The following is a 144,179-nucleotide window of genomic DNA, read 5'->3' on the forward strand; positions in this document are numbered from 1 at the left end:
CACATAGCTATAAGCACATATTGTATCTGGATACGGCTTTCGCTTTCTATTCCACTTCACTTATGAATCATTTACGACACCGCCATTCTTCAGAAACTGAATTTTATCAGCGAAGTACAAGCGTCTTGCAAGCAGTGGAGAGTCGCAGCTGCCTCCGCGAGATTAGAGGTTTTAGCTAACCACGCTCAAGTTAAAAGTAGCAGACTGTGAAATTTTCCGCGGTCCCATGAAGGAGAATTCACGGCTGAGCATGGCTCTCTATGTATGACAGGAGAGAAAGACCAAGAGAAACATAATAAAGAATATGTGTCATAATGTTCCTGTAAAAGTATCCTTTCTACAAAGAATACAAGAATACGGCAGTTTTTCATTAACCCTCTTTACAATTTAGGAGAACGCGTGGTTAAAAAGAAAAGAAAACTAAATACTGTAATTGTAATATTTCCCATTCTACAAACTTTGCTTTATTTGATTTAAATCCAAATAAAACTACCGGCTGAGATAACCAATGCGCCTATTGTAAAAATTATTAATGTGTAAGAGTTTCACCAACTACCCACTTGGCTTCATCAGACACTATAAATACACAGGTAATGACGGATTATACATGTAAGAGACAGCGAAACAATTCCTGAATGTTGACTGGCTACCATAGGCTAGTTCAGCCAATCCCCTTCAATCACAAAACCAGAATATAAAACAGAAACAAAATTTGTTAATTCCCTCCCTCCCTTCCTGTTGACACCATATACATACAAGGGCGGATCTAAGGGGGGCTACGGGGCTATAGCCCCCCCCCCTTGACGCTCAGGTTTACACTGGATAAAATGGGCTTCAATTCTGCTTTACACTGGATAAAACGGCAAATTATGGTTTAGCCCCTCCCTTGATGATATCCTGGATCCGCCACTGTACATACATATCTAATTTACAATATAACCTTACAAATATTTTCTGTCTTAAATGTGAATAGTAAATAAATAGTAGAAAATAAATAAACTAAAATTTTTACAACAATAACCTGTACAACAATAACCTTTAAGGCTTCTTAACAATTTATTCCACTGTTGATCAATTTTAAGTCCTGAATTGCAATTCATCATCCTATGACCTTCTAATTCAATGATTCTCGCTTCTTTCCATTTTCTCACACTAACCTTCTCTCTTCTTGGCCCAGCATTTTCATTTCACTCCAATTAATTGAATGTGCTGTGTTTCTTATGTGTTTGTAGATTGCATTTCTGTCTTTCTTCAACCTATTGTCGTCCTTTGTTGAAGGCCGGTAGTCAGCCCAAAAATGTAGGAGGGCCCGGTAGAAGTTAGGGGGCCGGGGCGATCCAACCACATTATAGTTCATCACCATATTATACCGTAGTTCATTTGCAAACCTACCGTGAAAATTTTAGGGGTCTAGTAAAAATTTATGGGGGCCCGGGTCCCCTAGACCTCCCCTTGGATACGGGCCTGCTTTGTTGTTTTATTCACTTTTTTAATCTCTTTCCCGTTTCTCTAATATAGCACATATCGCACTTGCTGCACTGGATCTTAAAATTACTCCTTTTTTTTCAGAATTTTTTCGTCTTCTTCTCCCCTCTTTCTTCGCTTCTCCGTTATTGCCTCTAATAATCTTTTGCTTCCTTTTCCGTACCTGTGTATTTATAGTGTCTGATGAAACCAAGTGGATAACTGGTGAAACTGTTACACGTTAACAATTTTTACAATATTGCTTTGTCCAGAGAGTAGTTTAATTTGGATTTAAATAATTGTGTTTATTCGTTATTTACGAATTTGGTTTATTTAACCTTTAGTTCCTTTGTTATACATTTGCACACTTTACAAGAATTAATGTCATTTTCTACCTAATTGAGGAGTGCTTCTGAAAATTCCATAATAGTCTTTTGAAAATAACAACAGTTTCTAGCCTTTAATTATATCAAGGCAGAAATTTAAATTTTAAAACGTCAAACACATAATCAAATTAGTGCTTACAAGAATAAAATTTCATACTTATAGCTGTAATGTTTTAATACAATACGCGTTTAAAATCGCGTTTTCTGAGAAAATTATGTCTATGTATTTAACAAGCTTTGAGAAAAACACTCCTCAAATGATTCAGATTAATTGTCAGTAATTGTCAGGCGCTCACGCAATAGACACTATCTATGACTCTACTGACAACTGAAACCACACAAAATCAATCCGTATAACGCATTTAAGTAATGGTTTTTAGTGTTTCTCAGACTCGTTGCGTTGCGTTTGCCTGTCGTGGCTTTTGCCCGTAATAATATTCTACTCGTGGCTATTTCCCGAAAGTCATAAGTCCCAGTCTAAGGCTGAAAATCTACTTGGCTCTATCTGAATCTTGAACAAAAACAACGAAACAGAAAAAAAAAAAAAAATAATAATAACGAAGTCGAAAAAAGTTGAAATTGCTTTCCCTCATCTACAACTTAAACAAAACGACATACCATAATAAAAAATAGTATATATACTTTAAATATTTATTTTAGATAAAAATCTATATTTTAGGTATTACTAGCTGAACCTGCGCTCTCTACACAGCACATCACTCACATAATTATGAGCATGAATCTCCATGTCATTCCTCACAACATCTGTACATGTCCCTTTACAGACACAAGTGAAAGACGTCTTGATAAAAAATTGGCAAAGGGTACCACAAAGGGGAGATTGTTTTGATTATTTTTTTCAATATCTCGCATCATTTGCAGGATTGAGCCTACTTCCGCTTGGAGTGTCTAATTCATGTATGATCAGTGTTTTCTCTCTTTTTGCTCACAGTATATAATAAGCAAATACATTACATACACAATTAATTATAATGTCAGTGACATATGGTGTTCTTTGGGCAAAACACTACAAAAAATAAAGATTCATCTTAAACTGGAGAAATGGTTATCCTTCGTTTTTCATTATCATTTGACCATGAAACAAACGCCTGAGAGATATACAATCCCTGTATACAACTATGGTGTGTTGGCATGTATAACTCGAAGGATATGATGCTTTACCTTTTTAAAAATTCAACACTTCCAGTGTACCTCTAAAAATGTAATAAAATATAACGGCCAAGTTTTTTTTAAATATTCAATTAGAACTGAACAGTCTACACAAAATTTGGAATCGACCAATGAGAACGACACGTTTCTAGCATTTGTGATTTTCGAGATCTCACTGTCGAAAAGATTGGAGACAAACATTTAAAGCTAGCATTTTATTATATAGACTAGCTCAACCTGCGCTCTCTACACAGCGCATCATTCACATATGAGCATGAATCTCCTTGTCATTCTTCACAACATCTGCACATATCCCTTTACAGACACAAGTGAAGGACGTCTTGATAAAAATTTGCAAGGGATATCATAAAGGGGAGACTTTTTCGATTTTTTTTCAATATCTTGCACCGTTTGCAAGATTTGAGCCTACTTCCGGTTGGAGTTTCTAATTCATGTACGACCAGTGTTTACTTTATTCTTACATGCAGTATGTAATAAGCAAATACATTACACACACAATTAAGTATAGGGGCCTAATGTCAGTGATATATGGTGTTCATTGGGAAAAACACTCCAAACAATAAAGATTCATCTTAGACTGAAGAAATGGTTATCCTTCGTTTTTTATTATAATTTGGCCATGAAACAAACGCCTGAGAGATATGCAACGCCTGTATGTAATTATGTTGTGTTGGAATGTATAATGCATAGGATATGATGCTTTAGTTTTTTTAAAATTTGAACACTTCCAGTGTACCCGTAAAAATATAATAAAGAAATAATGGCCATGTTTTTTAAATATTCAATTAGAACTGGATAATCTTCGCAAAATTAGCAATCGATCAGTGAAAACGCCATCTTTCCAATTAGTTATTGGAAAACTTAACAAAACCAAATTTAAAAATAGTTTTAGAATTCCTCTTTAAATACCATGGACATCCGTTCAATCAATCAGAGATAAGGGTTTCTTCATGTTTCCCAGTTTTAGCCAATCAAAAGTAAACATTTATTTAAGTCTTTCAGGTGTTTATTTTTTACCATGTATCCTAGTACCATTGTCCTTTCACATTCCTATAAAAAATATCCTGATAATTTGCGTATCCACCATAGTTACTGTTCTTAAGTGATATGAAAAAGATTGACGGAACCATAGTGGGTAATTTTGCTATTTTCAAAGTTCTAAAATAAAAATGAAATGAAATCTTTGAGTTTTACGTCCCACAGTTATGCCGGCTAGGCTAAAGGAGACGCTGATGATCAGAGATGAATGAAATTGTGGAATGGGAGGAAACCCGAGAAAACCCACGCACACGGTATTTGTCCACCACAAGGTTCATTTGGTGAGGGCTGGGATCGAACCCGGGACCCCTAGCATCACAGGTGAACGCTCTACCACTGAACCACCGCGGCCCCTGAAAGTTCTAATGTGTAATAAACTGTTGTTTCCTTGCAGTAGTTTAGCTTCAAACCGTAATTCTAGGTTCCTATTAAAAGCGTAAGAATTAAATGCAGTAAAGATTAGCATTATGTATTAGAAAATATAACTATTCATTCTTCTGTGAATAATGTTGTGTCCTTGAGTAGTGCAAAAGCTACGACAACAGTTTTCTTTAGGGAGAATTATCTGTGAAGCCGCTTGAAATTGGGTAAGCCGCTAAAAGCCCTTCTCCCTTCGAAGTTAAGATAAATTAGTATTTCATGTCAGTCTTTCCTTTAATTAATAGTTGCCAAGCCCCTTTACATTTTCATTTTGTCCTTCTTAGACAAAATTTTCTGCAAGAATGCCTGTTGATTATGAATATGGTTGCTAATATACTGTAGTTTAACTTTCCTTTACAGAAGGAGAAACCGTCTCTTCTGAGTCATTATGATAAAAGAGTAAGTTTTTGAATACAGATATATGTACAATAAAAGCGTGCTGTATTTATGGAGGTATAGCAGATAAAAGCAGAAGAAATGGTAATAGAGTATCCAGTCAATGTATGCTATTTCCGATCAGATAGATCCGGTTAGATGAAAATCCAATTAGTCTGTTTCGCTCCCATCACAATCAATGAACCGGTTTTATTCGGAAACCAATTGTGCACCTGTTGCTCCTGATTCACACGCATGCGCCCTCGTAAGCCGGCAAGATTTGTTACGTAAAAACTCTGGAACTTCCTAACCTCGAGACTAAAATCTCCATGACAACCGGCTTTTTACACACACACACATATATATATCCACATACACATATTCTCTACCATCTCTTGACGTGTACTGAAAAGATACTTCTATCTCGTATAGCCATACGTGACTTGTATTTCAAGAAAGTAGGTTGTTTCCAACGTAAAGAAGTTCCAAGAACAGTCAGCGCCAATATTTTTGAAAGCGGGAAATGTGATTTAATGCGCTTAGTCTAACCGAAGTCAAGCACAACATTTTGTACTTTGTGATACTACCCAACTAAGTCCTTATATATATTTTTTCATTCAAATTCATTGCTGTAGTATCGAAAGTAATCCACACTTTTTTTTTTTTTTAAAAAAAAAGGAAAATGTATATTCAACAAAAAGGTGGATCGATCTGTTAAATTATATAAAAATAAATGCTCTTAATCGTTAATTATTTTTCGGGGAATTAATTTTTTAAAAATAAAAAAAGTAGGAAAATAAATATGAGTGCTGAAACTTCTGGGACACACAGCGTCGAGTCCAAGAAGACAGGAAATCTTCAAGAAAACTTCGAATCTGTTAAAAGTGAGCATCAAACACACACAATTCAACGCTCGAAGAGAATCCTTATATGCATCGTGTATGCGTCTTTATTTCTGGACAATGTCTTACTAACGGTTGTCGGTAAGTGTCTGCGTCTACTTTATATGTCGTTTATGTGTTGGTGATTATGCTTTGTTATGGCTCTTGTAATTAATCTGTCTTACTCTCCTATTTGTTAAATATCAGACTCCCGGAAAAACGAGTTACAAATACTGTATATTTAGTCAATTTTAATAGCCCAATAGCCGTTCGTCGCATGAGAACAGTAAGGTTTATGGAAAATTTTATAAAGATGCGTGCCGGTATATATATGAAATGAAATGAAATCTTTAAGTTTTACGTTCCACGTTTATGCCGGTTAGGCTAAAGGAGACGGTGATAATGAGAGATGAGTGAAATGGTGGAATGAAGAAGAAAGTAGGAGGAAACGGGAGAACCCCGAGAAACCCACGAGCACGGTTTTTGTCCACCACAAAGTCCACATGGTGTGAGCTGGGATCGAACCAGGGACCCCAAGCACCGGAGGTGAACGCTCTACCGCGTCCCCTATATCCCGATTTCAAAATACTATAGAATATGTAGTATTCCAGTGCAGTCTCTCATATTTTGATTCTGTCCCTCTGAATAAAATTTTCTAGAAGAGAACCTGATACAGGACCAGACTTAGAATATCGCGCCGTGTGGACTTTGTGGTGGACAAACACCGTGCTCGTGAGTTTTCTCGGGGTTCTCCCGTTTCTCCCCACTGTCTTCATTCCACCATTTCACTCATCTCTCATCATCACCGTCTCCTTTAGCCTAACCGGCATAACCGTGGGACGTTAAACTTAAAGATTTCATTTCATTTTTTTCAGACAGAATACTAATATCAAAATCGATCCTTATTTGTTAATGATTTTAGTTATCATAACTGACCTTTTCATAACATGCTTTTCTTTAACTTTACGAGATCCTGGTTCAACCATGTTGTCTTCACACCTTGTAACCTTAATTTAATCCATTTTCTGATGTGATATATGAAGAAATTCTGCACAAGAACATAAATCAGGTGACAATGCCATCTTCGATTGCTTCTTTCATACATTTACATTTTTATTAACTAAAGGTAGCTCTTAAATCTTTTCTTCAGTTAGGGGGCACCGTGACTCAGTAATAGAACGCTTACCTCTGGTGTATAGGGTCCCTGGTTCTATCCCCGGCCAAGTAAGTTTTGTGGTGGACATTATCTTGTCCACGGGTTTTCTTGGGTACTCCTATTTCCTCCCGCTTTCTCATCCCACTAATTCTTCCATCATCATTCACTCGCTTCAATCATCGTCTCCCTTTAGCCTAAAGGTCATAAACGTGGGACCTTAAACTGAAAGATTTTATTTCATTTTCTTCGTCAGGTAGACTATTCGACAAGTGTATATGAAAAATAAACAAAATTGTACAATGATACAAAATGTATTTAATTATGACTTTAAGAAAGTAGATAATAAAATAATTTTAAAAAATACTTTTAAAAACATTTTTTAGAAAGCAAATAACACTAAAATGAAAACAATAATTTTGTGTTCAAGAAAATGATTTTTCTTTTTTTTTTTTTTAAAAAAAAAGGTTTCTATTTATACATAATTAAAAAGGAAAAGCATGTATCACTCTCATATACAATCAATTTACAAAGTTAATTCTCATGTAATATATGTAAATAATAGCTGAATCTGCGCTGTCTATTCAGCGCACCGTTCTGTTATGACCACGAATCCCCTTCCCACTGTGCATGTCTTCTTACTCACACGGATAGGAGTTGAGTTGATTTTGAGTTTAACGTCCCGTACAGCAGCGAGGCCATATGAGACGTGGACATACTGATTAACATGGAATCCGAACCACATGAGCTCCCGCCGGGAAGTAAAGGATAGGAGAGTCACAAAGGAAGTGAATTGATATGTATAGATGTTGGAGTGAGTTTGTAGCAAATTTGTAGAAGTAACACGATATCAGGTGGATTTTTTCTCTAATAAATCCATATCCGTCCAAGTACGCCTATTGCGTCTCTTGAGGCCTTTGAGGTGACTTCATACAATAGGCTTTGCCATTCAGATTTGAGCAAAGCGCCTGCAATGTCCGTCAACCCGCCATGCGTAACTTCTCTACTGGTTGCCTAATACCATAGTTTCTGCCTGCAACAATGTAAATCTTATGGGCAAAAAACTGACACTAAACTACTGAATAGAACAATAACGACACTTTTTTTTTCTAAATTGAGTTAAAACTGAACAATCTGCACAAAATTTCGAATGAACCAGTGAAAACGGAACGTTTCTAGCGCTTGAGGTTTTCGAGATCTCATTGACGAAAGGCGTGCGGACAAACATATAAACGTAGCATTGAAATACAGTGTGTTTGAAAAAGAACTCCCTAGCTTTAAGTATAAATTTAATTGGGAAATGAATGAAAACTTATATCAATGAGTACATATCATGAAAGAGAATTCCTTCAAGTATTGTTTAATGTTGGTAGACTTCAACGTGGGATCCATTTATGGCCTTGCACACGTCGAGACGATATTCCACTTCTCGCCACGTATACACCAACATTTCAGGTGTAACTATCCCAACCGCCACGACGACTCTTTCCCGTAAATGATTCTTGTCTCTGATCTCTTCACTGTACACATTTTTTATGTGGTCCCAAAAGAAAAACTCCAGTAGGGTTAAGTCTGGGTTTCGTGGTGGACAAGGTATTGGGCCAGCCCTGCCTATCCACCTTCCTGGAAAGCGAGTGTCAAGAGCTGCACGCACATGGTTACTGTAATGAGGTGGTTCGCCATCTTGTTGGCAAAACACAAGCCCCTTTTCCGCCTCAATGTCGTCCATTTGGGGAAAGACGTACTCTGTCAGCATGTCATAGTAAACGTCCTTGTTTATTGTTTTTTCTACAAAAATGAAAGGACCAATCACACGATCTTCCATCAAACCACACCAGACATTAAGTTTGGGAGAGTCACGTTGATGCTGAATAAATTCATGTGGATGCTCTGCCCCCAAATTCTGCAGTTATAATGATTAACTGTTCCACTGACATAAAATGTAGGCTAATCAGAAAAGAATATATTTTTTTTTTTTAAAAAATAACATCATCATCAATTCTGTGTAGAAAGTCAGCAACAAACTCATACCTTTCGATTTTATCAGTAGGTTTAATTTCATGTAACAGTTGCAGTTTATAGCCGCGTAACTTAAGTCTTTTACGCACAACTTCATATAAAGTACCTTTAGGCATTCCTAATTGTAGACTACGTCTGGCCAATGACTTCTTCGGGCTCCGAACACAAGAAACACGGATCTGTTGAACAATATCTTCAGACGTTCTCGGTCTACCTGGTGATTTTGCTTTTAAAACACTACCGGTTTCCTTGAAAGACTTTAGCCAATGGCGGATATTTTTTGCTGTAGGTGGTTCACCACCATACTGACGTCTAAAATTACGTTGCTCTGTTATAACTGACTCAGTTTTCACAAGCCAAATAACACACTGCGCTTTCTGTTGCGGAGTACACATTTTTCTGAGTTGCTCTGCACTGCACGCCTGCCTGGACTGAGCTGAGGAAACAGAAGGAAAAAAACAGCACTGGTGCCGTCTCAAGGGTCAAGCAGACCTGCCAACTGCAGGGAAGCCAAACTTGGAGAGTTGATTAATCAAACACCACAAACTAGAATAGTGTATGTCACTTTGTACAGATTCTAGGACAATTTAAAACTAGGGAGCTATTTTTCAAACACACTGTATATAGATACCTTAATTCATATCAGCAATAAGAAATAATATTACGTTATAAGAGTAACATTATAATATTACTTAGGATTGAAGAATTTTTCGGGGGCACCAGGAGCGTAAATAAGGGCCCCGCAGATGGGAGCCTCAAGCCATCAGGGGGCTCCAAATGGTGATGTGGAACGTAGAGAAGGGGGTCCCACTCCACATTATCTGCTTGAGGACCTCCAAGCCTTTAGTTACGCCACTGGGGGGGGGCACAGTGGCTCAATGGTATTGCGTGTGCTTCTCATGAAGGGGTCCCTGGTTCGATCCCGCCCAAGTAAGTTTGTAGTGGACAGCATCGTGTTATTGGGTTTGGGTTTTCTAGGGGCAATCTTGTTTTCTCCACATTCTCATTCCACCAATTTTTCCATAACTATTCACTTGCCTTAGGGTCCGCACACATATTACGTAACGCTATTTATGACCTATTTTACCCCTCACTCCCCATTGTCACACTTCGTAACGCAAGGAAGAACCTCTCTTCCCTTTGTTACTTAACTCTTTTTTCACCATCACTTCCGGTGCTTGGGGTTCCTGGCTCGATCCCACATCGCGCCGTGTGGACTTTGTGGTGGACAAACACCGTTCTCGGGGTTCTCCCGTTTCCTCCCACTTTCTTCATTCCATCATTTCACTCATCTCTCATTATCACCATTTCCTTTAGCCTAACCGACATAATCGTGGAACGTAAAATTTAAAGATTTCATTTCATTTTTTTCTTTTTTCACCAATTTTGCTTATTTTGGGAGTTATTACAATAAAAAACTATTTTTGATGGTAGAACTTTTTATTACAAAATGCTTGTATTTTGAATATATTTGTAGATTTTTTTTTTTTTTTTTTTTTTGCCAACATATTAAAGTATAAGAAAATTCGAAGTGTCTGCATACATGTACGTGAAGGAGCTGGGAGATTAGTTCGTGAACAAGCTCATCTTATTTGATTTTGGACTTTAATTTACCCCCTTTTCAAATTCTTCTTGTCCTAAATCAGTCCCAGAATACAAATAAACTCGATTTCTTCAGAAATATTCAAATTGAAAAGTTAAAAAATTGAGTACGAGATGAATATAAGGCGAATTAGTTTTTTAATCTTATTTTGCATTGCAAGTCTTAGATCGTTCCGTCGCAGTCATTCGTCTGTTTCACATGCGAAACCTCTTAGAAGAGTAGATTGGGTAATAATTCAATTCAAAAGTTTTAACTATAGAATGGGAACACAAGGGCATTTTCAAGCACTGGTTATGATCATTAATAACTAACTCCAGAAAAGTGTCTGCCATAAATACAATGCTGCAATAGCCAGGAAACGGAGTTTTATTGTCTTGTAACACACGCAGGTTCGTCAGTAGTCATGTTGGTGTCTAGTAGCGTCTTTGAATCCCTTCTGCATTATTCAATTTATATAGGTTACATGTTTGCAATTTCCGAAGACAATACAAATATTTATTTACAAAAAAAAGAAGAGAAGAACTGAATGCAATTATTACTGATTACATACAGACCTGAGCGAAAAACATGCGTTACGTCACGAAGACCTAAACTCCTTCCTCCAACCTTGTCACACTCCGTAACGCAAGACTGAACCCTTCCCCCCTTTGCCGCGTTACGTAATATGTGGACGACTCCTTATCCATCTCCTTTAGCTCAAGGCCATAAACGTGGGACGTTAAACTGAAAGATTTCGTTTTTGAAGTGGTTTTACAGAAGAACACTCGCTATGTTCTCTTTTAGTCATCCACAAACAGATTTTTTTTAAAACTTGTTTACATTAAAGGATAATTATTTTTATGTTTAATACGATTTATTTCTTAAAGAAAGTATTTTTTAAAAAAGCATTTTTATTACTATTACACTGCTCTACAATGATTTTGCTGTTTGGAAACTATTAAGGTTTTCGTAATGTTTTTGACCTGAGAAATCAAAAAATGTAGTTAGTTTTGCCCTATCACGTACAGTTTTCTTAAATTAGAGGGGAGGGGGAGAGGAAAATAACCGTATAAATGTATATTTCGGAAGAAGTACTGATTATAATTACAAATATAAAAAGATACTTTCGATGCCATAGCCTTCCGATTATCTTTGAATTTGTAATAAAAGACGTGCAGTTACTTCTTCTGCTAACATTGAAAAAATATGTATTGTATCTGGTAGCACTGAACGATATCACAACGCGTTACCCGTTGGGAACGCAATAACAGCGCTGTGTAAGTTGTGATTGCGAGAACTATAATGCAGAGGAATGAAGGCTTTTCATTGATTCCAACAAGAGAAGTTTGAATGGTCTGCTTCTTCACAACAGCAATCAACAACTCTCTGTATAGGGTATACCCATTATTCATTCTCTGCATTTAAAAGAGACTTACGAATCTATGGAAATAATTTTAAAAACAAAAAAATACGAGGATCATAAGTGGTTATTATGCGGCGATATGAAGATGATATGTATGCTTCTTGGACAGCAGTAAGGGTACACCAAATATCCATGCCACATTTTGCGAATGAAACAGCAGAGAACGTGATAAACACTGGACTCAAATTGATTGACCTGTCAGGGAAAGCCGCAATATAGGTAGTAAAAATGTGAAAAACATCTGCCTCGCAGACCCTTCAAAAGTCATATTACCACCTTGCATATTAAACTGTGCCTAATGAAACAATTTGTCAAAGGTCTGAATAAAGATGGGCAGTGCTTCCAGTGTCTAGTGACAAAATCCCCAGAACTTTCAAGTCCTAAGTTAAAAGAAGGAATATTCATTGGTCCTCAGATCAGAAAGTCTCAGATCAGTCAGACTGCATTCAGGGACGTGTCATAATTTTCTCGGGAACAGCAGAGACGAAAATTACAAGTATATTGTGTCTAATATGCTCCAGAAGTTTAAAACATTAGGTACAAAATGAGTCTTAAGATTTATTTTCTGTATTCACATTTAGACAGCTTTCCTTCTAACTTCGGTGATTAAAGTGAAGAACATTATGAAAGATTTCACTAAGACATCAAAGCAATTGAATTCCACTATCAGGGACGTCGGAGAACAACAATGTTGGCGGATTATTGTTGGACGTTGATACGTGAAGATTCACGAACTACTCACAAAAGGAAGTCTAGTTTTAGGAATTTCCAAGAGAAAAGGCAGAGACAAAAATGAGGTCAGTTGTTTATCAATGACCTTCAGCGACTTAAATACGCTAGTTGTTGCCTGGGGCAAGAACGTGCCTTATCGCTCCCCTGACCAACTAAACCAAAACTCCCCCAAATATTTGCCTAATTTGGGCCCTCCCAATCCGGCGCCCGAAGCACAAGCCCAGTTTGCCCCCTAGTTACGCCATTGATGACCTTAATTATTCAGAATATCGATGTTCAGATTAGTTCTGACGCAAAATAATGTTCCTTAGTTAGAAATATATAGTCATAATGTTACTCTATATTAGCAGCGTTGCTGTGTAAATAGCACAATTTACGCAATCATGTTTTTCGATTTGTGAAAAAACCTGATGTGATGGGGGGAAACTAATTTCATTTTCGTAATTAGCAATCTCAAATTATATAAAATCAGGTGTCAAATCAAAAACAGCTTCCAAAAAGTTTTATTTTGTCGAGCAGTGTTATTTGTTTTAGTAACACAGAGTAAATTTATGAATCCTTTAATAATAATTAGTTAAAAGCAGGTTTGAGATAGATTGCAACGGTCAACGACTCCAGTAGCAGCAACAATGCTCAACACTATATAGAACCAGTATCCTGGAGAAACTTACAATCTTACGCTCTTATAGTTTATATTATTATTAATAAAACATATAACGATGTCTTTGACGTTCTGTAAAGACTATTGTCAATTTAGAAGGTTGGGAATCATTACCCAAAATGGCAAAACGTTCAGCATTTTAAATTAAGAGGACAAGGAATATTTTATTTCTTCCATATTAAACTATAGATATAATTTGCAACATCTCCTTAAACCTTGCACCTACTACAGGGTCCGAAATCCTAGGGGGATGGGGGAATTTCCCCCCACTAAAAATTTTATGCTTGCATTTCCCTCCCACCAAAATCTGTAGGGGGGACACCTTAATATGAAAATATAAGTATAATGAAAATTTTCAAACAATTTTAAATGCATGCCAGCTCAAAAAAAAAAAAAGTATTTTAGTTGTAACGATATGAAGACCTTTATCCTCTGGCGTAGACTTGGAGTTATCCAAAAGAAAATAAAAGTTCATTAGCTCTCTTCATGTACAATGTTTGTCCGATGTCGATGACCGGTCGGAGGAGAGTCGATGAGGATGGTTGAGGCTGACAGTTTTCTTATTGACACATTTCTTTTTCCCTGTTTTTTGTACATTTGTTTCCTTGAGATGAACAAACAGTTGCAAAATTACTAATATAGTATAGAGGGCACGGTGACTCAGTGGCTGTGCGCTCACATCCAGTGCGAAACATTGATATGCAGTTTTTCGCATGTTCCAAACCGTGAAATATTGTAGAAAGCTATTATACACGTATATCTAGTATAAGTATCAAATTTTGTTGTTGTTTCATGTTGCAGTTTAAGATTTCTAGCCTCATTTTTGCTTTGATTCTGCATCCTTTCTACAGAGCTAATTAAGAGTAATTTTCCGTTTTTATTGTTAGTATGTACTGTACATATTTATTATTAAGATACGGTATATTAGTCAATCTATTTTTCAAAATAGACTAAAACGTATACCAAATTTTTTGACATTTGCGTCTATTATAGAACTTTTTTCTTTGTTTTGCTAAACCAGTTACTATTTATTCTATTTATTATTACAGTGCTTACTATTCTATTACTATAATGTTTAATCGGAGTTCAAGGACGACATTCTCGCTTGCTATGTCACATTGTTCTGGTTTTGCTGTAAAATGGTTACTGTATTTGAGCTATAATATCCCCTTTTCTCCTTTTGAAATATTGTGAATTTGAAATTATCTGGTCAAATCCCCGATCCTCCTTTTGAAATTATCTGCTCAACTCCCGTTCATGCTCTCTCGAAATCATGTTTTAATTGACATTGATCAAAAGGCAGAGTGGACACAGGCCACAATAACATACTTTATTCCCAATAAACAGGGTTGTAGTGTCAAATTTATCTGTACTTGAGCGCTTGCTCACAGAAAAGAGAACAACAAATATAGACCCTAATTTAAGCAAAGACCCAAAACTGAAATCAAATTATGAATGTTTATTTTAATATTATATAGTGAAACAGTACATAACAGAAACAGCCGTACCATAGCACAATGCTTTCCTTATTGTGTACTAGAGCGTCTCTCCTCTCTCAAAACATATGCCAATAACTAGCATATTCACAATAGATTCATTAAAAACTATTACAGAACGACTTATATTTCAGTAATACAGTGTGTTATTGGTTTGGACTCATTTGTGTTTAGTGTCCCTCTCCAGCACCCAAGCTGAATGGGACAGCACCTAATGTTTAAAGTGGTTTCAGAACTACTACTCAATTTACATTCGAGATCTTTGAGTTTTACGTCCCACGAATATGCCGGCTACACTAAAGGAGACGGTGATGATGAGAAATGAAAGAAATGGTGAAATGAAGTGGGAGGAAACGAGAGAACCCCGAGGAAACCTACGCACACTGTGTTTATCCACCACCAAGTTCACTTGGCGGGAGCTGGTATCGAACCCGGGACTCCACGCAACAGAGGTGAACGTTGTACCAGTGAGCCACCGTGGCCCCTCAATTTACATTCGAGACAGGAAGTGTGAGAGAAAAAAACGAAATCAAAATAAAATATGGGAATATTTAGTGCCTGTTTTGTGTACAAGTAATTCGTGAAACTGCGGGTTGATGTCTTATATAACCTCGGTGCTGGAAAGGACGTAACTCCAACCAACCAACTAAAAGGGATTCGCGAGCACCTTTTTAGTTGTGTTATAAATCACTGGAAAGGAAATGTTAGTTTGCTACTTTCTGCCATCAAGGCTATAGCCCTATTAAACGCGGACCTCCATTTTAAGGCAAATTAAAACCATCGTAACGTACACATTTCATGTCTACGAAGAAACAAATACTTAGCGAAGAAACGGGAATTTCATAATTAATAATTATAAAAAGTATACTCTGACTCTACAGCTTATGGAGATCTATGACTAGCCAGGTGGAGCGCAACAACTTCGTAGGTCTAATGCTTGATTAGCGCATCGGATCTCAGGCGCCATTATTTCTGACTTCTAGATCTCATACCGCTATTTTCGTGAATGCAGTCCTCCATATAATGGTAAACACAAGGCGACTGTGCTCCCACGGGAATCTAACCCTGGACCATACACACCGAATTGTATATTAAATGCAGTAGATAAGTGTACTAATTAGGTTAAATGAATAAATAACATTATTAAATTATTTTAAATAACAATGACGACTAACTTGAACATTTATTATTATTATTATTATTATTATTATTATTATTATTAATAATAATAATAATAATAATAATAATAATAATAATAATAATAATAATAATAATAATAATAATAATTGAATATTTCAACTTTTTGGGTACCCCACTTTATTTGTGAAGCACAGTGAGGCATTAATGTGGATCACTGAACTTCTTCCCCCCCCCACCATTTTCAAACGATTTCGCACCCTGACCTACTAATTGAATTTTCATCAAAATATGATTTTACAGCATCCATCTCAGATTTTAAAATTTCTCAGATTTTAAAATTCTCCATTTGGTAAACCTACGAGATTTACGTAGGATATTTGTAACTGATCATTCTCCACGTTTCTTCTCTCAATTCAACAACATTTGGAAAATATGTATATTATCCAACCGTCCCGGCAGTTTTGATAAGTTGTTGGAAACCAATATACCATTTTTCAAATATTAGAGAGCTCAAAATAACAAGCATATTCATCACAATAGATTTTGTACGAGTATAATTTAATAAATCCATTTAATAAACAAATAAACTCTAGTAGTCACACTAGAGATCACCCCAAAACAAAAATTTAATGAGCTTTCAGCAGTAAGAAAAGCTACGTATCCTTTTTCCATTGCAACCAACAAAGCTTTGATGTTGTACAGGTTGCATAGATGTTAGGGAATGTCATACATTTTAAAAACACAGTAGATTAAATTCAGCGTTTTTCATGAGATGTTAATGGATTGATTCAATTAACAAATCCAACTGATATAATCGCTCTGGCTCCTACTGCGAAATCCAGAATCCAACTGTTCGCTTTCTTTGAAGAGTTATCGTGTGGACGTAAGGACGTGTATATTAACATTATAATCTTATAAGGTCCACTTACCGTGATCCTAATAAATTGTGACCGACTTTTGGCAATTTTCCTGTTAGTCCCGGAAGGCTACAATCATGCCAAATTTCATCATTCTAATCCTGCCGAAAGTGCCTAAACATTTTGGAGTATAGAAGACGTCCCATATAAATAACATGGGAAAGATTTTTCAGTTCCCCATTAAACCACTCTACGGTTGGAAATTTTTATTTTTACTGATTTTCTTAGGTAATGCTAACGAAAACATACAAGCATACTGAATTTCAAGTTTTTATTCCAATTCTCAGTACCTAAAACATGAGATTATATGTCCAAAAAAAGGCCCATTTAAATAACATGGAGAATTTTTTCATCCCCTCTTTAGACCCCCTAAAAATTAAAAACATTCACTTTTGGCAATTTTCCTGTGGGTTAGTTCCGGAAAGCTAAAACCATGCCAAATTTAATCATTGTAGCCCTACAGGAAGTGCTCAATAATTTATGTCAGCTTATGTAGTTTTATATATAGCTTATGTAGTTTTATACGATTTATTGTTGTGGTATAATGTTATATCACTCAATCCTCGATGTGCCGTATACCTAAGGAGGCTAAAAGTTATATTGATAAACAATTATTCAACGTATAACCATCTGCCCATTAAGTCAAACTTGCGGGCACTAAGTTTTTGTCAATGTCATGTAAATGTTATTTCGAAAAAAAATCCAACGGATGCTTGAGTCTCGGAGTGAAGGACATACCCATGTAGTCGGAACCTATGGTGTACGGAATCACCGATGTTCAATACTACATTTCTCTTTAGTTTTGGAAGAAGGACACCACTAATATGCTTTGAAATGAAATAACGTCCACGATTATGCACGAAGGCTAAGGGAGACGGCGATGATGAGAAATGACTGAAATGATGGAATAAAGAAAGTATGAGGAAACGGAAAGATCCCGAGAAAACCCACGCACACGGTGTTTGTCCACCAAAAAAGCTCACATGGCGCAAGATGACACCTGTGTGGCTTGAAAAGGAGCAATGTCGACAGAAAACGGGAACAACCAATTCAGAAAGGCGCACCCCACAGCTCATATGACAGCATTGGTTGGGATTGGAAACATTGAGTAAAACTTACCGGGAGAATGGAGAAGAACACACAAAGCAATTAGAGAGACGGATCACCATTTCGGAAATGCAGCAATCCCAAGCTATAGCCCGCCGAAACTGCGATTGACTAATCGTACAAACGAGCGAGAACGAGAGAATGAATTGTCGGAGAAAGATCGGGTCAAAGGAAATTGTGCATTATTTGACCTGGAGATTCGATTCATGTACAAATCGATGAGGAACAGTGGCGGCGTAAGGGTTTGTTCATAGGAAATGGACACACGCTTCGTGCCGGAGACAAATATCCGAAGTGGAAGCTGAGTTGTAATTCTGGTACGCAGAACCGTTTGAAATATCGGGATCGAACAACATAAATACAAAATGTACACAGTGGTATTTGTTTGGAAAAGGCATGGCTGCACAAGCATTGGAGTAGGTTGTGCTAGCTACTGATAGTACAAATGGAGGTGAGTTATCAGCATCATCATCTATTAGACTTGGCGACTACTAGCCACAAGAGAGCTCCTACACCCCACAGCTCAAACATTGTTGATATGTAAACATTACCTTTTAATATCATCCTTGATGCATCGTGATTGCGTGGTGAAGCACTCAGATCTGAATCCGGAAGTACTGGTGTCGATCCCAAATCCTGTGAGGTTTCGTGTTCGATGACATCGTTGTACTTGTGTCTACGGGTTTATCCTAGTTCCGTATTCCACCAATTATTGTAAATATAAGCAAACCCGACTTTCAATAGCCTCAAGTTGCGTTTAATCCTCTTTCGTGACGCTGTGGCAAGTACAATGGTTCACACGCAATCTTGCATAAATATTTTCTTGAAGACCCCATTTAGTAACTCACAAGAAAACACGTTTCGTCTCGTTAAAAGCATCATTCGACACGCCAACAGAGGAAATATTACAATACTCGTAGGTATTGTAATACAATACTGTATTACAATACTCGTAGGTCATTTACGTTATCGTTTGCAGGCGAGTGTTTCGTTCACTAAACTGAAGAAGGCCTGTGAGTAGTCTCTCAGTATCTGTACCTGTGCGTTGTCTGTGCTCTTAGACGGTAGAGAGATTAGTGCGGGAGTGAAATGGAGTTCACGTTTGAAGAACTTGCAGATATGATGTTTTTTATGGGCTAGCCAATTGAAACAGTCATGCAGCTACAAGGTTGTATTACAACAAGTATCCATGCAGGCGACATCCAAAGTACTCCATGTTTTCGAGGCTATTTCGACTTTTACGGGAAACGGGACTCTTGCGCCCATTACGTCACGACCGCGGAAGGAGACGAACAACCAGGACTCCAGACCTTGAAGAAGAGGTTCTTGATCGTGTGACAGAACAACCTTCGGCAAGCACTAGAGCATTAGCACATGAAGTGGGGGTTGATCATAGTACTGTTTAGAGAGTAACCCCTATCATCCACAGAAAGTTCAAGATCTGCATCCTACAGACTTCGCACCCTGTGTGATGTTTAGTGAATGGCTAGTACAGCGCTGTTTGCATGACCCGCAGTTTCATGCCGCGATACTCTTCACAGATGAAGGCTGTTTTACGAGAGAGGGTGTATTCAATAGCCGGAATAGTCATGTGTGGACCGAAGAAAATCCCCATGGTACCATTGTGCGTGGACATAACAAGAGATTTGGGTAAATATCTGGGCAGGCATGGTCTATAACAAGCTTATAGGACCATATCTCTTACCACCTCAGTTAACTGCACCATTGTACGCATTGATCGTGCAAGAAAGACTCCCTGAATTATTAATGTACCTCTTGATGTTCGTCAACGTATGTGGGTTCAGCATAACGGAGCTCCAGCACACTTTGAAGTAGCTGCTCGCCAGTGCTTTGACTATTCCTTACCGTATAGGTGGATCGGAAGGGAGATCCTATTTCTTGGCCGGCACGATTCCCTGATCTCAACCCAATTGATTTCTTCTTGTGGGGTTACATAAAATCTCTCGACTACGACACACCTGTACAGAACGAAGAAACCCTCCTTGCACAAAGCCTCGCTGCCTGTAATATTATTAGCACAAAACAGGCATATTCGAGAATATGAGGCAAAACTTATTATGGTGATGCCTTGTCTGCATTGAAATCAGGGGACGCCATTTTGAGCACCTGTTGTGTCTGTAAATACATTTGCTGCTTTTACCAGTATAATTTTCAGTCTTGTCTAGTCTTAGTATGTGTTGTCCTCCACTACCATACACACAATGTACAATTGTTGCACCCGACCTCATACGTCACTCGGTTGTCGTTTATTACGTACATATTTCTTGCTCCAAGGCTCCTGCTTCCTAGAATCGCTCTCAACCTTCGGTGATATCCGGGCTTTGAGGTCCCACATTTTCCACAATTTATACAGCTTTCGTGACGCCGGCGAGGCCTCACGTTTTGTTATGTCCTCTTGAATCACTGTAATTCTCCCTAGCCTTTTCTCCAATGCTCCGATAGTAATACAGTACATTTCTGTGATTCTTCTCTTGAACCACCACTGTTTCTAATCGATTTGTACATGAATCGAATCTGCAGGTTCAATAATGCACTATTTCCTTTGACCCGACCTTTCTCCGACAATTAGTTCTTTAGTTCTATTCATTTTTCTTCTGTCTTGGTACATTTTCGGTGGGCTATAGCTGAGAACTGACGATTTTCGGATAACAACTTCTTATCTTAAATTACTTCTTTTGTCATGCTTCATCATCCCTTGAAGTTTGACCCATCATTAAAGATATACCATGTATTTATGAGATATGAATAAAATCGTCAAAATAATTTTCAATTTTCACTTTTAGTTAAACACCTTTTTTCGGATATACGGACAAAATAGGGTAACATCCTCAGAAAAGTCCGATACCCCTTAAGTTTCGAATTTAGTCCCGATATATTGAATGGTGGGATCTCTAGACCTCAACACATATAAATGCACAGGTAAACAGGTAAACGGACTCCAAAATCCACTATTTTGTATGTAATGATCATGAAATGTGTAACCATGTTCGAATGAGATTTTTTATTCACGATCACATATGAGGTGTTGGATGGCCAAGTACGTAAGATCTTTCGAGACATTTTCAGATATTGAGACTTTTATTAGAATCGATATAAAAAAATCGGACAAAAAGTACAAAATTATGTTCTGAATCCTTTATGTTGCTAAGGTATGTAACCAACTCGGAAAGTGTAGATATCAGAATAGAACGTTCTATTTCTAAAAATAAAGGTGCCGGTATGCTGGACCTCAAGTTCATAATGGTTAAAAGGTTGCATACCTTTCAGGATATTATTATTATTATTAGTAGTAGTAGTAATAGTAGTAGTTCTTACAGAACTTGGAATACCGAGAAAGCTAATTAGATTAATTAAGATATGTTTAAATGAATCCCAAAGTAAAGTCCGGGTAGGAAAATTTTTGCCCACGAGCTTTCACGTCGAAAATGGCCTGAAACAAGGAGACGCGTTGTCGCCATTATTATTTAACTTTGTTCTGGAATACGTCATAAGGAAAATGAAAGATATCAACCAGGACCTAGAGTTAAACGGTATTCACCAGGTTATGGCATATGCTGATGATGTAAATTTAATAGGGGATGACAAGAGAACAATAGAAAGAAATGCAGAAGTCCTATTAAACGCTTGCAGGGACATGGGTTTAGAAGTAAATGGAGAGAAAACTAAATACATGGAAGTGCGTCGGAACCGTAATACGGCAAATTATGGATGCGTTAAAATACTAAATAATACTTTTGATAAAGTGGATACTTTCAAATATCTAGAATCAATGTTAACAGAGAAAAATCATATTCACGAAGAAGTTAAATGTTAACTAAAAGCAGGAAATTCGTGTTACTATTCGGTTCAAAATCTCTTGTCGTCGTGAATTCTGTCGAGGAATTTAAAGCTTAAAATATATAGAACGATAATCATGCCTGAAGTCTAAGAGGCTTAGGTCGGCGGGTCATGAAGCTAGAATGGAAGAAAGTAGAAACGCTTTCAAAGTCTTGACTGGAATACCAATCGGAAAACGACCATTAGGAAGACCTAGGCGCAGATGGGAGGACAATATTAAGATGGATCTCCCAGAGATAGGAATACAAAGTAGAAACTGGATGCAATTAGCTAAGGATAGAAGTCAGTGGAGAGCTTTTGTGAACGCGGCATTGAACCTCCGGGTTCCATAGGGCATAGAGTTAGTTAGTTAGTTAGTTAGTTAGTAGATTATTATTATTATTATTATTATTATTATTATTATTATTATTATTAGTAGTAGTAGTAGTAGTAGTAGTAGTAGTAGTAGTAGTAGTAGTAGTAGTAGTAGTAGTAGTAACAATAATAAAAATAATTATGCCCAGTAGCATATCACTGCAGTCTTGTAACTGAAAACTTATGTAAATATATATCAAGATGATTTTAAAATGTCTGATTCTTACATCTTAATTTTATAATACAATAAACACATTTATAATCAATAGTTCTTAGTGATTTCTTTCTTGCTCTTTTCTCTTTCTGTAAAGGGGTGAAAGTTTCTATTATTGTTTGTTTTCAAAATTCAGCAGGAGTTCCATAAATGCTGAATTTCAATAACACAAATACAGTACAATGTTCAACAAACCTCTATTAAATTAATGTATAAATTATGTGAAAAAAATCTAGAGAAGGTTTTCATTTAATCCTCTTCCTAACAATGAATAAAAACAATTAATTAGATACATTAGAATAGGAACTGAGCAAAGGCTCCTCTGTGGAGAAAGTACAGAGGTGGATTCTCAACAGAATTTTTGTGCTTGTTTTCAGTTTAGTCGAATTTCAGCGACAGACAAATTTGTTGAGATTATATCATTGTAGGAGGTCAGTGTTTTCAGAAAAAATCTGATGGGTTCAGAGCCTTTATGATTTATAATATCGTGCGAAAAAGAAACGAAAAAAGGGAGGCGAAAAAAATTGGGACCAAATATTTCTAGTCCCTGAATGCAATTAACTGACTTCAAGAAGGAACAAAGATTCGCAACTCTTTCTCTAGAAAGGAAAAAAAAAAGGAAGACAATAAAAACTCAATGAAACTATATGTTTATTATTTGGTATTTTTGAAGTTTGTCATCAACCCCTTTCTAAGACAGGAGAGGAAATATTCTGTTCTCACTAAAAAAAAGGTGCCGGTACGTCGTACCGTTGCGTACCACCAGAAATAAAACAGTCAGAATATATACATAGAGTTCTTATATATTCAGTGAAATAGCACATAATTGAGGAGCTGGAAAGAGAAGTGGTGCTCGTCATTTCTAGATATTAAAATAAATACAGGAAATTCTACAAGTATTGTAGATTTGTATCCCTATGTAACTTGACGTGAAGACTCGTTATGTACATATAAGTTCATAAGTTTATAGAATTACCTGTATTTACTCTAATAAACACATCAGTATATAAAATGACGAGTAATATTGGCTTAAGCCACTTTGCCATCCAACTCCTTGTGTAACAGAACAATATGTTACAAAAACAATGCACAGCAGTCAATGATCGTAAAAATAAGTTATAAAAGACAAAATGGCAACGTCAATGTAAACGGCAACATGAATAAGGAAGGCATAATGGAACAATATGCATAATCATTATTGTCACAGTACACGTTGTCATAATCTCCATGCTAGTCATTGTCCTTTAAAGACAAGAAGTAGTGATGATGGATAGGTGATATAAATGGCAACAAGTCAATCACTTCCTTCTCCTTTAGTTTCCTGATGACTTGAGGGCCTTTGTAAAGCGATTCTTGTCGTTCATTGTGATTGCAAATTTATGACGTTCTTTGTGCTACCATCTCCTGGCCTATTTTTAACTCTGACATACGAAACTTTGCCATTAAATGACTTAATCTCATTTTCGAAAAAAAAAAATGAGTTACGCCACTTTTCCATCCAACGCATCATATCTTCTCATTCTTTTTGTCGCTAGAAAGTAAAAAACTTGTTTTTGATTGTTCGTCTACTCTATGAACAGAGAATAAGTGCTTACGTTTCCAGCGAACCCAAACCATTCTTTTTTAAAGAATTTATATTGGTAAATAGTATTTCTGGCTACAGATATAAAAATTTAACGATGTTTCAAAACATTTTACAATATACACAGTAAAAAGCGGTTGTATTAATCAAGGATGTTATAAATAGAGGATCTGCCCATATGTATCTTCATTCTATTAAATCGATGAAGTCAAAAAAACAACCGAGCATCGGCACGTCTGATTGGCTACTCTCGTTTCTGCCATCGCCTGATTGGCTACTTTCGTTTCCGCAATGATTGTTGGCTCAAAACATTGCGATCCTATTGGGCGGAGTGGCCAGAGTAGGGGTGGCGAAACTGTGACGTATGGCTTCAGGATTTTGTTGTAAGGGCAGATCCTCTATTTTATAAGATCCTTGGTATTAATTCAATTCATTAGCATTAATTAGGAAAAGATTTATATTCTAATAAATCTTTTCTTTGTGTATGTTACTATAAAGAAAAAACAAAATTTTATTTTAAATTGAAAATAGTGTACATTTTCTTAAACGATGCTTTTTTTCATTAATTCAACTTTTGTATGTTAGTTAAATACTTAAGATTCAATTATGCATTCAGTGTTGCCAAATTGGGCTACAAGTAGCGGATTGGGCGACTTTTCAAGTGTCCTCCCTACCAAAATTTCAAATTGGGCCACACACTACCTTTTGGGCTATTTTAATTATCTGCTAGCTATAATTAAGAATACGTTACTTTCTTATTTTGACATATGAAATCAGAATAATTTATTTTAATATATTACAATAAAAGTTTTGTTGAGTATTCTGTTCACAATGAACTAACATTCAATTCTTGTTTTAGTAGCCTACATTTTAATCTTCAGATCTGAGAACTTTCTTAATTTTGCGCTATTGCAATATCACTGACCATGTCTTCATGCCGTAAGCGTCGGTGGACCACCGATGGGCAACTAGTGACATCTCGCCAAAAATTGGCGGCCCCGTAGCGACGATCCGCGGCGGCCCCACTTCCGTTTTGAAAGTTATACCACCAGCTTGAGAGACTTGACGAAACGCCAACGAACCACAAAATTACTCAACCAAAATATGGTAAATCACCTATGTGCATGATTTGTTTACATTAAGGTGAGTCTGAAAAACACCTTTAAAAAAGTAAAAAAAAAAAAAAAGTATCTCGGGGTTGGCGTGAACCACCAATCTTATGATTACTAGCCGCATGTTCTTCTGAGTTCACTACGGAGGCGATGAAGAAAATCTCGCTTGTAGAGGGATGAATCGCTGAAGTCTTTTTAATTTGGCTGATCAGATTACTCCTTTAACCATGTATATTCGACAATAACCATTTGAGATCAGATAAAATGCGTTCGCCATGTAATTTTATAACAAAACAACACGTTTCTATTTACTTTATTCCATAGTTCTTCCATATTTACTTTTTAATGATCGACGACAGTTGTCATCTAAATTCATACAATTATACGCACTCATCTCAAGATTTGTCACTTCATGATGTAGAGGCAGGAGTTACTCTTGACCCCCGGAGCTCACTTTAGGAACAATTCGTCAGGAAAAACTACTATATATTAAAAACCGTATGCACGTCACTGGCCAAAGTTCTTGTTGGATCTTCGCGATTCTCCGCGACGAATCGAAGGAGCGCGGACCAAAACGAAATCCTCGCTGCTACGGGGTGGTAACTTCAACACCCCGATCTAGATATTTGTTTCGACTCGACGAAACCCTGCCACTAGTGGCACACTAGCGGCAATCCTTCGACGTGTCCCTATATCGACGATCGACATTTACCGGCAAGTGGGTCACTAGATGTTGACGACGTTTAAAGCATGGACGACGCTACTTTTTAATCTTCAGATCTGGCAACACTGGATTCATTCACGAAAGTTCTTCATTGACTTCTGTCCTTAGCCAAGCCTTATTTTTTTAAAATTAATGTTTCATTAACTCATTTATTATTCTAGACTTATAACTCTTTTGAGATTACACTAACTTAAAATTAATATAGATTTAGTTTCACATAATTATTGTATATCTAAATGTTTCTTTTTCTTCCAGTACCTATTATTCCAGACTACTTATATAGTTTAGAGAACAAAGCAACGAAGATAACAGCGTTACCACAAGTATCCAATGACCATCTGCTGCCTCTCTCAGGAGATAAGGCTACACCATCGAAACTAAACAATAGAATTCCTGGAAGAAACGATAGCTGCAATTTCTCATTTATTCTTGTAAAGTCAGGCCAAGTAAAAGCAGAAGTGTCAGGTAATTGCTCAGAAGATGCAAAAGTTTATTTGTATAAACAAGTTCCTGATAAAAATATCGACTTACTGTATAAACGGATTATCAAAGGAAGTTCAATAACTGACGAAACCAATGGATTCCATGATACTCATTCAAAACCAGTAAAGCAGTGGATTGAAAGCTTTGCTGTTCCTTCAAAACATGATAAAAATATTTTGTTAAAAGAATCCAAGGTTTGGCCACGACTTTCAGGTAAACCTGTTCTCACATTATCCACGAATCATCAGCCTCAGTCCTTCGGATTGAGAAGACTTCTGGTTGATAAACCGAAATCATCTACTCAACAAGACTCTAATAAAGTACAAAATTATTCAACAGATGATGTGAACTCAACACAAACGACTTCTACATCATCTTCAGAAATAATTCCAGAAGATATTATTAACGAGAATGGACGCGTGGGTCTTTTGTTTTCATCTAAGGCTCTTGTACAGTTGATTGTGAATCCAGCAGTTGGATCTCTGACAAGCCAGGTTGGATACAATCTACCTCTCTTCACTGGATCGCTTATCCTACTTTTATCTTCCTTGTGTAAGTACAGTATAATTCCTTTCTAGTACCGATTTTTTTCTGTAATCGAACAAAGAAATTCAACAGTGCAATTGTAAACCAAAAGCGATGAAGTTCAATTTTATTTCCCTTGCAGGTTAAAGTTTTCAATTTCATCATTTGGTTTTGAACGCGGATTAACTTTACATTTCACACTCCAGTTTGTATCCTTATCCAGGCACGGAAGGAAGGATTTGTGCGACAGATGGGATTGTTGTTCTGGGTGCATTTGTAAGTTGACTACTACAAACCTGTATTGCATCTAATATACGTCAGGGCAGGGCAAAGCAGAAGGGTTGTCCGCGAAGCAACCGTCAGGAGCAGGTGCTTTAGCAAAAGTAGATATGCGCTTAAATGAAAATTTCTTTGCTTTAATATTTCTTATTACGACTGTTTGTTTGTTTTTATGGTTGAGAATAGTGCCATTGTTCGTGTTTGCGTAAGAATACCAACTGGAGCGGGCTTTGTAAAATTAACCCTTGAAAATTTTAGACTCGACTCTTTTGATTTGAGGTACTGTTAAAGATCAATTTTGAATTTATTAAGATATCATAAGTTTAATAATATCATGAAAAGATACTTGTAAATTAAGTAAAATATTTTCAAAATCAAGTACGAAGAAATATTTATCATTACTGGTACCAATCTTTGAAGAATTAGAAGAGAAATTTTAAAAACTATCGTATTATACATAGCCGAGAAAAAGAAATTCATAATTGATAAATTTGTTCTACAATTTACGAATAAGTTCTCACTCTACTCATAAGTAGTCTGGTTTCGAAATTGTTTTAACTGCACCGTATCAAAAACCAAAATGGAGGAATCAGGAAAATGTCACTGCGATCATCTCATGAAACATAATAATGAGTCTTAAAAGAAAGAAAGAAAGAATTAATGAAGAATAACCTGTTTAATATGCTTAAAGGTATGAAATCTGTGATTAAACCTTTATGACAATATATTGAGTTAAGAGATTTTGAAACCGCATGATACTGATTTTCCAACCACCTCGTTTGTTATTCGTGCTATAGAATTTATCGACATTCACCAACCCTTTTGTTCTGTAGCTTTGTAACTTTTAACCATGTGCTTATATTATTCTTATCTTTACTTTATATAACACTAATTATCATTTTAATATTTTCCAATTCATTATTTCTTTTATTCTATATTTTACTGAGCATTTTATTTCATCCTGTCTCTAATGTTTTTTTTTTTAAATTTTATTTCTAACATTTAATTTGGCAGCTCTTTGACTAGAGGCAACTATGCAATATATGGCTTCATTTCTGACGCCACTATTATTTTTCAATCGATCAATGATAGAGGCGAGTTTAGGTCATTGCTCTATATCGTGACGAAATACGAGGCTCATTCAAAAAGTAACCTCCGATTGGTCACTGTGAGTGAAGTAGTAGGGCAGCTCTACCATCTTTGCACAGACGTGCGCGGTAGATCAGTCTGTCTCCAGTCATGATAGAGTGAAGGTTGTCTGATCACTAATTCCACTTTTGTAGCGTCTCAAAATGTATGCTGCAATAGAAAACTCCGCCAAGTGCGAGGTGCGACCTGTTATACTTTTTCTTACGGCAAAACGATATTCGGCAATAGCTATTCATTGGGAACTGCGTGCCGTATATGGACCAAGTGTGATGAGTGAAGGAGTTGTTTGTGAATGAGTTCGTTCATCTAAAAGTGGACGAACAAACATTCATGACGAAGAGACGAGTGGCAAGCCCTCTATGGTCACCGATGAACTTGTTCAGAAAATTGAAGGAAACGTTCGTGAAAATCGACGTTTCACAATCTCGGAGCTTTCCGATGAATTTCCATAGATTTCCGGGACTGTATAATATAAGGAGCTGAAAGATGTGGTTACAGACTGACTCAAGGCACAGGCAGGAGATTTTTATGCTGATTTAATTTCTAAACTATAACAAAGATGTGATAAGTGCTTGAATATTTATGGAAACTATGTTGAAAAATAAAGCAAAGTAGTTGTTTTCGTATGTATATAATAACTTATTCCTATTTACTTTGATGTTTCTTTTTCAACCAATCGGAGATTACTTTCGAAACGGCCCTTGTATATAGTTCTAGCTGACGTCACTGTTATGGCTCCTACTAATCAATGCTAGAGGAAAGTGTAGATTATGGTGTTCATCGTTACGGAATATTAAGTCTCACGCTGCTGAATATTAGTCAATATTAATCACACTATCATACCTTCGATCAATCAATGATAAAAGATTAAATCAGGCCATTGGACTTTATCTTGATTTAAATATAGTCTCACTGCTGATGTCACTACTACACTTGCAGTCAATCAATGATACAGACAAGTTTAGGTCACTGGCCCTTTATCCCGATTAGAATATATATAGTTTCCCTACTGATGTTATTTTTATACTTCCGATCAATCAATGATAGAGGCACGTTTAGGCCATTGGACTGTAAAATGACGGGAATAAAAGGCATCACTGATGACCCATGAAAAATATGGTGGCCCTATTTATCCCAAATGATTTAGACTTATTAATCCAATTTAGACATATTTTCATATCATTGGATGGCAATCTTATTCCATGCACTGACTTTGAACAAGTGACTGTCTGTTGCCTCACGATTATTCCTAATATAGAAAAAATATGAAGAAATGTTGCAGTAATAATAAAACTACATACTACATGGTACATAAACATACTCAACACTGAATTGTACGTTACCGTTCAATTTTAATAACTTACCTCGAAGGATGTGAATACAATTCTTCATACAAGCTTACTGTGCAAGCAACAGGCAACCACCTGTTCTAATAAAATAATTGATGATTTTTTCTATTAATACACTACCTAGGTATTTAATCGGAATATCATTTAAACCAAGAAGTCGTACACAACTTTTTTTGATTCAATAAATACAGTGAATATTTACAGTAGGTAAGCTTATACATGATTTTTTTTTATTACTTACATTCAAAATGTAAAAGTTATTAGTATATTTTAAAATCATTTTCAGTGTTTGCTTTTGGTGAGGGCTACGCTGTTCTCTTCGTGGCTAGAAGTCTTCAAGGAGTGGCGTCTGCTTGTATTGGAGTGTCAGGTTAGTGTTTAAAATAAACTAAATTAATTATAGTAATTAGTGATGCTTTGTTAGAATTTTTGATAGATATAAGCTCGACCATTTTCAAAAATATAGCATATACTATTATACATAGTATACTAATATAGCGTATACTCACCCTTATAGCCTCTATTTCATCCTTGAATTAAAGTCAATATACGCAGAACTTTAAATATATTTAAATACACGTGATGGTGGTGCAGAAATTTTAGGTGTAATTATACCGTATAACTCCGTGTACCCTGATAATAACGTTACTAACAACTCATATTATAATATTTCAGGGTTTGAGAAAGTTAATTTTCAAACAAGGATAAATGAAACTCTTAGCCCAGTAAGTCGTATCAGGATAAAGATAACTCAGCTCAATAAGTCATATCAGGATACAGATAATTGTTATTTCAATAAGTCGTATCAGGATAAAGATAACTCAGCTCAATAAGTCATATCAGGATACAGATAATTGTTATTTCAATAAGTCGTATCAGGATAAAGATAACTCAGCTCAATAAGTCATATCAGGATACAGATAATTGTTATTTCAATAAGTCGTATCAGGATAAAGATAACTCAGCTCATTAAGTCATATGAGGATACGTAATTGTTATTTCCATAAGTCTTATCAGGATAAAGATAACTCAGCTCAATAAATCATATCAGGATACAGATAATTGTTATTTCAATAAATCGTATCAGGATAAAGATAGCTCAGCTCAATAAGTCATAGGATACAGGTAATTGTTATTTCAATAAGTCATATTAGGATAAAAGTAACCCGTATCTTGCATTTGTTTCTCCTAAATTGTTAATATCTGATGTTTTATTTTAGGAATGTGTTTGGTGGCAGAGAACTATGTAGATGACTGGGAACGCAGCCGTGTGATGGGTGTAGTTTTAGGAAGCATAGCGCTTGGAGTTCTTCTAGGATATCCATTTGGAGGACTTTTGTATGACTTCGTTGGGAAAACGTCTCCTTTCTTAATTATAGCATTTTTTGTACTCATGGATGGAGGTAAGCTACAGGATAGAATATGTTGTTGTAATACTTATCATGTTCGAGTAAAGGTTGCATTTTTCCTTGTGATTTTCAAATCTCCAGCTGCCTGTAAAGTTGATTAACCTAAGATTACAACAGTTGAATCGCCAAGACATTTTATAGTAAACTTGAGTGTCCATAGAGCTGAAATAACTCCAATTGGTTACAACATGTTCAATTGTTTGTTAGTTAAGATTCTTTTCCAGCATTGAGACTATAATAAGGCATGTATTTACAGCTTAGTGTAGAATGCGAGCCACATATGCTAGTCTCAGAGGTAGTGCTAAGCGGTTAGCGTACGCGCCTTTGGCGTGGGAGACCCGAGTTCGATTCCCGGCGGGAGCTCATGTGGTTCGGATTCAACGTTAATCAATATGTCCACGTCTCATATAGCCTCGCTGGTGAAAGGGACGCCAAATTAAACTAAACTCAAATCAACTCAGTGGTAGTGCGTTCACCTCTGGAGCGCATGATCCGTGGTGCGATCCCAGCTCATGCCAATTGGGCTGTATTGTGGCTGAAAACCGAATGCGTGGGTTTTTTCTGGTTCTCGGATTATCTGGAGCCCATGATCCGTGGTTCGATCCCAGCTCATGCCAAATTGGGCTATATTGTGACTGAAAACCGAATGCATGGGTTTTCTCGGATTATCATCATCATCACCGTCTCCTTACACTCAGAGCATAATCATGAGATGTTAAACTAAAAAAAGAAAAGAAGTTTTGTTTTACAATGTGAAACTACGGTAGACACCAAACAATACGAAATCAATACTCAAACTTGAAGTGGTACATCCATAACTACTGGTTGCAATAGAGGAATAAGATCAACGATAGAACCTCACTCTCGGACGATGAATCCATTTCAAAAGGCCATTAGGCCTACCCGCCATCGCTGAGTGTTTTTGTTCTAATGAGATAAATGTTGAAACTGGAAATCGCTAAAATAAGCAACTTCCTGTTTGAATAGGAAGAAGATGAAAGCTATTCTTGGAAAACTGAAGCAATTGAAAAAAAAAATACTTCTCGATATCTCTTATAGTTTTTGTTCTATGTAAGTCAAATTCGAAACGGAAATTACTAGTACATTTCAACCACTTCTGATTTCGTTAGTGTTGTGCGTTGCGATGATATATATAAACTTTTGAGACATTGTATCGGTTGCAGAAAATAGCTTGCCGCCACCTGTTACCATTTTTGCTCTTTGTACGATAAATGTTAAAGCCGGAAATAGCTAATTTAAACCACTTCCGTTTTGAATAAAAGATTAATGAAGAAGATTGAACCTATTTTTGGGACAATGAATCACTCTGAGAACCGCATGTTGTGCCTCTTACCGTTTTTGCTGTGGAAATTAGTATTGAAACCGGAAGTAATATTAGATTAGAACCATTTGCAGTTTTAATAGAGTGTTCGAGATAGTCATTGAAAGTAGCTTGAGATGCTTAATTCTTTGCAATAAAACCGCGTCTCTATTTTTTTTTTTTTTTAAGCTTTCGTTCTCTTTGGATAAACAATGAAACCGGAAATTTCTAATTTGAACTAGGTTAACGGAGGAAATGAATAGAAAGTTAACGGAGGAAATGAAATTTATTCTTGGAACGCTAGATCGATTGAAAAAAAAAACTCATCTTGAGATCTCTCAACGTTTCACTCTGGAACCTGTCGACAAACGGGCGGACGGACAAAGCCGTTGTATATGAATTCCGACTCTTATGCATAGCAAGTCTGAAAGTACTCGCACAGGAAGCAGAAATTAAGTTCGTCACAGAAGCGAAAACTCTAGCCTTTTAGGTATAATGGGAGCTTCAATTTACAATAAGAAATGTGAAATACAGGATATTGTTAAAGTAGCACACTGAAGATAAAATTAATTTTATTTGCTGTTTTATTATCGAAAATGTTAAACTAGAGAGAAAAGCAGATAATTTTACACTTAGTAAATCAAAAAGGGTTCACAGTGTCTAAATGGTAGAGTGCTTCATACCCAATTGGGCTTTAGAATGGCAAACAGCGTGTGCGTAGGTTTTCCCGCGATTCTCCCGTTTCCTTTCACTTTATTCGTTCCATCTTTAATTCATTATCATCATCACTGTCCCCCTTAGCCTAGGAGCATAATTATAGGACATTAAACTTTTTTTTTAAAAAAAAAGAAGAAGAAGAAATAACTTAACAGAAAGACTTTTTGAATAGAAATTATAAGATCAGATTGCAGTTTCTTGACATTTTGCACTATAAAATGGTGTGATTTTTGTTACACATCTCACTAAAACTTGTATAATTAATCTTGTTCATCGCTAATAATACTATCAATTAGAGTTAACTGAAGGTTAATATCCCTCTTTAAGTCTGCGATATGAAACGGTATGGGCGTCGTTAGCGGAGGGGTCTGGGGGTCGCGTCCCTCCCCAGGTTTTAGTCAAATGCATTTAAAGAAACTAAGACAAGTTTGTATTTGGTCTAGGAATTAATTCGTGCGGTTGGTACGCACACATTGAAGCTGTAGTACAAACACAAAATACATAAATACCTTAAGAAAAATATTGTCCATCGCTAGCCACCACTTTCGCCCATCTGTCAGGCAATGTACGGATTCCGTGGCGAAAGAAGTCCTCATCCTTGGAAGCGATCCAGTCAGAGACCCATGTTTCGATATCTTCTGAAGAAGTAAACCGCTGTCCAATCAAATCGTTGTTCATGCAATCGAACAAGTAGTAGTCCGAAGGAGCAACGTCTGGTAAATACGGCGGGTGGGGTAAAACTTCCCATCCGACATTTTCTAAATAGGTTTTGACCGGTTTTGCGACATGTGGGCGAGCGTTATCATGTTGAACAATAAGTTTATCATGTCTGTTCTCCCATTCTGGTCGTGTTCTGGCCAGAGCTTGCTTCAAACGCATTAATTGTCGTCGATAACGTTCTCCATTCATAGTTTCACCCGGTTGCAGCAGCTCATAGTACACCACACCCTTCATATCCCACCATATGCACAGCATAACCTTTGCACAGTGAATATCTCGTTTTGGTTGTGATGGACCTGGTTCACCTGGTTTCACCCAGGCCTTTTTTCGTTTAGGGTTCTCGTAATGGATCCACTTCTCATCACCCGTAATAATTCGATGCAGAAACCCCTTTCTGCTCTGTCATTGAAGCAGCAATTCGCAAATGGTTTTTCGTCTTTCAACGTCTCTGTCTTTCAATTCATGTGGAACCCAATGTGACATCTTTTGAATCATTCCCATGGCTTTCAAGCGTTTGGAGACTGTTGTTTGATCAACGCCTAATGCTGCTGCAAGTTGTTCCTGCGTTTGACACGAATCCTGCTCGAGCAATGCTGTCAATTCTTCGTCTTGAAATTTTTTTGGCTGTCCAGCTCGCTCTTGGTCTGCCAAGCCGAAATCACCACTTCTAAACCGTGCAAACCACTTCTGACACGTTCGCTTAGCTAGAGCATGGTCACCATACACTTCCACCAAAATACGATGACTTTCAGTCGCACTTTTCTGCATGTTAAAGTAATGCAGCAGGACACCCCACAAAAACACTTTATCAGGCACACATTGCGCCATGTTCACTTAACTACAAACTGGTGTTGTTGACGCTTTAATCCACTGCCCTATACTACGAACGATACGCGATGACAGGGGTTTGCAACACATGTGTGGATACACGGAACTGTGGGACGCTCCGTTCGTTGCGCCATCTCTTGTCCACCCGCACGAATTAATTCCTAGACCAAATATATATAACTTTAGTCGGAAAGAGGATTTTGATTTTGATTCATCCGGCTCCCCCGAGATTTAAGACGATATGAGACGGTATGGGCGTCGTTAGCGGAGGGGACGGGGGGACGCGTCCCTCCCCAGATTTTAGTCAAATGTATTTAAAGAAACTAAGACAAGTTTGTATATATAACTTTAGTCGGAAAGAGGATTTTGATTTTGATTCATCCGACTCCCCGTCGATTTAAGACGATATGGGCGTCGTTAGCGGAGGGGACGGGGGGACGCGTCCCTCCCCAGATTTTAGTCAAATGTATTTAAAAAAACTAAGACAAGTTTGTATATATAACTTTAGTCGGAAAGAGGATTTTGATTTTGATTCATCCGACTCCCCGTCGATTTAAGACGATATGGGCGTCGTTAGCGAAGGGGACGGGGGGACGCGTCCCTCCCCAGATTTTAGTCAAATGTATTTAAAGAAACTAAGACAAGTTTGTATATATAACTTTAGTCGGAAAGAGGATTTTGATTTTGATTCATCCGACTCCCCGTCGATTTAAGATGATATGGGCGTCGTTAGCGGAGGGGACGGGGGGACGCGTCCCTCCCCAGATTTTAGTCAAATGTATTTAAAGAAACTAAGACAAGTTTGTATATATAACTTTAGTCGGAAAGAGGATTTTGATTTTGATTCATCCGACTCCCCGTCGATTTAAGACGATATGGGCGTCGTTAGCGGAGGGGACGGGGGGACGCGTCCCTCCCCAGATTTTAGTCAAATGTATTTAAAAAAACTAAGACAAGTTTGTATATATAACTTTAGTCGGAAAGAGGATTTTGATTTTGATTCATCCGACTCCCCGTCGATTTAAGACGATATGGGCGTCGTTAGCGGAGGGGACGGGGGGACGCGTCCCTCCCCAGATTTTAGTCAAATGTATTTAAAAAAACTAAGACAAGTTTGTATATATAACTTTAGTCGGAAAGAGGATTTTGATTTTGATTCATCCGACTCCCCGTCGATTTAAGACGATATGGGCGTCGTTAGCGGAGGGGACGGGGGGACGCGTCCCTCCCCAGATTTTAGTCAAATGTATTTAAAGAAACTAAGACAAGTTTGTATATATAACTTTAGTCGGAAAGAGGATTTTGATTTTGATTCATCCGACTCCCCGTCGATTTAAGACGATATGGGCGTCGTTAGCGGAGGGGACGGGGGACGCGTCCCTCCCCAGATTTTAGTCAAATGTATTTAAAGAAACTAAGACAAGTTTGTATATATAACTTTAGTCGGAAAGAGGATTTTGATTTTGATTCATCCGACTCCCCCAAGATTTAAAAAGCTAACGACGCCACTGGAGACGGCACCTGCTGTCTTTTAAGCACGACTTTAAAAAAAACAAGACGGTACGAGAATACATATCAATTAAACGCTTTTTGAGGCAGAAATTTGGTCTATATTTGTTTTTATAACTAAAAATTGTCCAAAGAATTTTTGGTCTATGTCATTGTCATTTACGAACACGTAAGTTTCATCAATGATTACTGATAAGAAGTTCTGTTTTTACGAATGAAAAAGTCTGTCTGTCCCATGAATTTATTAATTGTCTTACAATCTCAACGTTCTCTCAGTCTTCTTTGAGAAAATGAAGGGAAAAATTATTTAGTGAAACGTAATTTTATGACAAAGTAGAAATACAAACCACTAAACAAAGCAACGTTTATTTAGTGACAATGTCTGATGTAAACAAAGCAACGTTTATTTAGTGACAATGTCTGATGTAAACAAAGCAACATTTATTTAGTGACAATGTCTGATGTAAACAAAGCAACGTTTATTTAGTGACAATGTCTGATGTAAACAAAGCAACATTTATTTAGTGACAATGTCTGATGTAAACAAAGCAACGTTTATTTAGTGACAATGTCTGATGTAAACAAAGCAACGTTTATTTAGTGACAATGTCTGATGTAAACAAAGCAACGTTTATTTAGTGACAATGTCTGATGAAGCCAACGTGTTCAGTTAGTTGGCGAAACTGTTACACAGTTATTATGTTAAAATAAACGTTGCTTTCTTCAAAGATTGATATTTCTAGTTTAACTTATTTAAGATAGCAAAAGGTAGTATGAACCAGTTAATAATTTCACGATACATATAAAAGATTTAGTTATCTATTACTATAGAACACAACCTGGTAATCCTGAATAGAATTTTTATATCTGAAGGTGAGACTCAAGGTAAAGAGTTCCATTGTGTTTGTAATTCTGTGGGAGGAGTGAGTTCTCTCTCTCTCTCTTTATTTCTTTTTGGGACCAATACAAAAGAAAGACACAGGAGAATCCAATTATATATATTCCCAAGGCCACAAGCATCTCGAGCAAGTTCTTTCCACTACCAACATATAGAAAAACTCGCAACCTTGCAGAAGTTAACCGTATTTAAATATAACTTGGAATACATTTCCAATATCATTCTTCAGTATACTTGTAATCATGGAGAGGAGGTCCATAATTAAATTAAATAATAAAAATAACTAAAAATAACCAAAAATTTATTTATTTGTTAGTTTATGAGGCTTCGGTCAACTTTTCTTTTGAGATGATAAAGATTGTACCTGCGCAGATTGTACCGAACGATATGAATACGACATCCATCTTATATCGAATATTTGGTTCATACTACAAAATCTAATTACCAGATCCTCCGGCTAGTTTTTGGTTCTATTTGAATACACACTATAATAAAGCCCTTGACAAGTGTTGTGTAGCCATAAAAATCTTTGACAGTTGTTAAGAAAATTTTTAGAGGGGTGGAAAATATTCTTCCCAGCCTGGGAAAACAGTAATTAAGTTAGTGCTAGGAAAGAGAAAGTGAGAAGGAGAAATTTCCCTGGCTTCTCGCCAGAGGCGGATCCAGGACGGACATCTGGAGGGGGCGGTGGGTTGTAATACTGCTATTTACACCTATATTTAAGAGCTCCAAACTGCGATGGGTTTTATTTATATATAAAATAAGAAAGTTTCCTCTTCTTTTGGGGGCAATCGCCCCGATTGCTCCCCCCCTGGATACACCCCTGCTTCTCGCATTTGATTTTGCACCTCCCAGACAATATCTTCTGGAAGAAAGTTTGATCGCATTTTGAGAACAGCTACAAAACTACTGAATCAGAACAGACATTTAATAGGACTTAATCTTTATAGCAAAAGATAGTTTTTGTGGTCGGTTCATTTATAGTCGAGTACTTAATTCTAGTTTTTGTTTAATTATATGTATGGGCGTCACTTTATCTTAGCATCAGATTTATAATTAACAAGTTCTAAAATAGATGTTTTAAGCAGTGAGAAGCACCACACTGCAATCTAAGTCATTTCTGTACACAATTATTACGATAATTTATACGCAATATCGTTATAATTGATAGTTTAAAGAATATGTTTTTGTGTACAAGTTGTGATCCACATTTTTATGTGCACTCTGAACCATTATAATGCATTAATGACGTTTAATTTTGTTGTTAGTTTTTCAAGCAATGTTCTTGGATCTGAGGCCTCTAACCGAGGTAAGTACATTTTTGTAAACTAGAAATAAATAGAGGATAAGTTACCAATGAAAATAGATGACGACGTCTTGTAGTAAATTTAAAGAAAAAAAGGCTTGTGTCAGGAGTGGGATTCGAACCCACGCCCTCATCAGAGGACCAGAAGTCTTCAATCACTCGTAAAGTGAAAGCTTTCGCTTGAGTCTGGCGCCTTAGACCGCTCGGCCATCCTGACTTTTCATACAAGTAATCATTGAAACATAAATTTTCGAAGCACTATAGTCTTACGGCTAGTGCTCTAGGGTTAGACGCACATGCTCGCAAGTTGTAAATGTTAAGAGTACAACAACGCCTTGGATTGGTTCTCCGCTCCAGGAAAGCACAGGGCTAGGGAAGCGATATCCCTGGAACAAAGAAAGAAAGACACCAGGATAAGCACTAGACTGTTAAAAAAGAGTTTTAAACCACAGGAAGATGATAATATCAAATGGTAATCCGCGCCTGCACTTAAGATTAGGTGCTGTCAATCTCACGGTATTGATAAGCTGTGCGCCATCGTCGTTTTTGACTCCAGTGGCGGATCTAGTTAGGGGCCGGGAGGCCTAGTTCCCTCAGTATTTTGAGTGACAAAAATAACTAAAACTATTATTTATATATTTTTGAAAGTTTACAGTAAGCGCTGCTTTTTATTCTTTATTGCACAATTTTTGAAACATTAGATATAATTTCAGTTATAACAACGCCACACTTCGAATTATCAAAATCACGTAATACATTCCATCTACAATTATTTACTGCTTAATACGAAGATTGTTTAAAGGATTACATACTAGTTTCAATCACATAAACATACTATATTTCGCAATAACTATGAATAGCTTTACTGCAATGCGATACACTTCTGTATTATGCGACAACGTTATACATTGAAAAATTATATGTAAAAAAAGTACATAGTAACTGTTACGTTAGTAACCGAATCACTGTCATAACAACGAGTAAATAAACCTTTTTACTTAGCGACAGATCAATAAATATTCGCAAATCATAACATTAATTATAACATTTTCAACTAATTTAAAATGTTCGTTATTGAATTCTCTATGTCTGTGTGTCTGTGTGTCTGTCTGTCTGTTATTTGTGATTTTTTTTTCAATTTTGAACCTTGCATTCGATAGAGCATCAAAAACTATCACAGAAAGTGATTTAATTTTTTGTGTCACTCTTACCGTTCTCGAGATATTGGCCAAAAAATGGCCGACTTCCGGAGATTTAAGAAGCCATATCTCGGGAACCGTAAGTCATAGAGAGATCATATTTGTGTTGATCAATATCTAAAAGGATGATAAATATTTTGGTACCAAATAGTAACCGGTGGCCACTGTCCAACTGGCCACCAATTAATATCGGTACCAAAATGTTTACCGTCCTCCTAGGTATTGTTTAACACCAATATCATCTCTCTATGACTTACTGTTCCCATGACATTGGCCAAAAATGGCCAATGTCTAGATTTTTAAGGAGCCATAACTGGGGAACCATAAGCTGTAGAGACATTATATTAGGTGTTGATCAATACCTAAGAGGATGGTAAATATTTTGGTACCAAATAGTAACCGGTAAAACATTTATCATACCCTTAGCTATTGCTTAACACCAATATCATCTCTCTATGTCTTACCGTTGTCATGATATTGGCCAAAAATGGCCAATTTCTAGATATTTAAGGAGCCTTAGCTCGGAAACCATAAGTTGTAGAGAAATGATATTCATGTTGATCAATAACTAAGAGGATGTGAACATTTTGGTACCAAATAGTAACCGGTGGTCACTGATTAACTGTCTACTGGCCAACTGACCACCGTTCCCCAGATATTGGCCAAAAAGGTTCGAATTTCTAGATATCTAAGCAGCCATATCTCGAGAACTGTAAGTCATAGAGATATAATATTTTGCTAATTTTTGCGACAAAGAGAAAGAGCGGATAAGAAGATTTACTTTTACATGTAGGAACAATCAGAGTTATCCTTCCCGCTCCACCTCTTCATTCTTTTTAAGTTCGTTCTGGCAATGCTTTTGGAGCATTCTCAGCTGGTTTATTCTTCTTTTAATATGTACACTCATGTCCAAAATTTTGTCGTATGTCTATAAATATGTTGTTGCAGGAATATAACTTGATAAAGAATTCGCCCGGTATTTCTCATAATGTTAGTATCTGTATAATCGGAAAAGACAGGTATGTGGAAAATTTCATGTCAAAATAACAGTAAATAAGAATAATGAATCGAAAATAAAACTTTCTTGTCCATTTAACAACATTTTGTTTTATTCATTCTAATTTTTGTATTTATAATTCTTTTCCTATGAAATTTACCACAAATATACATTTCCCGATTATAAACATAGTGAGTATACACATAGTATAAGTATTAAAAGTACCCTGCAAAATCATTATCAAATTATATTCCTACAAGAAGACAGTTATAGGTATGCGACAATCATTTTGGACATGAGTGTACCTAGTGGTTGTTAAAATAGGACTTTTGCCCTAACTACTAAATAAAAAAAACCGAAGTAAATACGCGGTTAACACACATTATCGTTGTACAATTGCAGTATTTCTGTTACACAATGTGTAAAATAATACTTGAGGTTCACAACGTCAGCGTCCAACCTAGCCATAGCAACCACCGAGAGAGAGTTTAGTTGGAAAATACTGCAGGATCCATGGAAAATTGTAAATCAATTTGAAAACATGAAGTGCGTAATTTGTTAACGAAGTACATAAACGGATTTCTAATTAAAACGATTTGCGTGAACTCATGATACACCTCTCATGGACTGAGTTCTGGCTGCCCCCCTAGTTATTACTTTTTAGTTCCGCCACTGTTTGACCCATCTATTTACAATGCATAAGGCATTATTTTTTTCCTTTTCTTTGAAATAAACTGGAATTTTACTCATTTTTTCCATCAAATATATATTTAAATTATCGTTACATCCCTCTCTCTATATCCTAGTGGCTAATGCATGACCTTAGTGTACCAGGTCCCTGGTTGGATTCCCTGTTGGAAATTCTTTAAATTTGAATATATTACACTGATTCAGACTCTAAATTGTAGAATCACGTCTCATATACCCTCAGCGCTGAAAAGAAACTCCAATAATCAATCTACCAAATGCCCCTTATTAGTGAAAATTAAATTTTGTTAGAGTATATAATTTAAATAGGGTTGTTAAGTGCCCGAAATAGGTCCAGATATGTGAAAAATACGTAAAATTTACAGGAAAGAAAGGACGAATTGGCTATTTTTTATGAAATTTGTTGTAATGACAAAACAGATGTAATATGGTGTATTTAAGTGTTAAAAGCTGCATGTTGTTGGTATTTGCATATTGAGTGGAGGCATGCTGACAGTGAAGAAATAAATTCTTAGTATTCCAGGGGCGGATTCAGGGGGGACGATTGCCCCCCCCCCCGAAGAAGAGAAAGCTTTCTTATTTTATATATAACTAAACCCATCACAGAGTTTGGAGCTCTTAAAAAAAGCTCTAAGTAGGAGTATTACAACCCACCGCCCCCCCAGAAGTCCGTCCTGGATCCGCCCCTGTAGTATTCAAAGATGGTAGTTGCATGTGACGGAACAGAAAAAGTAGCAAATGTAGGAAGACATTGAAAATAAAGAAACACACGAACAGTTACATTTTCAAATGTGAATATCATGTTGATTGTGTGAAATATCATTGACAAAAGTCGACAGTGAAAGGAATATTTTTTCGAGGACACAAACTTGCCGATAGGGAAGGTACTTAACCTAGTGTTTTTAGCGACACACTCGTTTACACTTACCGGTGACGCGCCTGCTCCCCATGGGCGCGCCCCATCGCTGACTCTCGGGCCCTCCTACTGGGCTCCTGCCCTGACTCTGTTAGATAGCATTCGCGCTCTCTAGTGGCCACCTACCAAAGTTAGTTTGCGTTTGTGGAGCAAAAGATCCAATATATTTCAGGCAAAAATTTTCTCGTAGACGTTATATCTGAAGAACTACACATAGTATAGCCAAACCCAAACTATCACTCAACTTAGCATGATGTGTTAATTCCGAAAAAAAAAAAAAAAAAAAAACGAAAACTCGAATTAGGGGTCATTCGAAAATTTTGTAGCCCTTGATCCAAAATCCAATTATTGGCCAAGATCGCAATCTTCTGATACTTTTTTTTATCATTCCCAAAATTTTTGGCCAAGATCGCAATGTTTTTATCCATTTTTTTGGACCATTCTTAAAATTCTTGTTTATGCTCTAGTTTTTGTTGCATATTTCCTGACGCAGTATTTACAAGCAAAAAGGTAAAAATCCTCTTAAAGTGAATGTGCATCGAGGAACTCTTAAGAAACACTTTCTAAGGTAATGACAACGTATTTCCTCATAAATGACGAAAAATTCACGTTTTTCAATCTGAAAATACTGGACCTACTCTGCGATACAAAGATCTTTTAATATTTAATGATCAAATTTAAATAATAATATATTTATAAACAATGTAAGTCTGATTTGAAAAACGAAAAGGTAGTTAAATACAGTTGAAGAAATACAAATCAAGCCATTAAAATTCCAGATTGTTTCAAAGGAAACAAAAATAATTTTGCATATAAATCAATGGGCTAAAAAAAAAAAGAAAACATAGATATCATAAGTACCCGACTCTGTTAAGACAGCAAAATAAATATACTGGGAGGGGTAGTGTGTGAGAATCAGTATCATGGCTATTGTACAATATACGATGAGAATTGTAGATCTCATTTATATGTATTCATAATGTAACAAAATTTAACAAATTTGCCTGCGTGAATTACAAAGAAAATCAGGCCTATTCATGTTGAAGTCTTCAAACGAATTCTTTTAATTTAATGTCCTCAGTTATGCTCTTTAGGCTAAACAAGATGGATGATAAATGAAAAAAGTTAACATTGTATTCCAGTGGCGTATTTAGGGGGGGCTTCCGGGCTTAAGCCCCCCTCCCCGAAATCTTACTTACTACAGTAAAGTATATGAAATATCTTGCAGAATTTTCACATTTTCAGGCAAAGTCCCTCCCCCCCGAAAGTTAGCAAAGCCCCTCCCGAAACAAAATCGTAAATACGCCACTGTTGTACGTATTCAAATGAACTAAAATAGCTTTTCCAAATGTTTCTTATATGCGAAAAATCTGTAAGTACCGGTACTAAATTCATAATTCACCAGATAGAAAGTGTCTGAAGTTGATGGAGAGGATGTCGAAAACTTACTTCTTTCTTATTTATGATTGGAACACATAGCTTTCCAGCTAACTGCCTCATTATATCTCCAATCAATTAATTAGTTTCGATTCCATGGTATTCAATAATCAATAATTTTAATAATTTTATAATTTTATTAATAATTTTATTTTAATAACAGTGGTAATTGTCTTTGCCTCATTGCAAGCATTTTCTAAGAAAGATGCAGAAAAGCGTCGTGTTTTTTTTAGGTGGTTAGAGAATATGCCTTTCATATGAAAAGTACAGATTCGTTTTTTTGTGAGAACGCATGACTTAGAATCTTATATCAAACTAAGCATCTGCTTCTCTAGATCAGTGTTAAAAGGGGCGTTAAATCCCAGAGATCAGCTAATGAATATTATTATATTGGAATTTGAATTATGATATGATCTTGCAAGACAAAAATATTTACATTTTAACATAATGATGCGGAATTACATTCCAAGTTATACAGTGCGTCCGGATGAAAATATACCAATAAAAAAAATTGAATAACTCGAGAGTCAATAGTGATAGAATCATCTGGTTTTGTTTATCGGATAGAGAAAAGAATACAATTTCATATCCAGCACAAAAATTCACTGAACTCACCTCAGTAAACCTCCACGTGTGCCCCGTTTTGTTACTCCTCAAACATCAAAGCGATACTCAATTTCCTTCCAGGTATTGCGTAACATTTGAAGTGTCACGGATCCACAAGCATAGATAATTCTTTGTCTTAAATAATCCATATCGTAAACTCGGGCGTGGTACACAAAAAGTCCTCACGCACTGCCAAAGAAAAAGTTCAGGGGTCAAGTCGAACAATCTCGGATACCATTGACTGGGACACCCTTGGCAATCCAATTGTCCTGGAAATAGTTATTCAGAAATTCCCTGACGCAACGGGTCTAATGTGAAGGAACATGTATCCCTGTGATATGCGAGGTACAGCACAATTTTCCAATATTGCCAGGCGTGTTGCTCCCGTAATTGTAGCCCCCTTCAACGAAGAAATGAGCCTATAACAGAACTCTCTGTCAACGCACACAAGTTTAATTTGGGCTGTTGCGTTCACGTTTCACAAATTTTCCTCAGCTCATATTCTGCAATTTTGCCTATGCACCTTATCTGACGTATAGACTGTGACTTCGTCAGAAAAAGCTACCCTTTTAAGGAAATCATTGTCCATATCAATGTGCGATAGCATTTAACAGCAAATCCATATATGTAAGGCTTGCCATTAAATTGAAGTTTTTGAACAAGGTATAGCTTGTAACTCTCAGATGTAATCTTTTATGTACGATATCACACACAGTCGACGCAGGATTTGCAGTTGTGTACTCACACACTTTATCAGGACTTCGCTGAAAGGCCTCCCAAACTGTCTCTATTTCTTCTTCTTTCACAGTTTTTTCCAATTGCTTTCTTGCTTAACACTGAGCGAGTTTCCAGAAACTGTTTGTGCTATCTAACAGTGCAATGACGGTCTGATGGTTCCTATCCGTGTTGTTGTCTGTACAGTTACAGTTACAGAGGACTTGAATTTTGTGAATCACAAACAACACGTCACTTTATGCATTTTATACGAACACCGAAAGGACACCATTTTGCTCAGGAGATTTCCGTGAAGTCCTGTTGCGATCATTTGTCAATTGGAATAAAATTCTATTGTTTCCAAAAAACAAAACCGGACGAGTAAACTGGAAAAGAATTTGACCATTCTATTGTTGTTCAATGCAATGACATATACCAAACAAATTTCTCTTGCCTTCTGCAAGTACATTTGCGAAATAAAACTACCTACATACTGTTCTAAGTTTCGATGCTAATCCTTCCACATAATAACCCAATATCTTCAGAGGTGGTGTTTACCATTATGGTTTCCAGAGACTCTCATATATAGATCCCAACAATACATGGAGGAACTAGCTACTATACAGTATATAACGTAGCAGATATTAAATGTTATTTTTAATATCCAGTGCTTTAGATAAAGTATTGATATTTTATATTTCCATTTTCCAGAGACCATTGTCAAGTCCTAATCTCACCCACCTGCTAACCGATGGATACATTCTGCTAACAGCTGGAGCTATTTGGATTTCAACATCAGCCATGGCTATACTAGAACCCTGTTTACCAATATGGCTTATGGACACCATCAAACCAGAAGTAATTATTTCTATTACATAATTTTTATAATATTTTCGAGGGACGATAGAAAAGAAAGAATTATATACAATATACAGGGTGTTTCAAAACAACACGACGTTTAGGAGGAGATACCTGACACTAAGATAAGACCAAAGGTATAGACCAACCTGGGTGAACAAATGCTTTCTTTCGGAGTTATAGGCTGTCGATAACATGAAAAAATGAACTTTAAAGGTCTATAGCTCCGAAACTATGGGACCTACCGTAGTCAGGTCAAGACTTCACTTAGGAACTAATATGTGTGCTATCCAAAAATACATGTTTCAGAATCCTAAGGTACTCACGCAACAATTTTTATAGAGGAAGTTGAGCTATGGGCATATATTTGAAGTACTCACAAACTACCTCTATAAACATTATTGGGTAATTACCGCAGGATTCTGAAACTTGGATTGGATGTGGCTCATACTAGTTCCTAAATGAAGTCTTGGCCCAAGACAATAGGTCCCCTAGTTTTGGAGCTATGGACATTAAAACTTCATTTTTTCATATTTTCGGCAGCCTATAACTCCGAAAGGAAGCATTTCTGCACCCAGGTTGGTCTATACTTTTTGTCTTATCTTGGTGTCAGGAATCACTTTACAAACGTTGTCGGTGTTGTTTTGAAACACGGTTTTGATATTTTAATACATTTACACATTCTATTGCCCCTACGTATCGAAAAAATGTTTTGGATGACTGTCCGTTTGTGTCGATATAAGCTCTGTACACTCGCCTAAATGTCATACCATTCAGAGTGTCTGAACCAAATATAAACATTAAGATTTTAATGAAATTTTGCAGGGGAGATTTTTTTTAGAAAATAATTTTCTTCCGGCCTCCAAAAGTAAGGATAGTTTACTGAGGGATGATTTCTTTAAAAAAAAATATGCTCAAAAATGGCTCTGGCAATTAGGGAAGCGCACAAGACGAGTCGAGACAGGATTTTCCTGACAAAATTCGAGTCGAGACACGGCTCTTCCAATAGAGAAATATACATTTTTTGAGTCGAGACATCACTTTTACAGAACATTTTCGAAATGAGACAGCCACAAATCTTGTCTTGTGCGCATCTCAGTAGGGATAGTGGTGAATCTATCCAACGTGTGAGGTATTATAGACAATAGATAGCCGACAAACACCATTGTAATCGTACCAGATGCTTCTTTTGAAGCTGTCTCGTATTTTCATCATTATGTCAATTAAGGAAGTAACAAAGTGTCAATTTAATGTGACATATGGATGTTGCACAATACTTTAAATGTTGGAAGGCGGAGAAACATGAGAAACATGAAAGAAAAGGATACAATTTGAAATTGACAAGCTTTTTGTAACACTGTTACAATTTGAACATTGTATCATTAAAAGAAAGAATATATTGTCTGAGAAAGCTTAACTGTTGGAAGCCAGAAAATAGTGTAACAGCAGGACGTGAGAAAGTCATGTAACCTAAGAATGGCATGAGTAGGGAGAGAATTCTTTGATGTGTACTAAAGAAAGAAACATATACACAGGTGTACTGTAATTTTGGGTGGTCCAGTTTTTGGAGGTGGTGGGGGATGTACTGTGCTCTGGACATTGGTTAATTGAGGGACTGTAATTTTCACTGCATGGAAACTGAAAAAGAAAGAAATAGGAGACACCTGCATGTATGTGTGTGTTCCAGGGTTTTTGGAGGTGGGGAGCGAACTGTACTGCCCATAGAGTAAAAGACATGGGTTAATTGACAGTGTAACTTGCACCCTATGGAGAAAGAGCAATGAGTATACTGAAGGAGAGAGAATGTAAGAAATACCTTGAAAATGTTACATAGGGAAAGTGTAGTGTCCTTTTGACCAAAGGACCAGTTTAAATTAACGTGGGAATAGTTAAAATTACTACAATAGAAAGCGAAACTTTTTTGTGCAGATGAGAAAATGTCATGTTGGTTGCGACACACCTGTATGTGTAACTCTTTTTAGAAAAGAAAGAAAGATTTTTCTGACTTGTTAGAGAGAATGAAAAAAGAAAGAAAGAAAAAGTCCTTTTTGTGGAAAAGATTCTTGTTAGCTTTAAAGAATAGCTTTGTACTTGTTTTTGTGAAAAAAAAAAAACGAAAGGGCGAAAACAGACAGGATGTGCGTAAGATTGCTATTATGCCAATGGTTTAACAGATGGAGAAAAAAAAGAAAAAAAGTATTGTTGAAGTTAGGGATACTATCATGAATGGATTTTTGTAGTTTTGAAAAGGAGTGTGAGAAACTTACGTGGAAAATAAGATAATATTTGCAATAGAAATTTAGATATTTTGGGGTTATGGATTTGTTTGAAGTTTTAATTTAGTTGAATTTTTATGCCAAATAGTTGAAAAGATGCAGATGAGAAGAGATAAGGTTGGTTCGATAATATATTATAGTTGAGACTTGTGATAATTGGATTAAAATTGTTAGGAAGATACATGAAAATTGAAATGAACAGAATATGATCTGAATGGATTTTGAGTTGACTTGATGGTAGTTTTGCATTTGGTTTTAACAGCGAAGCTATATGAGACATGAACTTAGTGAATAATACATGTATAATACGGATGATTACAAACTTATATTTTTGTAGTTGGAATATTGAAAATGAAATATTTGAGTTTACGATGCATGGTTATTTTGGTTAGGCTAAGGTGGGATTAATATTGTTTGGGAAGAATCATAAATACTTTGAGAATTCGAAGGATCACAATATGATCTGAATGGATTTTGACTTGACTTGATGGTAGTTGTGCATTTGGTTTGAACAGTGAAGCTATATGAGACATGGACCTAGTGAATAATAAGGTAATAATACGGATGATTACAAACTTATATATATATATATTTTTTTTTTTTTTTTGTAGTTGGAATATTGAAAATAAAATATTTGAGTTTACGATGCATGGATATTCCGGTTAGGGTAAGGGAAAGAGTGATGATGAGTAAAAATGGTGGAATGAAGAAATTGGGAGGAAACGGAAGAATTGGAAGAAAATGCAAGATGAGAGTACTTAAATGTTTTTTTTTTTACACTGATGTACTAGTTAGGTACATACCTAAGGTGAAGGAGACGACAATGATGAGAAATAAATGAAATGCTGGAAAACAGGAGAATCCCGAGAAAACCCAACGCTCACGGTGTTTGTTTATCATAAAGTTGAATTGTTTGGGTCGGGATTAAACCCTTGGTACGTTAGATGGAATATTGAAATTGAAATTTTTAAGAATATGTTGCATGGTTATGCCGATTAGTCTAAGGGAGACGATGAGTAAAAAATGTTGAAATGAGAAAGTGGGAGGAAACGGGAGAATTGGAAGAAAATACGTGATGAGAGTACTTAGATGCTTTTTTATACTAACCTAGTAACTAGGGTACATACCATTGATATGTGTGCGGCTAAGGTGAAGGAGACGATGATTATTTTTTGGTTCGTTTGTTTTTACAAACTCTGAACAATCTAAGGTGTTTGAACTAAATATGGGAGCTAAAATAAGCTCTTAAAAGTATATAGGAAGTGGGAGGAAACGGGAGAATCTCGAGAAAACCCAACGCTCACGGTGTTTGTTTATCATAAAGTTGAATTGTTTGGGTCGGGATTAAACCCTTGGTACGTTAGATGGAATATTGAAATTGAAATTTTTAAGAATACGTTGCATGGTTATGCCGATTAGTCTAAGGGAGACGATGAGTAAAAAATGTTGAAATGAGAAAGTGGGAGGAAACGGGAGAATTGGAAGAAAATACGTGATGAGAGTACTTAGATGCTTTTTTATACTAACCTAGTAACTAGGGTACATACCATTGATATGTGTGCGGCTAAGGTGAAGGAGACGATGATTATTTTTTGGTTCGTTTGTTTTTACAAACTCTGAACAATCTAAGGTGTTTGAACTAAATATGGGAGCTAAAATAAGCTCTTAAAAGTATATAGGAAGTGGGAGGAAACGGGAGAATCTCGAGAAAACCCACGAACACGGTCTTTGTTTATCATAAAGTTGAATTGATTGGGTCGGGGATTGAACCTTTGGTACGTTAGATGGAATATTGTATAACGTAAAGTATAAATATGTAATATATTAGTGAAAGAACATGATTATATTGTTTTTAGTATGTGGTGTAAACTGTGATTGAAGCTGAGATTTGAAGAACGAAAGCTGAACGCCTTACTATTGAAGAACTATGTTGTAATGGATTGTAAGAACTATGTTGTAATGTTTTAAAAATGTCAGTGTATGGTGCCATACTTACAGAGAGAGACGGAAAAGAGCTCTTCCAGTGGTGAATAAGATAATAAAACTGAAAAAGGCAAACCTTTGGTTTCGTTTCCGTTTTGCAGAACCTACAAAAGTGTATTGTATTTTTTTTTTTTTTTTTGGCTATTGTGAAGTATCTAGACGCTACAAGCTGTATTTAAGGGAAAGAGTTTCTTTTATGTGAGAATTTATTGTTTGTAGAGAGATACTTGCGTAAATTTTCTGCTGTATTGAAGGGAAGTTGTAGGGGGTATCCTTTTAAAAGAATTTTGCCTTTTACAGAGAAAAAATTGCTTTAAGACATACAGTAATTGGACGTAAGTGTTTGCAGGGGACGCTAAGATTTGAAAAAAAAGAAAGCGTAAAATGTTTGGCGTTAGTTTGACTCTTTTATTTGTGAAAAAATATAAATATCCTGTTTTGGAGAACACGCTTATTTCTAGTTTAGAGCTTACGTAGTGATACTGTGATTGTGGTTAATATTTGAGGAAAGGAGTTTTTAGCTGACCGGAAATATTTATATTTGGAAGGTAAGTTGAATTTTGTTTTTTATATTTATTCTATAAAGTAATAACGAAAGAACTTAACTTTTATAGATAATTGAAGTGCGAATATAATATCATTTTTTAATGTAAAATGTAATATGAGCTTATTTTTATTTATTGACTTTTAAGAAAAATAAAATGATAAATATTGAAAAGCTGATGGTGGAATTAATTTTTAAATTTATATAATAGCATAGAACTTAATTCTAAACCACCCAAGTAATTTTTATTAAACTTTTAATATATATATATATATATAAATATATAAATATAGAGAGAATGATATTGTGTGCTTGTGAAGGAGGTGCAGAATTTATACTAAATTATTTTTTCTTATTTTTGTTTTAGATTTTTTCCTGGATCGATTGTGAAGCGATTTTTGAAGGAATTTTTTACATTTGAGGTAAGAAATAAATTATTTTATTTATTTTTAAACTTAAGAGAGGAAAACTGTGGAGCTTATTATGTTTAATTGACTTTTTGGAAAAGATTAGTTTTAGTTGCGAACATTTTGAGTATAGTATGTGTAGCCTAGTTTTATTGAGAGGAAAGCAGGAAACGATGGAAAGATAAAAGCTTATGAATGCCATAGAAAATGCAATATTTCAGTTTATCGTGCCACGATTATGCCCTTTAGGTTAAGAGTGACGTGTGATTAAGGCAAATGAATGATCATGGAAAAATCGGTGGAATGAAAGTGTGGTAGGAAATAGAAATACGTGAAACAACCCGTGGACCTTATGTTGTGCACTAAAAAGTTACATGTCTAGGGATTGAATTATATACCTTACACACTAGAAGTGAACGTTATAGCACTGAGGTAGCGTTGAAACATATGCAGAGGAAACAATGGAAAGATAGAAAATGAAATTTTTAAGTTTAACGTGCCACGGTTATACCAGTTAGGCTAAGACTGACGCGTAATTAAGGCAAACGAATAATAACCGATCAATTGGTGGAATGAGAAAGTGAGAGAAAACGTGAAAACCCACTAAGAAAATGATGTTTAACACAAAGTTAATTTGCGGGGGAATTGAAGGAGGGATTGCACGCACCAGAGGTGTGTATTATAACATTGAGGTACCGCTGGAACATAACGAAAGGAAAGCACAAGACGGTGGAAAAATAAAAGCTTATTAATAATATAGAAAATAAAATTTTTAAGTTTGACGTTTTACCCTTATGCAGGTTAGGCTAAAGGGTGATAATGAGAGATGGATAAAATGATGGAATGAGATAGTGGGAGGAAAGGGAAGAATTGCGAGAAAATGCATGATGAGAGTACTTACATGGCTTTTTAGAGTGACATAGTAGCTATGACGCACACCGTTGCTGTGTATTTGTGTTAGGCTAAAGGAGAAGGTGATGATGAGAGATGAGTGAAATGGTTGAATGAAGAAAATGGGAGGAAGCGGGAGAACCCCGACAAAACCTACGCATACGGTGTTTGCGCAGCATAAATTTTACTTGTTGCGGATTGGGATTGTATGAGGGATTTGAAGCACCGGAGGCGCGCATTATAGTATTAAGGTACTGCAACATGACGTTAATAAATATTGGAATTTATTATTAGAAAGAGGATATGAAATATAAACTTTTAGTTAATTCATGAATTGGAAAAACAAAAGCAATGTTATGTAAGATAATGTGCAATTGAAATTAGTTGAGTGAATGTGATGAATTGAACTGAATTGTTTTACGTTTAATGCACCGTTAGCTTAATTGGAAAAGGGTAGTTTGCCATATATTTTTGCGTGTAGATAGAAGGTTATGTAAAAATGCCATGGATTTAAACAGACTGTTATTATGTACCAGTTTGGCAATGACAGTTTTTAATATTGGAAACATTCACCAACATTTATGACATGAAAATTGGTAATGTAGGTGCAAGTGTGTCATAATTATTTTGGAAAAGAGATAATTGAATTATATTTGTTAAGTAAAGAATTGGGCAAAAAATATGCATGTGTAATATTAGTATGGATTTAACTAATAACGTACAGAGAAATGTTTTAATGCCTAAATTTAATTGAAATTAATACCTATATGGAGTTTTTATTGGGAATATTACTATTTGAGGGAGTGTGGTTGCGACTTAAATATTATTATTATTATTATTATTTTTGGAATATATATTGCGTTATACCTCTTGCATAGCTTTATGTAACTGTCCTTATGTCCGAAAGAATAAAAAAATAAAAATACAGGAAACATAAAAGCATTGTGGGGCTAAAATATTTAGTGAGACTGAAAGTAAATTCATGAATTATATTATTGAAATATAAGTATAGAAAAAATCAAATGACCGTATTTAAAATGTGGGTATAAAGAAGATTTATTCGGGTTAAGTTGATTATGAGTTTATCGTACCCTTGAGCAGCGAGGCAATATGAGACGTGGACCTACAACTTTACGTGCAATGGGAACCACATGAGTTTGCCCCGGGAACCGAACGCTGGTTACCCATGCCAAATGCGTGTACGCTAACCGCTTAGTCATGAAGGAGTTTATGAACGACAATAGTTTTTTAGGAAAACTGGATTTTGTTTTCTTATATTAATTTATTGAAAATATTGAATTGTTTTTATGACACTTAGCACTTTATATTGCACGGTAATGCGAATTAGGGTAAAAGAAGATGATAATTACGGATGTGGAAGGAAACGGAAGCATTGCGAAAAAAATTATGAACATAATATTGTTTACTATAAGATTAGTTAATCAAATCTCTTGTTAAGGAATGTCCTAGAGGGTATGTTAACAAGAAAGAAAGGGAGGGGGCGAAGAAGACTACAATTAATGACTGATATTAAAACAAAAAGATTATACGCAAAAAACGAGAAGGTCAGCGGAGGACCGTGGTGCATACAAACTTGTTAGCTGCGGGAAGTGACTTGGTATTAAAGGCAAAATATCTATAATAATGACTTAAGCAAAAAATAGAACTATGAAGCAAATGTACTAGAGGAAATTACTTTAGGATTTGTGTAGGAAACGTGATGATAACTGAATATTATCTTGGTAGTATTGTAAATAGGAATGTTTCCTGGAAAAACTCTTGCTTAATTTTTGTGGAATTTCATATAAATGATACGAATATGTTGATACAATCGTAATAAGGACATACGTTATTTGATATTTTGAATATGTAGGCAAAGACAGACATTGAAATTTTTTTTTGTTGGGAGGGTTACAAAGTAATTTTGTTAGAATATGTTTGAAACTGGTGATTTTTAAGGTCTTGTGCACACTTATATATAGGTTACTTTTTAAAAGTAAGATAAAAATTAAATTGTTTATAATTGAAGGAATGAAATATTACTTTTGTTAGAAATATAGGTGAATTGCCTTATAATCATGATTTAGGGAACTTAGATCCCCAGAGTTTTTTACTGATGGAAAATAAATAAATAAATAATAACAGCTTGCTTAAAAGAGAACAAATAAAAAATAATTAGAGTCATTATTTGTATTGAAGATCCAAGTTTTAAGAACTGATATGTAAATAATGAAATAACTTTGACAGATCAAATTATAGGCGCTAAGCGAATAACTATAAGACTGATAACTAAGTATTGAATGTACAGTAGCTATTTATTTTGAGAATAGAACAGTGAATTGATTCAATGAATTATTGAGAGACATAAAAAAAAATAAGATGATACTTATTTTGATATATTTTTAACAGCACGCATGCTTAAATATAACATGTAAAATTTTATAGTATTATTTGATATTTATAAGTGTTTATTTTTTCATTTGTTGCAGGATGGCACACCACACACAAATTGCAATTATTCATTTAACTAACGAAGATTTTGATGTGATTGAATTAAATCCCGAAGAGAAGGAGGAGGATGTGGTTGAAATAGATCCCAAAGAGGAGGAGGAGGATGTGATTATATTTGATCCCGAAGAGGAGGAGAAGGAGGATGTGATTATATTAGATCCCGAAGAGGAGGAGAAGGATGATGTGATTATATTAGATCCCGAAGAGGAGGAGAAGGAGAATGTGATTATATTAGATCCCGAAGAGGAGGAGAAGGAGAATGTGATTATATTAGATTCCGAAGAGGAGGATGAGGAGAATGTGGATGAATTAGATCATGAAGAGGAGGCGATGGAAGATGTGCAAGAGGAGGATGAGCGGGCTACGATAGATGAAAATGGTGAACAGGAAGAGGAGGAGGTGATGCAAGATGATGTGGGGGAACAAGAGGAAGAAGAAGAAAACAATAGGGTGATTGAAATAAGTGAAGAGTTTTTAAAAACAATGATTAAATTACAAAAATTTTTAAACGTAGCGACGGATGCTAAAGTTTTACATACATTTAATCAATTTTTGAATAATTGTCAAGATTTATATAATGAAGGGAATAAATTGTAAAAAACGAAAAATGTAAAAAAAAAAGAAAAATGTAAATATACGAAATAAAAAAGAAAAAAAAAGAAAATTAGATTAGACAATATAAGTTGTGTGTTTTATTAATTCCAATATCATTACTTTAGGTAATTTGAACTGAGAAAAATCAGGTTTTAAGGTTACTTGGTTGTTTGGGTGGTTGGAAGGCTTTATAGCGACCACATTTTTATGGTTTTCTCTTTCAGTTTTCCGGTGGATTGTAGGAAGACTGCAGCTAACAAATGGAGTGGAGTAAGGTATTGTATAATTTTTTTTTATGGAAGACCCAGCAAAGGATATTAGTTTCACACGGATTTAAGAATGTTTTGGTGTTAAAATTACAGGGAAAAAAAATCTATAGAAACCTTATAAGAAGAAGACTGTTGAAAATATAATTTCCAATTGCTGACTAAAGATGCTTTTTTGAACTTGAATAAAAGACAAATTTTAGGTCGTGCAAGCTGGAATCCAGCTCAGCTATTTAAATATTTATTATTATTATTATTATTATTATTATTATTATTATTATTATTATTATTATTATTATTATTATTATACATTTGACAGACTTGGAAAATAATTTTAACTCTGTTTTTTTTTTTAAATTATGCTTATCTTATTCTTCCTATTCATTACTTTCCTTCTACTTTTTCCTTTATACTTATATGAAGACAATTTTTCGTAAACTATATGCATTGAAATTGTTCTCACACATAATCTCTTACTCTCAGTGAAGTATTTGAAAACAGAATCCTAGGAAGCTAAAAGGAATAAGAATGGGGGATTGGCAAAAGCTTGATATTGAGGAACTACATAGTTTATAGAATTACCCATCATTGTTAGGGTTATCAAGTCTAGGAGGCTTAGCTGAGCATGTCATATAGGTTTAATAGAATGCTTTCAAAGTCTTGACTGGTAGACTTATAGAAAAACGACCAATAGAAAGACCTATGCACAAATGGGAGGAAAATATTAAGATGAATTTCGCAGAAATTGGAATACAAAGTACAAACTGTATACAATTGGGTACGGATAGAAGTCAGTGAAGAGCTTGTGTGAACCTCTGGGTTCCATAGGTCATAGACTTAGTTAGTTAATTTTATATGCAATGAAAATAATAATAATATTAAGAACAAGAAAGATAAATAAAATTCACCTCTTTTTTGCTACCCGATTTTTAAAATAATTTTGTTTGTCCCCCCTTAAAAATGCTATTGAAGCTTTATAGAATGTGTATTGGTAACGTATTTTGATCTTGATTGAAGGAACACTGAAAATCAAGACCAAGTTTGTTTCTAAGTGCAAAATTTACTTAAAATTTTGATATATAACTCATAATTTTCACGGGATTTTTATGTTTTACAGTTTATGGATTATTTCCATATTTTATCGTTTGTTGCATTTTAATAGATTAATTTGAAAAATATGGCATAAAAAATCATTATGTGTACAAGACTCCACTGGATATGTATGATACTTAAAAAAAAAGAAATCTTACGTAAATTTATTGCATAAATGTCAGATAGAACCGTTGTTATGAGGCTTATTTGTGAAGATTGAAATACGGAAACCAGAAATGTTGTGTATTTTGTGGATATTTAAAACACCAAGAAGGCCAATAGTGAACGGATAGGTTACCTACCATAAGACAGCGAGAGAGAGAGAAATAATATGGGAAGCATGCATATACGCTGAATGCATGCTATGAAGCGAGGGCGGGAGGGGGTGTTTGTAGTTTGAAGGAAAGAGCAATAGAGACGCGAAGGGTGTTTTACGGAAAGAGTGTATGCGATAAAGAGAGGGAGATAGGGAGAGAATGTTTGCAAGGTTGGATAAATGCGTTCGGTGCGTGAGAGGAGAGGAGAGGGGTGGGAGGATTTTGGTGCTTCTACTTTGACGAAAAGAGGAAGAGAGAGAGAGAGAGAGCAAGCTTGGATAAATGCGTTGGGTGCGTAAGAGGAGAGGAGACGTGCAGGGAACAGTTTAACGAAAAGAGCAAGAGAGGTAGAGCGAAGCATGCATACGTGCGCTGCTGAGCGGAAGACAGGGGGAAGGCGCGGGGTTAACCTGCTTCAGGCCTTTTTTTTTATTCCTAGCTGAATGCAAAGGAATTTATGGTCTTTTAAAAGGAACGGTGAAATCTTGTTTTGAACACAGAAACTGCAAAAGTTTGTGTAAGCCATGAGAAAAGAAATAGCAAATGAACGAAAATAAATAATTTATATGTTGATATCAGTGGCGTATATGCGTGCGGTTTATTGAAATTCTAAGTGACTATTTTTTTTGTTTTTTTAAATATGTAAAGCTGCATTACATTGTATGCGAAACTACATGTAAAGTATAGAAATGTTGATACTTACCTAACACAGAATGTTATCCTCTTCAATGTTTGAAGCATATACGAACAAGTAAAATATGGCGAGAAAAAAAAAAGACGGGAAACGACAAAATGATTTCGTCGGTAAACGTATAAGGAAATGCCGGTTGTCCAAATAAGACGAGGCTGATACGATGTGATGTTAACTGAACAAAAGCATGAATGGTACTGACATGTGTTGCTATATAGGTGGCGTTGATGCATAAAGACTAAGATTTTTTTTCCGTATAATAACTTTAAATGGGCGTAGCTCCTAAACGATTGATTATACGATAAAACGGATTACAGAAATTGATTTGTTAGGTCAAAATCTATATAGAAAGACACCTTACATGATAAAATTGAACAATTTTTTGTGGGGGCTAACAGTGGCGGGTGGACATGTAGGGCTGTAACATTACATTTTTCGCTTTTTAGGGCGAACTATTGGTTGTAGAAACAAAAGAAAGCTATTTTCTTAATTGTTAGGACCTAACGAACATTACTATACAGATTAGAACAATGTAACTTGAAAATAATTTTAAATGCTCATAAATCCTAAACGGTTGATCGTATGACAAAATGGATTACAGAAATCGATTTATCAGGTCAAAATCTATATAGAAAGACACCCTACACGATACATTTGAACAATTTTTATTTTTTCGATTTATATACAGGGTGTTCCAAAAGTATAGTTTTTTATTTTTTCGCTTTTTTGGCCAAACTATTGGTCGTAGAAAGAAAAGAAAGCTATTTTCTTAATCGTTAGGACCTAACGAACATTACTATACAGATTGGAACAATGTAACTTGAAAATAATTTTAAATGCTCATAAATCCTAAATGGTTCATCGTATGACAAAATGGACATCAGAAATCGATTTATCAGGTCCAAATCTATATAGAAAGACACCCTACATGAGACATTTGAACAATTTTTATTTTTTTTTGAAATTTATATACAGGGTGTTTCAAAAGTATAGTTTTTTATTTTTTCGCTTTTTTGACCAAACTATTGGTCGTACAAACAAAAGAAAGGTATTTTCTTAATCGTAAGGACCTAATGAACACGACTATACAGATTAGAACAATGTAACTTGAAAATAAAAATTTAATGAATTTGCATAAACAATATGGCGTCGATTTTTTTCAAACTTTGGAAATATGTTTATTAAAAGATATATTTTCATATGAATAGGTAAAATGAATAATATTACTAAAATAAATACCATTTTTGCGCGTTTTTTACCGCAACCGGTACGCGCCGCGCGTTTTTTTACCGCGAGCGGTACGCGCCGCACGTTTTTTACCGCGACCGGTGCGCGCCGCGCGGTATTTGCGCCCGGAAAAAGGTTTTCGCGACGCGGAACGCGTAAAATATTGCCGCCCGGAAACTGCGCGGGGTATTGCCGGACAAACAACACTCGGTAACTTGCTATGGCACATGTACACACACGCACAGTCTTATACACACTAATGTGAATGTTATGGTACAGGTGGCGTTCTTTGAAGAAACAAACATGGCGGATGGATTTTAATGTGTTTTCTATGCATTAATCTAGTATACATTATTTTTAAAAACAGTAATAATTAAAAATTTAAACAAGTTAACACGAACTTAACCGAACTTTTCCGAACATTGCCGAACATAAACCTAAGAGTTTATTTACAATTTGTGTACATATTGGTTAATGTACAACACGAATGGTTCCGAACTTAACCGAAGTTTTCCGAACATTCCCGAACATAAACATAACAGTTTATTTACATTTTGTGTACATGTTTATACATGTATTACACAAACGGTTCCGAACATAAACATAAAAATGTATTATGATTTACCGTACACGTTTAGTATACGTATACTTTGCATTAAATATAATTTAATTACCGTTAAAAAATAATAATTATAATATTAACACGGAGTATAACACTACTACTTGTATAAGCTACAACACAGTTTGTAGTCTCGTACCCAAACGCATTTCGTTTTGTAATCTCGTACACAGGTGCTTTAACATATTTTAAATTTAGTAACAGTAATATTACACAATATGATGTAGTTTGTAAATTTTAGTTGCTTTTTTTTTAATAGAACACTCATAGAGTGTGATCGTATTTAAATTGACGTGCAAACTCCTAATTTTTATTGGATCGTTTGCTGTGCAAACTCTTTATTTATTTATCTTCTTGTATTTTTTATTGTATTGTTTCGTTTGCTTTGCTGCAGGTGATTAAACCGGTTTAAACTAGTTAATGTTTTTGTTATGCAAATATTCAGTTCTGCAAAAACTTCGGTGTTAATTTTTTATTGGTTTGTTTGTTGTGCAAACTCATTATTTATTTAACCTCTCATATATTTTATTCCATCGTTTCCTTTGGAATTTTAGTTGGATCGTTTGTTACTCAAACTCCTTATTTACTTAACCTCTCGTAATAAATTACTCGAACACTTCGTGTGAGCATACCAAAGATGTTCCGAAAAAATACTAAAATGTGTAAGCATGCCATAGATGTTCTACGGATATTTGAAGCACAAAGGATATCACTGTGGTATAACCCATTTACATATAGACATCTTTTCACTACAGTATTCTAATGCCATATATTTGTACTTACTTCTAAGATGTTTGTTCACCTTATAGTAGACATTGTGACATGAACATGGTTTTCAACTTACCATCATTTATTGTAGCAACATAAAATATGATAAATAATCTTATATGAAGCATAGGTATTGTTCCTTTATCTTATATAGAATAAAAATACTACGTATGATATCAATAGTTGTTTGGAAAAATAAAACATATTATTATAATTTGTAACGCTTTATTGTATTTTCCAATATTGACATATTGATATACATATATAGATATATTTAAATAAGATATTTACATGATATATACGTACAAGTACCAACAGATAGCAAAACTTATGGACATCATGATACCTTTAGACAGTTTACTATTTACATATATACAGAATACCATTCATTTCACGCACTTAATACTTTGATAACCATATGGCAATGTTCTATAGTCAGTAATACTATTATAATTTAATCGTCGTCTTTTATTTTGAACTTTTTGATGTGTTTTAGTTTCAGACTTGGATACGATGACAAACCCAGGCTTACGAACAATTCTTCCTGGATTGTGTAACTGTTTTTTGTCAGCTTTATCTCGAACTAGTTGATAAAAATGATCAAAGTTAATTTCTTGTCGTGTACGATGATTTAAAGTAATTCCTCTAATTTTAAATACATAATCTACTTTCCCTGTTTGAACTTCTTTCATTCTATAGGCATAATTTTTTGGCCCTAAGCCTATAAAGGCATCAATTTCCCAGCCATCAGGAACTTCATTAGTTAACTGACCTAAATAGGAACCCAAAGAAAGTGGAGGCTTTTCATTCCGTTGCTGTACAAACATAATACTATCAGTGTCGCAGTACATTACACGATCAGGATCTATAGCTGTTAGTAATTCGTAAAGTTTTAGACGCGCCCACGATGTGATAAAGGCTGCAAGGACAACATTGGAAAATTTCCATGGCTTGTTTTTGTTTTCAATGTTTTTATATGATACAATGAGATGCCGCTCTCCAATAGGCAATACAGTTTGTACCTCATATTGGGGTGCCCATAGATAACTTAAAAATTTTTCTGGAGTATCTACAATTACAGATTGAGATAAATCTGTTCTTTGTCCCCATTTCCCATACAAGGAATTGAGAAATATTTTGGAAATATATCTTAGACCGGTATTTGATTGAATGTTATTTTCCGTTAACTGAATGCATTCATGTTCATAATAGTCTGTAATATATTTTTCTTGATCTTGTTTAGTTTTGCACCAGCTAGGAAATCCTGAAGACTCCTGTTTCATTTTTAAGAAGGAATTGACATAATCTTTAAACAGATTATTTTCTGAATCAGATAATTTGAATTCCCAAATTTCAATAATTTGTAGAATTTTGTATCCGAGATCTAAAGCCACATGAAGTTCAGGAGTACAATATGTACCAGTAAGGACACGCTCGGCATCATTATGCATACAGTTGTTGGCACTTTGTTCCATGCACGTACGGCATAACCCAAACAAAAGGCGATCATTACATGTATATGGTAAAATTGTAAAATATAAGTCTTTGGGAGGTACATTTAACTAATCCATAAATACTTTGCACTTCTGGAAAGTCAGGCCCCTTGTATATTATAGGTTTACGTGCCATCACCCAGGGGTAAAGACTGGTAATATCATAATATGCCACAAACTCTTCGCTGATACATTCGTACAAGGCATTAAAACATTCCACCATAAAAACTATCTTTAGGTATCAGATGATTAATACTTTTTTTTTCAGTATTTTTATTACTATGTAATATGCGATTTCAACTTTTTAAGTTGCAATATTTGTAATACATGTTTACTAAGAAATCTTTTTTTTTTATTCCTACTGTTATACTTTTAGGGAAATATTAAAATAAACTGTTAACGAAAATATCAATAGCATAAACGAATAACGTTTATAATAATTTCTCGTAAACTTTTTGTAAACGTTGTGTCTTATTTTTTTTCATTAATAGTTATTCTCTTGCGTAATAAAAAAGTTATTGTAAAACTTGTGCTAATAATATTTACGTATACTAAAAAACAAACTCGATGCTAAAAATTTCTTCTTATCATATTAAAGTATTAATATAAACAATAGTTCTTTTCTACTTACCTTTGAAAAGTTTTTTTCTTTACAAATGTTATTTCATTTTTTTTTAATAATTTACCTAATGATATTAAAATAATTATGTAATTCAATTTTATGCACAAATATAAAATAAAATCATGTATGTAAAATAAATTCCAATGCGTGCAAAATTACAACTAAATCCGTTTGCACATAACATTACAGACTATTTGTGCGTACAAAAATTACAAACTAGGTATTTAAAACAAATAAAAAATAACAAAAATACTTTTATAGAAATAATATTTTTATTTTTCATATAATTTAAACTGATTACATATAAATAAATATGTAATGTTATATTCTATTTTAATTTTAAATTCATGTACATGAAAACAATTTCATCATACTAAAATTATAATAAGTATTGTTTTCAAATTTACTATATTTACAATGTATAACTTTTACTTCGTTTACTTATTTCACTAACACATCAAACAAATTAAAAAAAATTATAAAAATTGTAAGCAAAATCTTTTTTTAACAAAAGCTCTGTAATTAAATCAACATAATTTTTGTTTAATAAAATATTATATAACATATAAACAAAGGTCCAATCATCTATTTCAATATCATGATATGATGAAAAAATTTCATACAGTTCATCAAAAGTACGACCTCGTACCATAACACACCATGCATTAAAGCACATCATTTCATATTCACAAGTAATACAATCATGGTGTTCTATAATATGAGAGTTTTCGAAACATCCTTCACATACTAGTTTATATTCTGGTTTCCATCTTGAAATACAATCCAACACGCACTGTTCATTCACAAAAAAAGAAGTGCAATTATACATACACGGTCTGATTCCTGTAGGCATTTTTGTCACTTTTTAAAAACACTTCCACTAACTCAGAAATATAACTATCACAAAATGTGAGTGATTCATATGATAAATTAAATCTATTTAAAAGCGTTTTGTTTTGTTTGTAATTATCGTGTAAACAATGTTTCTTCAAATACAGTTTAAACACTATGTCACGAGTTGTCTTCTTAATTACAAATTCCCACACAGAACGTTTTAATCGATTATTATATGCTAATAAACATAAATGAAGGCGCTCATCTGGTATTCTTAATGAACAAGCAGAACAAAGTAGTGGTTCATTCAGTTTATAATTTTCAAAAAGTTCTTTTATGCACAACTTACTTACTTTAAAGCGATTGCACTTACAGTTTATAATATCTAATTCACGAATTTCAATATCTGTATTAGGATACACTTTTTCAAATTGTATTTCATCATCATTTCGATAAAATCTTCTAAACGAATTACAATGTTCTTCATTAGAATGTAATAATTTCACCTCACAAATAACTTTCTTCCTATTAACAAGTTTAAGTTCTTTCTCTCGTGGCGAAATATATTCGGAATGGGATACTTTTCTACTACACATCTTCACAAATACTATACTATTTAAGTATTGTTCCTGTGTATACATAAATAAATTTGCGCATGCGTATGAACTTTTAACGAATGCGCATGCGTGTTACAAACTTATATTTACTTTCCATTGGATACCACAGCTTCCAACTCCAACATGTGTTTTCCTTTTCACAAATAAATTTGCGCATGCGTATAAACTTTTAACAAATGCTCATGCGTGTTATAAGTTAGTATTTTACTCTCCATTGGTAAATATAGTTTCCATTGGCTAACAGAGCTTCCAACTGCAACATATGTTTTTTACTTTTCATTATGCAGGTATGTATGTATGTTTACATGTATTTTTCATCAAACAAAATAAAATTGTGTTGTATATTCAAAACAATAAATATTAATATATGTTTTGCACATTTTATTATTAGTTCACACAACATGGTCGTGTAATTTATTACGCAATATTAAATAAATACTTTTCGTAAAACAGTTATGATAATAATACGTAAGTTTAAAAATAAAAAAATTAGTTAGTAAAACAAATTCTCCAAACATTTTTACATAATACAAAAAAAAGTTTATCCAAAACAAACAATAAAATATAAATGTAAAGTTTTCTTTGCAATTTTTAACACGGCAATACAAAGTGTTCAAGTAATTTAGTATTTTCAAAAATCATTTGTTTTCAACATAAATTATTTAAGTATTAAACTTTTATATACGTATATATTTTATTATTATTATTTCTATTTATCTTTAAATATTTTCTTAAAATGTAAAATAATATTATGAAAAATTAAAAAAATGCAAGCGTGTGAAACAATACTAATTGTAAAATAATATAAGTAAATGCAAAAGAAAATAAATATCAAACAAATGTTACTTGCAATCATTTTCAAATTTTTCTAATTATTTATTTCATTACTCATTTTAAAAACAAAAACAAGAAAAATTATTATAATGCATAAGTTTATTTCTATATATTTTCATCACAATACAATACAATAAAATTACATTAACAAAAAAACTTGATGTTATTTTCATTCAATACATAAAATAATAATAATTATTATTTCTTCTTTGTATACAATACAATTAATGTTATAAAAATTTTAAATATTACAAAAATATTTTTAATACATGTGATTTTTTTTCTACACCTTTACAATAAAAGGTTGCATCTTGTTTTCTAACAAAAAAACGTAACATCAAATTCGATGATCACGCATTTTGCGTGTAAAAATTATACTTAAAATTTCAGTATCATGTTCTTCAAATAAATCATTCAAAGTTATATCGTTGGATAAATATCCTACAGCAAAATTTCCAATATCATAATAAAATAAACATTGTTCACAATAAATATTATTATTATTAAAACGTAAGTATGCACTTATATGTTGTTCACTATACGATACACAAAAAATTATTTTCAAAATACGTAATATGTATACATATATAATTAAAAGTTTAAAATTTAATTCTTTCTTTCACTTTTTTTTCTGTCTTTACACAAACACAAACATAAGGTTCACTTTTCATCTGTAGTTCAGTTCACACATGTTTTCTGTCTTTCATTCTAAAAATTTCAATTACATCACTTAAAAATGTCTTATCCCTTTCTTCAACCAAATCATAGTATAGTTCATAAAACAATTCTTGAGTACATTTAATTCTTTCTTTCACTTTTTTCTGTCTTTACACAAACACTAACATAAGGTTCACTTTTCATCTGTAGTTCAGTTCACACATGTTTTCTGTCTTTCATTCTAAAAATTTCAATTACATCACTTAAAAATGTCTTATCCCTTTCTTCAACCAAATCATAGTATAATTCATAAAACAATTCTTGAGTACATATGCCTATTATATGCGATTTGGCATATGTATAAAACAGTTCTTCAACTTCTATATCTATTAAAGTTGATATGGCACGTTCCATCAATTCTTCATCAGTCATGAATAAACATTCATCGCCCATTTGATTGTTAACACTTTCATAACATCCGCTACAAATTAACATTTTATCTGTTTCCCACTCTTTAATCGCTTTCACAATACACTTCATGTCCACTTTATAATTACTGCAGCGGCAATTCAACCTCCACAACCTTGATGTCCTCGATAGTAAGGATGGTGATCCTCCCACAAATTCTTCATCTTCTTCAATATCAATATTATTATCATCATCATCATCCGAAGATGATGATAAATAAATAGTTTTTACACTGTCTGGAGACTCTGCTCTGCTATTTACCGATAAAATGCTATTCTCGGTATTCGGGTTATGCTCCACAGATGGCGGAGAAAACAACGTCTCTTCATCCGCGTACACAAAATCTTCTTTCTGTATAGCAGCCATAGCTAAAATACATACAACATTTTCCAAAACTCTCGTATTTAAACAGTTCCAACAAACAAGATGGCGTCCTCTAATACCATCAAGTTCATACAAGTCACCTATTCCTTTTCAAAACAATATTTAAGCATGTTAATAACACAATACAAAAAACATAAAAACTTTTCTTTGCACTAACAATAAAAAAAAATCCCAAAATTCTTTTCATATATACGTTCAAGGTCCTCTCTTTTACTTCATTTTCAACTTTATTACCATCCGCGCCCAACCGTTCGCGTCCCCGCACCTTTCCGCGCCGCGTCCGCGTTTCCGCTGCCAGGTTAAAAAGTCTTTTTATAACAATCCGCTATTGTTCAGCACGTAAATTATTATTCTTTAACGCATACAGCTGCAAGGTTTCTCTTTTATTATTTTTACATACACCTGCGAGGTTTCTCTTTTATTAATCTTTATAACAAGCTAGCATTGTTCAATGATTTTCCCAAGGTTTCTCTTTTATTATTCTTTACATACACCTGCATGTTTTTCTCTTTTATTATTCTTTATAACAAGCTTCACATTGTTCATTGATTTTCCCAAGGTTTCTCTTTATATACATCTGCAAAGTTTCTCTTTTATTATTCTTTATAACAAAACACCATTGTTCATTAATTTTCCCAAGGTTTCTCTTTTATTATTCTCTTTTATGTCACTACTATACATACAATAGTACAACAGCCATTACCTGTCATCATATGTCATTTCAACAATAGTGTATTTCTATAGCACTATACTCTCTACCCATTGTCTCCCGGCACCCCGCTGGTGCTTCACTATTACGAATACAATAGGTAATTGTCTGCAATCCTTTGTTCTAGGGCCACACACGTTGGATAGATTCACCACTATCCCTACTCATCTCTACTGGCAATTTAGTTTATACTCGTACTTCATAAATCCATATTCCATTACCAAGCTTATAAAACACTATAATTTGTTTTTCTAAAGGGATAAAGCAGGAGGGCTAATTTAGGGGCAAGTCAAAGACGATTTACGCTATCTTGTTCATATTTCAAAAATAAGTATTTGAATAATAACTCAACAATATGGTATAAGACACTTTTTTTTTTCCTTTTAAAGGTCCACAAGAGAGAGTTTTCTCTTGGAGTGAGTTGCTTTTGGAAGATTTTTCAAAAATATCTGAAGCGACTTTGTTCATTTATTTCGTAAAGAGGAAACTAACACTATCGTATGGGGTAAATAGTTTCACGTTTAAAAAAAAAAATCACAACCAATAGTATTCTCTTGGGGAGAGTAATTTCTTCAAAATTGACTACTCCAAGTTCTCAATTGAAAAGTGTATTCTTTAAAAAATGAAATGAATTTTTGAGTTTTACGTCCCACGGTTATGCTAAAGGAGACGGTGATGATGAGTAATGAACGAAATGGTAGAATGAAGAAAGTGGGAGGGAACGGGAGAACCCCGAGAAAACCCACACATACGGTGTTTGTCCACCACAAAGTTCACTTGGCGGGAGCAGGGTTTGAACCCAAGACACCTAGCACCAGAGGAGAACGCTCTACCACTGAGCCACCGCGGCCCCAGTGTATTCTTTAAAAGAAAATCTGCTCAGCTGATTACGTTCATATTTCATAAATAAACATTTCATGAACAACTTTAGAAAAAAGTAAAATTAAATATTCCAGTTTAACGTCCCACGTTTATGCGCTTTTAGGCTCAGAGAGACGATGATTAGGGCACGTGAATGATGTTGGAAGAATTTGGTGGGATAAAAATGTGGGAGGAAACGGCAGTGTCCCGAGAAAACCCACAGACACAATGTTGTTCATCACGAACTTACTTAGCCGAGAATCGAACACGGACCCTACGCATCAGAGATAAGCGCTCTACTAATTAAGCCACCGTGCTTCTCTATGGCTTAAGTAAATGCACAAGTATGCATATGAAATTAAAATATAATAATTTTGTCTTGAAGAGGGTAAGAATACAGTTCCATTAATCTATCCCAATTGATGTGGCATTAATTACTGTTATTTTATAGTTATACACGAAATGCTTATACTACAGTATGTCCGTAAAGTCGCGCAACCCAAAATTTGGTTGCGTATATCTTTTGATCTAAAATGATAAGGACTTGAGACTTGAAACAAATGTAAGTATGCTCTATGTAGATATTTTCGAAATCATGACCAATGCTGACCTGTAACGTTTTGATATCGCAGATTTTTGAATAAAAATTCATGTTGTCAATTATGTGCACATTCTCATTGCTTATCATTAATTAACCTAAAACACACCTGTTGCAGTAATTTTGCTGTAACAACAGTGTTGCCAGGAGCCGTGTTTTTGTAAAACAAAACACCCATTGTACGGACTTGTATTAAATAGCCTTTTTATATGGCAACATTGCATCAACCGTGTCACATTTTCGCACCAACGGATAAATGTTGATGCATACTGTACATATACACAGGAATTTACCCGCAGGAAATCAGTTTTCTGCAAATGAATATTGATTTTCTTCATTTTGCACATTCTTCATTTTATATTTACCTAATTTCTTTCGCTACTACACTAAAACGTTACAAGTCCCAGCATTGGTCATGATTTCGAAAATATCTACATAGAACATGCTTACATTTGTTTCAAGTCTCAGGTCTTTATCATTCTTAGATCAAAAGATATACGCAATCAAACTTTGAGTTGCGCGACTTTATGGATACACTGTATTTGCTGGTTCAAGTTGGGCGTCTCTTTTTAGGATCGAAGCTCTATGAGTTGTGAACCTACGGCTTAAAGTGGAAACCGAACCACAAGTAAAGCGATCAATGCTTTCCCATCAGGAACCGATAGTTTCCTCGTGGCTATGTGGGTGGCGTACGGTCTTAGGAGTGAAAGACCCGGGTTCCATTCCGGCATGGAAGCTCATGTGATTCGGATACCAAGTTAAATTGTAGGTCCGGGTTTCATATACCATTGATGTTGAAAGGGACGTTAAGCTCAAATCCAAAGCCCTCCGCGTTGCTCTAAATCAGTGGTTCTCACTATCCAATCACGACCCCATTTTATCACTTCTTTTGCCAGCATCCTCTTTACAATTGATGAGTTTGATGTAATAAGGGCGTAAGCGAGGTTACACCCTTTTGGCATCAAACGCATTTGCGGCTTTTGCCATGCTTGTTTAGCCTGGGTAACATTTCAATTCAATATCGGAATAAAATGCTGCATATTACATGGTTTTATGCAAAAAAAAAAAAAAAAAAAAAAAACACTTAAATTTTCAACATCGTGTTTCCCCAAATGCTTATTTCAGACTTACGCCCTTATTGCATCAAACACCTCAATTTCTGGTTTGTAATAAGCTTGTGTGGGATTTTTAATATACCTACTGCGGAAATCTCAAGATATCCATTTAGAATCCATGGATAGGAGTAGAATCCATTTCTTATATATAGTGGATAAAAAGCAAATGGTATAAAACTAAATTTCGTCAGTATATTCATATTACAAATATTGAATTCGATCCGTCATTCTGTTTCAAAATGGAAGCCGTTTGAAAATTTTAAAACTTTAAATTCCCTTAATTTTAGGTCATATGATAAAAAAAATGAAATGATTTCTAATTTTGGTTTAAAAAACTTGGGCAGTTGTTAAAAAAGTTATTGAGTATTTTAAATGACTTGATAATGTGCGTTATGAAGATTGAACCGGACATTGCCGCACAAGTGAAATCACACCATCCTCAGGTATCTCATTAGTTTCAATTTTGATTGTACTTCAATATGCAGGTTTTGTTGTATTTGTATTTTTCTGGTATTTCAATATGCAGTTCTCATTAATTTCATATCGTATCTCTTTTATTTAAATTTATTTTTAAAGAACTCTGCACCTATTGAAAATGTTTAGTAGACCTGTTTTTTGTAGTTCTTAACAGTATGTATAAAAAATAAAAATGTCTATTAGAAGATATCCAAGGCCGTCAATTCAAAATAATATTTAAAAATATTTTCCAGTACTAGATTCTAATTATATTAATCTCTTCTGCTTATCTTCGTGATCCCCAGATTGAGAAACCCTGCTCTAGTGCTTAGCAAGTTTCCCTCTAGTGAACTCAATTCCTTTTAAATCCATCAGAATCGAATCCAGTACTGCATACACCAAAGGCGGTAGTCATTAGATCAGCGGCAAGAGCCGGGAAAATTTACTGTGTAATCAAAATATTATTAAGTTTCTCTATATAACCTAATTTACGTAATCTAGTATGAATAAGTTTAAATGAATCGCCTTATTGAATATGCTTTGATAATAAGTGAACAATCCATGATGAGATTTACCCGAGTGGCTGCTAGGACAAACAAAAATTTCGGGGAAACGAAGTGTCTGCTAGACGTAATTGGTATTAACTTCTTTTTTTTTTTTTTAACGAAGTGAATGCTTTTTGACATCCTACAACGCCAGTACACACTACTTAAACAGAATCCTACAGTTTCTTTTGCACCACTTAAAATGGAAGCATTTCTTGAGATTATGGAATTTCCAAGAGTTACTAAACAACCTGTAGTAGTAATATCATGTTTCCAACGTCCTGTTTCAGTCGTATGATCTTTTCTCAGAAGTTGATCGTTTTATTGTGATCACTATTAGTCATTGTTCTGACATCATATCAAATTGTTTACTCAACCTTGAGACGGACGATCAGGTAACAGGATCACTTAAATTATTTTTGCTCCTTTGAAAGTTTCGTTTTCTAGAGCACTTCATGACTATTCTTAAAACATACTTTTCTTTCTTTTACATGTTTGTAATAACAATTAACACGTCTAAAAATACGTAATTAACTTACGTATGACAATACTCTCAAAGTTTAGGAATCAACTTCATTATTTTTCACGTATATTTTTTATGGGACTCTCACTTGACTATTAGCGTGGCAGACCTAGACAGCAAGCTACGTTTTAACACAGGCCAGTGGTTCGAGCATATCTACCATTTTGTCGTGTTACTTAGGGATGGCCACAAAGTTCCGGTTCCGGCGCAACCGATTCCGCGAGGAACCGGTTCTCGGAGATCCGGTTTTCAGAACCATTCTGGAACCGGTTCCGGACCTGGATCGAAAACCCGGTTCCAGAACCGGATCTTAGGAACTGGTTCCAGACCTGGATCCGAAAACCCGGTTCCAGAACCGGATCTTAGGAACCGGTTCCAGATCTGGATCCGAAAGCCCCCAAAGACCCATAAAGGAGGCACAAAATTCACCTTCAAAAAATGCAAAGAGGACCATGCGCTTTTACCCTCCCCACCCAGACCCGCTTGTGCCCCCAGAAAAAAAAATTGGTCCACCAGTGGGTGTTTAGCCAAATGAGTTGGCCAGTTTGCCTATTTAGCCAATGAGTTTGCCAGTTACCCAGTTTATTTAGCCAAATGAGACAAGCGGCCGCCGCCTGGGCGCCTACCTGTCGCTTCCACCATTTCATCTAGCATACTGTTTACAGCTTCCCAGAAGCTCGGGTTTAGCGTAGGGATGGTCACAAAGTTTTGGTTCCAGCGGAACCGGTTCCACGAGGAACTGGCTCTTGGAGATCCGGTATTCAGAACCGGATTCGGAACTGGTTCCAGACCTGGGTCCGAAAACCCGGTTCCAGAACCGGATCTTGGGAACCGGTTCCAGACCTGTATCCGAAAAAACGGTTCCGGAACCGGATCTTCTAGAACCGGATTCGATAAGGCCCGAAAACCGGTTCCACCAGGAATCGGTTCTGGCCATTCCTAGTGTTACTTCAACACCAGGGATCCGGTTTTGCGGTTAACACAGGCCCGATGTGACCGATTTGACACAGAGTAGATGCTAATCTTGTAGTATGAATATAACATAGAGGTAGTTTTAAAAATCTAGGTGTATGAACGAAGGAATATGAAAATAAAGATACCACCACAAACATATAGCCTGTGTTGTTAATAACACTCCAGCCACCATGATAACCTACATTATTAGTCAATGTATATTATTAGTAACTGTATTATTAGTCAATGATCCTCAAAATGTTTTGTTTACTGAGAGCAATAACTTTGGCAAAGGATCACAACTCATTCAAAATCCTATGTGTCAGACAGATGCATGTATGCCATAATTTTAGCATACAGAGTTTTGCAGGTGTAATTAATTAAGTAATTAATATTGAGAGTTTGTATCAGCTGTTGTCTTTTTTTTTTAACCAATAACAAAGCTTGGCATGATATACTTGAAATTTATATCAAGTTACAAACCAGACCAAACCACTTAGAGTAACAGACTTTTTTGTGGGTCTGAGTCGCTCCAACGCCATCTGTAAGCGATCGGCTGAACTGCGTCTAATCTAGCAATGAACATGTGATCAATGCACTACGTCGTTGTGTCTTTAACAGATGCAACAGGATCTTTCTCTATCTAGCGGTCGTCACATATTTTATTCACGCGAGTACCCAGTTTGCCTCGCGACGCTCGATGCATACCAAAAGTTGGGAAGCACCGGTTGGGGATCGATACCGGGATTATGCGGACGTGAGTCCAACGCTCTAACCATTAGACCTTTCAAATAAAAGTAATGATACACAATAAATGAAGTGTTTATGATTGATTAATATATTAACCTAGATCTTATTATCAAATGTATGAGAAATGTGAATTTACGTTGTTCTTTTTACAGTTGAGCTCCTTAGTGGCTAAACGGTTAGCGTACGCGCCTTTGACGTGGAAGGCCCGGGTTAGATTCCCGGCAGAAGCTCATGTGGTTCGGATTCCACGTTAATCAGTAGGTCCACGTCTCATATAGCCTCGCTGCTGCAAGGGACGCTAAACTAAAATCAACTAAACTTTTTACAGTTGATTTCGGTATATTCCAACCTATGGAGACTGTTCAAATTGACGCCAAGTGAAGAGCATTTAACACCAGGTTTACTACTTACTGTTTGGCTTATTTCCCGATGCTCTTTTTTCATTCATGAAGCATGGTTGACAATTTGAAATATTGAAATCTATGATTTTATTCTTCATCGGCAGTTATTATTATTATTATTATTATTATTATTATTATTATTATTATTATTATTATTATTATTTACTTCGAACATGAATTGAGATTGATAACCTTACAAATAAGTACGGGTGTCACGTGTACACCACTTGAAAGGTTTTGGTTAGAATATTGAAATGTAGTGCTAGAATTATGCATACAAACTGACGTTTACGTAGCGTTGGGTTGTATATTATCAAAGGGTGATTACATATAATAACTCCCCTAAGGAAATACATGGCCGGCCCATATCTTCGGATCAAATGGATGGATCTCCTCCATGAACAATTTCGGTTCCCAATTTTTGACCCTGGTACATCCTGGCCAAAATTGAAGGTGATCGATTTTTAGATATTGCAAAAATCCCCACATCACAACAGATGCATGTGTCAGCTCAACATGTGCTAATGATTACAAACAACCTAGCAGACAACAGGCCAACACGGAAGACACCGAGGAACACCGAAAGCAGACGGACCTCACGGAAGGACCCGAGGAGAACAAATAAAAGGAGAACCACCGAGGGACCCAGCATCAGTCGACCAACTGATCGCCTACCTTTACCTTCCTATGTCGCTGTGGACTAGGAGCACCTCTTCCTTACCCTATGTCGCACTGGGCTAGGGATCCATCTTGAACTTATAATCCAAGTCTAACCTACAACCTGCCAAAGTGTTCTGGAAACTGCCTTGAGTGGAAGGGGCACCCGGCAAAACATTTAGTATTCCTTCACTTGGTCATTGAGGAAGAGACATTGAATTAGAGACACTTGTATTTATTGTTATATTATATTTTATAATAAAACTTGGTGAAGGGGAAAAGACACCCGGTCTATCATTTGACTCTACCAAACATTACAATATTTTTCTCCCGGATAAACGGACACTTGGACAGGCAAGATAAATACAAAGCAGTTTCGGTTGGTAAACCAAACTCCTTAGAAAATCAACCCTGCTTCTTCGTCTACTGCAAATTTTATGTAAGAATAACTGTTAAGAACTTCTGAAAACAAACCACGGGTGTTCAGTTACTTTAGAACTTGACTGTACTTGACACTACAAAATAAAGTAACGAAGAATATTTTGTAACGAATATTGACTATTCTTATAAATATTCGATTGTTAGAGCCAAACGTCGGAGCAAACGTTTCTTAAAGAAATTATTTCTATTTTGAATACTTTATTTTGACTTTGCTTTGTAAATAGTTCACTATGGAACTGAAAATTCAAAACAAATAATATATCCTGCATTTGGTGTAATTTATTTTAAGGTTATTTTATCGTCTTGCATAACCATTTCATTCATGATTCATCTTTACTTACAGAAATGGCAACTGGGTACAGTGTTTATTCCTGATAGTCTTGGCTATTTAGTTGGAACCAATTGTTTTGGAGTAATTGCCTACAAGCTAGGATGCTGGAAAATTGCTATGGCTGCCATGATTCTCGTCGGCATATCAGCATTGTTGGTAAGGCACTTTATTTTCCACTATCGTTTCAAAATAGTGCAGACTTGTTTTTTAAAAAAATGATTGTAATCTTATTTCCAAATGGAATTTAATTAAACAAATGTGACTTCCTGATTTCAAGACGAAAAACTAAGATAAAACTACAGTAAAATGGTACAATATCACATATTTCTTAAAAGGATAATACGGTAGAAATGCAAGGTAAACTTATTAAAATTAAACTTATACCACAGTTTAACGCACTGTTGCCACACTTAGTACAATTGTACCAAATTCAGCCCTTTTTGTCATTCAACGGCCCGTTGGTACCACGCTGGCATTTTCAACCCCTTTTGTGAAAAAGTTGGTACAATTCTGCCCAATTCAGCACCATTTAACAAATACTTGTCACGTTTTCAAAAATATCAGTAAGACTCTTCCTACATCTCTTTCTGGTGATGTCTTTCAGGGAAGGTTCTAGGAGTCTGGACCGGTTTTTCTTTTCTTTTCTTTTCTTTTCTTTTTTTTTTTTTTTTTACAATTGTCAGTTTACTTACCTTATATTCTTTTTACATTCTATTATCCTCCTTCGGTCGTGAAATAAGAGAGAATAAGTGCAATAATTTATATTTTAATATTTTCTTATAATATACTGTTTACACATGAAATCGGAGATGATTGATTTGTTCCTACTTTTATGTATTTTTTGTTCATATATGGCCATAACACGATTTTGATGTATTGGTCACTTTGAAATAGAGGCGCGTTTGGTTTCCTTACAATACATACCGAAGAGAATTGTTTTCCCCTCTAATTTGCGGCTTCTGTTATACTTTCTAGGTGCGGGAAAAGTTTCATCTACTTCCATGTAAAAGTAATTTTTAAAAAGAACACTTTCTTTATTTGAACTCTTGGAAGAGGGGGAGAGTGTTTTATAACTTTACCTCTTTTAGTTTCGTGTTATAGAGTCATGCATTATGCTACTGGTATAAAATAATGATTTCAGCCCTTTTTGTTTCAATTTGGTATATACTATTTTTCAGCCCACTCCAGAGCTTGGACTGTGGCAACACTGGTTTAACAGCCTGGAAGTAAAGTGTACGGTGGTCAGTGCATACGAATGGTGATTAAATGTACAGTGAACAAGAAAATCTGGGGAAACGGGCTAATTGTGATTCAATGCGTTTGTCTACATCTGACTCATTAGCTATTTACAAACTATAGATATATATGGATAGTAATTCCTTTGCCCCTGAAATGTTTCATTTATTTATTTTACGTTTGATCTGCCTAGAGTAATTGAGCCTGGAGTCAAACTCAGGTCGAATTTGGAACTAACTACATTAAACTTGAACATGATAACAATTCATCCACTAACGAGTCCACTGATGTCCTACATATATATTTAGTAACTTCAATTTCTAAGTATTTGTGAGTTTATTGTAGCAGAATTTAAATTTCTGAAATTATTATTGACATACGTAAACGTTTCGGTGATTTATCAGTATCCCTATTTAGTTTTTGTATTCGTTTCTGGTACATTAGCCACGTAATTTCTTGGATTTCGATTTTCGATATATTAAGAAGAGAAAAGCTGCAGCAGCTTAATAGCGTATACATTAAAGAAGCTAATGGCATCAGCTTTACTAGTGATTGCAGAGTTGAATTTATTTCATTTCAAAGCAGTGATGTAATGAAAGAAATATTGCAGCATCCGAACCATATCTCCCAAGAAGAATCTGAGATATCTCATCTCATTTCTTAAAGTGAAAATACTCCTTGAAGTATTAAATATTGTTCATCCATTCTTTGTATACCTAGGTATTAGTGGAAAGATTCGCGAGCTTTAGAGTCTGAGATCTATATTTAAAAGATTATTTTAATTTTATCATTTTAAGTATGCAAGCATAAGACATTGCATAAACATTTATACACAACAGAGGCGGATCCAGGACGGACTTCTGGGGGGACGGTGGGTTGCAATACTGCTACTTAGAGCTACTTTTAAAAATTCAAAACTGTTGGATGGGTTTATATATATATATAAAGAAAGAAAGTTATCACTTCTGGGGGGCGATCGCCCCCCCCCCCCCCCCGGATCCGCCCCTGATACACAAAAACGGAAGAAAAACAAATACAAAAAAGAGGGGACTGAAGAAAAATATGATGAATAATGAAAGAAAAATACTTACAATAAAAGAATCAACGAACATGTAATTAGTATGAAATGTTACAACGTGCATAGTATGTCAACATATTCGAAATTTTCAAATTTGTTCCAAAGTTATAAGAGAAAGAAGTAAATTCTTTTTTAAACATTTGTCTCTTAAGTAAATAATTCAATAATTCTAACACTGAGATATTTATACAAGGATACAAGGATTTGGAAAACCCCAACATCGACCACATATCTCATCTAATGATCCTATAATTGTCCTAATACTTACACCTTTGCATATCAACTTCTACGATCTACCTATCTCTGAGGAGAATGTAAGCCAAAAAAGAAGAAGAGAAAGAAGTCCAGTCTCAGACCACTTTACACCTCTATCTTATAATAAGTGTAACAGTATCCCACAGAGAAGGCATCATTTTATGTAGCTTACTCGTCTCCAGCCCGAACGCGGCAAGAAATATTTCCGGTTTTGCCATTGCTTGAAAATGCACATGATTTCATCTGACAAGAACACAATTTCATTGTTTGCTTATACGAGCACAAACGAATGGGCACCAACTATCCTTAAAAATGTAACTTTAAGATCATATTAACTCAGAAATTATTTCCCACAATGATAAGGATAAAATTAATTAATTCTTTTTGGTTTCCTTTGTCCAACAGATTCCAACAGCTAGTGTTATGAGCCAACTAGTGGCCCCGCATTTTGGGCTTGGTTTGGGGATAGGAGTAGTTGATTCAGCGTTAGTTCCTCTGATGGCACGATTGGTTGATTCTCGACATGCAGCCCACTATGGCAGTGTCTACGCTCTGCAACAGATAGCTGTCAGTTTGGCTTATTCATTAGGTAAGTAGAAGGTTTCACATAACAAATTATTGAATTATATTTTCTAGCAGCACACTTCCTAGACTAATGCTCGATATGGTTTCGAAATTACTAATAAAGTTGAAAAATACGTTTCGTAATTGAGTTGGTAGGCAAATGTTCGGCAAAGAAGCCAATTCCAACATAGGGCCAACGTTGGCATTTGGCAAGCCTACCATTTCCCACTGTTGGGCCTACTGTCTGTGCTGCCAGAGTTAATTACAGAATATCCACAACAATGAAACAATTTTTCAATAAAACTACATTGTGAATGTAAAGAGAGCTTTTTTGAAGCTGGTGATTAGATAAGCTTTGTTACTATTTGTATTATTATTAATGTGTACTACTAGTAAGTATTATTATACAGGGTGGTCAGAAAATCCCTTTCCGCCTGCACTTATAACCGATTGAGTGTTCATGTCCCTGTTCGGGCTTCCATTTATTTATAACCGGTCCTGAGTTCAAGTCGCTGTTCGGGCGTCCATTTATTTATAACCATCTAGAGGTCGTGTCGCTGTTCGGGCGGCCATTTATTTGTAACCGTCAGTAGTTCGTTGTCCATTTATTTGTAACCGGCGTGGTTCTGTTCGCTGTCCTTGGCTCGTGGTATTACCAATAAGTATACTCCTGATACTTTAACTTACCTGGACAGGACGACGAAGACCTCTCCAAGAAAGGTTACAAACTGTTTCCCAAAAAGCTCGTCGGTCTCAATAATGAGATGGGCATTAGGCGCCGAGAGGTTCGGGTGTCTCGTCTCGAAAACCTCACGGACGATCAGACGGTCATCCAGACCATAACGCACACAAATATCACTCATACAAACAACGAAAACACACTGGATTAATTGACACTATACTTATTTATTAGAACACTATTTTGAAAAAAAAATAACGAAGAGAAATGAATACAACACTGGACACTAATAAATTTTGCCGCTGAAATTACGTTTTGCCCTATTCGGGAAATATAGCCCTTTCTATGTATATATGATTATAATTCAGGTATCACTATAAATACTTTGCTCACACCATGAACACACTTGGGGGATTCGCACTGGGGAAAAGTTGTCTGGATCGTCCCACGATGAACCCAGTTGTTACGCTGAACAGTCCTGCAGCGTAAAAGTAAATCTTGAGTAAATAAACGAAAAGAAGGTCTTCACAGTTGAATTCTGAGATTGGAGGGCGCGAATATAACTTTTGAAACGCACAAGGTCTGAGGACCTAGGATTTCACTGATTGGGGCTAGCCGTAAGTAATCGTCCTTCATCGGCTAAATAGCTTGTGCCCCTTAACACAACTTATGTTTGAAGTTTAACGCGAGATGCGTGGTTGCATCTTCCAAACCTGTAGTCAAACTCCCTGAGCATCTAAGCTCAAGCTACGGATTGCAATGGTCAACAGGAAAGTGTTGGCAGTTCATTTCAAAAATTACTCAGCTACTCACCTGTATGCACATACAAACAGAATATAGAAAACAATTTCTGTTAATTTTAGTCAACTGCCCATAATGCACTAGACACGGCGATAACACTGGCGTGAGAAAGTACAGATAACGAATTGGAATACAACGCAGTTGGTGCCACTTTGGCCACTGAAACATCTGGTCAGTCCGTATTTCTCCAATCTATTATAATGTTTCCATAAGCGATTAAAGAAAACACTTAATTCAGTTCCCATTGACTATAAAATATATACTATGCATATAATGAGTCAGGGAGAAACACTGAAATGGTTAGTCACTAACTGAAATGTTCTCAGCGAAAGCAACGTTTTAAATATATATATGAAAAAACGATGAAAGACTTCTTTGTCCAATTGTGTGGGAAAGAAGCAATTCCCACCAAGAAAGAACTTATGTGCGTTGCAGAATAAAGTATAAATCGAAAATAATAATCACTGTCTTCACGAAATATACAGGGCGTCCACAAAAAAATACTTCTATAACCTGGTGGCGGTTATAGATTGGTGTCCGAAAGTGGAACGACCTGTCAAGTGCACACGTAGACAGGTTGAGAACCCTTGGCCGTATGACGAAATATGAATAAAATTAGGTTTTTCACCTGAAAATTTAAAATAAGTTAGTTGGCAACACTGTCATATGGTGTGAGACTTACGTGTATAAACGATGAATGGTTTTTCACCTGAAAAGGGCTATTTAAAATAATTAAGTAACTTGTTCACTCACTACAACATGATGAGTTTCCTGCATGAGCAATGTCCAATCCAAATGTTCCATGAAGTAATAAGATCCTCTTGAACAATTGGTGCAGTTGGGTTTCCTTATCTTCCGTTTCCTCACATGTTGAAACCATGCTGTCTTCCTGTGTGAGTATCCTCCATTCCTCCATGGTTCTCCAACGAGGAGTTGATAAGGGGTGAAGGGGATTTTTTTTTTTTTTTTTTTTTTTAACACTGGTGTGAGAAACGAGGTATGGTTATAACACCTGTATGATATTTTTTTTTTTTTTTTTTTTTTTTAAGTTCGCAGAAAGCGTTTATAGGGCTATTAAAATTCTTACTTTTTTTTTAAACACACAAATACTTTTCGTAAAATGTTTAAGTGTTCCGTTTCGATCACTTTATTTGATATAATATGAAGTAAATACGTTATAGGGCTATTTAAATCCTTTTTTTTTTAAACATTAATAAATTCTTTTCGTAAAATGTTTAAGTGTTCCGTTTCGATCACTTTATTTTGTGTAATATGAAATAAATATACACACACGATAACTATTTATGAAAACATCGACTTAAAGAATTATCAAACATCTCAATAAAAATTATTAAATATACTGATATCTGTATTTAAAATATCAAAATGTGAATGAATAAGCAAATAGCAAAACATGTTAAAGGTACTAAAATATTAAAATTATTGTTAAAGTTTCGATATCACTCTAATATATTTGAAAAATATGAAAATCATTGAAAAAGTAAAATGAATGGAAATGTAAACACATGATAAACTGACAATATATAAACAAAATAAGATTTTCACCTGTATGTCCTTTTTTTTTTAACTGTGCCTCGTGTTGTTTGGCAGAAAAGAACGAAAAATCGTTTTTCAAAAATAAAAAAAATAAACTTAAGTGTCAAAATTGACGTTCATAGTAATTCCAAGAAATAAGCATGATTCTGCATATCAAAGAAAAAGATCGTGATTTCGTTGACATGTATGAAGAAAATTCGGCACGCCATAAGATCAAATGCCATCTGCTCGTCGTGAAAATCGAGACTTTAATTCAATAATGCTCATTACAACAAATGGTTTCGTTCTGAAACAAAGTTATTATTAGCTTAAGCCTAAAATAATGGTTGTTGTTCACTTCCATAAACGTAAACATTGTAGGGTTACTAGAACATATGGGTATTATCTGCAAAAGAACTTATTAATGCAGCGTTGAAAACTATACGGTGTTGATCCAAGTTTTTCAAAGGTCTGAATCAAGGAAGTTGACTCACTAGTCCAAACATTCCTGAAAATAAATGGTCATTACACCATGAATTGACCAAAACCATAGGTGGGAAAAATGTGTAATACTACACGTACTTACACACACAATATGCCATCGACACCTGCGAGGCAAAAAAAAACTAGAAACGAGGAAGGCCTGCAACCCTAGGCACTTACAAAATTGTTTCTGCACAAAACTGAAATATAAACATTAATATTCAGTAAACTACGCGTATGTTCCCTGGAACATAACATACGTCTTCCACCTAGAAAAAATGTGTAAACACACAAAATACAAATGCTCTCGTAGCATCGTAAAATGTCTCTGAAAGACAAAATACATGAGACCTGTGAAAAGAAAAACATGGTATACAAACAAGAGTATAGTCAACGACATTACAAATTTCTGGTTGGTCTGAAACATCCAATTAAATTCCCTACAAAACAGCTGTAACAAGCTTCCTTAGGCATCTTCGCTACAAAATTTTCAAAATGGTCTTATTAACATATTAAAATTCAGTCATCGAGCATATGAAATAATTGACAGAAAGTAATTCTCAAAAAACGTTATGGCTTCATACTGTCGGAAAAAAAGAAAATAAGTTTATTTTTCGGGATCTATATCAATATCTCTAAGACGGCTGAAACCTCATAAATAATGGGCCATGTCGATTTTTGAAGAAAATCATCCGTCATTGGCAGTATGGCTGAAACCTAAAGGTTTATATTCCAAAACCTTTGGCCATGTTGATTTCTGAAGGAAATCCTCCATAACAAAAACAATTTTACTAAAAAAATTCCAAATAGTTTTGGGACATACTGTGACTAAAATATAACTTTCTCAAAATTAACATGAAAAATAAACATTACAACTCATTAGCATACAAGTACACAATATAGTTACGATTCATAAACGTTAAAATATTCGCTGAAATGTTACTAGACATCAAAATATACTCAAAAAAAATCTAACCTAAGAATACACATGGTTAGTTACGGGTTACTATAAAAGTAGAAGAGAAATGAAAAACTATATTTTGCGATTGATGGCGAAAATACAGTTAGCTATGGAATATCCAATGGATTAGCCACATCCATTTTTGCAAGAGATCTGCAATTCCAGGAAATATTGCCTCCCTGAAAAAAAATATTTATCCCCATAAAATATCCTACCCGAAGAAGTTTCCCTACGGTCGTTCAGTGGTCTAGAGAAGACGAGAAAAAAATGTTAATTAGAAATTACAAGAAAATATAGAAGTTAAACATATTTCCGCATATATATTAATATGAGGGGAAAAACGACCGTTCACCATCAGAATATCTGTTCATATAGTTCCTTCTAGAATAAAAAGATTACTGCTTTCGTTCGGAGAATTATACTATTCACACGACATTCCTGCACATTCTGTTAGCCAACAAGGAAACGTCTGTTATCACTTGTTTAAGGCTTAGCCTACTTTCCGTTCTAAACTTTTCTCTTCAAACAAAATATATCATGTCACATCCTGGAAATTCAAATAAGTCAAAATCGGGTAAATGACGTAAATGAGGTTCAATAAAATTGCAGTAAACACTTCAAAATGAAAACGAAAATCTAAGATTAACACTGAAAAGAAATTTAACATTGATTATAAATGTAAAGTTTCATATTCTACGCATGAGATTACATACTAAGTTTCATTTACAAATACAAAAATATATACGTAACTAACAACTAAAAATTTTCTTATCCTGGGCATCTCGATACATTTTTTTTTTCTAAAAGAAAATCAAACATTAATTCTAAATAACATGTAATAACATATTTAAGAATTTCGAAAGTGGGAAAGGATCCTAAAAAGGGATTTAAAATTTAAAACATTTAATAAAAATATGTTATAAGGCCAAAATATCTTCCCACTAGCTAGGAATACGGAACTGCGCCACTAGTTCAAATTGCTTTTGGATAAATGCAATCTCCCTACGTATGTGATTACATACTAAATTTTAATTATAAACATACAGCTATATATATAAGTAAGAACTAAAAATTTTCTGACCTGCGCACCTGGATATTTTTTTTTTTTTTTGGAAAAATTCTAAAAAGAAAATCAAACATTAATTGTAAATAACATGTAATAGCATATTTAAGAATTTCGAAAGTGGGAAAGGATCCTAAAAAGGGATTTAAAATTAAAACATTTAATAAAAATATGTTATAAGGCCAAAATATCTTCCCACTGGCTGAGGGTACGGAACTGCGCTACTAGTTCAAACCGTTTTTAGAAAAGTACGGCTCCCCTACGTATATGATACGTTAATTATTTACTAAAAGATCTAAATTCAAACATCTAAAATGAAAACAAGAAAAAATTAATGACATTAAACTAATAGTAAGTCATTAATAAGGTTTGCAACACTCATACACAGCTGACTGAGGTGTGAAGTGCTACACGGAGCAAAGACAGAAAAAAGAAAAGAATGAATCAGCTGTATATCACCCGTTATTCGTAACCATAAACACAAGTGGTTCTACAGTCTGGCGACTGCCTTATCGAAACAAGAAAAAGAAAGAAAAACATGTTATCTACTCTTTGCCGAACAGTTAAAAGCTGGAAGCAAAAAGGAGTTTTAAAAGAAATGCGTAGTTCTTCTTTTCGTATCCAGGTGCTCCGATCAAAAACTAAAAGCAAAAAGGAAGAAAATGAATACATGTTTATCGCTTAGAAATGCGTCGCTTTTCTGAAAGAAAAATTTGTATCAACACACAAAGTCTTGGTTGCCCCTCTTTTTTTTTTTTTCTTTTCCTATGATTACTGTTTCTGCTTTGATAATTACGGTTTGTTCGTCTATTTCTACGATGCTTACCTCTATGTACAAGTCTATGCTTAATGTCACACAAATTGCGGTTCCTGTCTAGTATGTGATAACTCAAGTTACGTGGCCGTGATTTACGACTTCTTTTGTATCTGTTATTCTTTCGTATGCGCTCTCGGTTCTGATTCCCTTTAAATTTTGTATTGTTTAACATCTGGTCTTCGTATCTTTGCCTACTGCTATAACTGTAATCTCGTTTGCGCCTTTTCTCTCTGTGTTTTGTGGTAGTTATTCTTGTGCGCTTACGACCTCTGTCGTCTACAATCATATGTTCGTGGATTTCACTACTTCTGATACTACAAGTGGTGTTGCTAGATACTGAATGAATAAAATCGTTGCCAGATTTGTTACGAGGTTGGTTTAGACTACCTGTCTCTGGTTGGAGTTCAGATTCCTGCGTTTCCTTTTCATTAAGAATATTAGTCTCTAGCTCAGGTTTCAATTCCAATGTTTTGTTTACACTAGGAATATGAGTCACTAACTGAGGTTCAAATTCCGGTGTTTCGTATCCAGTGGGAACGTCTGACTGTAACTGGGGTTCGCATTCCGGTGTTTTGTTTCCAGCATTTTCCGTTTGCTGACTATTTTCACGAAACACGTCCCGTAAAGCGTCTATATTCTGACCTAATTCAACAAAATTTTCTTTATTCTCATCTACTTTTCGTTCTAATCTAGCTAGGTTTTCTTTATTCTCAGCACGGGACTCTTTACATTCTATTAAGTATCTCTCAAGTTCCTGTATAATATTTTCCCTTAATTTATCAAAATTTATATCTATCTTAGTAAGAAAATCTACTTCCTGCTCTGCCATCTTGGACAAAAATAAACTAGGCTATCACAAAAACATGATTAAAATCACCTGAAAGAGATTTTTTTTTTTTTTCCAGATTACTGGTACTAAGCTGAAAGAGAAATCGTATATTAAAATATTGATCTTATAAGTATTCGAGCACCAACGGTCTCGATTCGGGTCCCTGTTCGGGCGCCATTTATTTGTAATCAACAGGAGTTCAAGTCCCTGTTCGGGCGCCATTTATTTATAACCGATTGAGTGTTCATGTCCCTGTTCGGGCTTCCATTTATTTATAACCGGTCCTGAGTTCAAGTCGCTGTTCGGGCGTCCATTTATTTATAACCATCTAGAGGTCGTGTCGCTGTTCGGGCGGCCATTTATTTGTAACCGTCAGTAGTTCGTTGTCCATTTATTTGTAACCGGCGTGGTTCTGTTCGCTGTCCTTGGCTCGTGGTATTACCAATAAGTATACTCCTGATACTTTAACTTACCTGGACAGGACGACGAAGACCTCTCCAAGAAAGGTTACAAACTGTTTCCCAAAAAGCTCGTCGGTCTCAATAATGAGATGGGCATTAGGCGCCGAGAGGTTCGGGTGTCTCGTCTCGAAAACCTCACGGACGATCAGACGGTCATCCAGACCATAACGCACACAAATATCACTCATACAAACAACGAAAACACACTGGATTAATTGACACTATACTTATTTATTAGAACACTATTTTGAAAAAAAAATAACGAAGAGAAATGAATACAACACTGGACACTAATAAATTTTGCCGCTGAAATTACGTTTTGCCCTATTCGGGAAATATAGCCCTTTCTATGTATATATGATTATAATTCAGGTATCACTATAAATACTTTGCTCACACCATGAACACACTTGGGGGATTCGCACTGGGGAAAAGTTGTCTGGATCGTCCCACGATGAACCCAGTTGTTACGCTGAACAGTCCTGCAGCGTAAAAGTAAATCTTGAGTAAATAAACGAAAAGAAGGTCTTCACAGTTGAATTCTGAGATTGGAGGGCGCGAATATAACTTTTGAAACGCACAAGGTCTGAGGACCTAGGATTTCACTGATTGGGGCTAGCCGTAAGTAATCGTCCTTCATCGGCTAAATAGCTTGTGCCCCTTAACACAACTTATGTTTGAAGTTTAACGCGAGATGCGTGGTTGCATCTTCCAAACCTGTAGTCAAACTCCCTGAGCATCTAAGCTCAAGCTACGGATTGCAATGGTCAACAGGAAAGTGTTGGCAGTTCATTTCAAAAATTACTCAGCTACTCACCTGTATGCACATACAAACAGAATATAGAAAACAATTTCTGTTAATTTTAGTCAACTGCCCATAATGCACTAGACACGGCGATAACACTGGCGTGAGAAAGTACAGATAACGAATTGGAATACAACGCAGTTGGTGCCACTTTGGCCACTGAAACATCTGGTCAGTCCGTATTTCTCCAATCTATTATAATGTTTCCATAAGCGATTAAAGAAAACACTTAATTCAGTTCCCATTGACTATAAAATATATACTATGCATATAATGAGTCAGGGAGAAACACTGAAATGGTTAGTCACTAACTGAAATGTTCTCAGCGAAAGCAACGTTTTAAATATATATATGAAAAAACGATGAAAGACTTCTTTGTCCAATTGTGTGGGAAAGAAGCAATTCCCACCAAGAAAGAACTTATGTGCGTTGCAGAATAAAGTATAAATCGAAAATAATAATCACTGTCTTCACGAAATATACAGGGCGTCCACAAAAAAATACTTCTATAACCTGGTGGCGGTTATACACTTATATCATATCTACATTAATAATACTTAATAGTACTCACAGTTATATCCCAAAGCGTCCGTATGTTCACCTCTATTACCCCTGCACAGCTTGATATGATTCTATGTCCTCCTACTTATTTGCTTTAGCAGCTGCGGCGTCACAAGCTGGAAGGCTTCAAAGAACTTGTCCGCAGATCTTCATTATCCGTACCGCGTCTTCCTGACCCAAGGTCTGCATTTCGAGTGGACCAAGAATAAGGGGTAAATGAACTTGAGAACTTACGTCCTATCCACAGTCCAGGGAACAGTATGTTCAAGTGTTCACGAACAGCAAGTGCGAAGTGAGTGGGAGCTCCATCGTGCCGGTAAACAATTGTGTTGTTAATGTACACATTCTGCAGCTGTGGAAGAAGCCGATCTTCAACATCTCCTGATAAGTAGGCATAACCTGGTTCACGAAACCCTCAAAGAAGTAAGGATCAAAGATTCAGTCATTCCCGTCTAAAGCATGACGTATGAAGGATTGGTCTCAATTCCTTAATTAAAATATGGTTTTTCCTGTGCTCCTATGAAGACGATCCTATCCGCAAACTCCGATAAATAGCACATTCATCAGAGAAAAGAACACACATCAGAGCAGAAATGATGGGGAACTTCCAAAGAGACTCTGCATGCTTCCTGCCGGCAGTTCAAGACATCGTCGATTAGTTCATTGATGACCATTGGCTGGAATGCGTGCACGCTTAAGTCCATTTTCATGTGGAGCTGCTTGTGCTTCTTGCAATTCCAACAATTCCAAGCTCACACGTCAGCAGAACACTTTCTTGTTGACTTGCAGGGTGAAGGGACATCCATAACACTTTCCAGACGAAAAGTTTTCTTCTCTACGTGATCAAAGTTTGATAACTTGGTGGTTCCTTACCTAACCGTTCACGGAACCTATCTATCACCTGTGGCATATTTTTGTTGAGGACCCATACACGTGCCAATAAGCACTCCTCCAAATTGAAGTCACTAGTATCTGCTATTGTTGTTCACCAAATACAGAAAGACGAGACAGTGAACTCGTCAACGCACAGACTTTATTCTCCTCCCTCTCTGCGGGCAGTCATGTGCCAGTTACGCGGCAATCACACGAGGAGCACGGTTGCCATGTCAATGGTCAGGATGGGAGGTGCAAATCTTAAATATTTTAACATCTTGTACTGTAACAAGCATTTAGTTCGGGTGTCAAGGGAGTTTCTGGCCACTCTGTATAAAAAATGGAGTTTTATCTTACATACTTTTGAGTTTCCTTTAACTGTCAAAATCGTATCTTTTTTCGGGGGCTCAATGTCCATCAACACAATAGTCCTGTGGATTGTCAACTTTAGTGATTAAGTACATATATGCCATATTTGTTTTGTATTGAAATTTTTTTAAGAAAATCTTTAGTTTGAAGTTCCACGTTGCACATTTTATTCTAACAAAGGACGTATGCGAACCGTGGCAGCTAGATATTTATGATACTTGGCACCTTGACTAATTGTGGATCGCTAATCATCGTGGTGATAGTCATTCGGTGAGGAAATGCCTTGTTTACCCGCTATGTGTAATACATATTCCAATCAGTGACCTGGGGACGCTGTGCCGAGTTATACCCCCAAAACGCCGGGGAAAGGCAGAAAATGAAAAATGTGTGCAGATAACGTGATATCTACTGGAGGGGGACACGTGACCAAGTACACAGCAGTAGTGCTGTACAAGAAGTATTGCCATTCCAACACAAACATAGTTTTTCAAATAGAACGATACCATTTTATAGCATTAAAACAATTGGCATGAAACGTGAAAGGGAATAAACGAAAGATGGGTTATCATTGTTGCTAAATAAGGAAGATATGAGGCTCTAAAGTTGAGAAATTATGGGGTCCGTACATTGAAACGAACAAATGTACAATAAGAAGACTGCAGAAGGACCAAATGTGCAGTAGGGAGTAAACCACAACATGAATAGCATCCAGTGACTAACGGGCTTGATACGTCATATCGAGTGTGCGACTAGGGCGAGAAATGTACGTATTTTGCATACTATTTCTGGCTTTTCTATTGTATGTATTGGTGTATTATGTTAAAATTTTTGCGTCTGTATATTACTGGTAACCCGAATTCAGTGTGTTTTACCTTCATCGTTGTGTCATATGCTAACGTTTCCTTTACTCTCGATTGAGACCTATCAGAGGTCATTAATCTTTGCGAATCGATTCTGACGTACTTTCTTGCTATAGATTTGTTACCTTTCGTGCCACAGCTTTTCTGTGCTTTTTTCAGTCGCTACACTGTCCTTTTCTAAGGCATGTAGGATTTTATGCAGTGTTGTATCACGGAGACAGTTCATTTTATAGCTCTCGGGAACGGTTCCAGATATCAATTCCACACAAACGCCATTGGAATTGCTGAGCTACAGGAAGACTTGCTGTTCACATTTCCGCATTGTCCCATGGATTTTTTTTCTACGGCTACTCTAACTTGTGCCCTTTTTGGGTGAATCCTGTATCAAGCCCGTTAGTCACTGGATGCTGTGCATGCTGTAGTTTGCTCCTACTGTACATTTGTTCCTTCCGCAGTCTTGTTTTTGTTCTACATTTATTCGTTTTCCTGTACGAAATCCATAATTCGTCAAATTTAAAGCCTCATATCTCCCTTATTTGGAAACACTAATAACCCACCTTTTGCTTATTTTCTTTCAAGTTTTATACCAATTGTTTTACTGCCATAAAATAATATAAGTTCTATAAGTTTGTGTTTGGATGGCAACACTATTGTTGTGTACTTGGTCACGTGTCCCCCTCCAATAGGTATCAATTTATCTGCACACATTTTTCATTTTATGCCTTTTCCCGGCGTTTTTGGGGTATAACTCGGCACAGCCTCACCCGGTCACTTCTTGGTATATGTCTTATACGTAGCGCTTAAACAAGGCATTTCCATACCGAGTGAATATCAACACGATGATTAGCGATCCACAGATAGTCAGGGTATTAATTTTCATAAATATCTAGCTGTCACGATTTGCATACGTCCCTTGTAAGTGTAGAAGATTGTTTTGGATCTTGATGCCCTTTTTCACCATTAAGGTTATATAGACATTGACCGAGCCGAACCACTTAAATCTCCACCGGTATCGTATCGAGGTTTCGTGTATCAAAGACAGGAATAAGCCAACTATTTAACCATAAAAGACTATCACTAGTGAAGGTTACAAAATTAGAAGAATCTATTGCTGTAAAGAAAGAGGGTGTTCAATGGCGGATCCTTTAAAAAACAATCAAGATTCAAACAGAATTTCATCTTAACGAACTTCAAAAATCGAGCTGTATTATGTTATTGAATGTCCTCTTCGTCATTAACCCTGTAATAAATTTATAATCGATTATATTTGTAGGTCCAATGGTAGGAGGTGAGGTTGTTAGAGCCATAGGATTCCCGTGGCTGATGAGATCTGTTGGAATCCTAAATTTCCTCTACTGTCCACTTCTGCTTATCTTGGGATACATTATTGATAATCCAACCGAATTACAGGTAAGATCATCTCTAAAATATCAGATACATATTACTTCTATAGTCTGTATCTGTAGAAGGCTAGGCATACATTTTTCTCTTAAATCCTGATGCTTCATAAATATTCGGTAGACTTAAAAAGTCAGTTCTAGTAATTTAGAACTTAAAAAACTAACTATACTTTCAGTTCTTCAAAAGAATGTGCTGATCAGCAAGGCGTCTGTTGATCAAAGTTACAATGCTTGCAATCTTAACGTAGAAATCATTAAAGAATTAGAGTCATTGGGGTGAATCGGGTATGATTCAACTATAAGTGATGTCATCGTGGCAGGTAGTGTCTATTATGAACTTCTTTGATACAGACATAGGCCTAATGCTCATTCTGTTATTATCACAAATGAAATTGTGAAAAGGAAATCAATAATGTTAGAAAACTTGAGGAAAAGTTGTGAAAAACACGGGATGAAAATACCTGTAAATGTTAGAAAGGTAAAAGCCATGGTGACTGGAACGAAGCAGTCGGTGTCAAATATAGAAATAGTTCGATAAAAAATAGAACAGGTGACTAGTTTTAGATGTATGGGTGGTATTATCGGTGATGATATGAAGTAAACTTGATATACAAGCATGAGTAGGAATGGCGAAAGAAGCCTTTAGAAGGAAGAAAAGTCTCTTTTGTGGTACCTTGATTAAGAATTTAAAAAAGACTCATAAAATTTCGTATGGAGCATTGTACTATATGAAGCAGAAACATAGATATTACACAAAAGTGGTGAAAAACGACGGAAGCTTTCGAAATGTGGGTGTGGAGAAGAATTCAGAAAATTAGCTAGACGAACGGAAAACGAATGAGAGAGTGTTAGAAATGTGGGAGAACAAAAGAACAATTTTAGATATTATTGAAAAGAGAAAGATAAACTAGTTGGGATATTGGCTAAGAAGGAACTGTATCATGAGGGACATTTTAGAGGGTATGGCTGGCAGGAAAGAGAGGGAGGGGGAAGAGAATACAATTAATGGACGATATCAAAACAGAAAAATCGTACGTGAAGACAAAAAGGTTAGCGGAAGACGGTTAGAAATATGTGGGGGATCTAGCTCGAGATGATTGACTACTGGGATCGGACGGCTATCCTCTAAGATAAAGGCATGGATAAACAATAATGAATTTAGCGATATAATTTTCTAGAAAAGAGAGACTAGGTTTTTGTAAGAAATCAGATGTATGATAGGAATACCTTCATTACGACGTCTGCATGTAGAGCTGTCACTCCTCGAAGATCGGGTCACGCATCTAAAGACTTGGCTTCTTCCTTTCTCAAGGGACCTTGCCGTCTACTGGTCTCGAACCGTTATAGAAGTTTTCCCTTGTGGATCAAAATCTCGACCACTGGCCAACTGCAGCTCCAACTACCAATCCAACTCCCAAGCGGAAATCTTCTATCCTAATTTATTAATTTAATTTATTTTATTTAACACCGGGCCCAGAGCTCGCCGACTTTTAAAACTGAGCCAAGTAGCGAGTCCCAGACGCCATGGGAGGTGTGATATGGTATCGTGGGAGGAGTTAGGAAAAGTCTCTCGAACATATGTTTCAAAACACAAGAAAAATTACATAAATTATATCACAATTACAAGGTGCTGAATCAGCGAAACACAGAACAGTCGGTCGCTGGTTCTTTAGAGCAATAGCCCATATCTTGCTTGTTTCTTGGGCCGCAACATAAACACATAATAATAATGCAAAGGTCTCTGTCCTTTCCCAAAATGCACTAAATCTCACAAAACCCAAATAGCACGGACAAAAATAGGCGCACCACATCATTGTACGCTGAAGAAATATGTTATATACAAAGTCAATCAATCAACTATAGCTCGATCACTAACAGTCTTTAAAGTAGGCGCCAGCACCAACACACAGATCCCTTTACAGTATATTATGGAACAAAAGCTATCGTCCTTTGAACGGCTAGTTGTTCCCTCCTAGCCTTGGGCTGGTCTGCAAATACCCTAAATGCTATGTTGTAGGCAAAGCAGCTAGCGACAACTATTAGCCTAACTGTGAACTATGGGAAATTATCGTGGCGGACAGACTGAGAATTATTGTGTTTATAATAAGGATGCAACCTGTAATTCTTATATGTTTTGAAGTTTGTATTTTAGTGTTAGTAACAAACCTATATAAATAAGATTTGTTTGCAATGCAAATGTTGAAAGATACTCCGGATGTGATTTAAATATATATATATATATATATATTCTCGAAGATCTCTAGTAAAAGCATGTTTTAAAATGTGTTGAAAGCATTTTGATTGTTTTTTTTTTCTTTGTAGACCATTCTAATGTCGAAACCCCCTGCAGTGACATACAACACCAGCGGGGAGGAGGACCCCCCTGGGAAAGTGTCCATGTACCGCAGATTCTTCGATTCTGATGACAGTGATTAACATCAAAAAAGAAAAGAGAGTAAAAATAGTTGATTCAAAAATCTATTAACTAATTATGTTCTTGAAATAGTATTTTGTAAAGTAATATATTCCCCTATATAAATACCTTGGCTGTCATGTGTGTCACCGGTGATTATCAGCAGTTTTACTTTCTGAAGTTTTACAAGAATCATTTCTTCTGATGCACAATATTGCTATGTGGTCAATACGTAACTGAGTTAAATTTAGTTATTTATTCTCGATGTTGTAAAGGACGTGTGCTGTAAATCTTGAGAAATAAATTTAACATAACATATAAATATCTAATTTTAATTAGAAATGAAATACTAAATTTTTTATTTAGCCGATATTACAAACCTTTCTGCGGGATCTGTGAAGCTTTGGTGGCATTGCAAAAACTACATATGTTCTCGGGATACTAACCAGATGAAGTGTGTGTTTCCAGCGTTTCGAGAACAGACATTGCTCTCATCTTCTGGTAATTGCTGTGGCTTCAAAGAAGGCAACAATCTCAACTGAGATGTTGGCTATCAACTCAGTAACACCTGGATTTCCCTAATCAGAAAGCATCAACCAGTCATTACGCCAACAACTGATATTGAACAACCCACCAACCAATCAGAAAGCACCAACCACCGACCAATCACAGCCAGTCTTCAGATCAATAACTGATTGGACAATCCACCAGCCGATCAGAGCCCACCATGCCCACTCCAAATAGTATATACTGTATATATATAGAATTTCTCTTCCTGGTCTCTTCATACAGACCCTGAAGATGAGAATGTCTGTTCTCGAAACGTTGGACAACGAATACTTTACCTGGTTTATATCACGAGAACATATATTCGCATCAGGTCGCCACGAAAGCTTCAGCTCCTTTAATGACACGTTTTAATGGAACAACAATATTAATATAGAAAATGACAAATGAAATATGATCAGATTTTGTGAAATGTTAATACATCCTAATTTAGTCACTAGGAAATTCATACTTTTCTACCTATCTTATCGATGACAAATTTGACAAATTCGATTATCAATTGTCTACTGGTCTCTTACAATTTCATCCATTAGCCCTTACATCCCGTTTCGAGACCTGTTTACCTTATGTTACTTCTTTTTTTTCTTCTTATTCGCAGGTTTTATTCCCTATGAAATGCACCACTCTCAGTATCCTTCCAGTTGTAGCAAAAGGGTGTTTCATATTTTCTATAGATTGATTATTTTCAGATTGGAGTACTGACATAGACACTCCTACAATTAAAACATTTGTCTTTTGACTTTCTCTCAGGTGTACATATACTCAACCAGTACTGACTACATGATGCAATTATTATGAAACAATATAAATGCCTATATAATGCCTATAGAATTAGGATTGAGTATATCCCGCTCCCCTCAGTGATTCATAGTGATTTTAACGAATCATAGTGATTCTAATGATTCACATTAATTCATAATAAATCGGAATCGCATGTTATAAAGATTTAAGATGTAAATCTTGTGGTAAGGAAGCTTTAGTATATGTAGTAGTAGTAGTAGTAGTAGTAGTAGTAGTAGTAGTAATACTAGTACTAGTAGTAGTAGCGGTAATAATAGTAGTAGTAGCAGTAGTAGTAGTAGTAGTAGTGAGTCTTCCAGTTCTGGTGATAAAGAACTGCGGGAAGCGGGCTGTACACAAGCCCAGAATTCTTCAATATCTTCTTAACAGCTTTTTTGTTTCAAACTAAATATTATCACATACATATTCATTACACATCATCATCGTATTTTTAACTTATATTTATCTTCAATTCTATTATTTTATCATATTAATATTATCATTATAATGTATAACTCGCCGAGGTTGTTATAATAAACTCCAAATTATCTTCGCAGTATATATATGAATATGTCTTTATAACATTGCACACTGCTTCATCTGGTTACTAATTTATCTACATTCAGGTCACAAAACAAAATATAAATGCTAATACAACTGGTTTAGTTTCGACACTAGAGCCGGGGTTTATATATTTTACAGATTCGTGTTTATATATAATTTATTTGCTATGTTTATAGGTACTTAATAATTTCTATTCCTGGAAATTATTTGTCATTATAGAGTTATATTTATTATTTTATACAATATAACATAAAATTCTGCTATATAAGCTTGAGGAATGTAGCTATTTATGTAACATAAAATATACTGTCCAAAATTGGAAACTTTCGAAGGGAATGCCACAAGGAACGGTCCTAGGGCCAATTACATTTTAAATATTTTAAATATATGAAAATGGTTGATTCTTCGTCTAGTAGCAATTGCGAGAGTTTGGTGAGAGGAGAGTGATTACAAAAGGAAGATTATGTCCAAAGCTTTTTCCCAGGGGAAGAGATCCTAGCATCGCTGCTACGTTCCCTCTTTGCACAGTCATACTTATTCTTTGTATAAGATAGGATGAAGCTCGGTGTCGCCTGTGTTAATATATATACACGTTACCAAATTAAAATCACAACACTATCTTCGTTATATGTCATGAACATTCCATTTTGACTTTTCTTAAAATCTAGTTTGTTCACATTTCGATTCGAAAAAGTTTGCACATTTTAAGATTTAGATCTTGCGATGCGGACCAAAATCCATATTACATATAGTGTAATGCGCTATAGCACAGGTCTATAATGGCAGCGTGTTACACCTATTTTGAGTCTTTCAGTGAAACAGTTTTATTTCTTCGATTTGGTATTGTCTTTATACCATGGCTTATTTCCTAGTTGAAGCATGTCTTTAGTATGAAGAAATTCGTGATTTTTCCTAATGTGATTAATCTACAGCAACAGCGGAAAGCAGCGATTTATTATAAAATCCAAAATGTAATGATTTTAGAACCCACGTAGTGACGTAATTTTATAAATAAAGGTCAGTAAATGATTGTATTTAGCACGTTAATATTATCATGACAACAGAATAACACCAAGCATAAAAAATTCTATGTTAGGTTTGCTTTCTGGCTTCGCCTATTTCTTGTTTTTAAATTGTGCAGTCAAATATGATGTACAAATATTGTCTTCTTTCCTTAAGGAAACATTAAAATTGGACAATGGCCTACTGAACATTTTGCTAGACATTGCTCAGACAGCAAAGAATTTTGTTGTTATAATAATTATTATGATTATTTATTTTATATTAATTTTATGAATGCTTGCAAGCAAATAAAACTTATTTTATTTATGTATGACTCATTTGATTTCTCGAATGATTACCATTATTATTGATTGTCATAATGCTGTCCTATGACTTCTGATTTCCAAAAGAGAGAAACTTTAATATCAGGCCAAGACAATGAAAAAGAACAACGTAACGTGTTTCAAAATATTTATTATTATTATTATTATTATTATTATTATTATTATTATTATTATTATTATTATTATTATTATTATTATTATTATTATTATTATTAAACCCAGAAGTGTTTTCCGTTATTGACGTCACAATTCAGGTAACTTCAAACAACATCACGTTACAAAGGTTCTATTGCAAATGCAAATGAGTATGTCAAAAGGAATTTACAACTGTAGATTCAAATTTGAAAATAAATTTGTGATTGTCAGTGCTAGTTTTCAGTAATTTGAGCTTATAGGTATTATGTATTTGCAGCAAATATAGTGAATTTGTGTAAATAGCTGGTAACATTACTTTTCAATTTCTGACGCTTTCAGCTATTTGGCATTACAATTCAGGTAATATAGGAAGTTAAAGTCAAAGTCATAGTGAGAAGCATTAATTTCTTCCAAATAAATTAATTTATTATAGTTCTATGGAGATGTAAAATAAGCGTAATGTATATTTGTAGTATTTCTACGAATTCTTTGTGTGTCTGTGTGTTTATATTCAGTACGTTTGTAAGTAGTGTCAGAACTCTAGTTTAAAAATGTGCAGCCGGAAATATACTGGTATTTCGTAAAAATGTACTTCTTGCATCCTTCATGTAAGGCTGAATGGACCCAATTAAACATTTGTAAAGGCTATTTATCCAACAGGCAGAGGGTTTGCGTATCTTGCTGACGAATTTCCTTCACTGTCAGATGCTAAAATTAAAGAAAGTGAATCTGTGGATCGCCAGACTCTACAACTTTAATAAAATGGAAGGTTTGAAGCATACCTAACAGACAAAGAAAAGCAAATATGAGAATGTTGCAATAAAGCAACACAAGACTTCATTGAAAGCAGAAAACACGCCAAATGCAAGAAATTTCTGAATCAAGTGAACAAAACTTAGAAAGGTTTATGATGCAACATGTCGGTGAAAATAGTTCAGAGATCCAAATTTGGACTTACCTCTCAGAAAATCGTAGTAATGTATCGGACAATCATGGGGAACGATTTCATAAAGACACAGCTACCATGGACAAGCGGAATAAAGGGAAATTGATGCCCATAATGTTAGCGGATTATTGCTGGATTATAATTCGGGACAAGGAGAACACTCAGCACGAAAGGAAAAAGTAATACACTCTGTTCAAATCTTGTCCATTCTTTTTAAGAACTCCTTTAGAATACGTACTAAAACTGAAGACATATGTGAACACTTAAATATTACTTCATTTCTTTATAAATGTTGTAATTTTATTTTCCCCTGAATTTCAGTCAATATATCTTTCAATATATGAATATAATGCCTAGAATGATATAAAAATTTTCAAATAAATTAACAATCTCATTACAATATCCATGATGCAGAAAAACTAAACACATATTTGAATTCAGCCCTCAAAAGCCTATAAAAATCGCAACTCTTTTCTCCATTTTGTTTTTTCTTTTTTCTTTTAGGACAGCAGTGTAATTATCAGTTATGACCCAGATGAACATTTAATGTTTGGACAGCGATGTACACCTGTACAGGCTTTGAATGTTTTTATAGAATTCCCACACAGATGGCGTTAAAGTAGAAGCAAAGCAGTAACGGATACTAATACGGGCTACAATCAACTGAAAAAAAAATTGTCAGTTTTTTTAGAATTTAGTAGCTTCAATGTTTTTTCTTTCTTTTCAGTATGTTCACAATAATTTACTTTTTGTTTTTAGTAGTACTAGTAGAGAAGTATATTTAATTTGACATTAACGCCATCTATGCGACAATTCTATGAAATACTTGCAAACAACATACTACTGTACTAATAGCTATTGGCCATATAGATATTCTGTAGTTATGACGACGGAGTAACAGAGGACTAACATAAATAATTACTTTTGTTATACAGAGCTCATATTGATCAGAGGAAGGCCAACCAAGCCAAGATAGAAGGAGGCAAAAGAGGATACTGAGAGAAAGAGGCTTGAGTGCATTGACTGTGTATTTCAGTCACAAAGTTGGAGAGACCTTTGGCTAGCACGTACTTGAGTGAATATGCTATTACGAGGCTTTGTTTTACTGCTCACAGTGCTAAACCTCGGCACGACCGTCCTGTCCTCTGATCAATATAGGCTTCAGGACAGGACAAGGAATGATCGAATCATCTGAACGAAATAAAAAGTGTAATGTGTCTCCGGAATGAAGCATTTGATTTGATTTTCAGTTTAGCGCCCTTTTCAGCAGCGAGGCTATATGAGATCTTAACGTAGATCTAAAGCACGTAAGCTCCTGCTGGGAATTGAACCCGGGTCTCCCACGCCAAAAGGGGTGTACGCTTATCGCTTAGCCATGAAGGATCTCTCCAGAATGAAGAAGTGTTCAAATGTATATGGCTAGACCAGTGTTTCCCAATCTAATTCCTATCACGACCCCCATTTTATCACATCCTCTTGCAAGCGAGCCCCTTATAATTTCTGGTTTGTAAAAGCTTGTGTGGGATTCTTAATATACGTATTGCGGAGATCTTGACGATATCAGTCTATTTCTGTAATAGTAGAATCCATTTCTTGTATATAGTAGATACAGTAACTTTCCTAAAAGCGAATGGATTAAAACCAAATTTGGTCAGTTCATTCATATTACAAATATTGAATCTAATCCGTCATATTGTTTCAAAATGAAGGCCGTTTGAAAATTTTTAAACTTTAAACTCCCTTAATTTTGGGTCATGTGATAAAAAAATAAAATGATTTCTAATTTTGGTTTTAGAACTTGGACAGTCGTTAAAAAAAAAAGTTATTAAGTATCGTAGAACGGGGTTACTTTACACAAGATTTAAGGAATTTTAAAGAAAACCGCGTGTAGCTTACAAACGTAATGATTTAGAACACTAAATTTTAAACACATAATACCTAGATATATAAGGAAAACATTAGTGCAAGTTCATTAGTAAAAATTCAGTATGAACATAGTTACTGAAATACAAACTTTGGTGCAAAGTAACCCCATAGGTGGGGTTACTTTGCACAACATATAAAAAAGTATGTTCAACATACGAACATAAAGTTTCCCTGCAATGTTTTGCCTTCAGTACAGGGGCGGATCCAGGGGGAGATCGCCCCCCCCCCCGCAGAAGAGGAAACTTTCTTATTTTATGTATAAATAAAGCCCATCCCAGAGTTTGGAGCTCTTAAAAGTAGCTTTAAGTAGCAGTATTACAACCCACCGCCCCCCAGAAGTCCGTCCTGGATCCGCCCCTGCTTCAGTATTTAAACATTTCACTTTCTACACAAAACTGCATATAGTCTACAAATATTGATATTACAATGACGGTACCGGTATTGATACTTAGTATGAATTATCAATATTTCTAAAGAAAATTATGTATTTTCTGCTACAGGCACAGGAACCACATTCTAATAGTTTAGCATATGTCCCACAAAAATGCCAATTCAGGAACAGAAAAAAAATCCCGTAAACTCATTTGTCTTTGTTATTCCTTATGTGCAAGAATATTATCCAAACCGTAATCAGTGGAAGATTTATGGGGTTTGGGACTTTCAGGCTAAATCCCATCCAAATTGCATGATTTTCTTTTTTTAAAATCTAATGTTAGTGATTCCTATGCGTATAAGCTTCAATACACCCCCCCCTAAAGTCTAGTGATTTCTTAAAGAAACGAAGCATTTGTGAGTGAAGTCCCTTTCAAATTACTTTTCTGGATCCGCCACTGTTCATAATTTATTTTCCAACAAGAAATTCATTCCGGCATCTACCTAAATAGGAAATTTACCTAAATTTAGAATTCAGGAGGTTCCAATAGTAACAATTTCCTATCTAAGGGGTATTTTGGACCTGTGCAAAGTAACCCCGATTAGAGGCTGAAACCGCCTTCTCCCAGTTTTACTTTTTTATGACTTTAAAACGTTTCACATTTCAATTTCAAATATTGCACCAAACATCAAAGTCCCATTATACGCAGTAGTATTCTACGAAACTGACTTAACTTTGCAGGAAAATCTTGTAGGTGATATCTTTAAAATTTTGGCGGCTTTTACAGTGACTGCTTTCCATACCTCTACAACAATTAACCCTCTCGGTAATTAGAACTGATGTTAACCACCAACATGATACAAAATACAGTTAGATGTTCTATCTTACGATGGCAGTTGAAACTTCCTTTTTACAGTTCATGGTTTTACCGACAGAGGACTGAGAAACTGACTTGCTAATGTGAGTCACGAAGATTGAACCGGATATTGTAGCACTGGTGAAATCACACCATGCTCAGGTATCTCATTAGCTTTAAATTTTAATTGTATTTCAATGTGCAGGTTTTGTCCCATTTGCATTTTTCTGATATTTCATTTTGCAGTTCTCATTAGTTCGATATCGTACCTCTTTTATTTAAATTGACTTTGCACCTGTTGAAAATGTTTAGTAGACCTTTTTTTATCGTTTTTAACAGTACACAGTAAAAAATTATTGTGTTAATTCAACTCAAGTTTAACACAGAGCAGTGGTTCCAGCGTGATTACCACTATGTGGTGTTAACACAGACCCTACGGTGTTAGCGTTTAACACAGGTGGTGTGTTACGTCTTTAACACACAACCGGTGTTGAGCAGTGTTAAACTCGGATCTGTGTTAGTATTTTCGGTGTTGATTCGACACCATGTCAGGGTCGGTAGTGTGGGGAAAAGTGTTGAGTGTTACTTGTGGCGGTGTTGCACCAACACGAAGAAAGTAACACAGTGCGTAGTGTGTTAATTATTTTGTGTTAATATTACACCTGTCAAATATTAATATATCATAGTCCCTGTGTTATTTCAACATCATTTTATTATTATTTCAACACACAATTTGTGTCATAATTCAAGGTCAAAGCAATATAAGTAATATCGTTTTGGTGTTAATTCAAAATTCCCTGTGATAAAAATTCAAGGTCAGACCACCAGATTAACACTGTTTATGGTGTTAGTTCGACTCCACTTCTATGTTACTACGACACCTATTTCGGTGTTGAAATAACTCCGTGTGCGGTGTTGATGGAACCATTTTTCTTTGTTGGAAAAGCTTGTGGTGTGCATGCTTACAATTACCGAAGAATCTACTTTTAAAGTAAACTACAGTACACTTCATTTAGAAAAACTTCATAAACTTTTTTGTCGTTCTCCCCAACTTATTGTGAAGTATTGCTTGATGGTTTGAAACACAACCTTCACCAACAACTTGTTCAAGAATGATAGGAAACTCTTACCTATATCCTTATAGTATGTTTGCCTCTTAATCATGTTTCTACTGGTTTTCCGCCATTTTTGAAACACAGTCCCGATGTTGACTGGTGAGCTCTAGAGCAGTGTAGAAGTAACACAGTAATACGGTGTTGTTTCTCGCTGTTGACATATTTCTTCAGAAACATAATGTAACACAATTGAGAACACATCGCGCGGTTTGCATGTTGAAATTTGCGAATATTTGGATTTGTTTAAGCACTTCTTTCTGTTGTGTTTGACTGTAGCTTCAGTACATAAGCCTTTATAATTAGATGGTCAGAATATTTGGCAATCACGCAGAAAACAACACCGAAGATTCTACACTTGTCTTTAGTTAACACACAGGCTATGTGTCATTTCAGCTACTGGCATTTGACACACAACTCCAAATGGAGAGTGAGTTGTTCTAACAAACTGTTTGTGTTATATTTTAACACAATTGTGTTAACACATAGGCATGTTGTTGAAATAACACAACGATTTTTTACAGTGTATGTATAAAAATAAAAATATGCGTATTTCGGAACTCGAGATATTCGAATTTGAAGTCACCAGGGTAGCAAACTGGTTCACACTGTTTTTTTATTTGTTTTTTCTTCTTGATTATCGTAAATTATACTACGATGAATATTGATTCCAATACTCTCTGTCGATAAGACTTTTGAAGTTGAATACTTGCAAATTTGAAATTTAATATGACATAATGGAGATGATTTTCAGCATAATATTTGAAAGAAGTTCTTTTCCTGTTTCTGATTCATAAAAGGTTTCACTGTTCGTATGCAGAGTAACTGGAAATTCGATGTATTAATTAGAGGGTGTATTCTACAACCAATTTGGAACATTTTTGCCTATATGGACCGAGGGTCGCAAGTGAATTAATTTTGAGTTTTTTTTTAACATTTGGGAATTTTTTTTTCAATTTTCGGAGCTATAACTAGAGGCTGCTAGTTGAGAACAAAGTGCCTCTTTAAGTCTTTTTAAATTGACACATTTTGAGTAGTCGTCGACTGAAATTATACTGTGAACAAACAACATATCTGAAAGTACCATAACTCCTCGGGAGGCTCAAAGTTATTATTATTATTATTGCTATTGTTGTTGTTGTTGTATATCACTACCAGAGTACTGTATTATTGCTTTTGATTTAGATTTTTTGAACAACTACAGGCATTCTAGGATTAGCAATTTGTGACTCAATCGTGTATTTATTCTACTTTCGGGCATGTTGTTTGTTTAGGGTATGGGTATTAACTTTCGTTGAGTCAACAGTTTTTAATGCAAGACATTCAGTCACTTTGTAAACTAATGATAATTTTGCGGTTCTTGATAGGTTGCTTCACATGTTCCTACATATAGATTTGAAAATTACGAATGGCACTTGTTTAAATGCTCATACATCCTCTCTGTATTCTAAATTTATGCATTTTAATTAGATGAATGGCATGCAGGTACAACATAGATATAATATACAGAATAACAAATTACACTATATAGGCTAGGTTTAATGTATAGTAAGTACCAGTCTCAAAATGTTTACAACTCAAGAAAATGAGGATTCAAATCTTCTTGAATCTTGATTAGAGGTTCAATATGTGCGTCAAGGACCCAAATTCTTAAGGGCTCATGTTCATTGTTAACATCAAGTGTATATCGGTTCCCGCACCTCAATAATTCTTCTACTTTTTCTTGAATAGTTTGACATTGATCAATTGCTGGTAATCCTGTTCTTCTACTCGGACTATAACAGTGTATTGGTCTGCAAAGTGCTCTTGCCAGAATGGCCATATGGATATTTGCTCCCCAGCCTTCTCGAGCTATACCTCCTTCATTCATATTTTCGTTAGTAACTACCTCAGAGCTATGATATATATAGTTTAGGAGATCTCCTTCGTTGTCAATAAAGAATTGGACGCGTTGAAGTTCATCTTGAGGATCTGCTCGAGGAGTGAGTATCCAGTTTCGATTTTCCCACATATATTTGACGGTGTAGAGTCGTAAAAAAATAGGCGTAAAACTCATGACCAAAGAGAGCAAAGCTAATTGCGTTGAACAAACAGTTACCCAAACCATTTATATGTGGAATTGTGAAATCACTAAGTAAGAAAGCCAACTGAGGGTGTCGCTGCATATGATGTGTATCTCTTGAGGGATGATTTGGTGGAATTTGCCAGCCGCAGATCTGTTCTTGATGTTGAACAGTTTGGAAAACTTCACTAACCCAATGAAGAGTTGGGAGAAAAGCATTGAGATCTTCAGCTGCGTGATGAAAGCGTATCCATGTGAGAGCATCACGAGATCGGGTGTTCAGCTCTTCCAGAAACTGACCCAATGGCTGGGAAGATGAATGTTGATCTGGCTTGGCTAGTGTTTCAGAGAATGTCACCTCCTTACGTTGTACTTGCGTTCCTAGTGACTCTAAATGAGCTTCAGAAAGATCCATCTCAAGTAAGGAAGGGTTGTGTCGACGAGGCTCCTCGACCAAATAGACATCAAGTTCTTCTTCTACATCTTTAGGGTGTTCATATCGCACTCCACCAATGCCAGGGTAAACGTTCCGAATGTCGATCAAGAACTGTTGAAACATTCGCCGCCAATCTTTTAATGTATAGCCTTTATGATTGTATTTGAAAGGCCTGAGAATATTCTGGAAGTACACAAATTGATCGCAATACGTGGATGCGAATTCGATGAGCTCTCCTTCTTTATTTCTGTATACGCGGACACATTTGATGTGAGGTCTCATTTTCCCCCACATATTTTCGCAGTGATTTGTTGTTACTTTTACAAGGTTGGACTTATATGAATCCCCTTCCCTCGTGATTTTTACATTAAGTTTTGTAAAGCACTGTGAATGATTTCCTCTTTTGTGGTTAACATTGCAATTTTTGGATATATTATTATATCCAGACCAATGATCTGTTGTCACTGTTGATCCTTCTTCAATATTATCACGGATTATTTGCTCCAGGATTTCTGCATTTCTCGTTTCTGTAATTTCCACGAAGCAGTATCCAGTGTCTTTTTCAACAGCACCAACGGCCCACAGAGAATCTCCTCTCAGTTTCCGGCCTTGATGATTTTTACGAGTATACAGATGACATTCATCCATCTCGATTTCTCCGGTGAGTTTTCGCCGCTTACCGACAGCATAATGACATATTTCTCGGAACACTTTTGTCCACTCTGAAATAACACGTGGGGTAACGTTAGTTCTTTCAAAAGCATCCATTCGTCGTGATTCGTCTCCTTGTAGCCAAATGTAAATGAGATGAAGGATCTCCGTAAATTTCAAATGGGTGTTCTCAAAAACTGTGTTGTGAAGAGGGGAGTATCGCTGTCCACATGGTGGTTTGCACTTTCGCTTGAGACGCTTACATTCTGAACAATTTCGTGATCTGCATCCTTGGTTCCAGCAGCGAAAGCCCCAACCCAATTTCAGATCTTTCTGATTTATGACCCGTAAGTGACTGTGGCACACAAAGCAGATGAACTCCTCCCTGTACTCATCTTCTGGACGATGAACTAACTGGTATTTCTGCAGAAATTTAATTACGAACTCTTCAGAATTGAATATGCTAAGAAAGTTATCCTTTGTCAAGTTTACCAGTTCGGGCCATATGCCCTCGTCGTTCTTTTCTGTTGTAATCATTGGCTTTCGCCACTGCTTCATCTGTTCTTTTTTGTTTAACATAGTATGAGTTTGTTGAAAAACCAAACTGCTACCTGAAATCAATCACCAAAAATTGGCATGCACTCTCAACAACAGGAACAAAGACAAGATTTAAACAACAGAAATTATATACTACCAGGATACTGTAAATATAACAGTTTGTTTTAAAGTAGTTCACATAAACTTCACAATTCATGCAATTTGTATTTAAATATTAATTTCCAGGAAATAACTAATTATTACAAAATAACCTGTAAGTTAGTTACAAATTACATCAAACATGAAGCTGAAACTTTATGCACCGGAAACATTATTTCTTTTCTGCCATCTATACGGCATTATATATAATAGTTAATATTTTCCACTAGTTTCTTGAACTCCACATAACATAAGAGTAAAACAAATTATTTTCATATACAGTGAAATTTGTATTAATCAAAACTTAAATAAGGCGAAAATTTATCTATATCGGAAACCTTTTAAAGTCCCAATGGTTAATTTTATTTCTTCCCAAATTTGTGCAAAACGGAAATCTGACCCAAACGTAAGAAAATGTTGAATCCAATACATTCAGTTTCATACAAGTTTTACTGTAATAATAATAATAATAATAAGAAGAAGAAGAAGGAGGAGGAGGAGGAGGAGGAGGAAGAGAACTTTTACTCCAATATATCCAAAGCAGATGACCATGATTACTTCTGATTGATCGTCACTCGTTTTATTCACTTGTAAATATTTCGATCTTTTCAAGTATTTGGTCTAGGAATTAATTCGTGCGGGTGGACAAGAGATGGCGCAACGAATGGAGCGTCCCACAGTTCCGTGTATCCACACATGTGTTGCAAACCCCTGTCATCGCGTATCGTTCGTAGTATAGGGCAGTGGATTAAAGCGTCAACAACACCAGTTTGTAGTTAAGTGAACATGGCGCAATTTGTGCCTGATAAAGTGTTTTTGCGGGGTGTCCTGCTGCATTACTTTAACATGCAGAAAAGTGCGACTGAAAGTCATCGTATTTTGGTGGAAGTGTATGGTGACCATGCTCTAGCTGAGCGAACGTGTCAGAAGTGGTTTGCACGGTTTAGAAGTGGTGATTTCGGTTTGGCAGACCAAGAGCGAGCTGGACAGCCAAAAAAATTTCAAAACGAAGAATTGACAGCATTGCTCGAGCAGGATTCGTGTCAAACGCAGGAACAACTTGCAGCAGCATTAGGCGTTGATCAAACAACAGTCTCCAAACGCTTGAAAGCCATGGGAATGATTCAAAAGATGTCACATTGGGTTCCACATGAATTGAAAGACAGAGACGTTGAAAGACGAAAAACCATTTGCGAATTGCTGCTTCAACGACAGAGCAGAAAGGGGTTTCTGCATCGAATTATTACGGGTGATGAGAAGTGGATCCATTACGAGAACCCTAAACGAAAAAAGGCCTGGGTGAAACCAGGTGAACCAGGTCCATCACAACCAAAACGAGATATTCACTGTGCAAAGGTTATGCTGTGCATATGGTGGGATATGAAAGGTGTGGTGTACTATGAGCTGCTGCAACCGGGTGAAACTATGAATGGAGAACGTTATCGACGACAATTAATGCGTTTGAAGCAAGCTCTGGCCAGAACACGACCAGAATGGGAGAACAGACATGATAAACTTATTGTTCAACATGATAACGCTCGCCCACATGTCGCAAAACCGGTCAAAACCTATTTAGAAAATGTCGGATGGGAAGTTTTACCCCACCCGCCGTATTCACCAGACGTTGCTCCTTCGGACTACTACTTGTTCGATTGCATGAACAACGATTTGATTGGACAGCGGTTTACTTCTTCAGAAGATATCGAAACATGGGTCTCTGACTAGATCGCTTCCAAGGATGAGGACTTCTTTCGCCACGGAATCCGTACATTGCCTGACAGATGGGCGAAAGTGGTGGCTAGCGATGGACAATATTTTTCTTAAGGTATTTATGTATTTTGTGTTTGTACTACAGCTTCAATGTGTGCGTACCAACCGCACGAATTAATTCCTAGACCAAATATATTATGCTTAGGTAGTGCCATTTCCTATTTTCTACGTTTCTACTTATGTTGCTTCAGCGTGCCGCTCAGTCAATAAAATATAAAGGAGTACTTTAAATATAGTAGGCTAGTAGAAAAATATATAGTAGGCTACGTGCCAAAAACTAAAAAGTAGAATATTCGATAAACAAGAGTTATTTGTTATATACACTACTATTTATCAATAAATCAAACAAACTATTACGATTCGGAAAGTCCTAATTACTACATACGAAAGGAAAAGGGAAACAAATTTTCATGTATCGGAGTCCACAGAAAGATTCATATCAAAATTATGCAGGAAACCGTCGCAACGGCATCCATATTTCAAAATCAAGTATCTTCAGTTTCAAAAGTGTGATCGTCAAATTTATTTCGAATCAATGTTTCTCACAGTTTAATTTACGATAATTGTCAATAACCGGTGTGAATCAGCTTGCTTCGCTTGTGACTTCAAATTCGAATATTTCCAGTTGCGAAATTCGAAACGTCAAAATTCCTTCAAATTCATGTATCTCGTGGTCTAATTTACTCGAATCATGAAAAAACAGTGTGAACCAGTTTACTTCCCTCGTGACTTAAAATTCGAATATCTCGAGTTCCGAAATTCGAATCGTCAAAATTCCTTCAAATTCACGTTTCTCGTCGTCTAATTTACTAGATTCATGAAAAACCAGTGTGAACCAGTTTGCTTCCCTGGTGACTTCAAATTCGAATATCTCGAGTTCCGAAATTCGAATCGTCAAAATTCCTTCAGATTCATGTTTCTCGTGGTCCAATTTACTAGATTCATGAAAAACCAGTGTGAACCAGTTTCCTTCCCTGGTGACTTCAAATTCGAATATCTCGAGTTCCGAAATTCGAATCGTCAAAATTCCTTCAAATTCATGTTTCTCGTGGTCTAATTTACTAGATTCATGAAAAACCAGTGTGAACCAGTTTGCTTCCCTGGTGACTTAAAATTCGAATATCTCGAGTTCCGAAATTCGAATCGTCAAAATTCCTTCAGATTCATGTTTCTCGTGGTCCAATTTACTAGATTCATGAAAAACCAGTGTGAACCAGTTTGCTTCCCTGCAGCCTAAATCTCTACATTGGAATTCTATTCATCCTTCACAATTAGCTTTCTAAACCATCAAGGGAACATTCTGCCGGCTCAAAACAACAATCCTGTGGAACATTTTACACAGAAAAATGAATGTTCGCAACTAATTAATGAACAAGAATATATAGTACATAAGTATTAACTAAAACATACAATATGTACACAAACATACACTCATGTCCAAAATTACTGTCGCATGTCTATAAATATGTTGTTGTACGAATATAATTTGGTAACGAATTCGCCCGGTATTTCTTATAATATTCGTATGTGTATAATCGGAAAAGACACGCATGTGGCAAATTTCATGTCAAAAGAGCAGTAAATAAGAACAATAAAACGAAAATAAAACTTTCTTGTCCATTTAGCAATATTTTATTTTACTCATTCTAATTTTCGTATTTATAATTCTTTTCCTATGAAATTTACCACAAATATACATTTCCCGATTATACACATAGTATCAGTATTAAAAGTACCCTGCAAAATCATTGTCAAATTATATTCTTACAAGAAGACAGTTATAGATATGCGACAATCATTTTGGACATGAGTGTACAGCTATTACACAACACTTACAGAGAAATCATTGAACTAAAGATTTCATCATAGAATTCCACTAACATATTTAAAAATGACTAGAACCATTCATATGGAAAGAATAATATATTTATTTTCATAATAAATTATACAATAAATAAATACTTGTATTTATTTCTTTTAAATATAAATGGTAATCTTAGTTTAAGCGGAAGAATCGGTAAATGACAGTTAAATAAATTAAGTATTAACGCCTTTATATAATACATAAAAAGTTGCAAGAAGAAAAAAAGGTATAAACATTTAATTGGATAAGACTAGAGATTTTAACGTTCTTAAATTAATATCAAATGATCATAGAATACATATGACTAGAATATCATTTTAAACTTAGCCTAAAAGAGCATTTCAGTTTATCAATATTTGCAAAATTGCAAACATAAGATTACAGAAACGAAAAGAGTATTTTACAAACAAACCTCTTTACACGAAGTACTTCATTCTTACTGGGTTTCAGCAAGAATTGATCAAAAGACTATATATCAGTGGCATTCAAGTTTTTCGAGTACCCCAGGTTGTATAACTCTGCTATATATAATAGGTCTTTCTACATTTTAAAAATGTCTTTCCATTCCTGAGCAATGTATATTAATTGATGTAGGTTTTAATTCTCTATTTCTTACATACTTTCAAGAACAAAGTTTTTTTTTTCATTATCATACATATAATGTCATTTTGCAAAGTTTACTCACAGTTTTCAGTAAGAAATATATTCATAACATGTAAGGCAGGTGCAGGTAAATACGCCATATTAGGGATTTTGGATTTTTTATAGCCTTAATTTTCATGAAACACAAGAACAACGCATGTGCGTTACACAGTAGCTTTTTCCGCGTTTAGAAAAAATGTAGCAATGATGCGACTCACTTCTATTTTGTACCCAAGGTAAAAGAAAAAAGTGTTACAAATTGGCGTATTTACCAACACGCGCAGGTAATTACGCCAAGTCTAGGATTCTACTAGAAACTGTAATAAATGTTGCAACTGCTTACAACGTCTGTATTATACCAACTCAAATATTACTACGTAACATGGCTGAAGCAAAAAATAGAATAACCAAAATTTTACATGAAGATAAAAAGATAAAATGTAAAAACGATAATCTCCAAAGTTGAAATGAAGTTCGAAACTAAATGGTTTTATTCCACAAGAAGATAAACAAACAGTGTCACTGTACAGTGACTTAAAAAGACTACACCGGTATTACATGGAACATTTTGGACAACTGAAAACATGTTTGTCTTCTGCAGTCAGTCCTGCACAAGCTCTGGCGTATTTCGCTGCACCATACTTGGTATTGATTTAGTAGCCATGGAATCACAAATACTAAAATTACACTTACAGAACAAAGTGTTCCTAGATAGACACGAAATAAGGCGTACATTGCTGTAAACAATCGGCAATGTTCTGAGTTAGCACGGTACTAATAACGGATTCTTGCCTTTATTTAAATAATAACGTCCTTCCACGGAATCTTTCCGAAGCAAACAATACTGTACGGCGTACCGGTCTCAGCGGTGTCTTTCGGATTGTTAGTCAAATTGGACTTGGCCAAGACTGTGGCACATATTGGAGGTGTATTCTAGCGGATATCATCGGAAACGTCCCAACAATGAACACTTGGGGTATTTAGATATATATTTGCAGTTATCTTACTTTAAGTGTTTTACTATCTGAATGTTACCTTTGGTGTTTGAATTTTCAGTAAAATAAACAAGTATGGTGTGATAAATATTTTTTTTAAGTTTACATAATTGCTGTAGTCTCTATTTCAATATCTTGTACGAAGCTCCCTTGTGGCTAAGAGGTTAGCGTACGCGCCTTTGGCGTCGGAGACCCGGGTTCAATTCCCGGCGGAAGCTCATGTGGTTCGGATTCAACGTTAAGCTGTAGATCCACATCTCGTATAGCCTAGCTGCTGAAAGGGACGCTAGACCAAAAATCAAGTCCATATATTGCCAATGATACGGGCTGATTTTTTTTAAAATCAGAAGTTTTTTTTTTTCACCAGAACAGATAAGGCTACGGCAAATACGACTTCATCTAATCGCTTGGACTTATGTTTTAAGGTACTTCCAGGTCATGGCTGTCATCTTAAAAACCACCATATTTGTAAAGAAGATTAAATAGGGTATTAAACAACATGATACTTTTCACAAATGTAATGCTGTAGTTATTTCGTTGGTAACTGTAAGGATTGGAAAGTACCGGATTATGATTCGGTAGTATAAATACTTAAATTGTAAGTTTCTATTCCAATTTACACAGATGAGATCAGATTTTAGGGAGTCTCATTAATTTCACAGATAAAAATGATCTCTTGATACTATTGAATCACGCTGCAATAATAACGGAAATCAAAGCCACCACTAAAACTTTAGCACTTTTTAAATGTTACAAAGAGCAAAATTTGAAAACGTGCGGAAATCTTTTGTCCCTATCTATAATATTTATCCCCTCATAGTACACGTTCTATACAGATGTAATAGAATTTGTTTTTATACATACATAATACGTTTATCAAATTAGCAAATAAATTTACTTAAACTAATGGATTTTTCATACAGCATTTTGAAGATGTACAAAGTAATAACACGTAATTTACATTACACAACACGAATACTGGACGGAATATTTTGTTAGGAGTATGACCTGGATTTACAAATGTGTAACTTTATCAGGAGATGGAGGACTATCATATCGAGCATATGTATTCTCAGGAGTACTGTTAGACGATCTGTATTTGCAACCAACTGGTTGCTCTGAGTAGAAATTAGGATTGAAAACCCCTGCAGTAATTTCTTGATTTCTTTGCAGATGACTAATGGAGTCGTACAGAGCATTATTAGACCCTCTGTAATTAAGGTCCAAAACGCTTGCTGAAGGAATCTGACTAAGAGGTGGTAAAACGCTGGTAAGCTCATCGCGAACAATTCCGGACATCATGAGGTAGGTGCGAGGAATAAAAATGAAGACTAGAGCCACGGTAGCTGTGCTAGTCAAACCTGCAACAATACTTGCGTCTTGCCATTGTATTGGAAGCGTCATATAACAGGTACACCAAGCAATCCACAGTACAAAACTCACAGTTGCTGTTATGGTGAAAAACAGTCCTTCTTTGTAATTTCGCTTCGATCGGACAGTAAAAGGACAAACACAAAGTAAAATGACTAGAAGGAACATGTCATATGACAAAGAATAAATCATTAGTGTGTTACGTATGAAACACGTTGTTTTGCTTGCATGTACTGAAGAAAGTTCATCAGAGCTCATTGCCCAAAACTGAACACTCAAGGCAATTTGTACTCCAACAATAAAAATGTACAAAGCTGTTTGTAAGTAACCATTGATGTGACTCATGAACCCTCCATTGTCACAGAATGCTAATAAAAGGCTTCTGGCAACAATGACGGAGAACACCACAGCATAACTCATAGTCGTTCCTAAATACCTGAGTTTGCAAAATGTGCTCGACCCTTCTAGTCCAAACGGAATGACAGAACAATACATGAATATGATTGAGAATAATAAAATAAAAGAAAACCCTGGATTTCCTTCTAAAACATCGCCTTTGCATATACGGACGATTATGAAAATAATAACCACTACACTACACAAAGTTCCCAGAGCAGATATCGAAACGCAGGCAGCAATCCAACTTTCATGGCGCCACTGAAATGATGACGTAGGGTCAAAAATTCTTTGACCATTCAACTTACAAGTACAATCACTACACTGGTTGGCAAATATTTCTGGGAAACGATCACTGGTCCAAAGAACATATCTTTCCCCATTGTATTCGCTTGAAAAAGTTCCAATTTCATGAAGAAATACTGTGTGATTCTTCTGTCGTTTCGCATGAAATAAAATGTACGATTGTTTATCATTTTCATGTAAATTAACACGTAATTCAGTGGCTATTTCTTGAATTCGGGACTCCTTGTACTTGGAAAAAGATAAGGGTGAAACTTTCTTGCATATTTCTGATGTAATATGGCTACAGTTATTGTGTCTTGCTGATTTGAGATGTTGTGCTAAATAAAGAATGGTAGCTACAGTTTCTGGGGAAGAATGAAGAAAAATGGCCGACTCTTTCAGAGTTCCAAGTATTTCATTAATGTTCTCTAAATGAAATAATTCTTCATCAGCAGAAGATCTTTTTCTTCTTAACGTAAGAATAGATTCTGGCATCTTATCACTTCTATCTGCAAAAAAATAAATTAACATTTATGTACACTTATGTGCAAAATTATTGTCGCATGTCTATAAATATGTTATAGGAATATAATTTGATAACAAATTCGCATTTCTTATAATGTTAGTATTTGTATAATCGGCAAAGACATGTATGTAGCAAATTCCATGTTAAAAGAGTAGTAAATAGGAACAATGAAACGAAAATAAAACATTTTTGTCCATTTAGGAACATTTTGTTTTACTCATTCTAATTTTCATATTTATAATAATTTTCCTATGAAATTTACCACAAATATACATTTCCAGATTATACACATAATATCAGTATTAAAAGTACCCTGCAAAATCATTATCAAATTATATTTTTACAAAAGACAGTTATAGTTATGCGACAATCATTTTGGACATGAGCGTACATATAAGGGTGAACCTAAATCAAAGTTACCAGCAACTATTTAATTTACTCTTAACAATAGTATTGTTATAAATTAATGGATTGATCTTAAAATGTACCTGGACTGAGTTCTATATTTCGTTCCGCTAGTACAAAAAGGTTTTTATACTCTTAAGCTACACTATTTTAAAGTTATGTTTTATGAACATAGCCTTGTAGTTTTCCTTAATCCTTTACATACGGCCGTGGCATATAAATACAGCTGATCGTTCTGTTGAGGACAAGTGTGAGAGATAAATACAGAATCTAGGTGGAAAGGACGGGTATGGGTGATAAATACAGAATTTAGGCGGGAAGGATGGGCATTTAGGCTTATAACTAGGATGGGCAAAACCGGTTTTTATAAAAACCGGAGACCGGTTTCTAGAAAAACCGAAATCCGAAAAATCGACATTTCGGTTTTCTCCAAAACCGGTTCGGTTTTTCACCGAATCCAGTTTGGGTTTTCACCGAAACCCGCTTCGGTTTTCTCCAAAACATGTTCGTTTTTTTACCGAAACCGGTTTCGGTGAAAACTTTTGTAAAACACAGAACTATTTCTGAGGAAACGGAATTGCTTACAGAACAAACGAAACACTATTCAGAAATACAAATTTAAAAAACCGGTTTCGGTTTTTACCGAAACCTGTTTTTTTGAAAATTTTCAAAAAACGGTTTCGGTTTTCCTAAAAACCGAAAAACCGGTTTTTGTGTCCACCACTAGTTATAACTCTCATTTGGGTTTAATTTGAAAAATTAGGTTAGCATAAAATTTTAAAGTTAAGTTTCGTTAAGTTAGATTAGGCTAGATCATGTTGGATTAAGTTACATTAGGATAAAGAACGTTTCGGTGGATATTACAGAATATAAGTCTGTACTAGACAAGAAATCACAAAAATCCTGAACAATATGTTAGTAGTTCACCAACTAATGTAATATCTGAATCTTAATTAGCAATTCTATCATTATTTAACTAAAATGTTCTAAAAATTAGAACATATCACATTACTGTTAGTTACCAGATTGTCTAAAAAAACATTGAGCTTTTGAAGGTCAAAATTGAAAGTAACTTTTTTGTGAAAATATATATACACCATTTTGTTCGACAACCTTCTGCCATATTCCCAGCAACACCATAGTCCCGTCGCTGTAGAACTTCTGTAATCTTTGATCAAACAACTGTGATACGTGGCTTTCACAGACCTCTTAGGAAACTTACTTATCACCATTCAGGAAGTTTTGCAGCGATCAAAAGCAATGATAGTCTGATGGTGCTAAATTTGATATATATTGTGGATGCATTAAAACCTCCTAACCAAGTTATCTCGATTTTCACAGGTCATTAAAGATATACACGTCAAGTGCTGTCAGCTTGGTGTAGAACATCATTTTTCTGCTGACCAGTTTCGGCCATTTCTTTTGAATTGTTAGGTACACTTGCACTAATTGTCGACACTACAAGCCCGAGCCTATTGTTCTGCTCGGCGGTAGCAGCTTGTGAAGCACGATGCCCTTCAAATATCACCAAACGCACAGCATAACCTTCCTGGAAGTCAATGTGGGCTTTGTCACAAAGTGTGGAGCTTCTTCTTACTTTGACCACGAAACTTTTTCGCATATTATTGTGGTAGTTATCCACTTTTCATCACTCATGATCAACCACTTCAGAAATGGCTCAAATTCGGCACGTTTCAATAGAGATTCGTAGATTGAAATTCAATCGAGTAAATGTTCTTGAATCAGATCATGTGGCACTCATACATTGAGTTTCTTTTTGTAGCCAGCTTTCTTGAAATGGTTTTAGTACTCTTTGGAGATGAATGATTATGCCATTGGTGATGTCATAACTGCTTTACTAGGCGCTCTTGCTCTACTTTCGTCTGAATATCGTAAATTTTTGATGCGATTAGTCACCCACAACGAGGAGTAGCTTGGACATCGAAACTTCCAGGACAAAAGCGACTGAACCCTTTTTGGCTGTTGCCTTTGATAACGTAGCCTCTCCATAAATAGCACAATTATTTTCATGGACCTGCGCAGCATTTGCGCCTTTATTGAAATAAAATTGTACAATGTAGCACAGTTTTGGAAAGTTCACTCGCTTCACTACGCAATGCGTCTGATCTTAAAATTTCCACCATTTTATTTTTATTTATTTATTTTTATTTTTTTTTACATCAAAAGGCCTGTCAGATATCAGAAGGCCTGACCCGTTATGACTGTTACCCTGAAATTTAGGACACTAACATAAAGTTCATTGCCACCTCGTGTATCTGCGAAACTACTACAAATATGAGAAAACGCAAAAACACGTCCGTCATTATTATGAGGGGCTTGAATTTTGAGCTATAAAAAGTCCATCCCATATACTCCCACATAGAGGTACGAGAGGTCAACTTGAAAATTTCAAATGGCAAAGGGGATCGAGTAATATGTCGTTAGAAATTTCTTGACAAGAGAAATATTTTGCCAAAAGTTTCAAGTCGCTATGTTGACCCCAACCAAATTGATGGGGGTTCACATTTTGTGTCCATAAGGCCCGTTGCTATCCCGTGTACCTTCGAAACGACTGGATATGAGAAAAAGCAAAAACACGTCTGTCATTATTTCAAGAGGTTGCAATTTTGTGCTATAAAATTTCCTCCCCATACCCCCCAAATAGGGGTAGAGCGACAATTTCGATGCCATTTAAATTCAAATGCAGCCCCCCCAACTTGAGGGAGGGGAAGATATATATAATCGAATATGACCGATGTTAATGTCGGATCCATAGTTTTCGAGGTCACTGAGACGAACAGTAACACTTCCGATGCCGTTTAAATCCAAATTCAGCCCTCCATGTCCAAAATGAAACGTATTCTCTCCGTGCGAAGAACGAGTATCCTCCTATCTATAATAAAAATAATGATAAGCAGGTTTATTCAGCCTTATATCATTATGACATAACAATAATTATGGCATTCAGTGCACTAACAATAACATCCAACTTCTGCTCTAATGTCGAATAAATAATGTTTTACTATTAATTCATGAGTTGAAATTAACTTTTCCATACGTTTCGTAAATATGACATACTTGTTACACATAGAAAAGAAACATAATTACCTATTACGAAAGTTTCGATATTATTATTTGGTGATACTATCAAAATGTTTCTATTGTTGGAATGTAACTCATGGTTGTGGTTCAGAAAAGCTTCAATCTCTTGAATTGTACCAAAAATAACTAAAGAGGATCGGAATTTGATCAGAATATCCCTGGAAAGAAGAAAATTATTCCATTAAAAGAAATATCTCATGGTTAATAAATACGTCTACAAAATGACAATATAAAAAATGTCTAAAAATATTCAAATTCAGCACAATTACTCTTAAAATATTCTTAATATTTCTGTTGAACAAAATTTGCTTTCTGATTTACTACATCTAATGATAAACGCTGCTAAGACGCACCAGTAACATTTACTGAGACTTTTAGTAACAAAACTTACTATCAATATTTCTTATGTACTTATGACATGTGTATTATTCCTGAAATGAATGTAACGTTCACCACTGAAATGTAAGATTATTGGATAATTTTACACATTAGAAATGTTTCATTGTGACAACTTTCAACAGAAAACATTATAAACAATGCTGAAATCTTGTAATATTTTAAACATTACATATTTTCGGGTTGAATTCCCTATAAGGGATTGAAAGTCTCTGGAGCTCCAAGTAGAACATAATCAAATCGGAACAATTGAGGTCTTCAACTTGACCATTCTTGCCACAGATCTTTAGGTGTCATCGGAAGCGATAAAAAGTTAATCTATGACTCGAGTAATAAGGAAATCGAAAGAAGTACTTAAATGGTATATTTTTTATTTATATTTCCCACAAAGTAAACACTCAATTATACTTAGTTTTGTAATAAATCTGAAGGGTACAAAATTACACATGTGAGTATATCATGTAATATATGTTAAATTTACAACGCAACCCGGAGTTGAGGATGGTATAACTTTTGATCCAAAAGTGATGCACATATAACGTTTATACCAACATGAATCCTTGTTCATGGAATTATTTTTAACACCTTGGCTACCATGTGTATGGATTTCCATACACACAGCTCCTTCGTGCAGCGCCTCGTGTATGGTTTTCGATACACACAAATATATATTGCACTTTTTCACGTTCGCTCTATAGGTGTGTATGCTGTTACATATATATGGCATAGAAGTGAAAATTTAATATCCACGCCGCGTGTATGCAAAACCATACACAAAGAAAATTATACATTTATGGGGTTAAAACAAAGTATTAGTGGCGGATTGTTGCCCGTGGCGCACAGATGAGAAAGGTCAAAATATATAGTAGCGGGGCAACGTGTTAAACAACGCGCTAACATCAAGTTCACCCTTACAGAGGCCTCATCCGATTGGTTATCGCTAGAAATGGAACGCTTGTTTCACTGCCATAGAGGCTGAGCTACCCCACCTAACCAAAATAAAAATTAACGACGGAATGCCCATTCATAGAGTTACGTGCCATTTCACATGCTTCGTAAAAGTTTTCGTTTATACTTTCTTGTTACATCAATCAACACTACGTAGATACTAACAAAATTCAATCACTGTTTCCCGGTTTAAAAAACATCTAAGTGAACAAGGATTCTTGTTGGTATATGCGTTATATGTATACCACTTCTAATACAAAAGTTTTACCATCCCCAATTCCGGATTGCATCGTAAATTTAACAGTCTCTAGTAAGCACAAAAACAAATGAACATAAGTTATTCAACATTAAATCCTTCATGATTTCATTTACGTTATTCATTTATTTATTGAATACTACAAATTCCCCCAATTACAGTGTTTTGTGTCAGTACATGTGCCTTTGGTACACGAGGTCCCGAGTTCGATTCTCCGCGGGAGAGCATCGAACGGACTACAGTGATTCATATATCACTTTAAATCCTAAGCCCTTTTCTGTATGGTCTCATTTACGACAAAATATGTGTATACAAATCAACAAGCCCTACCTATATATATATATATATATATATATATATATATATATATATATATATATATATATATATATATATATATATATATATATGTTGGTAGGACTTAATAATACTTAGAACTCTGTGTTTAAAAAACAATTAAATAGATTATTTTGTGTACCAATTAATCTCTACAGTAGGATGGTTCTTAGTTAACACTGATTACGATGGTATTATATATTACTATATTTGTACCCACTCGCATCTATTCGGTATATATCACATCTATTATATAGAACATATTTGTTACTAATATTTGCACTATTAAGTGTTGGTACTTACGAACTGTAAAGCCTTTCAAATGTAGCTATACTTTCAATGCAGATTCCTCTTTCGATAGCATATTCTTTAACAATTTTTGCGGCATTCTCATTGGGCACCACAACAGATATAACAGTCCAATTAAACTCCTCAAGAACTACGAAGGAAGCATTAAAGAGATCATACATTGGATGCTCTGGAATTATTGTTACTGGAATATCCAATAACTCGGTCAAAGATGAAATGTGATTGGCAATTCGAGAAGTTGTTATTAGTCCTGTAGAAATATAGAAAAACGCATAACAGTAAAAGGAAATATTTTTTTAGAATTCTAAGATTAATGTGTGGCTAGATCTCAACTTTGGAAAAGCTCATTTAAGGGTCCTTTTATGGAGCGAGAGGTTGCAGAAACAAGCTTTTCATCTGTTAAATGTTTAAAACCTGGACACAAAACTAGTAGTTAATTTTAATTTTCCTTTATTTATACACAATTGGAAATAATTTTAAGTATTTTGTATTTTAGTGATAATTTAAAAGCAGGCATAATGACGCCATTACTGTAACAAGTGTTGCGCATCATTATAAAAAATATATACCAGAGATCAGCGTTCTTTAAAATTACTTTTTCGGTCATTAGAAACACATTTTTAAAAAACAAATTTATGTATTCATTCTAATATTTGGCTATATTAAAGTATTAAAAGTTCAATTTGTCGTTGTACAGCTACCTTGTGAATTAATAATTACCCGATTTGGACTGTTAACAGGTTTTCGTGAAGTCCACAAAGCGCCCAGGGAATTACTACTTTTTCTGATGTTTCCAACTGATGAAGTTGTTGTAGCACAGGTTGGACCATAATTGTGTATATGACTTTGACTGACTATAGTATTTGTAATTCTGGACAAAAAGTTTCGAAATGGCAACATTGTGTAGCCTGAGAGTGGGGATGGAGCACCGTCATACTATGGCATACCAATGCGAGAATAACTGAATGAAACATTCCCGAACCGTTGTGGGTCTGTGGAGTGGCGAGTTCGATCTCCCGATTTGACACTACCTGACTTTTTCTTATGGGGTATTTTAAAGGACAAAGTGCATCAACATCACATACGCAATTTGGCCGAACTACGGGAAGCTACCACAGAAGAGTTCCACAGGATATCAGTACGGGTCTGTCAACCTGCTTATGACAACGTTGTTCTTCCTCTCCAAATATGTATCAGTTTGGATGATGAAAATGAAATGAAATGAAATCTTTGTTTTACGTCCCAGGTTATGCCGGTGAGGCTAAAGGAGACGGTGATGATGAGTAATGAATGAAATGGTGGAATGAAGAAAGTGGGAGGAAACGGGAGAACCCCGAGGAAACCACTGAGCCACCGCGGCCCCAATTTGGATGATGCATTGGTAGACCATGCTATGGAGAACAGAGATTAACATTCTTGTAAGGAAAAGTATGTGAGTAATGTGTTTAATTTTATGTTGAAGGTACCGGTATGCTGCTAGTTTCTTTACCGCAGTCTTTGAAACATCACATACATAATTGTGGGTCACCCTGTACATATAGCTTAAAAAGTTCACGTAGTGTATTATTTGTAAGAAATTGTGTGGTTAAGTATTTTTAAGGCCTATACGTTGTCTTTAACTTACCTAGATTATAGGCGCCATCACAATCCAACAACCCTTGCTCCACTATAGCTTTACTCGCTGCCTTTGGAACGTCCGTAGATGCGCTGCACATGTCATATATTGCAAGACCTAGAAACACAGTGAATATATTATGCATAAGAATAGGAATGAATAGAAACAGTTTTAGAATTTCAATGAATTTGTATGTATTGTAGGGACGTTGGGCATCGAACCGAAGGCTATTTTGTTTTACGTAGTGAACAAATACAAGTCAATAAAATAGTTTTTTTTTTCAATAACATGTGGAACAAACACCTTGGTTTTTCTGTCTTACTTACCATTGCCAACGAAACAAAAGATTTCTCGAGTCCCATGGGCAAAACAAGTTCCCCGAACTTTAGTTCTCAAACACTGTTTTTAGTGTTACGTGATTCATGGTATAAACACTACAAATTGATAAAGTGGTTGCATGAGCAATAATGAAAAAGATTTATCAACATTTAAAAATGTTAACACAATATACCCCAATAATAATAATTATAAATGTTATATTACGCCGTTTGTACACCTCTCCTGACACGGAAGGATTCTGAGAATTTCTAGATGAAATTAACGGAAAATCAAGGCATAAATTTCCAAAATGAGACGAAGCCATTTTCGAGACGAGTCGAGAAAAACTTTCCGAGGAACTTTCTACAAAAGTTTTATGGTACGAGACGAGAAAACTTTATTTCTCTTCTTGCAGGTAACACTAGTCATTCTGAACATTCTGCGATTCTCCATTTCCCCATCTCTCAACATTCTTTCTGCTCTATTTCATTTACCCATTTCTCGGTGCCTGACACACTGAGAAATGGGGAAACAACCACCAACAAGAGAAAGACTTACGACGAACGTGGCTACACCACGGTGGTTGCAGCAGAATCGTTATTTTTGATACAAAAGTGACGAAGGTCAGACCGGGATTTTGAGGATTACGGTACCAGACAGAACCTTCTGAGCAGCCTTCGTGTTTCGGGAGAAACACTTCAACGTCTTAGACAATCTGAAACTCTGCTACCATCAGACCAGGTTGTGTAGGTCCGAATGATCCAGAGTAGTTCGATTACCACCAGGGTTGGCAAGGTAATTTACTTGTTATGTATTTTACATAAATTACGCGTAATTTACTAGTAATATACGTCATGTAGAAAAACAGTTTTTTACGCAGACGTAGAAAACTATATTTCTTTCATTAAAACTAAGATCATTTTGAATAGTCGGTTATATTGTAAGCTTAGTTTTCTTATTTAAGCATTAAAACATTATTATCTTCTAAACATTATATTGAAAAGTAATGAATGATTTCATGCGAAATCATAGTAATAAAAGATAATTTTGGATAGCCCCTCGCCGGCCCACTACTACTATCCACCTATTAGTGCGCGCACAAGCACAACCACCCAAGATATAAGCACACACATTAAAAATATGTGTTGGTTCGGATATGTTTGAAAGTATCAAGTAATCTTTTGATTATAACAATTTATTGTTATACCTTTGCAGCTTTTAATATAAAACTCGAAACATTTCAGTATACTTTGAAACTTCTATTAGAGAAGAAAGAGACATTGACTATTAGGCTCATTTCACATTCATATTACACACTAACACACATATAACTGATACGAAAAATACTGAACAGAATATTGAAGTAATGAAATTTTAGAATAAACTGGTTTGTTTTTCTTCCACGTCCCAACGACACTATATATACCACTTCACTTAGCACTGGGACATATTGAATTTTCGATGTAAAAGTTATTAGATTCTCATTTTAAACACACACAACTGAAAGAATATAAAAGCACCCAATAGAACATTATACTACATTTTTCGGAATGAACTCATTTATTTTGCTCTTTTCTTCCAAGTCCAACAACACTAAATATATTACTTCCCTTAGCACTGGACTATCATTTGAACTTTTAATGTAGAATTTTTTGATGCTCATAAAAAATAGACAAAACTGAAGAAAATACTCAACAGAATATTGAACTACTTGTTTCTTCGTTGTTTATGGAAAGAAACAATTTGTCTTTCTTCTTAGTTCGAATACTGAATATATTTCATTTGGTTCCAATAACACTGAGTATATCATTTCATTTAAAACTTAGCCATTATTTTAATTCTAAAAAAAAAAAAAAAAAATGTTACATGCCATTTCCATTATAGTTTAGGACAATTCGGACACAATACTCTTAATCACACTAATATTCATAACTTGAGTGGTCTTATAATTTGAGGGTGTACTGTATTTGAAGTAGTTTCTTCTAACGTTCGAAGCTGAGCCGGTTCCTTGTGACGTTATGGACAAAGGGCCAATTTGAGAAAAGTCTTTCAATTTGCGCTGAAGATGCTAGGATGTTCAGTAACTTCATAGCAAATTCCGACAACTCCTTATGTTGCCGAGTAGCGAAATACCAGAATGTGCGTGATGTTGTAATTCCCTTCTTCATAAGTTCTTCAAATTTTCCTCGATATTGTTGGTAGCTAGTTATTCCTGAAGGGCCGAGGTTTTCCAACAGAAACTCCTCTACTTGTTCGTGATGCTTTTCTCAGACATTGCAGAAAGTCGTCACAAATGGAGACCACGAAGGCTTACCATTGTTGTTGTATTGCACAATAGTTTCTCCCACGGCTTCTCTAGCACAAAACTTTTCTCGATTACAGAGGGTTTAAAACATGAAACATGATGAAATGGGTTTTGAACAGTCACGTATTATACAATGCTACATTACAAAGCCAATACAAAATTCCCAGTTTATGCTTACGGATTAAGTTTTGCAAAATCCAGCTAGATTCCATACAATTTTAGGAAGAATTTTTTTAAAGCTCAGCGCGTAGAACGTTTTCTTTTAATTTGTAGACCTGTTTCTAATTTTTTACGTACTTTACGTAATTTACGTAAATTACGCGTTTTTACGCGTATTTTACGCGTCACGTAGAAAACCTTTTTTTACGCGTAATACCACGCAAAGCAGCTTCTTGTCTCTGACCCGATGTGTCTCTGAGCCAGTTTTAATGACGATTTCAAATAAGATCAAAATTTCAATGGAAAGAAGAGCTTAAAATCAGGTGCCAGGTAAAACCTTTCACCTATCCCCTTCTGAGCTACCCTTTGTCTTTCCCATTATTCTGCCCAAATCTAATTAGTTTGTAACTACACTTTCTTTTTCATTATTCTGCCCATATTTAGTTTGTGCATTATTCAGATCGTACAGTGGGACATGAGACTTATAACAACGTACCGTTAGTTCATTCGTCCGCAACTCTACATGGCAACTCTTGAGCGAAAGCGAAGTTTCCACAATTTTGTTGTTCGTAATAGATAGCTAGAGAGATTTCCTCGGCCAAGTTCGTTATCCAACGGAGACAATCCGTTAACATCTTCACTGATAAATCTGACTTTAACGTGCCTATCTGTATCCCATTTAAAATCTTAATGTTCCTTAGCTTGTATGCAATCTGCACAGTAGCAAAGTATTGTTGGTTGCTTATAATAAAGGATATGAAATCGTGTTATCTTTACTACCTTAAAGGAGCAGTTCGACTTAGAAATGCAATTTTTACAATTTATTTCCACTTGTAGAATTGAAAATTCTAAAAGGAATGGTGTTTGTTTGATCGCGATACGTTCAGTCGTTAGCGAGTAACAGAGAAAGAAAGATTTTGTTATGACGTCATAGGTGGGCAAGGAGCGAGAGCAGGCTTACATACTACACAGTGCCAGGCATTTCGTTTGTAAGAGGTGCGATGGCGCGTTCTAAGTGCGGTTTTCTTTTCCAGAACTAATTGCAAAGACTTACAAATATCATCTACAAGTAGAAAATGATATCTGATGGTGGGCTGTACAAACGTTTTTATAATATTATAAAACGTATCCTATAAAGCATGAGTTCAACGTTAAAAAAAAAAAAAAAAAAAAAAAACACCGAAACCAATATGTAAATGGATGGCGGACGAGATTGCTGCAACACCTAAGTATCTTTTCTTTAATCATTCTCCCGATTCCCAAACATAAGTATGTTCATTTTCACGTTTTGTTGCAATTTTTAACGCTGACCCTATAATTTTGTACTTCAAGGTATGTATAGGAGCGTAACATATGAGGCAAAAATGAAATAACATCTGTAAAGTTTGTCAGAATACGAAAAACACTTCACCGGTTAAATTTCTTTTATTCTCATAGCTGTCCGCGGAACAACTCTCATCACCCGTTTCATCATCATTGTCACATGATGCAGAGAAATTAAACGATGGATCAATGTCTTGAGGAACAGTCATCGTCACTGATTCCTTCTTCAAGCCGGTATATTTCACTCCCTAATTCACATTGTATAGCTTATTTCTAAAGCAGTATCTTCAGAATCATGAGTGACATCGTCTTTATTACCCTCTAATGCCTCGTCTTGACTGCAACCATCAATTGCGTCTTGTACGATATTTGTACGTTGGTAACTGGACATAGATCGGTGCTTGTTTAATGGCTCGGATTTTAAACCTTTCAATAATATACTTGGAACAGCATTCTTTCTCAGTTTGCGTGTAAATAATTCTCCTGTCATTAGCCAGAAGTGGATCTAGACGGTAAAAACTCACGGGGGGGGGGGGAGGAGTCAGAACTCAGACTATGATATGTATATCATGTTTACTAAAAACTTTCAAAAATATTTGAATAATAGCTTAAATAAATTTTGTCACTCAAAAACTGGGGGTCCTAGGCCCCCGTCCCCAGCCTAGATCCGCCACTGGCATTAACTTTTCTTTCAGTAAACTTGACTTCTCGAAGGCAGGCTCTTCAAGATGTTTGGAACACGAGTGGTTTTATTTGGTACATTTTTTCCCCATTGATTTTCTTGAGCCATAATTTATATCGATCTGGTGATTTCTCACGACTTAGAAACGTAAGAAAAGATACTTTACGTCCTCAGCTTCAATTGCACAAGAATTACAATCGAAAACACAGCAGGTGTTAGGCATTTCTACTTCACTTCACAGACACAGCACGCGCTGTACTAACACGTGTTTCCTACTTCACACTAGTGTTTCTTTCAGAAAAAAATCATTATTTTTACACAGTACTATTATATTTATTACATTATAGACGTATTATTTTGGTCTCCTCCGGGGAAATCTCTCAGAGCTCCGGGAGACAGTGCCACCCTAAAAACACGTCTGGAAGAAACACTGTTTCGCACAACAAACATAATTTCTGCTCTCTCTCTCTACTCTTTTTTATACTAATGCTATAGGAAAAACAACTAACAAAAACTTCCCTCAAAAATTCAACACAGAGCAAGACTGCTAACAAATCCAAAACACAATCTATTAAATCGAACGCACTATTAAAGGTTTATCAGCTGCGTACAAGGGAGTAGTTGCTGACTCACATTGAGTTTCTCGCGTATCCCACCAATGACGTCACCATTTACGATTCATCAAAAACAAATGTTTGTAGAAGCTGAACGAGACGGCCTATCAAGATATAAAATAATACGGGTCTCTTATTTTTTGTTTCTCTTTCTATTGAACCAAACTTGTTTTTAACTCGAACTGCTCCTTTAACAGAGTTTATTTCTAAATTATTTTTCATCCTTCTCAAATTTTGTTCAGATGTTTTACCCTTTTTCTTTTAGCCAGATTTGCATTTCGTTCCACACCTTCTAAAACATTTGTGTACCTTTTTTTAAACCTATTTTTGGCATAGATAATGTAGTATAAAGAAGAGAAATCAGCCATTTTCTCCACATTTCGTATAGGACATGAGACTTCCTTTAATTCTCAACCTGTATACTACACTACTATAGACATCTGAGAAATCTTACCAATCTTAAATTCGTGTATGTATTCCAGTTCATTTAATCGATTTATAGTCCATGCAGCTGCTGCCACCTGTTGTCGTCCTTCTCTAACAGGTATGTCACAAATGGGGCCATTGTGCAAATCCAATAGCCCTGTAGATGTAAATCAAGAAAAACAATATTAGAGAACTATTGAATTGACATAGTAACTCCTATGACTAAAGTCTTTCTCACTTTTAGAAAGTAGTACATCAGAACGTGACGTCATGCGACGCGACGTTGCCATTCGTACGTATTTTATAGTGGTAGAAATAGTGAGCCTCTAACGAACGGACGGGGATTCAGTAATAATAATGTCAATGCAACAAATGATTAGTTTTGAGCATTGTATTGTGTAATTTTAAAGAGTTCTCTTAATTCACAGGTCACAAATTAATAAATAGCAATTGTAATCCCGATGTACAATAGTGAAAACAGCTTATTTGAGTTAATATTGTCAAACCTATCCTATTGCAAAGAAGACCGTAGCTTGTGGGAGGAAGAGAGCAACGGCCCTTCCAGGGAAGCTCCCCGCCGTTCGAGGGGGTCCACTTTAAGACAAAATTTTCTTATTCCATATACGATGTGAACATGAAATTATAAATGAAGCACCAAACAGGTTCACTACATTATATAAACAAAACAGCACACAAAAGGTCAATAAAACAAAAATGAGTCATGGGCCCATTTCAGTAAAAATGTACTATTAGGGGCCCTAGAAATAATATTTATTCGTATGGCTTTAAGATTTGTCAATATTGTCCCCTTAATTAATTTGCTACGTATGAAACGGGCCCATGGCCTTAACTAACGGCCCCGCAGACGTTGTCGTGCAGGAGGGCCCACAGGCTCCGAGGGGCCCATAAAAGTAAGAGAAAGATGGAAAGAGGGGGGCCAAGAATTAGAAAAACAACTTTTTCGAGGGGGCCCAAATGCTCGTATTATTGCTTGCCCCGCCACCAGAAAAATCTAAGTTACGGCTCTGATTGCAAGAAATGTCAACAGTATATTCTACTTTCATTATTTATCTACTGTAAAAAATAACCACATTATTTAAAGGTTTTCGACACTTTTATATTTGAGCGGAGGTAAATCTGTTATCTTACTTGAGTCATGTTTCTCCTCTTGTTATCGAGTGCAGTAGCATTTGCAAGTACTGATATTAATACATTGAATTACACAGATCATAATATTATAAACAAGTAAAAATGCTTTGATAAATATTTACACAAAGTGACTTGTTCCATTCATCTCTCACTTATTCTGCGAATATACGCAAGTCACATCTTAAAGCAATAGTGTATTATACGCACATGAGTAATTGTAGTAAACAACTCTTAATCTTTTCTGACTGAAAAGAGCACAATTCTCTAGTGTCTACGTTGCTATGAGGTATTTTACGTATTTTCGTTTCAGTGTCTTCTATGATTGAGACACAGTTTAGTAAGCTTTCAAGTAAACACATATGTTCCACGTTACATCCAGAGATAGGGTGGGTCAGTGGGTCGTGGGTCAACAGGGCGTGAAACAAGTAATTCACTCTGACCCACTGACCCACCGCCCCAATCTGCACAGTGCATTGTAGATAGCATCTTCTGAACACTGGTGAATTTGCCTACATCTTGCTTTCAAGGCCTCTATTTCTCTTCCTTTTTGTCATTTGTTTCTGTTTACTGACATGAGGTGAGTATATCTACAGAGTGAAAAAAGAACTTCAAGCACTTTTGGATATTGATCCTTATAATTGTAGTAATAGCAATAGGATTTACTACTTGTCTTTCGAGATTCAGCCTGTGAGTTTTTAGAGGAGCTAACTACCGAAAAAAATATTTTTTCAAATGAGTTATTATATAAAAATTGAGTGTAACTATGTGTGCCTGATCATCACAGCCAAATTGCAAAGTCAAATGAAATGATTTTTGGTATGTAGCTAGACTCCAATTCCAACAGGGTTGTTATCATATCGCTTTCATTATAATATATATACTAAAGGAGGAGTGAGGTCCGAATTTTTGCGAAAAATTGAATATCTCAGAAGCCGTTCAACTTAGAGAACTTAAATCCAGTATATTAACTCTTAATTAAAAATAAACCACGTGTGCTAGTATTTTTTACAATTCTCTTTTAAGGGAGGGGCACTTTCTACATACTTAAAATTGGTATTGGGTTGATTTGTAAAAATAATGGAAAACGATCGATATTAGTTGAGAAACAAATTGAGAACAAAAACTGCAGCGCTTCGCAAATATCCATTTCTTTCTATTTTAATTGCTGAAGCTTATGTTTACTATATGGAGCGTTCAGAGCATAATGCAATCAAGCCATAAAATTGTGAGAAAAATAGCCATACAATTTGTACTGTAAGCTTAATTACATGGAAATTTTAAGTTTGTACGGTATTCTTAATTATATGGAAAATTTTACCTCCCCCCCCCTCTTTACGCTGGTCTACTATACCTTCATTTGAGATTATCAAATTTCATCCTATTTTCCACTGAAAAATATTTGTAATTCAATAAGGAAATAATTGAATTATGATAATTAAATTATGATTTAATTCATTAATTAACTGAATTAAATTATGATAAGTTAAATTCATCATAATATAAGGCGCCTAGTATCAAAATATAAGGCGCCACATTCATTTCTCATAGTTTCGAGTAATCTCACAAAACGTGCAGTGAAATTCCATATACACGCGTAAGAAAGTCCCATATTTGAACTAGCTTTTTAGTATGAAATATTAACCTTTTAAACAAAATTCTGTTTCCATGGTACTCGTTTAGATCAATCATGTAAGAAGCGATATATAACTCAATTTCGGTTAAAAAAATAGGTTTGGCAGTTTTTGACACTAGGCGCTTCATGTGACAAACACTTTACCGATTTATATCGTAAAGATCAAATATACCGGTATTGTAACAGAGCGGTGCTTGAGCGATTGACCGTAGAAACTCAAGCTTCGATTAGCGGTAATTTCACAACCTTGTTTTATTACAAGTGTAAACTCTTTAGTCAGTGGGGAAGAGGGCGTGGATGATGGGTCAAAGTTGATGATGAATAGTTTCGGAGGGTCACAGTGGATCAGAGTAGTTTATGGTGTGGGTCAGAGTGGGACACAGTGAGTAGTGGATCAGTTTATCGTGGGGCCAAGTTTTCATCTCTGGTTACATCTTATTTTTAATCATCTACTCGTAACACGAATGAGAATGACTGTTACAAGGTGATTATTGTACAAGTATAGGATGAGGTGGAAGTAACACATTTTTTCAGTGATATTTAGTGCATATTGTTAAAATCGAATGCGTTGCTTTATTAATAGGCTTTAGTCTTAAAGTAAAATGACCAAATGATTAACAACAAAACAGCGAACGACGACAGTGAAGTGGTCACAAAGATACAAGAATAGGACAAAGCATCGTTTCTTCAAGTGACTTTCTTGAAAATATATAGGTCTATAAAATGGACAAATATTTTGAATATTTTATCTAAGCTATTGTGACTAATATGAAAGATCTATATAAATGTTATTATGTTGAACTACAACTCTTTCATTTGCAATTAGATTCTTCCAGTATATCTTAGAAATTTTAAAAAATCCAATTTACTGGAAAAATTTCTTACTTCTACCTACTCTGCATAATGATCTTAAACAAATATTTGAATGTTTTAAATTAATTTATGTAACATTGAACAAAAGCTGTTTGTATGGGATAAAAATATAGGTTGAACAATCAGCAACAAAGGAATATACTCCCTTTATGTTTAGATAGTAGTTGCAGAATGGAAGTGTAACATGTGATAAGCTCAATTGAACGAATATAGGGATAGTATTGCAGTGTTTAATTATAGGAAAAAATGGTTGTCTAATAAATTAAAACGTAACGTAACTTTCTCGAAGTAAAAATGTACAGCATCTTTTACATTTTTATCCTTTACATCACAGATTGCCAATTTATAACACACGGTAAGGAAGCACAAAATAAGAGCCATACTTGAAGGACATTTTTATTCCTTCTGATACAATAGATCCATCAATGTGCGTAAGTCATTCATCAATGTGCGTAATATACCTAGGTATATTCTGAATCTTTGTTGTTGCTTAATGTTTCAGGTTAGTGTAATTAAGGCCTGTGTTACAAACATTAGAAAATAGCTATTTGAAATCAGCACAAAAAAAGAAAGAAAAGAAAAACACGACCAATCAATATTGGTTTCCAGCTGTCTTACCTTGCAAAATGGTCTTGGCAGCAAGAAGTTAAAGAAAATGTTTTCAGAGCTAAACAATCAAATTTCGATTTAGCCAGCTACATTTTTCCTGTTTGGATGGAGTTGAAAGAGAAAGAAAACGTATACGTACTTTTTATTTTTATTTGCAGGTCACTTGAATATAATCGCGGGCTGCCAGTTGGAAATAAGTAGTTAATTTATTTCAATCTGATCTGATATATACTTGATAGTGTTTATTCTGCTGGGATAGATTATTTATTTATGTCATATATATATATGACATATATATGAAAATGTACATTAGTAAACAGCGGTTGTATCTATTGTTAACTGATTTCTCCTGTAACACTGGAGCACCGGGCACGTACTTCTAAAATATATTTATAACATGGAAATACTATTAGTTTTTCAAGGACTAATCTATCAAATATTTCTGCAAGATTTTTCTTTATCAAACTACGGTAATCCAACAGTTTAAATAAAATGCTTGAAAACCAAGAAACCAAGTCTACAGTCGACTACTCAAGAAGAAGCAAAAGTCTAAATATACGAACCTGTAACTATGAAATCCCCGTCCATTTTGAATGCAGTTTTTGTGACATTGCATGTTAAAGAGCTCTCAGTGAAGTATAGCGAGATAACACTAAATAGGAGAACAAAGATCACCATGTCCAACTCTTGTATCTGTAAAGAAACACATATGAAAAAGCTCAATTAACTAACAAAATTTGATTAGAAACTATACAGATTTTGAAATCAATATTATAACGTTTGCTTAGTTTCCGAGTCCTTGGAGATATATTGTAGATCTCGTGTGTTTGGAAGCATGAAGGATTGTGTTAAAATTCTGATTTTTTCCAAAGTTTAAAGTAAACCATCAGACCAATATATAGAACTATTATCGGCCCACGATTGGCCCGCAGCGATACTATCAAGCCGAAGAGGCATATTCATGGAGCATACACAAATTAGATTAATTACCAATATCACCATCTGATGTTATATAGACATGTTAAATAGTTTCGTATGCTTTCGTTATTAAGTTTTGATGAAAGTGACTTTGGTTTTTATTGCTATTCGTAATACACAATAACATTTTTTTTATATAAAATTACTGTGAATCGCTGGCAAGTGTACCGCCAACCTGTCGTTATTAAATTGCAGTGATTCCTAACCAAAAATAAGGATGAGTTTAGCGCTATTTGAATATCAAGAAGGAATTACTTTCTACTGTCATCAATGGCAAAATGAATCGAATCCTTCTAATAATAAGCGACAAACGACTTTGCGCTTCACGCTAATAGATGTCACTACCTGTGCCATTATTTGCCTGCCTTAATTAATAAATAAATTTGTAAAATGTAAACAATTAGAGCTTCTAATTAGTCAGATTTTCAGTTGTCCAAAGGCTTGGGCAGAACGAGTGGTGTTATCTTCTTGCAGCTGGGTAGCTTAAATTATGTAGCTTATCCCAGTAACTGACTCTAATAAGTTAAATATGAAATAAATACAGGGTGTAATATATATACAGGGTGTTTCAAAACAACACCGACAACGTTTGGGAGGTGATTCCTCACACCAAGATAAGACAAAAAGTACAGACCATCCTGGGTGTACAAATGCTTCCTTTCGGAGTTATAGGCTGCCGAAAACATAAAAGAATCAACTTTAAAGGTCCATAACCTCAAAACTATGAGACCTACAGTAGTCGGGTCAAGACTTCACTTAGGAACTAGTATGTGTCCTAGACAAAAATACATGTTTCAGAATCCTGCGGTACTTCTGCAATTTTTTTCTAGAGAGGCAGTTGGAGGTAGGTCCCATAGTTTTGGAGCTATGGACCTTTAAAGTTCTTTTTTTCATGTTTTAGGCAGCCTATAACTCCAAAAGGAATCATTTGTGCACCCAGGTAGGTCTATACTTTTTGTCTTATCTTGGTGTCAGGAATCACTTCCCAAACGTTGTCGGTGTTGTTTGGAAACACCCTGTATATATGGAGCATACGGAGAGGGACAAACAGAATTAAGCAACCAATGAACTAAATTATTCATATTTCAAAAACAATGACGACAGCAGCTTTCATTTCTGGCTGGACAAGGGGAGAGGCAGACATTTTCTTGGGGGACAACTACTTTTATACCGAAAATAATCGTCTTATATTACCTACGTTAAAATATAACATATCTAGGTGCAGTCGGGGGCGGAAGATGTCACCGAGGGATACCAGCTCCGTGCCCTCCTCTAGCGTCGTCACTTGCACGTACATGAATGATGGTGTTCAAATTATTGTTTCAAGATACTTATTTTTTGGGTCAATCCATATGAAGTGATCGAATGAGGTTTGCTTGAAATTTTAGTTTCTTTCATTTTTTAAATATAGTATTACCATATTTATTAACAGCACAAAACTGGTTTTTAAAAGATGGCGACCATCTTGTGAATAACGGCCATTTTTGTTGAGCACCACGTACCAATTAGTGACTTCGCGTAAGTTAGCGTAAACTTGTACAAGTATATTTTAAGATTAAGTGATTCAAGAACGTTGCAATGAATGTTTTCTTCTGTACTTTCTGTTCTTTAATTCTCCTATTAACATAAATAGCCTTAAGGTTGGTGTAAAGGGACAAGTTTAGCCAATAGATGTCATTACGGTCTTCGTATATCTCTCATGTATTTTTTACCTTTTTCGAAAATTTACAATTTCTCTTACAAATTTCAACCTGGAGACTTCAAATTTTTAGAGAAGGAACTTCATAACCTATCGAAGGCAACAATCCGTGGCAATTTTTCATTTAGAATTTTCTTCATTGTTGAAGGAGTTCCATTGTTAAAGGTTTGGACATCCAACCCAGCAATGAAGCCATTTTAACAGTGAAGAAAATTCTAAATAAAAATTGAAACGGATTGTTGCCTTCAATAGGTTATGAAGTTCCTTCTCTAAAAATTTGAAGTCTGTAGATTGAAATTTGTAAGAGAAATCGTGTATTTTCGTGAAAGGTAAAAAATACATGAGAGAGATACGAAAACTGTAATGACATCTATCGGCAAAACTTGTCCCTTTAAACCAACCTTAATGAGCCCCAATAGGTGAAAATTACTCTCTAAGTTTAGTATCAAAATTTAACAAATTTCACTTCTTAGTTAGACCTGAAGTTTACAATGAAGGAGTGAAATATCAAAGTTGATTTTTTTAATTATAATTACAAGTGGTACTATAGTTATATAGCTAAAGTAATGACACTGATACATGCTTTCTATAATGTTTATGTTTTCTTAAAGTTTGAAATTTTGTAAATTTGTAATATCATGTAATCTTGGTGTTAAAAAGAGACGTTATAACTCAAATCACTCAAACAACCTGTATTTATTCTTTTTGTTTTAATTACTACACAACGAAATTTATTTTTCAGAAACTAAAATTTTAATTCTTAATTAAACTATAGTTAAATATTAAATAAATTAAACTTTTGGAGTTCCGTTCTGATTTTATTTTTTTAACTGACATTTCAAAGGCAATTGACTGTCTTTAGCATCAGAGTTGCACTAATTTCTGAGAGAGAGAGAAAAAATATTAATACAACTCTGATTATAAAGGCAATTGCTTTGAAACGTTAGTTAAAAATAAATAAAAGATGTATGAAACACCAAGAATTATTTTTTTTTAGTTATTTATAGGTATCTACTTGAAAATTATTTATAATACGTAAACACTAAAAATACTTTTAAAGAAGTGATTATGAAGAAACCTAAATTTGCAGAATAAATATCATGTTAAAAGAGGTGGATATATTGTTAATATTTAATCAATGCAAAAATATAGTGTTATATATATATACTAAAATGCAGCTTTATATGTTTGTTTCCAATTCTTTTCAACAATGAAGGCTCAGAAACCACAAATTCTTGAATCGTGTCTTTTTGCTAGTCGATTCCAAATTTTGTATATACAATGATCATTGAATTTTTTTTTAAGTGCCATTATTTTTTTTATTTAACTCTTTTGAATCGGGGGTCCCGGGTTCGATCCCAGCCCCCGTCAAGTGAACTTTGTGGTGGACAAACACCGTGTGCGTGGGTTTTCTCGGGGTTCTCCCGTTTCCTCCCACTTTCTTCATTCCACCATTTCATTCATTTCTCATAATCACCGTCTTCTTTAGCCTAACCGGCATAATCGTGGGACGTAAAACTCAAAGATTTCATTTCATTTTTCTTTTGAATCGGTAAGATAACATTGTCCCTAGGACGCTACTAAGGTTTATATCCTCGTGTCAGGCAACTAGTAGAAGGGCTTTGTACAGTGTTTTGATGGACATTGCAGGCATCTGAATGCCAAAACCTGCTTTCATGCTGGTAAGTTCAAAGGCTTATAGAGCTGTCATGAAGCGTACTCGGATATGAATTTATAATGAAATAATATTTCATTTGACATCATCTGTCACTTCTCCAAGTTTCTCCAACATCTACATGTGAAAATGCTATATTTAGATATATATGCATTTCTTTACGACAATTCACTTCCTTTGTGAGTCCTTTCGTCTTACACTTGCGTCTGTAAGACCCTCCGCACATCGGTGACAAAACAGTTGCGTAACTATTTCACTCCTGTCTCCTACAGTCAGCAACTTCAAGGAGAGAAAATAGTTTTGTCAGCGTACCCTGACACACTGGCAGCAGCAATAGAAAAATTGCCAGGCATTTGACATCACAATTTGGCGGGACATTGACCATAGCACACACACGCACTAAAAAGTGGGAAGCAATATGAATGTCCCAGATATTGAGTGAAAAACTATGAAATTTAATACAGAAAACTAAATCACTGCAATAAGACAGAAACAGATAAAACAGAAATTAGAAAGACGTTTCACCATAACAATTCACAGAACTGCAAATTAGGCCTGCATCTCGTGTATTTCATTCCCGATGCGTTAATTTGGAATAAAACATCAAAGATTGTTGTGTGGATTGAAGTGTAGAGCTTTCCTGGAGATCTTTTCACTTCAAAGCTAATATTAATAAGACATCAAAATCTTATCACTAATAATCGAAACATAAGCACAAAATTCTAATTGTTACCGTTTCTATTCAACCGGAAATTGGAATTTCATCGTTTATTCAGCTAATCCTAGGACAATCATCGTTCTTCCATTTTCCGTACTTTTAAATGGGACCCCAAACTTCTGTCAAATGAATATAGACTCATAGACTCTACGAGTAAATATATGTCTAGAAACCTCATGCTGCCCTCTATCGATAGATGCCATAAAATAAAATTTGTTAATATGAGCTTTCCTCGTTTTTCCCGCGTACACTTAACTTTTTTAAAGTAGTTAAAATTTATATTGGAAAGAAAATTGAGAATGATAATTTTATGTGTATTTCTTCTAGTTGTATGAAATCAATTGATAAAAAGAGCGAAGTGCAGTATGACAGCGATATCTGATGGTCAAATAATGTATCCAGTGGCGTTATTTCAGATTTTGCCAGGGGGAGGGCAAGATCCTCCACCGACATGAGTTTCACGTAAACAATTTATTATAAAAAAGCATTTATTTTTCAAACTCCCTGCACTCCCTTAATGTCGCCCCTGAATGTATCTATCTGTGTTATTTTTTTCTTGGCTGAAAAGTTCATTCCAATTTCTTACAACAGCGAAACATACTTCCACAATTTCTTCAAATTTACCTAAGAATGTCCTTGCTAATATATATATATATATATATATATATATATATATATATATATATATATAATGCTGGACCTTTTTCGATTTCTTCAATTAGCTTATCACTGTCTTTATCACTAAAAGCCTGTGACAAACATCTTCGCATTTCAGCTAAACGAATAAAACGCAAGCTCTGGCGCGACGCTGCCAAGTGGTAAAGGGGTGTAGCTATGGCTAAGCAGACAAACTACAGCGCGATCAGGCGACAGGGAATAGACGTGGATGTATGCAAAATAAACGTGGCAATACCGCTGGACTCTCATTTGCTAGCAGCATTTAAAGGGAACTTGGAGCGCCACCTTCAAATGTCAAGGTGTTTGTCACGCCGTAGCTAACATTTTACGCATTCCATAAGGAGCTTTGAGCAACTATCTTGTATCCTGTGTGCAAGCTGTCATTTATTTCATGCATCTTGAGCTGTTGGACACCTGTTCCGTCTCCGTCCGAGCTGTCACCTTGCTGTCTCCTGCTTGGAGATGCCTCGATAACTTTTCAGTGTCCATTGTCTCAGTGTGCATGCTCCCATAACACTCAACGCATTTAGCCAGGGTGATAGAATAATTGTGCGACAAAAACAGCTTTAAGTGTGGGGAGAGCCTAAAGGGACACATGCACTGAACAGATATAGTGAGAAACTGAGAAAGAGATTCATGCTCTTATTAGAATGATACACTCTGTAAACAGCGCAGGGTCAGCTAGTCCTAATTAATAGTTTTAACATATTATTGTTATATTTTCTTTGCATTCTATTTAGTTGCCACTTTGTGATTGAACTTGTCTCTTTATTGTTTTTTTTTTATTTTTGTATTAATTTTCAGTTTAACGTCCCACGATTATGCACCGAGGCTAAGTAAGACGGGTTTTGAAATGAACATAAACTCACAAATGTTCAAATCTAAAAACGATAATATCAGTGAAATTATAATATGCATATATTGAAGTTTAAATGTGTTAAATTGCAAAGTGTGCAAAGAGCAAATTTACAGTGCAACCACATTTATCCAGGTTTCCGATTCATTGATAAAGAATTCTTGTATAATAATTTTGTTTTATATTCTTTTTTCAAAGTAACTTAATGCAATTTACTTTACTCAGAGGCGGATCTAGAAGTTAAAAACTGGGGGGTTCAGCCAGAACCCAGACTATGATAGGCATATCATGTTTACTATAAACTTTCAAAAATATATAAATAATAGCTTAAATTATTTTTGTCACAAAAAACTGGGGGATAAGGCCCTCCTGCCCCGGGTTAGATCCACCACTGATTTTACTTTGAATGAAATTATTTCTTTAAGTACTAATAGTACTTAAATTTACTAATTAGTACTAATAGTACTAATAGATATGTTACAATGCAGTATTATAATTTTACAGTTATTTCCATATTATTTAAATTTTTATTTATCGGATATTTTAACTTCGTAATAATACTAGATAATTGTGGTTCGCTGTATATAACTTAATTATATCAGCCAGAAGAACCAACAAACAACAAAGAGTGAAGGTACGTACTCTACGTGAAATTTGTTAGAAATATTAAGCTACGTATGTTTAATTTACCTTGCCTGAAAACCTGCCACAACTTTCTATTAAAAACTCGCAATGGTGAATATAGACCAGACACTCACACACTAACACGTGATAACAGTCATCTGCAAGGCTTTTGCGCGACTGCGATCTAATAATAAAAGAAAGAGAAAAAAAAAGAAGCTATGTCTCCCCCTACTTTAGATTACAGGTAACTGGCTTTTACTAAAGGGCTTTTCCGTACCACGTGCGTGTTGAGGGAAGTCGAAATCAATAATAATGCCTCCCTCTTCAGTCACAAAGCAAAAATTCGTAACCGTTTTCATTTCATCAAAATCCTTAGCGAGTAGCCTGTGGACATTCTATTCCCCTTGTGAAAAAATATTTGTGTTATTGTCTGTTTTACACCCAATATTTAGAGAAACAATTTATTTTGCTTAGTCTAGCTTTTTATTTTTCTCATAAAAGCGAAAATAAATTTTTCACTGTTTAATTTCTACCCCCCACACCAAACTCGTTCCCACCGACTGAACACGAAATCATCCCGTAGAACGTTAAGCCACCTGGCGATAACTAAGTTGAGGTATATAGCTTATGTTGTACCGTACCAACAGCACAACACTTGTGTGACGGCCACATTTACTAATGTTCATAGACATTAACATAAAAGAAATCTACAATTCTATTACTCGATCCTAAAGAGGGCCGTGATGGCTCGGTGGAACAGCGTTCACTTCCGGTGGGTCCCTGATTCGATCCCAGCTCGCACCAAGTGGACTTTGTGGTGGACAAACATCGTGTGTGGGGGCTTTTTTGGGGTTCTCCCGTTTCCTCCCACTTTCTTCATTCCACCATTTCATCCATTTCTCTTCATCACAGTCTCTTTTAACCTAGCCGGCATAAGCGTGGGACGTAAAATTGAATCAATTTATTTCATTTCATTTTACATTCTTTGACATACTCTGCAATATAAATAGATTACCAGTGTTGTCAATCCAAGATAAAGTTGTATTTTTTTTTCAAATGATACTATGTCAGGTTATTACATATTTCAAATCTATATGTAAAACGAAACATTTTACGATTCTACACTTACTATGCAGTGTTGCAAACTAAGGACGCTACAATATCACAAACGTTCAAAAACAACCGATTTTTTGGGAATCTACAACAGTAATAACGCAAATGACATGGACCGGGTAATGCACATCTAAATTACCTTAGCTTTTAATACTATGGTCATCATATGACTCATTTTGATCTAGTAGAAATAGTTATTTTGCAAGGAATTAAAAATTTACTTTATTTCGAAGAAGTGTTTAAATAGATGCTTTCGTAGATGCCTTTAAATAATCATAAAGACCATAATACCGTTACATCTATTTGATATCTCAAACTATTCTGGAGATTTAAAAAACTGTTAAATTTGATATATTACTTAAAAATGGCGTAGTTGTGGGAAGTTTTTAAAACAATTTTTGATTTACTTTGCTTCTATGATTACAAAAATATCTTTTGGTAGAGGTAATTACAAGTTCTCAAAATTACATAACTCTAAGCAGTGACACAAACTTTTCCAGAATAGTTTAAAGATATGAAATTGTTGTAAAGCTAATTATGACCCTCACCTCTATTGAAAACCATTTATGCAGTTGGAAGCATTACTTATCAAAGCAGTTTTTTCGAAATAAAAGCTTTTGAAAAAGTCAAATTTTCAATCAATTTTCTATTTATTCGATTAGCATTAGACATTTTGGATGTACGATGTCCCACCAGTCTTACTTTCCTTACTTCTATACAGTAGAGTGGGCTGAAAAATGCAATTTTTTTTTCAAGTCGTAATACTGAAAAAAAAAGTTGCTAATTGGGGAAATTAAAGAGAAATAGGAGAAAAATAAAAATTGGTTTGTATCTTCCGGGTGTTCACATTTTTATGATAATTTCTAACATGTTACAGTTAGCCTCTTCCCGAATGTAATAGTTCAAATTCTTATTGATTAGACCCGTAGAAAACAATGTTTAAATATTATTCAAATCCATCAATATCTTCCGGTCGCACAGTGACTTCAAACTTAATTAAATTTTGAAACAAAATTTACAAATAAAGGTAGATCACAGTTCAAGGAAAAAACACTGACAATGTACACATTTTTTCTTGTTTCGTTATTGAATAAAAGTTTAAATGTTTAAAAACAAATTATGTTAGATCATTAATAATATTTATAAACATTTTTTTATTGACAAACTAAATTCTGTCGTTACCTCTCCTCTCTCCAGCAAAAAAATAAGTGAAGTATGTCTGTGAAAGTTAAACATGTCATTTGGTAACCGGGAATAATGCTATCAAAATGACAGCAACTGAATTCTACCGTAAAATTGCAACTGACAAAGTATCTTACACGTGTTAGAGAGTAAAGTTTAACACGTGATACAACTAATCTACCAGGTGTAGTAAATGTGATGGTGAAATGATGGAATTTGTTAGGTGAAACAGTGTAAAGCTAATGAATGGGTATCATAAAGAATATAGGAGTAGAGAAGAAATCCAAAAATAAGTAATTCAAATATATCAATCATTGTCAAAGACAGATCCGTAATGTTATACAACAATTTCATCCGGATGTTAGACAAAATGCTTATTGTTTAACATTAAAGATATGATCAAAAATAACGTTTTAAAGTTTATACGAGGGGTTATAGTTTCAATTTAAGCCAATTTTATTTTGCCTATTTTGCCTATTTCGAACATTCCTGCCTAAATAATGCCTAATATTGCCTATTCTATGTATTTTTTAAAAATAAGACTATTGGAGAAATAGTTAATTTAGTATTTTAAGAAAGGATTCTGCCTCCGAGAAGTATAAATGCTGTTTATAGTGATACGATACCGTAAAACTTTGGACTGCTATGTGTACTGATAAAGTGCTGTAAAACTTTAGATTGCTGTGTGTAAAAGTGCATAAAATTTGGATTGTTATGTGTAGTGATAAAGTGCTGTAGAGAAAGTATTTATCAAATATACATAGAATACATGTTAAGCTTCGTTTTCATACATACAGTAAAAGAAGATATTAACAAGCAGGCGTATTTCAATATCTTTTGAACATTACCTATGAGTTGAATTTGTTTTTTAATTGCATTGAGTATTAATCTTCATTATTTCGAGTTACATTTTAGTGCCTATGTTACTGCTTATTTTTAAAATTTCAAGTGTCTACTTGCCTGCCTATTTTCCAGGTTTTTAATGCCTAAACATCCGGACTCTAGTGATCAGTTTTCCAATATGGTGGATTTATATTTAAAAAAGCACTTATAAACTCTTAAAATAATATATTTATTTATGTAATTTTATACTTCCGTCTTTCTAAAGAAAAAAATCTTATGTTTTGACCATGGTTCACGGACGGTAGTTCACAAGTGGACGGTCGATCAGCTGTTACACGAATTACTGATCTTAATTAGGCTTAATTTTAATCCATAGTGTACAGTGAGAAGGCTCGGACGCAAAAACTAGTAATAATAAATATTCAAAACCTAGCGTAATTTTGAAGAAACATTTCATTAAATAACTTGGAATTTGATGCTGTCATTTTGTGCTTTTAAAAAATGATTTTAAAAACGTATACATAAATTGAGTCTATATAAGTTACAACACAGTTGAGTCATTTTTCACTTTTGACTTAGATGTTTTAAATTTGGAAGTTTAATTGTAATCATTTACTAGTGATATTTTTCTCTCTCTTTCCTTTGGCGAATGTTACTAAACACATTTGATTAAAAAAATGTTTAGGTTGAGTTTTGTTTAAGGCTAAAGTTTACATATTTGTACTTCCCACACCCTATAATCTCTTTGCAATTTAAATATATATCACAATTTATTTTACTTGTGTTTCGGTAGCTGTGTCCCTTAATTATCTGTCATGCCTTTCAGGGGAGGGGGAGAGACCTTCAGTTTGTGAATAACTTCTTTGTTAGATCTGTTAAACAATAAAACGTTCATATGTCGTGTCTTATAAGTACCGAAACGTGACTACCTGCTGAAAAAAATGGTGGGTGTGAGTAATAGTAGTAGCATACATTTTTTTATATTTATCTATTTCTGGATTTATTTCCTTATTTATTTCATTCTTATTTATTGCTACCAGGAAATAGCAAAATCGTAGTTTGAAATTGTGCAATATAACCAAATTAAATTTACGAGTTTTATACTTTTAGAAATCACATGACACTTGAAAAAATGCACCTGAAACTGAGACATTTCGGCGTCTTGTCTTAAGTATATTTTAGAATATCACCATAAGAATCTTTTTTTTTTTCTTACAATTCAATTAATTTGAAGACTTACTTTCTTGCCAAATTCATAAGCTTTCGTACGGCTTCTTTGTATCTTACGTAAGTCCCGACCTACAAGTCGGGAGAAACAGTTGACAATCTGCATTATCACCCTTTTCTTTCTTTTTCTGCAAAATACAAGAAATAAACACAAAGGTATGTTTCATTTATTCATAATAATCATTAAGTTAGATGTTATTGCTTTTCTTAATTTCTTAAACTTTATTCTAAACACAATGTACACCGCCTGGTTCCCAAATAGTGTAACTCCAAAGATTAAAATTTTTCAGGAGAGAACTTTGAACTTCAAAATCTCATCTGTAACAATGCTTTACATATTGAGGTTTGTTAGTTTGATTTTTAAAATTTAAGTTACAAGTTATTTGTATACATCCGGACCTTAAAGGCAGACGGGAGTAAGTCATTTTTTTCTGAAAATGAGTTATTGCCAGATTTGAAAAGCGTGTTCTGATATATCTTATTCTTAGAAATCTTGTAGTTGTATTATGAATACTTTATCAAATAGCAACAATAAAATTGGTATAAGTCCGAAGACACTTAAAAACAAAAGGAAGTAAGTCACTGTTTTCTGTCTCTCCTGAAAATTTAATAAAGAATGACTTACTCCCCTCTGCCTTTAAGGTCCGGATATATAAAGGCATTGCTCTTGTAGTCTAAAGCTTCCTGGAAGCATTTATGTAAACTTTTAATTTATTAAATTAGTGCAATAACAATTTAAAAAGAGAAACAACGGTGTTTTGTTAATCTTACTTTTTGTTATTATTTTACTTGTACCAAACAACGTTTTCTCCTGGCTTTGTCGTGACAGTAAAGTGTGCTTTAAAGCGATACACATATTTTTAACTTTTTAATCAAACAATCAACAGCCATCTAGCTCCCTTTAAGCTTAAAACAAAAAAAAAAAAAGTTTATCTATTACAAAAATGTATAATATTACTACGTCAGCAATTATTTTGAAGTTAGTTTTTGTTAATATATTTTATTTGCTAAAGTTTGGCTCTTTAATATATATATAAAACAGTAACCACACATAGAGCTTGAGGTTGTTACCATAGATTTAAGGTCTACGACTGGCCTTATACCTGACACGTTATTGACATAAACACGTCACCTAAATATTTTGGCATATATAAAAATAAACAAGCACAAGTGGGGTGGTTTGTGTCTCCGTTCTAAAAAGCAAAACCGTTTACTCAAACAGACTCAGGCACAACAATTTAATTTTTGCAAAACACTAATAGAATAAATAAATAAAATAAAATAAAATTGCATCTACTAACAAAGGTACAGTAATATCTTTAAAACAGTTGAATAACAACGCAAACTTAAAACCATTATTTAAATACCTTAACTTCTATCTTATTCTGCTATATTTTATAAAAAATAAAATTTGTACTTACGCATGTACCCTTTCTAAAGGTACATGTATTTTATTACACATGTACGGTACCTTTAAACTACATCTCCAATATTTACTTTGATTTAGTATATACTATTTAATAACAAAAATTAATAAATAACGTGTTTATTCATTTTCCAGCTTATGAGGCTGGTGGTGGAGACTTTTTCCCAAAAATTAAAATTATTTTAAATTAAATATTTATCAAAGATGTAGACTTTTTTAGACTAAAACATAACGGTAAGCCCATCATGTTACACATGTAAATCGCATGAAGAGAACATTATTCACTATCCAACATTAGAAGAGATATTTCACAATTATGTTTTAGGTTGCAATCATAAAAGAAATATGAATTTTTCATGATATGTTGAAGTCTAAAGTTCTCTACTGAAAATGTATATTGTTGAGTTACACCATTTGGCTTCCAAGCGATTTTTTTAAAGTTATTTACACTCGTATGCTTAAAAATACAGTAGGCATAATTAGTGTTTCACTTTATATTCTCAAAGTATAGGCCTACTATCCATAAGCGTGCATTGCCTTATGTATGTTCCTCCGCTTGTCTGTCGAAAGGTACCAGAGGAGGGGGGAAAACAGTAAGAAATATTAAATAGGAAAGAAAATAAACGTGTTTCTGACACTGAATCATCGTCCCAAGAACCGGCTCCATCTTCATATTGCAACCAGAAGTGATAAAAACATACTATTTCCCTTTTTAAATACTCATTAATCGTTCCAAGAATCGGTTCCATCTCCATATTGCAACCAGAAGTGATAAAAATAGAGTATTTCCCTTTTCTGATACTGGTCCACCATCTCGGAAATAAGTTCCATCTGTGGATTTCATCCCTACTTAAAACCGGAAGTGGTAGAAATGTAATATTACTTCCGGTTTGAATATTGATTGCCACAGAGCAAAAACTGTATGAGATAGTAAAATGTAGATTTTTTTCTAATATACGTGAATTCAATCTCCGAAAAGTTAGTTCTATCTATGCTTTTTAAAAAAAATTGTTTAGCTCTATTGAAACAGAACGTAGTACGAAACCGCCACTTCCGGCTTAGGCTTCAATGTTGATTGAGTAAAAAATGGCTGTCTTGAGACATGACTTCTTAAAGATAATCCAACATTCCAAGAATACATACATCTCTGTACTTTGTACTTATCA

General features: G+C 35.1%; 2 protein-coding genes and 1 non-coding gene across 3 annotated transcripts; 1 reads left to right on the top strand and 2 right to left on the bottom strand.

Annotated features, from left to right (window-relative positions):
• Positions 1-5,568: 5,568 nt before the first annotated feature.
• LOC145667106 (synaptic vesicular amine transporter-like) lies at positions 5,569-92,546 on the top strand. Its single transcript, XM_081734846.1, has 10 exons — positions 5,569-5,857; positions 26,085-26,864; positions 29,901-29,984; positions 30,835-31,017; positions 38,285-38,325; positions 45,611-45,757; positions 74,206-74,349; positions 77,168-77,351; positions 89,698-89,834; positions 92,147-92,546. The coding sequence occupies exons 1-10, from the start codon at positions 5,677-5,679 to the stop codon at positions 92,258-92,260; spliced, it is 1,995 nt and encodes a 664-aa protein (XP_081590972.1). The 5' UTR covers positions 5,569-5,676; the 3' UTR covers positions 92,261-92,546.
• On the bottom strand, positions 38,424-38,539 carry TRNAL-CAA (transfer RNA leucine (anticodon CAA)). Its single transcript has 2 exons — positions 38,502-38,539; positions 38,424-38,469 (listed from the first exon to the last, which is right to left on the bottom strand). It is a non-coding gene; the product is annotated as a tRNA-Leu (tRNA).
• A 15,904-nt stretch (positions 92,547-108,450) lies between the features above and the next one.
• LOC145667108 (uncharacterized) lies at positions 108,451-137,412 on the bottom strand. The gene is made up of 7 exons (XM_081734847.1): positions 137,289-137,412; positions 130,558-130,687; positions 125,759-125,887; positions 119,913-120,020; positions 118,283-118,538; positions 116,050-116,201; positions 108,451-112,519 (listed from the first exon to the last, which is right to left on the bottom strand). Exons 2-7 carry the CDS (start codon positions 130,670-130,672, stop codon positions 110,973-110,975), a joined length of 2,307 nt encoding a protein of 768 aa, XP_081590973.1. The 5' UTR covers positions 130,673-130,687; positions 137,289-137,412; the 3' UTR covers positions 108,451-110,972.
• Between the last annotated feature and the right edge of the window lie 6,767 nt (positions 137,413-144,179).

Source organism: Thermobia domestica, chromosome 12 (genome assembly GCF_964235325.1).
Source record: "Thermobia domestica chromosome 12, izTheDome1.hap1.1, whole genome shotgun sequence".
Taxonomy (NCBI): domain Eukaryota; kingdom Metazoa; phylum Arthropoda; class Insecta; order Zygentoma; family Lepismatidae; genus Thermobia; species Thermobia domestica.

Coding starts and splice junctions, on each gene's coding strand:
- LOC145667106 (XM_081734846.1), top strand. CDS start 5,677: ATGAGTGCTGAAACTTCTGGGACACACAGCGTCGAGTCCAAGAAGACA. Junction 26,865..29,900: donor CCTACTTTTATCTTCCTTGT/GTAAGTACAGTA, acceptor AATCATTTTCAG/TGTTTGCTTTTGGTGAGGGC. Junction 74,350..77,167: donor TCGGCATATCAGCATTGTTG/GTAAGGCACTTT, acceptor TTTGTCCAACAG/ATTCCAACAGCTAGTGTTAT.
- LOC145667108 (XM_081734847.1), bottom strand. CDS start 130,672: ATGGTGATCTTTGTTCTCCTATTTAGTGTTATCTCGCTATACTTCACT. Junction 125,888..130,557: donor CGGGGATTTCATAGTTACAG/GTTCGTATATTT, acceptor TTACATCTACAG/GGCTATTGGATTTGCACAAT. Junction 112,520..116,049: donor TATCGAAACTTTCGTAATAG/GTAATTATGTTT, acceptor ATTTTTTTGCAG/ATAGAAGTGATAAGATGCCA.